Raw genomic sequence first — 144,179 nt, 5'->3', positions numbered from 1 at the left:
GATTCTGCTCTTTCACATGTCACTTTTCTCCCTTCATGAGAGATCAACTGTCCTATGTACAAGACAGCCTCTTGACAATATTGTAATTTCTCCTTTTCTACCTATATCCTTTCTCTGAGAGTATGGCCATAAGCTTAACTGAGTCTTCTCTGCATTTTTCCTCTGTCTAACTACACACCAAATTGAATACTGAATTATTGCACTTTCGAGTTGGACATTATCCAAGTCCATCTGTTGGACTCTGTTAAAGATGGAGGGGACTCACAGTAGTCCTGGGGCAAACAAGTATGTTTCAAGTACGTATTTCGATACGAAAAGGAAGTCAAATCTTGTGGGTTTTCATGAAGGGAATCAAAAAGAATGCATTTTGTAAATCGACAACTGCAAAATATTTGGCCGTGTACAGGATGTTTCACCGTATCGTCGCAAGATTTTGAACTAAAGGAAACTCAGCTTTGACTATATTGTTTAGAGGGTAAAGGTCCTGAATAAATCTCCACAACCCCCCCTTTGATTTCCTCACAGGGTACACGGCTGGGTTACATGCTGAGTCTGATGCCACCAATATGCCTTGCTTCTTTAAAGTAAAAATGCTTTTCAAATATACCTTAATTTGCCTCTCTCGGCATGGGGTATTGGTTTGCTCATGGTAAAAGAGCTCCTGGTTTTAATTTAATTTTAACTACTCCTATCCCTTTTAATAGTTCCACATCATATGGGCTTGTAGTCCATAAGGTTTCTGGCACATTCTCTAAATCTTCCTGAATGAATGGCGGTCTTCCTTTTACCAATGCCTTTCTCTGAGATATTTCTATATTCTTTACTTTAATCCAATAAGTGATACTTATAAAAAACACTAGAGTAGTCATCTCTAAACAGTTCTTTGTCTGTCAAATCTGTCAACCTGCATTCTTCACGGAGGGCTATCATTGTCCTCCATCCCCTTCGTCCATCATCTGACCCATGAAGCATCACCCTTTCTTCTCTGAACACTGCTGCTTCTATCTCTAAGGGAATAATCTGCCCTTTTTAATCATCCATGGGGATTTCCGACCTGAACAAGAATTCATCAGGTATTCTCAATGTTTTATCTACCAACCTGGGTAACCATGATAATAGGATAAAAATACTTCTGGACCTAAAGGCACTCCTCCTTATGCCTTCTGTCCTGTAAAGCAAATGTAAACTCTCCCACATTCATATAGTGTATCCCTGGAGTAGAGCACACTATTCTTTCATCAGTGAACGATATTGTCATGTTAAGCTTTGTCATTAAGTCACGTCCCAATGTATTAACTGGCGTCTGCCTAGAGCATAGTAATGGCATTGACATATCATTTTCTATAGAAATTGGGAACTCGTCAGTAAAATGAACTAAAGTCATCGCCCCAGTTAATCCTTGAGCATTCATGGCAGTACCTGACATTGGGTATTTTCCCTCACAGACACAAGAACAAGTAGCTCCAGTGTCTACTAGAAATTAAAATGTCCTGCCCCCTATCGTCACCTTGACCGTTGGTCTCTCTTGGGAGTCTGGTGTCACTGATAGTACTGAACACATCAAGTCACTCTGTGGGCTGTCCTATTGTGGATATACATTCATCCCTGCACCTGTGAAAGAATGTCCTCCTATCACAGTCATATCCCCCAGTTTGGGTGCGGGTGCTTGTTGGGCTCCTGGGGTTAGGTTCCATTTTGGTACCGTAGACTGCTTTATATGTGCTTGCTGCAGTTTTCCCTGTTGTGTTTGCATGGGGGCCTGCTGTGGTTGCACTCGCGGCAATTGCATTTGCAGCAGTGCTGGCTGCATTTGTTGGGATTGTGACGCATATGTCTGAGCATACGTGTGATCCTGGGCATAATATTCCTGCGGTTCTGCATTATATTGTGGAGCATAACCCATCCCCACCTCTTGGAGCTTGCCGATTCTGCTGCATGCCTCCTCTGCTTCTGCATGTCCTAGCTATGTGTCCCATTCTCCCACAATTCCAACATTGTTGTGGCTGTTCACCATTAAATCCACCTCGTCCTACTACTCAAGGCCCATTCCCTCTTCCTCTTGGCCAAATATTTTACCTACTCCAGTCAGTGAGATATCCTGTATTATTTTGCTGCCCTGACTGCACCTCTTGTGTCACCCCTCTTTCATTACTTGTCAGTACTGCACCCTGGATGTCTATTTTGGATAACCTCTTCTGAACTAACTTTGCTTCCTCCTGCTTTCTGTTCTCAACTTTCTTCTTATTTTTCTCCTGCATTAATCAGCAGTGATGCACAATTTTCAATTGTATCTCTGGCCATGGCTTTGCTTCCATTTCCACCGTTTTTTTTACTGCTGTTGCACTGGCTCAGTCAGTCCCTGACACCAAATGTGGTAAAATAATGCTACCGTTTTATCCAACAGCCTACAAGTCTCCTGCCACCATTTGTCTTGAATATCTTGAATATAAGCAACAGGATCTTCATCCTCTCCCATTGTTCTAGTCATAATCACACCCATATCTAGTGTATCGGGGTATTGCTCTCGGAGCGCTCGCCATATGTCTGCTCTTCAATTATTAAATGGCGCACCACCGTGTCTCGTGTTTTGCGCAGTCACACCTGCGTATCCTGCTCTTTTCCAAATGTCATCTCTCTCCCCTAGGAAAGCTGCTAGCAGCCCTTTTATGTCACCTATAGCTACAATCATTCCTGATGTAATCCTCTCTAACTCATAAATCCATTTTCCTGCACCAGAAGTTAAACTCTGCAATTTACACTTATAATCCGAATTGTGAAAATACTGATTCATAATCATATTTAACTACACTCGTTGTCTTCAAAGCAGAACTAGCCTCAGCCATTTGTTTCCTTCCTGGTATAGGTCTTAACCTGCTTACATATGGCCGGGATATATCCCCTGTACTACGCGATCGTGCTTGTAGTCGCTCAGCATATGGTGTTGGTTCTGGTGTCCTCTCTTTAGGGTCCTCTAAATCTGACAATTTTACCCCTTTTTCTGCACTCGATTCTTTTGAAAACCTGCATACGCCATCTCTTTGTGCCCTCTCATTCTCCTCCCTCTTCATCTGACATCATTATTCCCCAGCACGTGTGACTATTGTCTCCTTCTGCATCGTCAAGATTTATGTTTAAAGACAATGTCCCGTACTCGCCTGTTATGACATCGCCTGATCTACCTTTAATAGGGATCCTTCTATATTCTCTTGGGTTTGTACCTATCAATGTCCCTCATTTGCCCGTATAGCTTCCCAAGTCTCTGCTCTGTCTTCTGTATTCTGCCCACTTCTCTCTCCTCGCTTTCTCAAACCACATCAATGCCTTTATCGTCTAGTTTAAGCAATATGTGTCCTCCCATCCATTCATTCTGTACAACAATTGTTATTCCCTTAGCTTTATCCTTTTTCTTTGTTTCCCTGCTTCTTCCTCTATCTGCATTCGTCTATCTTGTCTGTCCTTTCTCTCCTCACGCTGTTTACTTTCATTGCATGCTGATATATTTTTACGTTCTCTGCTCTTGCTCTCTTCCGCATTATCCTCACTGCTATAAGCAGTGGCACATAAACATATCCCTCTGCTTTTAATTCCATTAAGGGGTAAGAGCTTGTCGTCAGGCCAGGAATCCTCGGTAATAGAAAAACAGTTTCACTTTTATTTATAAACAGTCTTTCTCCTATAAACCAATCACTGAGCTCTGGGTCATACTGCCCCCAGCCAATGACTGCTCTCTCCCTAATCCCCACCTCTGGCAGCCATCTTCAGATTTTTACTGCACGTTAAAGTGTTGGGAGTCCTCGTGTTTCGCTCTTTGAACTTTCTGTGTGTTTTGTGTTTTTTCTGTAGGAAAAAAGTTTTTTGTTCAATCGAGCCTGTGTGCTCCATCGTTTATCCATCCGATTAACGGGGACCTGTTTTAAATCGTCAAGTGTTTTCTTCTTAGAAGTTTCCAGAAGTCCATCAGGCCTACACCGCGCCAGATCATGTCGGAGGAGAAGACGGACAGAGCTTCCCTCTTCATGTTCTGCACCAACTGCAGCTTGCAGAATGTTTTCACGGATGACAAGAATTCCCAGTGCCTGTATTGTCTACACCCGATGCACAAGGAAGAAGATTGTGAGATCTGCGTACGATGAAGGACCGGCATGTCCGACTGGCTACGTGGCTCAAGGCCAAGGTCTCTACCTCGTGTGGTCCACAGGAGCATGCCTCATCCGGATCCAGCCAACCAGAGCGGGCTTCTAAGTCCTTTGAGTGCGGTCCAGCCGGGGTCCCTGCGCAAGCTGGTCCCGTGACGGTCAGGGCACGTTCATCATCTCCATCAGCCTTAATCTCCAGCCATCGCTCCAGCTCTTCACAGAAGAGAAATTCAGGTACCCCGGGGAAGCTGCAAGAGAAACTAGAGAAGGCCAAGCAGTACAAGGTGTCCGTCCTGCCAGCTAAGGCCCAAGTGATCCAGACTAAGACGTCCTCTTCTGTCGAGATGGTTGCTGCTGCCCTCTTGAAGGTGAAAGGGCTGACCAGGTTCAGGGTGCCCCGGTGGTGGCCAGGGTGGCGCTCCCTCCCAGGCGGGAGACTTCGGCTAGGTCAGTGGAGAAGACTCAAGAGAAGAGGATGCCTCAGGACCCGAAGAAAGGGCGGGAGTGGGCTTGGAAGAGCAACAGGGAACGGATATTTCTTCATCCGATGAGGAAGACGTTTCTGTCCACAACTTGCTGGAGGAGATTGGTGACGACTAGAAGAGCGTCGAGGAGTTGCCCACTAGAGGCGACGACGACGACAAGGTAGGGGGCAACGACACAGGAACCCCCCAGAGATCTGTCACACGATATTTTCTGTACCCTCCACGCACTGGTGTCAGATATTCAGAAGAGGATGCCGACGGCACCACCAGCGACCCCACTGGCGACGACTCCACCGGCGACGACACTGGGGCAACCACCGCTGAAGTAAAGGAGGAGGAACCCTACGCCTCGCTCCAACCGTCACTGCCCTCACTCCTAGGAACACGAGAACAGACACGGCTACAAGGGACACCGACGATGACGGTGGACTCTCTCTGCCACCAAGGGCTTCTCCACCGGACGAAGTGGGATCCTTCCACTCGCCTGTGCGTCAGAACTTTTTCAGCTCACTGTCACGACCCTCGCCCAAAACCCCCTCTGGCAAACCCATTGGCCAGGTGGAGTCAGTACTCGGGCCTCTAGAGCCTGGCATCCTCTTCAAAAGCCCTCATGGGGCCAGTCCTGGTGCCTATGGCGCCAGGCTCATACACTATGAAAAACAATGTGCTTGGGAACTACTTTATTGTATTGTCAGCCAACATGGAGGCATCCACATAGCTTGGTTCCTAAGAAGCAAGCTATGCAGTCTAGTGTTTTGGGTGTGGTAGCCTAGGGACTACTTTACCTGAACTATTTTGTTAGGGCTATTTAAACCACACCCGAGCAAGACGACACGCTTCGCGTTACTTTGCAACGTGACACTCACCATGTCCAGCTATTCCCTCGAACCTCGGAGAAGCAGAACCTGCAAGGAGAAAAAAGGAAAATCATTAGCAGCAGCATCTTACTTGCAGTCTTCATCTTTAAACACTCGCAGCTACTGAGAACAGCTTCCTCAAATCTGCACGCCTCCCGGACAGAACGACCTAAAAGAGAAAGATAGAGGCAACATTAAAGAAAGCAGTAGAGACATTTACAAATTACGAACTGCTCAAAAGGCTTACCTGGCTGGTCGCCTCTCGGCTGGCACCACTCCGTACATTCCACTCGCGCTGAAGAACACCGCGACCTACAAGGAAGGAAAACACAGGTTAGCAAAGGCAAGACTTTGCAGCGCTGCGCATAGCGCTTACTTACCGCATCATAGCGCTCTTAATGCGCCATCATTTACCAGCGGGGCTCAACCAAGCCAGTTCGCCGCGCTGAAGCTACGCATATATAAGGGAGAAAAAATAGACATTTTAAACAAAGAAAGGCATGCAGGATAGTAACAAAACCAAAGAACAGCAATAAGACCTACCTGAAGAATATCAAACGGGCCTGCGTCAGTGAAGTAACTGGACCGCACTCCCCCATGAAAGACAACGCGCCCCTTCAAAAAAGGCAGGACGGAGAGCACGCCTAATTCTACCATAAGGTGAGGAGAGGGCGCCAGAGGGACTGAAATCATACGGGGGTGGAGGGAGGATACTTATCCTAGTCAGTCAGTCTAGAACACAGTCCTCCCGCATTTTCAGGCAGAACCTTCCCTACAGACCATATCAAGGCAAAGCTGAGAAGCATACCAGCAAGTAACCCGGCTGGGTGGCGTCCCTGTGGATACCAGGTGAGCGTAACACTCACCCCGCAAGAGAAGAAAAAGGAAGGCTTCCTGTACCAACGCCGAGAGGCGAAGAGGAAGACTATTCTGTCAGTACCGCTACTGGATGACGTCTGGGATGAGGGGCTGGCACTTCTGAAGAACCCCTCCTTTGCCCTGGCGAAGAGGGACCGGCTAGAGAAGAAGTATCCAATGCCGGAGTCTGTGCCCAAATGTCTGCGGTCGTGTCATGCCTGCCAAAACCATGTGGCACCCTGCACACACAACCCAGAGATCTGCCAGACCTTTCTATAAACGGTGGCGACTCTGGGGAAAGCTTCCTGGCAAATGCTTTTTATAAACATTGTCTGACCTTTTTGTATTCTCGGTATTCTACCTCAGGTAACGAACATCATTCCTTTATTTTGCGTACTTCCGATACCATTTTACGAATATACGCACATGACACATGGCACATGACCTGACGTCATGGCGTTACCCACGCAATCTCATCAGCTGACCGGTATTTAATCAGAAGCCTTCCGTAGTACAGCGCTTCTGATCGTTTTTCCTGTGGTCTTCGTTCCGGAGCTCAGAATCCTTCCGTACCACTCTTTCCAGCTGTCTTTTCTAGCTGTTCCTTTCCATTGGCGGTCGCTGCTGGGACCGTGCCGCGTCTACGACAGAAACTCCAGCTACCCCAAGCCACAGATTTCCTGGCTTACTCAGCAGTTAAGGGCGGTTCATCCCGCTTTCCTCCAGTTGCCTTAGCTAACCCCATAGCTGCGTTTTTCCCGGCTTACTCTGCAATCCAAAGCGGATCTATCCGCTGTCCTCCAGTTGATTATCCAATATACCACGTTATGAATCGACAACCTTATTTTGCTACATGAGTGTTCCACCCTATTCAGTTATGCATTTTTCCCACCAGAGGGAACGTCACAGATGCGAGTGGTATTTTGGGGTGGTTCTCTGACTCCCTCTTGTCTGTTTATCCAGTCAACAACTCACACTAAAAGGGACTTGCCAGTCTTTGCCTAACCTGGACTCCTCTGATCTACGGAATACATTGCAACTGCAAAATCCTTACCTGGGTCTACTTCCTCTACTTCTTTGTTACAAGAACAGTGCACTGAACTTCATGGACGCTACCCAGTGTGCACCAACCCGAGTCTAGTGTGGCCCTCGTTCCATTCAGGTTAGTTTCCCTACTAACATTCCTTTTCCTATCGTTGTTTCTTTGGTTTTTCCTTTGGATTTCCTGGGTTACGGTCCTTCAGTCCATCAAAGCAGGTCAGTGTATCTCTAATTAGACCTATAACTAGTCTCCTAGTTAGGGGGCAGTTACTAAAACTCCTTTGTGTTTGTTCAACAGGCTGGTGTATCCCTACCATAACTCGCCCTTTCCACTGATTACTCTCTTTGACTGTGTATATTAATAGTCTAAGAGGGACATTAGTTGGAAGGTCTGTCATCAACTAAAGGCAATTTGCTCAGAGTCATCCGGACAACCCAACTTGTATCCTTTTGTATACCAGCGTATCCTTTTCTGGTGTTCCAATATATCAAAGTATATCGTATCCTTTTGGTGTTCCCATATACTTAATACTTAAATCCTAACAGGTCACAACCATCGCCGGACTTGGTGGTCTCGGCTGCAGCAAGGAAGAAGTCATCCAACCCGTCGTCATCAACCTCGGTTCCCCGGACTTAGTGATCCTGGCCAGTTACGACCGGGAGCTATGTTACACGATGGCTTCGATCCTGGATTTCCACCTCGAGGACAAGCAGGTATAGGCAGTGGAGATCCTTCAGGAAGGCGAGGTGGCGTCGGACCATGCCGTCACCGTGACCCTGGACATTGAAGACACGGGTTCCGCCAGATGGAATATGGGGATTTCCTCTGTCGTCGTGGCTGCCACCAACTTCAGACAAGAGGCCCAGACGAGGGTTCTGGACATGCCGTTCGACGGGGACAATCTTTTGGGCAAGGCAGGCGACAAATCTCTTCGGCCATCAAAGCAGACACAGAGACGGCACATGTCCTAGGCACGCTGCAGCAGCACCGTCCGTCCTTCTGTCCCTCAGGAAGGAAGTCGGGTAGGTCTTGAAAGAGTTTCGGTGGTGGATTGTCCTCTGACCTCCAACCCTCCCGTTCCAGGTCCCAGCAAGCCTAAAGGGGTTGTTCCAAGGCTTTCGGAGCTGGCTGCCATTGTCGTCAAGGCTCCTAGGGCGGCAAGCCGGCCTTCAAGCAGGACTGACCCCTCCAGGACGTCGAGCCCCCACCCCTGCACCCCGGTGGGAGGCCAGCTTGCGAACTTCGTCAGCGTCTGGGAAAACATCTTGATCAATCGATGGGTGCTGGACACACTCACCCATTCACACAATTTAGAGTTTCAATGAAAGTGTCCGCGAATACCACTGGTGACCCGGCAGCAACAACACATCCCTTAGCTGCTGCTGGAAGTTCGAGCCATGTTAAGAAAAGGGGCAATAGAGCTGGTTCCGAAGTGACTCTGGAGCACCAGAGTGTTCAAGATACTTTTGGAGGCCCATTCTCGACCTACGACAACTCAACAAGTTCATCAAGTCCAAAAGATTCAGGATGGTCAAGTTGCAGCGCGAGTTCGGCCAACTGGAGGAGGGAGATTTTCTCTTTTTGTTGGATCTGTAGGAGGCACACACACACGTCCCCATTCACTTAAAACATTGCAAGTTCCTGCGCTTTGTCGTACAAGGGAAGCACTACCACTTCAAGGCTCTCCCTTTCGGACTGAATTCGGCAGCCAGAGTCTTCACAAAGTACCTGGCTCTGGTGGCGGCCCATCTACGACTATAGGGAATTCATGTGTAACCTTACCTCGACCACTGGCTCATCCGAGCCAAATCGAAGGACAACGCTGTCGATCACACGTAGAGCACCGTCCGGCTGCTGACGAATCTGGGGTTCTCAGTGATCTATGCAAAATCCTGCTTGACTCCTTCACAGAATGCACTGTTCCTGGGGCCCAGGCTCAACACAGTGTCCTGTCTAGCAGCTCCGTCGGAGGAGAGAATTTTGGGCAAGGTGCAACAGCTGTTCGCACTAAAGATCGCCACGGTGTGAGGACCATCAATTCGCTGCTCGGCATGATTTCATGCATCTACCTGGGCTGCTGGGCTGGCTCTGCAGGTTGCGGATGCAACCGCTCCAGGAGTTCCTGGATGCCCGTTGGATCCAAGTGTCCGGAAGTTTCAAAGACAGGATTGTGCTTGATGAGGAGTTCCGTTGAGCGATAAGGTGGTGGGGCGTGCGCTGCAACATCGCCAGGGCACAGATTTCGAGAGCCCTCCATACCAGGAGACGGTCACACGGACGCTTCCCCGGAACGGTGGGGAGCACATACCGGAAGTCTCCAAGCCAGAGACCTGTGGCTACCGGAGGAGAAGATGCTACACATAAACATACTGGAACAACGGGCTGTTTATTGGGCCTTCAAGTCCTTTCTTCCGTCCCTCAAGGGTAAAGTGGTGAGGGTCTTCACAGACAATACCACCACAATGTTTTACATCCGGAAGCAGGGGGGGCACAAGATCCCCTGTGCTGTTCAGAGAGGTGCAGTGGTTGTGGCACTGGGCCGTCGCTCAGGGGATGTTCCTCATTCCTTTCCACCTGGTGGGAATAAAAAACACTGCCGCTGACTTCCTCAGCAGGGAGCTATGCTCTTGCCATGAGTGGGAGTTTTGGCAGGATCAAGTGGACAAACACTTCCTCGAGTGGGGCAATCCCCAGATTGATCTGTTTGCGACGGTGACGAAAACCAGCATGGGAGCATAGGGGACTTATTCTCCTTCCTTTGGGTAGGCCTGTTTCTGTACGCGTTCCAGACCCATGCTGGTGAACAACAGTTACAGGTAAGTAACTTGTTCCTTCTCCTCTATATCTGCACTCTTCTCTTGAGGAGGGGAAAGGGGATCCGAAGGCACTTTATCCTCCCCTTTATGTTGATTGAGCATACGCTTCCTATAGACTGGATCTTCTTTCTCACTCTGGTACATTTTCCAAAATGGCAATCCTTTTCTGTAACTTTGTTTCCCTTATATGTGGCATGCAAATATGTCATCATATGCCGCAATATGTCTCTTCAGAGCATGAGTGTCTTATTGGTCGTGCCTCAAACTCATTCTGAATATTTCCTTATCTTCGGGTGTATCTTGGTAATGTCCTAGATAAATGTAAGAGGTATATCCCTCATGATGACAGATCGATTTTGATCGTCAATACTTACTGTTGTTTTATTCGATTTTTTTTTAAATCAAATATACCAGTATATATTTTAACTACTCACTTTTTTATTTTAAAAGTCTGTGCAATGATATCCTGTTTCCTCCTTCCTTTACACTTTCTATCACTTTTTATTATTTCATTCTTTTCTTTTTAGTATTTTATCTATATATCACTTTCGTTTGATTTTTCCTTTCCTGATTGACGTCAATCTCTTCGTCCAAATTTTTCATCAATCTCTTTCATTTTTTACTATCATTTTATATTCATTAGTGTAAACACAACAACAGATTTATATTAACAGTTTTATAACCCCACACATGTGCACTTTTTAAATTTTACTCCGTCCACTTTCCTCTACTATCTTATTAAATGTATTCCTTCACTGTTTCACTCCATTTTGGAGTTTGAATCACACTCTTCTGCGTGCCTTGCCTCAGGAATCCTTAATACCCTTTACTTTTGGTGTATACCCTTCTGTGCCCTTGGAACCAGGAATCGAGGTATCTATTTTTCTTTATAATCTCCCAAAAACATCTTGTTACTTAGACCAAATAATCGCACAGACTCAAAGAATATGGCAAAGTACTACTTTATTATCAATTTGATAAATCAAGGCAAACTGGCAGACATTGGAATGATGCATGCACACTCACACAGAAGCTTGATAACATGAAGGTCTTACACCCCAATATGCATCATCTATGTTGTTATTCTACATGGCAAAATACAAAACCTATCAAGGGATCGGTTAAGGGAACATATCTACTTATGAAACATATAAGGATCAGTGTCTCATTATCTGTAGGGCACACCTTGTGCTTCTTCTAAATAGGTATAGTACTGATTATAGTGGACAAAACAATAGTGGATTGGTCTAGGCTACATTACACGTTAGGTTGTCCCTCAACCCCACTGATTGGTTGATATACTTTCCCAACCTTGGACCTTTGGCTCAGTAGCAGCACATACGTGAAACGAACCTTAGGTGTTTGAATCTCATCAGACTACTTAGTCCATCATTTCATCGGTAGGCCACAAGCCAAAGGCTTCCATTTGTAGTTGACCTTGTTGCCTGCTCGTTGTCCTGGAACATTGAAGGGAGTGTGAGCACACCACTATATTAGCTTAAAGCCCTAATGAATAGCCTTTTTTATCGACTTCTGAGTCACGTGTGGAAAAACCACAAATTTGTCAATTTCAGCCTTCTATTTACTGCTATTTGATTTAATTATGCAGGGTGCTGTTGCTCCTCTTGGACTCTAGAGACTTGCTCACTGTATCTCATATGAACTTTGTATAGTTTTAATTGATCAGCAGTTTGGCTCTCACAGATGTTTTCTTCTTCTTGCATCTATGATGAATGTCCCACATTCAGAGCTTATCCATGTACTCCCTTTGTGCTTTCTGCTTATCCTTTAAAATAGCATCCTTAACTCTGGGCCAACCTTGACTCATCGTCGGCACTTCACACAAAGCTGTTTTTCTGCATCTCCTGATTCTACAGCCTCAGCCTGTCTCTGTGGTAGCTTGGTTAAGTTCAACGTGAGCCAGTGTCCATTTTCCTACTATGGCGGTACTTGCCACATTATATATTCCTCTATGGCAAGTTTCTATATATTTTCTTTCCACCTTGCTTTACTGCGTATTTACAGTTATTGGTCAGTAAGTTACTTTATCTTCTTTAGATCCATAATTACTTTAGCTTTAGGTACATGTTACTCTTAGTGCTTTAGTTACATCATTACTTCTAAGTATTTTCATATTGTTTCAGCATAGGTTCATATATCTTCTTTATGACATCACTTTGTCATCCTGTCTCTGAGGTAGCTTGGTTAAGTTTGACGTGAGCCCGCATACATTTTACTACTATGGCCGTCCTTGCCATGTTATATATTCCTCTATAGCAATTTATTTTATTTTATTTATTGGTCACTTGTTAGGCGCTTATACAATTAGCAAAGCACCCACAGGGCCACAGGGTGGAGGACAGAGGAAGGTAGACAATGAACTACAACAAAGATAAATAATTGAATTAATAGTACAAACAAGTAATGAGAATAAAAAGGGAGGGGAGACAAACCTACTATGCCTTGTGTGTGTGTTCTGAACATGCAAGTGCAGTGGGGAGAGGGGTGAGGGATAGGTGCTGTGGTGCTCATGGGCAAGTTCTCAGGGTAAGTCCTAAGAGGAGAAGAACGTAAGTGCAACCACCCGTGGGTTGGGTGAGCCTAAGTGCGGTAGAAGACAGTGGCTGGGATGAGAGATGTGGGGGGTCAGAGCCACGAGGAAACATAAGGGCCCTGCACATCAGTCACACTGTATGAGTAGCAGTGAAGAGAGTAGGCGAAGGAAGAAGTAAAGAGAACATTCTGAGGCTTTTTCGGAACTTAAGGAGGTCATGCTCAAGACGCAGAGGGGGCAGGAGGCTATTCCACAGGAGGGAGCCAGTCGAGGAAAGTGATCAACCGCATCTCTCTGTTTAGCAAACCGCTTAACACTCAGGGAGTTGGTGCCACTGGAACAGAGGAGTCTAGAAGGGGAGTATTTGGTCAGGAAGCGGTGAATATAGTGGTCTCCGGCCCCAGATAGCCTTGTGGATGATACAGAGGGATTTGAATTTAATCCATGCTCAGACCGGGAGTCAGTGAAAGCTTTGTAGGGCAGTTGAGATGCGGTCCCTGGGCTTGAGTCCAAGGATAAGTCATGCTGCCCTATTCTGGGTTAGCTGGAGGGGTCGCAAGATGAACGAAGGAAGATTGGGGAGGCTATTGCAGTGGTCTAGCTTGGAGAGAACCAGAGCACAGTTAATATTGAGTCTCTGGAGGAAGGTGAGGAAGGGTTGAGTTCCTTTGAGAAGGAAGAGCTGAAAGTGGTACTTCGAAGGGATAGTGTCCTCCGACGTATTCCTTATCTTTGATAATTCGTCTCCAGCTTGCTGGCCTCAGGAATTTTTTTTCTGTAGAGGGCGCTGCGCGTCGACGTCTGCCGAGTCGATGTCCCTCGACAGCCACCGTATCGGCGCCGACGTCACTATGCCCATAAATAGCCACGCGCGGCATCCATTCGTCAGTTCTGTTTTTCCGCGCTTCGTGGGGCCTCTGAATATCGTTGCTCAGTTCACTCAGATAAAACCTCTTATATTTACTCGAAATACCAACTCGTTCTCGATGGCTTCTTCATCGGAACCGACGACTCTGCGGTCCGGCTTCAAAAAATGTCGAGACTGCGGAAAGAAAATGTCGATAAGGATCTACACAGGATCTTCTTGTGGTGCTTGGGAGTCGAGCACCATTGTTCGGAGTGTGAGGACTGCATGTCCATGACGGCGAAAGCCCTGAAGGAGCGCAAGGGGAAGCTCGAGAGAGGTAAGTCAGTCAAAACCTCCTCGAAAGTTTCTTCGGCCGAGTCGAGGCATTCGTCTCCTCGCCGTTGAAAGCATTCCCATTCTAGGTCTCGAAGTAGCTCCCACCATTCGTCGAGATCTAGACACTCAAAGAAGAGACGTCGAAGATCCCCTCCCTCGTCATCTTCTGTTTCCCCAGAAAGGGTCTCCTGCCCCACAAAACACACCTCTCAGGCTGAGTGGGAGGAATTCAGGAAGAAAATGCTAAGCGTCTTCGAGAAAGCAGCCTCGACCCCCTTGAAGACAGCTGAGGTTGATACCCCGATGTGAAAAACCCAAAAAATCGAAACGCCGCGAGTCGCTGCACCCGGCGAAAGAGTCCACCCGAGAGCGCCACGGGCCATCGGGTAAGAAGGCACCATCATCGACGCCGTCGTCGAAGATCCCTTTGACGCATGGATCGGCGCCATCGGCGCCGTTGTCGAAGGGTTCTTCGACGCATCGGTCGATGGAATCGACGCCATCGTCGACACCGGCATCAACGCCGATAAAAGAGAAAACCACGGCTACTTCACAGCCAACAGTGATACCAAGATCCTCCGGCATGACGTTGAGACCGTCGTCGACATCCTCGAGTAGGATCCCGATCCTCTCAAGTTCTTCGAGGCCTCTTCCAGTTTTCTCGACGCCTTTCTCGGCGCCTTCAAAGCCTGTCACATCGGCGTCGATGACATCGACGTTTTCTCGCCCAATAATGACGAGTTTGGCTCCTTCTGCCTTAGAAATGGGTTTTACACCATTTCCGAGGTCAGAGTACCCTCGATTATCTTCAATCTATGAAGAAGGGGAGGATTCTGACCAGGAAACCTTCGGGTTGCAGAGGACCACACTACCTGTTTCAGAGGATTTTAGCTCTGAGGAAAGAAGGTTGAAAGACCTACAGGAATCATCACATGAGGCAAGTGGGCCGGACACTTCCCCAGAAGTGGAATTTGTCAAACCAGACCCAGGGTAACATGCCGAAACACCCTATAGAACCCTGATGGCAAGGATTATTGAATTTATGGGTTGGTCTGCGCCGTCACCTGTTTTTCAACAGGATGACCTGACAGACATACTAGACAAAGGTCCACAGGAGGATCCTGTGGTCCCCTTCCATGCAGCCTTGCAAAGGAAGATTTCATCAAATTGGGAAACTCCTGAGGTTATCCCTGCAGTCAATAAAAGATTGTCAGCCAAGTATAGGGTAGCTGCGGCTGACCCTGAATACTTATCAAAACACCCGACTCCAGAGAGCCTGGTGGTTCAAGCGGCAACTTCATCAAGCAGCTGATCCGCTTACCCTACTGTCCCACAGGATAGAGATGACAAAAGGTACGATTCTATGGCAAAAAAAGTATTTTCTGCTTGCAGTATGGCGTTGAAGTCCATCAGCGCCACCTGTACGCTCGCCAGGTTCAGTCACACACTGTTGGAGTGTGCTTCATCAGCGGCTGACTGCATACCGGAAAGAGAGGAAAGGGAAGCCTTCCTTAACATCATTAAAGATGGCAAAGATGCCATGTGCGAGTCACTTCAAACTGGCATTGATTCCGCTGACATTATCAGCAGGGCCATGGCGGCAAGTACGACAATCAGCAGGCATGAGTGGTTGCAAAGTCTGGCTTTGCTCCAGATGTACAGGCCAGACTTTTGAATATGCCCTTTAACGGCTCTTCTTTATTCGGTAAAAAGGCTGATGACAGTCTGGAAAAGTTGCAAACATCTAAAGCAGCGGCAAAATCTTTAGGAGCTGCAATCCGTCAAACTCCTTTTCGCCCCTCAGTAACCTCTTGGAGAGGAAAGTCCTTTCGCTATTATTCCGCATTCGGGAAAGGCAGAGGACAGCCGGCTCAAAGAGCCCAAAGGAGATCCACCCGAGGTGGACGGGTCAAAAGTGCTAAAGCCGCAGCAGCAGCAGGTGCCTCTTTACCCTCAGCATCTGCATCAGCCGCCCCCAAACCACTCTGAGGTCTTTCCACACAAAACACCTGTAGGGGGCAGGTTAACTCACCATCTGACGGAATGGCAGGCTATTACGTCAGATGCTTGGCCATTGGAGACAGTTGCCCAGGGTTACTGCCTACCCTTTCTACATATCCCTCAGAGTCATCCACCAGGGCACAGCTCTCTAAAAGTTCCAGATCCGCTCCTCTTGCAGGAAATTATAGACCTGCTAGAGAAAGGTGCCATAGAACCTGTAACTGTAGCGGACAGGAACAAGGGCTGGTTCTCCCCCTACTTTCTCATACCAAAGAAGGACGGAGGACTGAGACCCAACCTGGACTTATGAGAATTGAACAAGTTCCTCAGGAAGGACAAGTTCAAGATGGTAACTCTCTCTCAGATCCTTCAGGCCCTCCAGCTCCAGGACTGGCTGATATCTCTGGACCTTCAGGATGCTTATTTCCATGTGCCAATCCATCTCAAACACAGGAAATACCTGAGGTTCGCAATTGGCGGCTCTCATTATCAATTTCGAGTTCTGCCATCTGACCTCCGCCCGAGGGTCTTCACCAAGCTAATGTCGGTAGAAGCTGCGAGTCTAAGGAGGGAAGGGATCCACGTCTACCTCTACCTGGACGATTGGCTGATCAGAGCTGTATCTTCGGAACAAGCTCAGATCCAGCTAGATTATGTCTGCCACTTCCTTCACAAACTGGGCTTCTCCCTCAATTTAAAGAAGTCACAGATGATACCATCACAGAGACTCCAGTTAATTGCAGCGGTACTGGACACTTCCCTGGGAAAAGCCTCACCACCAGAGGTGAGGGCTCAAGATATTCTGCAGATGGTCAACAAATTTCAAAATGCCCAACGTCTCCCAGCCTTCGACTTTTTGAGGTTGCTAGGCCTCATGGCATCCTGCATCTTCCTTGTGCCAGAGGCTCGCCTGAGAATGAGATCTCTTCAGCGGGCACTGAGAACTCAGTGGTCGCAATTCTCAGGGAGAATGACAGATCTCCTCCGGATTCCGGACAAGGTAGCCCACAACCTTCAATGGTGGGCCTATCCAAAGAACATCTTGAAAGGAGAACTGTTTTGGCAACCATGGCCGGAGATCACAGTAGTCACAGACGCTTCACTCACGGGGTGGGGAGCCCATGCCAATGACTTAACTATCAGCGGTCGTTGGTCTCCATCAGAGTCCAGACTACACATCAACCTATTAGAGCTGAGAGCGATCAGACTAGCGCTGAAAGCTTTCCTGCCATCAGTACAGGGGTGAAATGTCCTGATAATGACGGACAACACAGTGGCCATGCACTACCTCAACAAAATAGGAGGCGTAGAGTCACTGCCACTGTCGCTATTATTCCGCATTCGGGAAAGGCAGAGGACAGCCGGCTCAAAGAGCCCAAAGGAGATCCACCCGAGGTGGACGGGTCAAAAGTGCTAAAGCCGCAGCAGCAGCAGGTGCCTCTTTACCCTCCGCATCTGCATCAGCCGCCCCCAAACCACTCAGGTCTTTCCACACAAAACACCTGTAGGGGGCAGGTTAACTCACCATCTGACGGAATGGCAGGCTATTACGTCACATGCTTGGGCATTGGAGACAGTTGCCCAGGGTTACTGCCTACCCTTTCTACATATCCCTCAGAGTCATCCACCAGGGCACAGCTCTCTAAAAGTTCCAGATCCGCTCCTCTTGCAGGAAATTATAGACCTGCTAGAGAAAGGTGCCATAGAACCTGTACCTGTAGCGGACAGGAACAAGGGCTGGTACTCCCCCTACTTTCTCATACCAAAGAAGGACGGAGGACTGAGACCCATCCTGGACTTACGAGAATTGAACAAGTTCCTCAGGAAGGACATGTTTAAGATGGTAACTCTCTCTCAGATCCTTCAGGTTCTCCAGCTTCAGGACTGGCTGATATCTCTGGACCTTCAGGATGCTTATTTCCATGTGCCAATCCATCTCCAACACAGGAAATACCTGAGGTTCGCAATTGGCGGGTCTCATTATCAATTTCGAGTTCTGCCATCTGGGCTGACCTCCGCCCAGAGGGTCTTCACCAAGCTAATGTCGGTAGAAGCTGCAAGTCTAAGGAGGGAAGGGATCCATGTCTACCCCTACTAGGACGATTGGCTGTGGCCTTCTCCCTCAATTTAAAGAAGTCACAGATGATACCATCACAGAGACTCCAGTTAATTGCAGCGGTCCTGGACACTTCCCTGGGAAAAGCCTCACCACCACTCATGGCATCTTGCATCTTCCTTGTGCCAGAGGCTCGCCTGAGAATGAGATCTCTTCAGTGGGCACTGAGAACTCAGTGGTCGCAATTCTCTGGGAGAATGACAGATCTCCTCCGGATTCTGGACAAGTAGCCCACGACCTTCAATGGTGGGCCTATCCAAAGAACATCTTGAAAGGAGAACTGTTTTGGCAACCATGGCCGGAGATAACAGTAGTCACAGACGCCTCACTCACGGGGTGGGGAGCCCATGCCAACGACTTGACTATCAGCGGTCGTTGGTCTCCATCGGAGTCCAGACTACACATCAACCTATTAGAGCTGAGAGCGATCAGACTAGCGCTGAAAGCTTTCCTGCCATCAGTACAGGGGAGAAATGTCCTGATAGTGACGGACAACACGGTGGCCATGCACTACCTCAACAAAAGGGGAGGCATAGAGTCACTGCCACTGTGCAGAGAGGCAATGCAGCTCTGGTTTTGGGCAATTCAGGAAGGAATCTCTCTATCGGCAGTCGACCTAGCCGGAGAGAAGAACTTGACAGCGGACGCTCTGAGCAGGCAGAGCACAGTCTCCCACAAGTGGGAGCTAGCTCAGGAAGTCCTTCAAGAGATCTTCGCCCTTTGGGGAACCCCTCAGGTGGATCTGTTCGCCACCAGCACCAACAGGAAGTGCGATCTGTTCTGTTCAAGGGAATTTCCCCCGAGAGGAGCTCTAGGGGATGCGTTCGTAGTGGATTGGGAGTTCCCACTCCTTTACGCGTTTCCACCAGTCCCTGTTATTCCACAAATGATCAGGAGGTTGAGAAGATTCCGGAAAACCATGATCCTAATTGCCCCGGACTGGGCCAGGAGAACGTGGTACCCGGACCTTGTAGAAATGTCCATCTGTCCTCCAATCCGTCTTCCACTCAAAGAGAATCTTCTCTCACAGAAGGGAGGTCAGGTTCTCCATCCAGACTTCAGAACCCTCAACCTTCACGCTTGGCTTGTGAAAGGGTGAGGTACAAGGATTGGGACCTCCCTGATGACGTCATGGAGGTGTTGCTTTTGGCCAAAAGGCCAGCAACAAAGTCTTTATACTGCTGCCGTTGGAACAAATTTTGCAGCTGGTGTAGAGAAGAGAATATCGACCCTTTTTCATGTGGTACACCAACAGTGTTATCGTTTCTGCTCTACTTGGCAAACTCAGGCCTTCAAGTTGGCACTGTAAAAGGCTATCTCGCAGCGCTTTCAATCTTCAAGCGCACTGCGGAGGAACCATCTTATGTCAAACTACCTCCAGTAATACAATTTATCAAGGGATTAACTAATGTTTATCCTCCAAGACCATTCCAAGTTCCCTTATGGGACTTTAATTTAGTCTTAAATTTCCTAATGGGTACTCCATTCGAACCACTCCACTCTTTTGTTCGCTGAGATTTCTCACTCTTAAAACTGTCCTATTGGTAGCACTAGCATCTGCTAGGAGGTTGAGCGAATTACAAGCTCTTTCTTGTAAACCCCCCCATAAGAGACCAGATTTGGCAAAGCCGTATTACATTCGGTTCATTCCTAAAAGGGATACATGACATTATTACCCCCACCTCCAATTACATGCCACTGCTATGGGAGTCTATCAAAGATAAGGAATACGTCGGAGGACACTATCCCTTCAAAGAACAAGTTACTTCTTACCTTGTAACATTCTTTCGATGGGATGTTCCTCCGACGTATTCCTTATCGCCCCTCCCATCCATCCCCGCAGTAATACTTCCCTTGTGGTTGCAGCTTACGCTCATTCAAGGTCAATAACCGATTCATGCATGACTTACTTATGCTACAAAACGGAACTGAGCAACGGACGCCGCGCGTGGCTATTTATGGGCATGATGACGTCGGCGCCGATATGGTGGCATCGACACGGCGGACGTCGATGCGCAGCGCCCTCTAAAAACATTTTCGAGGCCAGCAAGCTGGAGACGAATTATCAAAGATAAGGAATACGTCGGAGGAACATCCCATCGAAAGAACGTTACAAGGTAAGAAGTAATTTGTTCTTCTTGACAATGTCCTGAATATGAGGGATGAAGGAAAGGGAGGAGTCGAAGATGATCAGAGATTCCTGGCTACAGAAGAGAGGGGTAAGGGGGGGCATGGAAGAAGGCCAGAGGCCGGGAAGAAGTAGGGTGCAGGGTACCCAATAGGGAGAATCTCTTGTTTTGCTGGCATTGAGGCAGAGGTTGTTAACGGTGCACCAGGCCTGGATGGTAGAGAGATAGTCGGGGATGAAGGAGGGTGCAAGGACGTCAGTGGGAAGTTTGAAGAAATGTTGTGCATCGTCAGCGTAGCACTGGAAGTTGGGGGAGAAGGAGGAAATGAGTCGTGCCAGCAGAGAAAGGTATATGTTAAAGAGCCACGGCAAAAGAATGGAGCCCTGGGGGACGCCATAGGTGGAGGAGGAAGTAGTGGAGAAGAAAGGGCACAGAATGGTTTGGGAGGAACTGTCAGTTAGGAAGAAGGTAAGCCAGTCCAGTGCCCGCTCCGAGATGCTAAGGTTGCATTGGAGACTTTTTATGAGGATGGAATAGTTCACTGTGTCAAATGCAGAGGAGAGATCTAGAAGGCTGAGGACAGCAGGGGAGTTGGAGTCAATAGATGCAAGCAGTTCTTCACAGGTGTTCAGAAGAGCAGTTTCCGTGCCTGAAGAAGCTTGGAATCCAGACTGCTGGTCATATAGGCCTCCAACAAGTTCAGTATGAGAGTTGAGTTGGGGGAGGGCCAGCTTCTCCAGCAGTTTTCCCAGGAAGAGTGTGATGGAAATGGGACAGTAGTTGGCTGGGCAGGAAGGTGTCCAGTCAATTGGTCGACAGCAAACTGGTCGACTGCAATTTGGTCGACACCATTTGGTCGAATGCCAAATGGTTGAATTTCTTTTTTTTTTTTATATATGTGTTTTGTGGGTTTTCGTGTGGGGGAAAAAAAAAAAGAAAAAAAAGTGGGTTGGGGGGGACCCCCCCAAAAAAAACCAAAAAAGGGGTAAAAAAATAAAAATTCGACCATTTGGCATTCGACCAAATGGTGTCGACCAGTTGTCCAGTCGACCAAATGTTTTCGACCAATTGACTGGTAACCGGGCAGGAAGGGTCTGCAGAAGGTTTTTTAAGGAGGGGTGCACAAGGGAGTGATTGAGGGAAGATGGAAAAGAACCAGTAGCAAAGGCAAGATTGCAGAGATCAGCAAGAGCAGGTGCTAGAGAGGCAATATTTTCCTTGATGGTTCTCGAGGAGCATGGGGTAACCTGTTTGGAAGAGACCTTCATGGAGTTGACAACTCTGGTGACTTCTTCAGATGAGACATGAGTGAAGGAGGGGAAGGAGGAAGGATCAGGGTGAGTCGTAGGGGGGGCAGATGAGAGAGGGTTGGGTTGGAAGAGTGCATGACAAGGCTGTTGATTATGTCCTTGGTTATAGAAGTGAAGTGAGAGGCGAGTGCTTTGCAGAGGGCCTGGGAAGGAGTAGGGGCAGAAGATGCTACTGATGGGTTGGCAAGTTCCCTGCAGATGTTGAAGAGTTCAGCCAGATTATTGGACGCATTTGACACTAGCGCCTGAATGTGGGCTTTTTTTGCGGCATGGATGGAGAGTCTGTAGTGTCTCTGGATCAGTGGCAGGACAATTTGTCAGAGGGTAAGCCTGAATTGTGTCACTTCCGGACAGCAGCCCTGAACTTACGTTTTTGGTCTACAAGATCAGAGTCATACCAAGTGTTACACTTGGAGGCAGGTTTCAGGTGGCCCCTCATGACTGGGTGTAGGTTATGGACAGCTAGAGGTTGCTGAGGGCAGAATCAGCGTTAGCGTCTGTGTTGGGCGGACAGGGGGGAATGAAGGCGGAAGGGAAGGCGGCAGCTGACACTCATTTCATCGGACGGATGTTCGTGAACGAGGTTGGCAGGGCTTTATGAGGAGTTGTCACAGGGCCGTAGGGACCCAAGTGGGAGATGAGGGGAGGGTGGTCAGACCAGGAGAGAGGGGTGACCAGGGGAGTAGAGTGGGTGAAGTTGGAGTGGATGATGGTATTTAGTGTGTGTCCAGCAGAATGGGTAGAGCCAGAAGGAAGAATGGAGATGGATAGGGAGGAGCAGAGGTCAGTGAAGAGGGTGGTTGCTGTGCAAGGGGAGTCTAGGTGGATGTTGAAGTCACCTAGTAGTATCAGGTTGGAGGTGGTAGAGAGTAGGGAGGAGCAGAAGTCTGCCCACTCAGAGAGGAACAGAGAAGAGGTGCCAGGGGGGCGGTAGATGGTAGCATTGGTCAGGGTGGAGGAATGAGAGATGACCAGTTTGCATGCTAGGCTCTCAAAGGACGAATAGTGCCGAGTGGGTAGGATGGTAGAAAGAGTCCACTCTGGAAAGATATAGCAAGCTTCTATACGTTGTCTTTCTTCCTTGCATTACTGCGCTTTTACAGTTATTGGTCAGTAAGTTACTTTGTCTTCTTAAGATCCAGGATTACTTTAGCTTTACTCTTAGTGCTTCAGTGCTTAGTGCTTCAGTTTCATTGTTACTTCTAAGTATTTTCATATCGTTTCAGCATAGGTTCATATATCTTCTTTATAACATCACTTTGTCTTCGTCAGATTATAATATTCATTGATGCATTCTGGTATCTTGGTAGACAACATCCTTCTATGTAGCATTCTTCCATACGACATCCTTCCACAATGTCAGTGCGAGGGTACAATCTGTATGGCTTTCTGAGTGCATTCCATCTCTCATACACTTGATGCGGTATTGGAACAATGCAGGAGGTCCCATTTATTGCTTTTCTTCGACTGTTCCAATATGACGGTGATGAGGAGGCAGGGACTGGCGAGATAGCAGCTACCTGCTCCTCTACAAACCATTAAAAACCTGGTATAAAATCATAGCTGTTACGGGAGTATACATACCATACCAGATGAGTTAAAGGTGAGGTGTAATCTAACATGGATGCACACAGTTCTCCAATTAATGGTTATTGGTCATTTGCAGCAGTATTAGCATAAGGAGGTACCCCTAAACCTCCCAAATATAAAGTTAAAGATAAATTGTATGCTGACAACCAAACAACTGATGAAACAAGTTCCCTTGACGACGACCATAGGTTGAAACATGTTCCGGCTGTGCAAGATTTAACTATTAAAAAAGAAACTTTTTGAGTGCACACTTGGAAATCTTATGAAGTTATTTCATTTAGAGAGACTGTTCAACTTTCTAATGCTAATGGTCAAAGCTCTGGTTGTCAGCATGCAATGCATCTTTAACTTTACATACGCACATACAAAAAGGAGATGGATATATTTCATTAAACACAAATAATTCTCTCAACAACACACTAGGGTAGTAGATTTTCCTAGCACTGTTTATCCTGAAAGAATGGACCCAGTACTCATCTTACATATTATACAAGTTGGTTCAATTTATTAACATCAGTAAAGTTCATAAAACAGACCCCTATACAGCACATGGTGGATATGTACCATACATATTAGTCATTTACAAATCACAAAAACAACATCTAACACATTTCAGACACAGATGACATATAAATACAACACTAAGCACTCTAAAACTTTACATAAGACATGCGATTGGCATGGATTTACTCTTCAGGGGGTTAGGTTATGATATGATATGATATGGCATTTGTAACGCACCTATACACAAGTGTTTCAAGGCGCAAAAATTGCTTCATTGAACAATCAGATTACGTTTTCAATTGCAACATTCATACATTGTGTTGATTGTTGGAGATATTGTTCCAGAGATTGGGGGCAGTTGTCACTAGAAAGCAGACTCCTGTACAATTTTGTTTGCTTGTATCTGGGATGAATGTGTTCCCTTCTGAGGGTCTTAGGTTTGTGTGTAAGAGGTATGCTCTCAGATATTGTGCTGAGTTCCTACTGTGAATTTGGTCCATTGGGAGGGGAGCCCATTATTTCCGGCTTTTGCTAGCATTGAGAGAGAGGTTACTATCATCCATTCCTTGATAGCGTGTATGGCATTGTCAGTTGCGCTTAAGATTGAAGGTGATCTCAGCATCATCCTGTATAGCTACAAGTTGGGCGAAATTGCTTAATAAGGGGGTAACGTTTTGATGGAGCCATAAAAGAGCCATGGTGAGAGATTGGATCCTTGTCAGCCTCAGCTATAGAGCTGGGAGGCAGAAGATTTAAAGTCCCCAAGTGTAATTTGGACAAAGTTTCCTTGAGGAAGGGAATTAGCCATTCATGGGATACTCCAGAGATCCCTATTGTGGATTGTAGAATTTTAACGAGCATGTAATGTCCAACTGTTTCATAAACTGAGGATATGTATCGCCAGATTAATGAGGCTGGGGCGCCACTGTCCAGTGTTCTTAAATGTGTTCTTCCATAAAGACTATTGCAGTTTATGAGGCCTGTAGTAATGTTTGTTTTTCCGCTGAGGTCGAAGATTTGGGTGGTTATAAAACTTTGCTTGATTTTGGCTAATTCAGGAATATCAGAAATTGGGCGATAGTTGCATGAGTTGCCCTACCTAGATTGGGCTTTTGACCAGTGCTATGATAATAGCTTTTTGAGTCATGCTGGTATCACTCCTCTGGAGGAAGTAGACGTTACATATGGAAGAGACTAGGGGTTCTAGAGTCGATGATTACTCTTTCAGGAGCAACGCAGGGCATGAGTTGCTTGGTTCTCCTGATGCTTGTTTGGTTTTAATAATGTTAGTGATGTCCCTGGGAGAGGGTTTGAGACACGGCGTAAGATGGGATGGGTTTGTGTGTTCCTCATGAGTGGCAGAAATGTTTTTTGTTTAATGTGATTCTATGTTTACATTGATGGACCTGACTTTTTCATGAAACAAGGTCTTTAATTGGTCTAGAAAGTGTATGGCTACGTTGGGGTTAGTACTAGTTTAGTTGAGAAAACTCGTACTAATTTAGTACTAATACATTCTAATTTGAAAATCCCTACAGATGTCTTTTGAGCAACCACACAACTGCTTTTAAAAGGAAAGATATTTTTTCTGCTCAGTAGCATAGTGGCCACATCTGGATATAATTTTAAAAGCAAGTTAGTCACTCAAAGGCTGGGATTTCTCATTAGCGTTTAATTGTGTTAATTGAGGTTGTTACCAATCCATTTCTTTGCTATTTTCAAGTCATGGCTTGACTTTGATGAGTGGCAGGGCTATGACCTGCAACCTCTTACTGAAGAGCCGCAGGTGAGGCCCAATAAAATATGAGTGCTGCTTCAGCTGCTTAGTGCAGCTGACGGAGCGCTCCTAAGCTGGACTGTGTTATCGTGAAATCTGGTGGTTTCTCCTTTACATACTGCACCCCAGCATATACAGTCCTAATGGTTCATGGGAGCCTGTCACATGTTGCTTGCCTAGCTGTGTGTGACATATTGGGCATGCCGGCTGGGATACTGCATGCTATTTCTTGTAAGGGGTTGTACCTGTGCATCCCTGCTCATTGGTACCTCCTGAGCACCGGGGTATGGACTGGAAACACGACACTTCCCCCTGCCTCCGGATACTGGCAGCAAGCTAGTGGCAGTTGCTTGTAGTTCTGAGGTGAGCCAGAAGAGAAGGTACGTTAAAAAACTGTGTTTCATATAAGTGTGTGCATATGCACGCATATGTGTGTTTGTGTGTGTGTATGTGTGTGTGTGTGTTTGTGCGTATATCAAATGGTTATGGGGGTTTGTGTGTTCATGTGAATGTGCGTGCAGGGTATTTCTGTTATGTTAGTGGCATGATGTGTTGCTCTACACGTAGAAGGTAGGTGTAATGTAGAAGGAGCTGTGGCATCATAGTGTGCAGGCGAATGGAATGCTACCAGAAGATGTGATGCAGATGGAGCTGTGGCATCACAGTGTGCAGGTGAATGGAATCCTACCAGGAGATGTGATGTAGAAGGGGCCGTGGCAGCATAATGTGTAGGTGAATGGAATGCCACCAGAAGATGTGATGTAGGAGCTGTGGCATCATAGTGTGCAGGTGAATGGAATGCTACAAGGAGATGAGATGTAGAAGGAACTGTGGCATCATAGTGTGCATGTGAATGGAATGCCAGCAGGAGATGTGATGTAGAAGGAGCTATGGCGTTATAGTATGCATGTGAATGGAATGGCCCCAGGAGGTGTGATGTAGAAGAATCTGTGACTTCAGTGTGCAGGTGGAATGAATATTACCAGGAGGTGTGATGTAAAAGGAGCTGTGGCATCATAGTGTGCAGGTGAACGGAATGCCACCAGGTGATGTGATGTAGAAGGAGCTGTGGCATCGTAGCGTGCAGGGGAATGGAATGTTACAGTAGATCGGATGTAGAAGGAGCTGTGCCATCCTAGTGTGCAGGTGAATGAACTGCCACCAGGAGGTGCGATGTAATGCTACCAGGGGATGTGATGTAGAAGAATCTTTGACTTCCAAGTGTGTAGGTGGAATGAATGCTACCAGGATGTGTGATATAGAAGGAGCTGTGGCATAATAGTGTGCAGGTGAATGGAATGCTACCAGGGGACGTGATATAGAAAGAGCTGTAGCATCATAGTGCGCAGGTCAATGGAATGCCACCAGGAGGTGTGATGTAGAAGTAGCTGTGGCATCACAGTGTGCAGGTGAATGTAATGCTACCTGGAGATGTGATGTAGAAGGAGCTGTGGCATCATAGTGTGCAATGGAATGCTACCAGGAGATGTGATGTAGAAGGAGCTGTGCCATCATAGTTTGTAGTTGAATGGAATGCTACCAGGAGGTGCTATGTAGAATGAGCTGTGGCATCATAGTGTGCAGGTGAAGGGATTGCCACCAGGAGTTGTGATGTAAAAGGAGCTGTGGCATGTTAGCATGCATATGACTGGAATGCCACCAGGAGGCGTGATGTAGAATGAGCTGTGGCATCATAGTGTGCAGGTGAATGGAATGCTACTAGGAGATGTGATGTAGAAGGAGCTGTGGCATCATAGTGTGCAGGTGAATGGAATGCTACCAGAAGATGTGATGTGGAAGGAGCTGTGGCATCATAGTGTGCAGGTGAATGGAATGCTACCAGGAGATGTGCTGTAGAAGGAGCTGTGGCATCATAGTGTGCAGGTGAATGGAATGCCACCAGAAGATGTGATGTGGAAGGAGCTGTGGCATCATAGTGTGCAGGTGAATGGAATGCCACCAGAAGATGTGATGTGGAAGGAGCTGTGGCATCATAGTGTGAAGGTGAATACAATGCCACCAGGAGGTGTGATGTAGAAGAATATGTGACTTCACTGTGTGTGTGGAATGAATGTTACCAGGAGGTGTGATGTAGAAGGAGCTGTGGCATGATAGTGTGTGGGTGAATGGAATGCTACCAGGGGATGTGATGTAGAAGGAACCTTGGCATCATAGTGCGCAGATGAATGGAATGCTACCAGGCGATGTGATGTAGAAGGAGCTGTGACATCCTAGTGTGCAGGTGAATGGACTGCCACCAGGAGGTGTGATGTAATGCTACCAGGCGATGTTGTCAGGATTAGGGGTTGGGGCAGCCTTGGATGATGCAACGTGGAAGATAATGGTGGGCAAAGGAAAGGCTGTATAGCTGAAGCAGCCTTGGGACTGCATTTCCCAGCCGCATTTGGACCTTTTTGTAGTTGTGCACGTTCACACAAATAGGCAGCAGACCTGATTGGCAATGGCTTATTAGCCGTCAACCGCCCTTACCAGGTGCAGATTATTCTGTGTGCTCGGGCGGTGATGTCGAGAATGTGGAGGATCTCTGGGAGCAGCACGCCGAAGGACTGAAAAAGCATGGGAGGACTCCAGGCCATGTAGTGGTAAAACTCCAGGGTGTCCGCTTCTAATGCTGAAGATCTTCTGGTCTGGGTAGTCCTGTGTGGGCTCCTGGACAAAAAGCTAAGTACTGTGTGCTTGTGTGATTTTGTGCTACCAGGAGGTGTGATGTAGAAGGAGCTGTGGCATCATAGTGTGTGGGTGAATGGCATGCTACTGTGGATGTGATGCAGGAGTAGCTGTGGCATCGTAGTGTTCAGGTCAATGGAATGCCACCAGTCGGTGTGATGTAGAAGTAGCTGTGGCATCATAGTGTGCACGTGAATGAAATGCTACCAGGAGATGTGATGTAGAAGAAGCTGTGGCATCATAGTGTGCATGTAAATTGAATGCCACCAGGAGATGTGATGCAGATGGAGCTGTGGCATCACAGTGTGCCGGTGAATGGAATGCTACCAGGAGATGTGATGTAGAAGGGGCTGTGGCATTATAATGTGCAGGCGAATGGAATGCTACAAGGAGATGAGATGTAAAAGGAGCTGTGGTATCATAGCGTGCAGGTGAATGGAATGCCAGCAGGAGGTGTGATGTAGTGGGAGCTGTGGCATCATATTGTGCATGTGAATGGAATGCCACCAGGAGATGTGATGTAGAAGTAGCTGTGGCATAATAGTGTGAAGGTCAATGGAAAGCCGATAGGAGGTGTGATGTGGAAGGAGCTGTGGCATCATAGTGTGCAGGTGAATAGAATGTGACCAGGAGATGTGATGTAGAAGGAGCTATTTCATTGTAGTGTGCAGGTGAATGGAATGCCACCAGGAGGTGTGATGTAGAAGAATCTGTGACTTCAGTTTGTAAGTGGAATGAATGTTACCAGGAGGTGTGATGTAAAAAGAGCTCTGGCATCATAGTGTGCAGGTGAACGGAATGCCAGCAGGAGGTGTGATGTAGAGGGAGCTCTGGCATTATAGTGTGCAGGTGAATGGAATGCCACCAGGAGATGTGATGTAGAAGGAGTTGTGGCATAATAGTGTGAAGGTCAATGGAAAGCCGATAGGAGGTGTGATGTAGAAGGAGCTGTGGCATCATAGTGTGCAGGTGAATAGAATGTCACCAGGAGATGTGATGTAGAAGGACCTGTGGCATCATATTGTGCAGGTGAATAGAATGTCACCAGGAGATGTGATGTAGAAGAATCTGTGACTTCAGTGTGTAGGTGGAATTAATGTTACCAGGAGGTGTGATGTAAAAGGAGCTGTGGCATCATAGTGTGCTGGTGAATGGAATGCTACGAGGGAATGTGATGTAGAAGGAGCTATGGCATCATAGTGTGCAGGTGAATGGAATGCTACCAGGTGATGTGATGTAGAAGGGGCTGTGGCATCATAGCGTGCAGGTGAATGGAATGCTACCAGGAGATCTGATGTAAAAGGCACTGTGCCATCCTAGTGTGCAGGTGAATGGACTGCCGCCAGGAGGTGTGATGTAATGCTACCAGGGGATGTGATGTAGAAGAATCTTTGACTTCCGCGTGTGTAGGTGGAATGAATGCTACCAGGGTGTGTGATGTAGAAGGAGCTGTGGCATCACAGTGTGCAGGTGAATGGAATGCTCCCAGGGGACTTGATATAGAAGGAGCTGTAGCATCATAGTGTGCAGGTCAATGGAATGCCACCAGGAGGTGTGATGTAGCAGTAGCTGTGGCATCATAGTGTGCAGGTGAATGGAATGCTACCTGGAGATGTGATGTAGAAGGAGTTGTGGCATCATAGTGTGCAGGTAAATGGAATGCTACCAGGAGATGTGATGTAGAAGGAGCTGTGGCATCGTAGTTTGTAGGTGAATGGAATACCACCAGGTGATGTGATGTAGAAGGAGCTGTGCCATCATAGTGTGCAGGTCAATGGAATAGCACCAGGTGATGTGATGTAGAAGGAGCTGTGGCATCATAGTGTGCTGGTGAATGGAATGCAACCAGGAGGTGCTATGTAGAATGAGCTGTGGCATCATAGTGTACAGGTGAAGGGAATGCCACCATGTAGAAGGAGCTGTGGCATAATAGTGTAAAGGTCAATGGAATGCCAATAGAAGGTGTGATGTGGAAGGAGCTGTGGCATCATAGTGTGCAGGTGAATAGAATGTCACCAGAAGATGTGATGTAAAAGGAGCTATGGCGTTATAGTGTGCAGGTGAATGGAATGCCACCAGGAGGTGTGATGTAGAAGAAACTGATTTCAGTGTGTAGGTGGAATGAATGTTTCCAGGAGGTGTGATGTAAAAGGAGCTGCGGCCTCATAGTGTGCTGGTGAATGGAATGCTATGAGGGAATGTGATGTAGAAGGAGCTGTGGCATCATAGTGGCATCATAGTGTGCAGGTAAGTGGAATACCACCAGGAGGTGTGATGTAGAAGGAGCTGTGGCATCATAGTGTGCAGGTGAATCGAATGCTACCAGGTGACGTGATGTAGAAGGACCTGTGGCATCATAGTGTGCAGGTAATTGGAATACCACCAGGTGATGTGATGTAGAAGGAGCTGTGGCGTCATAGCTTGAAGGTGAATGGAATGCTAACAGGAGATCTGATGTAGAAGGAGCTGTGGCATCATAGTGTGCAGGTGAATGTAATGCTTGCTGGAGATGTGATGTAGAAGGAGCTGTGGCATCATAGTGTGCAGGTAAATCGAATGCTACCAGGAGATGTGATGTAGAAGGAGCTATGACATCATAGTTTGTAGGTGAATGGAATGCTACCAGGAGGTGCTATGTAGAATGAGCTGTGGTATCATAGTGTGCAGGTGAAGGGAATGCCACCAGGAGTTGTGATGTAGAAGGAGCTGTGGCATCATAGTGTGCAGGTGAATGGAATGCCACCAGAAGATGTGATGTCGAAGGAGCTATTGCGTTATAGTGTGCCGGTGAATGGAATGCCACCAGGAGGTGTGATGTAGAAGAATCTGTGACTTCAGTGTGTAGGTGGAATGAATGTTACCAGGAGGTGTGATGTAAAAGGAGCTCTGGCATCATAGTGTGCAGGTGAACGAAATGCCAGCAGGAGGTGTGATGTAGAGGGAGCTGTGGCATCATAGTGTGCAGGTGAATGGAATGCCACCAGGAGATGTGATGTAGAAGGAGCTGTGGCATCATAGTGTGCAGGTGAATAGAATGTCACCAGGAGATGTGATGTAGAAGGAGCTATGGCGTTATAGTGTGCAGGTGAATGTATGCCAACAGGAGGTGTGATGTAGATGAAACTGTGACTTCAGTGTGTAGGTGGAATGAATGTTACCAGGAGGTGTGATGTAAAAGGAGCTGTGGCATCATAGTGTGCTGGTGAATGGAATGCTACGAGGGAATGTGATGTAGAAGGAGCTGTGGCATCATAGTGTGCAGGTGAATGGAATGCTACCAGGAGATGTGATGTAGAAGGAGCTGTGGCATCATAGTGTGCAGGTGAATAGAATGTGATCAGGAGATGTGATGTAGAAGGAGCTTTTGCTTTATAGTGTGCAGGTGAATGGAATGCCACCAGAAAGTGTGATGTAGATGAAACTGTGACTTCAGTGTGTAGGTGGAATGAATGTTACCAGGAGGTGTGATGTAAAAGGAGCTCTGGCATCATAGTGTGCAGGGGAACGGAATGCCAGCAGGAGGTGTGATGTAGAGGGAGCTATGACATCGTAATGTGCAGGTGAATGGAATGCCACCAGGAGATGTGATGTAGAAGCAGCTGTGGCATCATAGTGTGCATGTGAATGGAATGCTTCCAGGAGATGTGATGTAGATGGAGCTGTGGCATCATAGTGTGCAGGTGAATGGAAGGGGCTACCAGGAGATGTGATGCATAATGAGCTGTAGCATCCCAGTGTGCAGGTGAATGCAATGCCAGCTGGTGTTATAATGTAGAAGGAGCTGTGGCATCATAGTGTGCATGTTAATGGAATGCCACCAGGAAGTGTGATGTAGAAGAAGCTGTGGCATCACAGTGTGCAGGGATATGGAATGCTACCAGAAGATGTGATGTAGAAGGAGCTGTGGCATCATAGTGTGCCGGTGAATGGAATGCTACCAGGGGATGGGATGTAGAATGAGCTGTAGAATGATAGTGTGCAGGTGAATGGAATGCCACCAGAAGATGTGATCTAGAAGGAGCTGTGACATCATAGTGTGCAGGTGAATGGAATCGTACCAGGGGTTGTGTTGTAGAAGGAGCTGTGGCATCATAGTGTGCATGTGAATGGAGGGGGCTACCAGGAGATGTGATGCAGAAGGAGCTGTAGCATCCCAGTGTGCAGGTGAATGCAATGCCAGCTGGTGTTATAATGTAGAAGGAGCTGTGGCATCATAGTGTGCATGTCAATGGAATGCCGCCAGGAGGAGTAATGTAGAAGTAGCTGGGGCATCATAGTGTGCATGTGATTGGAATGCCAGCAGGTGATATCATGTAGAAGGAGCTGTGGCATCATATTGTGCGGGTGAATGGAATTCTACCAGGAGATGTGATGTAGAAGGAACTGTGGCATCATAGTGTGCAGGTGAATGGAATGCTAGCATTGCAGTGATAGAATGTGATTCAATGAAGTTGGGCAATTAGATATCAAGAACTGGAAAGAACAGAACATGCTTGGTGGTTATTTTACTACTGCCTTAATTCCCACTTATCTTTTGTAACCACGTGCCTGCTGGAAAATAATAAAGAGATGCTCATTTACCTGGATCTTGAGTCATCCATCATTCTTTGGTTGAAACATTATCCACCCAGTAGTTCCAGAGTAAAGGAGAAGGGAAGGGGTGATGTGATGAGGGCAGGTGGGTGCAGATAAAACATGCAGGGGTGCAGACAATGGTGGGTCAGGTTAAAGAAAGAAAGAAAGATAATATTTGTGATGGCTTGGCTGTATCCTGGTCCAGTGAGAGTATATCATTTGTACTACAGGAAACAGGAGAGTGCATTCTTAAGGCGAAGGAGCCATTTACATGAGGGCAGTTTCAGGGAGCAGACACTTGCATATGTAGGCTTTTTTTGTCTGTATGTACTTTTAATTTCTCCCACGTAACAAACTAATTCTGGTACTACCAAAGCAAGTGGCCAAGAGTGGCCATATTCAGAATATATTGTGTTAAAGGCAAATGTGGCCAGAGACAAACTGAGATGGATCAGGGGCCTATCCTTCTGGATACGATGAAAGTCTGACACTATTTTGTGTGAAATACTATTGTGATGTGAGTCTTTGGCTCAAGGGTGTCCTGAAACAATACACAAGTACAGGAGAGTAAATGCCCTTCTACCAAAGCATGGAGGAACTACAGGCACTATTAAATGAAGGTGGGCTCTGGGAGCAATACTCTGGACTGGGCTGTCTGGACATTCTTGAGGCCTGCTAGGAGCTTTTTGTGGTTGGTTATGTGGTGTTTTAGACTCCTAGCCTCCTGAAAAGACTTTCATTGGAACCTGTGACTCTAAGGACACTTTAGTCCTTTCTTTTCTAACTAGAGAAGGACTTCTTCCGGATAGTATCTTATTTATAAGGTTTTGTATGGTGTTTGCTAACTCTTTATTCTCAACATATTAGTTCTCAAAGTATTGATTACTTACCTGGTTCTATCTCTTTACTCATTCGCTTTACTAAACCTACTGTACCTTGAACGTGCTTATAACTGTAATTAAAAGTGTAGTGCTAGTGCTCTCAGCAGAGCACATCAAAAAGAATGTGTTGTGACCCTTTTGAAGCTAAGGAGATGTGCCCACTCTGCAAACCCCTCCTCAAGGCTTTGGGAAAGATGGACCTCACTGGGAATGACTCCCCCTCGGAGATAAGGAATTCAATTCTCATGGAGATCTCCCTATACCCAAGTGTGATCTTGCATACATGGGAGTAAAAGGGTCTTACATCACATCTACTCAAAATAACACTAACATTACCTCTATGTGGTTGGCTCAAGGTAATGCTGAACGCCACATAGACTTGACAGCTGATGGTGACCCATACACCCCTTTGAAGTCCCGGAGTGATAATAAATGGCCAACAACCTTTGAATGGTGAGAGAAAAAGCATACACAGAGGCGAGCCTCTGACTTGAGAATGACTGTGAGGGGTGCAGCCACCCTGTATAGCAGTGCAGGCTGTAGCGCAGGCGGAAGCAGACGTTTCAAGAGGACACCGCCTGACTGACAAAGTGAAGCGTGGGGCCAGGGAGGCAAAGGCTGCACAAAGCAAACCTTAGCTGGAGGCGGGACCACGCACAGGGCATATTGGCCCCAGAGCCTGCAAAAAGACTCTGAGACCAGGAACTGAGGGAGGAGTGTATCCTCCACTCTCAATCTGGGAGCCAACGAGCGAGCAAGGCAAAAAATAAGCTGTGCTGCATAGCAATTTGCTCTGCAATTCTGTAGGTTTTCTAATTTGAAACTTGTGTAGCAAAGCTAGCTATTTAAGTTACCCTGTGCCATGAAAGCACAACTCACCCTGCATTCTTCTCCTGCCCTCATGGCTCTCTCCACACTCTTTTCTCTGTTCACTGCAAGTTCAAAGAGGCTAATGTAGAGAGAGTGCAGCAGTAATCATCTCCTCCACTAAGTGGCAAACGCCTGCATGGGAGTACTAGGCAGGATTTTCTTTTCTTTTTTCAAATAATTGAAAAACAGAAGTAATCATGATGATACTTTCATTAAACTAACTATATCCTTTCTGGCAAAGTCCAGTATGTGTTTACCTTATTATTATTTTTTTTTAAGACAGTCATGCCATTACATTCCTAATTGTTACATAGTGCATAATTGCAGTATTGTGACTGCTAAACACTGCATTGTCTCACGGTTTTCAGTAAAGTTTAGGTTGGTGGTGTATCTAAATCTCAGTGTCAACTATATTTCATTTTGTAGGGCAAGATGCAACATATTGACAAGTGAACACTTTTTAAAATGTACATGATTGATCACACTGTCAAATGCTTTTGATGACAACCCGACTTCTGCAGCCTGCTAGTTGTATTCATCTGTGCTCAACCCATGAGCTGATCCAATACTTCTTGACATTATATTGTATCACCGTGTTGCATTTTACCAGCTAAGCTGAAGGTGAGGTGTCCGCAAACTACAATGTTGGACCTAGTTTGGCCAGTTCTCTGCCTACTACGCCAACCACTCTGCTTAGTCTCTTACTTTCTTTCCTCTTACATAATGGATACACAAAGCTAATTAGATGTTTACACAAAGTAGGGATAATGAGTTCCATCCAGTCTGTACATTTAGAGGTCTACTGCAATACCATACAGAACTTGCATTATTGTATGATTATGATTGCATTATATATTAGCTCCTGCGGGAGAGAGCGGGCCAAACTGTTTTCAGAACCTTTTTATCAAAGCTATATATTTGTGTCCAATCATGCAGCTATCCTTTTACATTTTACAGACACTCAGTCAAGGATTGCAAAGTCTGCTCACCCCCTTGCATAGTCAAGTAGATTTTATATAGGACGTAGAAACACTGGCAGAAACACTGGCCCTTGAAGCGTATCGGAAGCGGCTTCAGAGTTGTTGTGGTGCGTGTGATACCTGTGTTGTCCGATGTTGTTGGGTGCTTTCCTCTAGCTCACTCCTGCCAGTGCCAGAAGCTTTGGAAGTCCGAAGAGTCACTGTGAAGCAGTGTGGGAGCAGGAGCGCACTTGTAAGAAGATATCAAGTGAGGTGTGGGGGAACGCGGTAAAGCTGAGGGCTGGTCTCACTGTGCGGTGAGTGTTGAGTGTTGAAGACAGAACACTGAACGTTCTTTGAGCTGAGGAAGCGGCCATAGTTGCAGCTGTAGCTGACCTGGTCCCGACCGGAGCAGTGTCAACGATGAGGGTTGTGGCCTGGACAGCGGAAGTGAGAACTTAGCCCTCGGGGTTCGGGCTAGAACACAGCCCCCGGTCTGCACTGTAACCCTACTTTTGCCCTAGCTTTGTGTGGAGGTTTAGTTTGGTAAGTTTGGTGAGGTGGACGGGTTGAGTGGAAGTTTTTCTCACTTCTGCCCACGCCGCCACCCCACCCTCTTCCCTTTCTCTCTTTTCTTCTTTTTCAACCCCTCTGACACTTCTCTGGTTAAAAGATTGAGGGTGTGATTGGAGGGAAGGGGGGTTGGAGGGATGAGGCCTCTAAGTGTCAGGCGGCTGGCAAAGACATTCCGTTCTCTAAAAGGCGAAAAAATGAAGTGATGACTGGTACCATGAATCGAGCAATACAACCTAACATTACGGGGTTCCTTTTGCCCCTGGTCCTTCCAGCATGACTGATAGAAATGATCCTACAATATATAAAACAGTGGATATGCCTAGCATTACTGATCATAATGATACACATAATGCTTGTTCAATTGATAATGATGGCTCACCTCTAAACTTGGTAATGGATCGTAAGCGGAAGTCTTTGGGCCGTAGTTCGTTCCAGCTGGCTGAAATTCCAGGCCAAAATGAGGAGGATACTCTGGAGACTAATCTAGCTGTTACCCCGGATTTGGAAGCACTGCTGTCAACCTCTGTGATCTCGGATGAAGGTACGACCCTCACTGAAGAAAGAGGAGACTCAACAGCAGAGGGCCCGGAAATGGAAGCCGGTGGTACCTTGGATGAGCACATCATCGACATGATCCTGGCAAAAACTGAGGCACTTCTTAAATTATGTGTTATACTTGCAGCTGAACAACAAGAGATGAAGGCCGTGATGGCTAAGATTGTGGATGTAATAATAGACAATAGTGCACAATTTATGGTGAATCAGGAGAGTTCCTCTCCAGGAGTTGCTGTATCAGTGCTGCCCATGATAGGGATGAGGGAACAGAGACAGGGTCCAACTCCCTGCATAGTGCATAATTGCGCCTGGACGTGGAGGCAGCAGGGGTTTACCCGAGCGAAGTTGGGCCTAACCTCCGTCCGAAGGAACAATTCACTTACCATCACGGCAGCAACAGAGCAAGATGCTATAGATGTGTTATACAATGAGATATCCATGCTGATAGATCTAGAAGCCTCATAAAAACAAAGGAGTTGCCGCCAGCGAGGAAAACTGCTCATCAGTTGAAACGACTAGAATTTACCAATAGAAACATTGTAGATAGGGAGCCTGGTTATCCTGGGCCGCTGTTCGTGGCATCTAAAAGTAGAAGAGCTGTGGTTACCCAAGATATGGGTAATGGTACCTCTAGGTAAGCAGAACTAAGGGGTACCTTGGACAATTGGACCACCTCTGCTAGAGGACAAGAACAAGGAATGTGGATGTACCCAAAAGCCAAGAGGGACAAAAGGAGCCAATTTACATGGACCATAACCCAAACCGACATGCAGATACTAGCCTAAAAGCTAAAAGTGGTAGATCTTCGGTGAGCTATGAGGTGAATGACACCCCTATAGGCTCTGAAATGGATGAACTTTGGGAAGCCTAGTAAAAGTGAAAGCGACAGTCCCAAAGGTTGATAGTCCATTTTTGAATCACACCAACCTAATAACCTTCTTGAAGAAATGTCCTGGGTTGTCAGCGATTAGTAGCAGAGATTTGCTAAAGATAGAGCTTCCTAAGTGTTATAGTGCTTCGAATTGGGCACTTATTGAACTAAGCTCCCCAGCAATTGCTTCTCTTTTATGTACTTGGGCGGAGGTGTTAAAAAAATTAGGATTTAAGCTGTGTGCCACATTCCTACCCCAGACCTGTGTGGTGGTCAGTTAGACCCACAAGATAGGTCTCGGCTCTAGTCCTGTACATACAGACCCTCAAGGTTAGTTTGGTAAATTGGAACTCCCGTGGGTTTAATAGCTTTATGGGGAGCACAGAGAATCCTGGAAGATCAAATACATTTTCTACAAGAAACATGGCTTTGTGTACCAATGGTGGTGAATGGGTTTAGAGCTTTTCAACAAAGGGTGATAAAAGGATCTACAGGAAGACCGTCTGGAGGTCTAGCCATATTGATACAAAATTCCATGTTGATACTAGCAGAATGTCTTCATGCAGATACCTATGGCCTACTGGTAGTTGAAGTTAAACTGAAGGGGCTATGCCATTGTCAGCCAATATTGCTAGTTAATATATACAGTAATGCAGCTTGCATAGAAGTGGGTATCCTGGCTGAAAAATGTGGAGAAGTTTGTGAAACATTTTTGTGTGATTGAAAAGGTTCCAACATTATTATGGATGGTGATTTCAATATGGCTCTTCATGGGACGTAAAGCAATGAGGGAGATTGAGTACCCCAGAGAAATGAAGGAGGGATTGGGGAAAGATCCATTTGGTCAGTTTTTTCTAACCACATGGAATTTGAGAATTTTGAATGGTGCAATAGAGAGGGATATTCTCCCTGAGGTCAACTTGGCAGTTAGGGGAGAAGATAGCTTATTTATATTATGTGGCAGTAACATCAAATTTCTTTGAGAAATGTGAGGAACTGAGGGTAGTGGTCTCGAATTGGAGTGATCACGCACAGCTAAGGTTGAGTCTGAAGGTCCCCCTTGTGGGCGTATGACGAATGGGTTGACAGTTAATCAATCAGGAACTAGACTATCAAGATATGTGGGGAACCTGGTTGACTATAATAATCATCTCCAGAATTTATGGTAGGATCTTCTGAAGGGTAAAGGAATGTTTGGATTACACAAAACAGTTTCAAGGCTTTTTTGGAACGTTTTAAAAAGACCTCTCAGGGATACCCGATGCAAGGGAATAAGAGAATGATGCAGTGATCCTAGAAAAAAAGCGACTGCTTAGAAGAGAGATTCACTTGGTGAGAAATCCGCACAGCCTTAGAGCACAGGATTGGTGGCCATTAAAAGTATGAAACAAAAGTTTAAAATCTGGATAAAGAGCTATATATTCATACTGATAAAGAATGACTGAATTAAAATGCTGGAGACCCTAGTAAAAAAAGATACAAGGAACTTTTTGGCAAATAATTAATTCTATGCAAAATACCCAGACACCTGCACATCAAACTTGAGGGCAGCTAGAACAAATGGCCTTTCGAATGCTCTATTAAAGTCGGATCTGGTGCTATGGTCAAGGGTACTATTTATATTGTTTGGATCCATTCTGCAGCAGCGGCAGGTGCCGACTTCTTCTTCGCGCACAGCCATAATAGTGCCCATGTATAAGAAAGGAGACAGGGCGAATCAGTGAAGCTATTGTCCAATTTCCCTTCTTGATGCAGAGAGCAAGATTTTCTCGAAATTAGCCCTGAAGGACCTTGACTGCTGGATAAATAAAAGGGGCATTTTAGGAAAGTACCTGACTGGGTTTTGCCAGGGGATGGGAACCGACCTGAACTGTTTGGTTGTTGGCTGGTTGAGAGAGACAATTTACTTTTATTCTTGGCAGCTGTTGACTTCTCATAGGCTTTTGACTGTGTAAACCATAAACTGCTCTGGCTCAAATTGAGAGATTGGCAGATTCCGATGCCCCTGCATGATCAGAATCAGTTGTGCGTGAGACAATGGACAGGGAGAATTGTCGGAGGCCGTCCCTGCTCAGAGGGGGCTTCAGCAGGGATGCAGTCTATCTCACTGCCTATTCAACCTCTACATAACCAACATGATAAATACATTGATGAAGTCCTCCTTTGCATCTTCAAGGCTGCTGTCATTGAGCATACCTCTTCTAGTGCATGCGGATGACGTAATATTGATGGATATGATATGATATGAAATGATAGTTTATTTATATAGCGCCTATACACAATGTGTTTCAAAGCGCTTCAAGGCAAGGGAGGGAACAAGGGAAAATACAATGACATCCTTACAGGCCATGAACAGTAAGGATGTGAAATTAACTATCGTTCTCGGCCTGGCGACATTTCAGATAGTGCAAGAGCTAAGACACAGATAAGGAAGGGAGGGGGAGAGTGGGAAGGAAATGGAAACATACATGCGACTACCGTACTAGGCCTGACTACACTTCTGTTAGAGCTGGAGAAAAACAAAAGGTGTGGGAGAGGGGTGCAGAAATGGAGGGGAGGAACAAAACATGTGACTATCATACTAGGCCTGACGACATTTCAGATAGTGCTGGGGGGGTGGGGAGGAAAACAAACAGTAATGAGAGGGTGGAGGAAAGAGATGAGGTTGCTATCATATTGGGTCCAGGGACAATTCTGATAGAGCAAGTGCATACAAGAAAGTAAGGGGAGGAGATATGAAAAGGGAGAAGGGAAAGGGGGAGAGAACAGAGAGTGAGCAGTCAAAAAGAGTGGAGAGCGAATACAATTGCAGAAGTCAGTAGTAACACATAATGTTGAAAGCCAGGATACAAGATGAAGATGGGAACAGAATGTTTCGGGGCCACCAAGAGTACAAGATGCAAAGGAAGTCCAGCATGAGAGTTGAGAGTGACGCACCGTCCGTGAATGAATGAAGTCCATAAAAGTCGAATCCAGCATTGGCTGCAAGACAGTGATGATGAAACCAGAATGTATCAGGACAGACTCCTGTGTGCGAGAAGGGGGGGTTACAAGGGAACATCATAGGGGGACCATAGTGGGTGGGGATTGCCTGTGGGGACAGAGGGGGGTAACATATGTTGGTGCATGCTTACCTGCTGTCTGAGCAGGGGGGTCGGGCCATGGGTCCTCCTGGTCCGAACAGGTCCAAACAGGAATTGCTCTTTTCTTCGTCTGCCCTTCACTGCAGACGCCTGGGCGAGAGACGCCCTTGATCTAATAGTTAAGAGCAGGAAGGAAGAGGCAGGGATAGGACATAGCCTGGGCTCAAAAGACTATTGGATGCTATTAAAGTATATGCTTCGAGAAATTAGTTGATTAATGAGAAGAAAACAACTATAATTAGATTCACAACAAACAAAAAAGATAAAAAGGCACTTAGCTGGCATATGGACACCCAGTTAATAAAAGCATCACCTTCCATTACTTATTTGGGGTTTGAGCTGTATGTAACAGACAATAAAGATGTGGCCATCTCATGTATGCTTGCTAAGGCCACTCAGGCCGAAGCACAGATGAGGAAAATTTGATCTAGGCAGAGGCGTTGCTATGGGGGGGGGCTAAAGGGGCTATAGCCGCTGGTCTTTTGGTTGTAGCCCCGGACAGAATCTCAGGAGCTACAACCAAAAGGCTAGCTAGCCCCCAATCCCGACAGTTCAGACATCAGCGTAGCCCCGGGTCTTTTTCAGAGCTAGCAACACCCCTGGATTTAGGTACTGCAGATTCTCTGTCCTTTGTTGGTATACTTTAGGATGAAGGTGGTGCCGGCTATAGTGTATGGAACAGAGATTAGTAACACATTACGCTCCCTACAGTATGAGAGGGTTGAGGCCAGAATCTGGAAGAGGGCGTTGGAGCTACCAGACTGTATACTCATGTCCTCCTTTACGACTCTTGTTGGGTCTCACAGCACAGAGCGCAATGTTGGACTGGAGTAGTCTGGCATTATATAGAAAAATCTTGCTTCCTCTGAATGATTCCCTTTATGAGGATTTGACAGATATCCTGGGCATCGGGCGGCAAGTAACTTCAAGGAGAGAGCTAATGGAATTCTAACAAGGTTAGAAGTATCAGTGGAAGATCTGAAGTTTTATCCTAATGTGGTTAAAAGGGTCTTACTAAGGGGAGACTGGATAGCTACAATTGCAAGGTGAGCAGTTATAATTTTGAATGCATAATTTCGAAGGCATTAATGTTGAAATTCAAAATGTAGAATTTTTTTCTTCGAATTTATGTTTTTTATTTTATAGTTTTTGTTGGGGTCTAATTAGTTTAAAAAAAGGGTTAATAAACAAAAAACGGGGTGCTGGGGGATCCCCCCCTTTAAAAAAAAAGAAAAAAATTTGACTTTTTTTTTGACATTTTGCATCCGACATTAAGGCATTCGAAATGATTGCATTCGACTTATTGACTATAAACCCAATTGCAAGTACAAGGCAATCTAAATTGTACTATACCTTATCATTCTTGGTCAAACCACTGGGGAGTATCCCAAAACACCTCAACCGATTTCCAAACGCATATTGGGCTCTACAATTCTTAAGATACAGGTTGAACCTGCTCCCTACAGGAGAAATTATACAAATAATATCTTGAAATAGAGAAGTGGGGGTTGGTTGCGCAGTGTGTGGCTATATGAGTGTGCTCCAGAATAGAGAGCACGTGGTACTGCACTGCCAGGCACTTTCAACCTTCAGATAATTTGTCTTGAAAAATTGGTTTATAAATATGAAGTGCTAGATGCTAAAGCTTTTTTAGCCCGTTTATCTAGTGGCCAAGACACAAAAGCTACAACAGCAGTCATAAAAATCCTGAATAGAGCTGAATTGTAAACTTATTGTCATAATTGGTATCTAGTTACCCCCGTCGTTTAATAATTAAAGACAATGGGGTGAATTTAAAGGCCTAGAGATTCGTCGCCATTATACAACTTACGTATGTTTCTCAACAATAGGAATCTCGTAAGCCTATGTGTTATAATTCCCTTGAGTCAACAAAACCTTGTGTCACAATCTCTCAACAAATTAACAATTGAAAATATAACCAATAATAATATGTTAAAATATCCCAATTTTATTAGGTCATTAAGACAATATTTTTGTTAAAAAACAGACATCAGTTACTTAAAACGATTTTAAGAGAAGTAGAAAAGCAACAATTATAACATCATTAGTGCAAAACATTTGCATAAAGTGCAATTACAACTTCAGTGCAATTTAATTATTAAAAAATTCTTACACCTATGAATTAAAGTTTCTAAAAAAAACTCTTAACTACTGCTGTCAGGTATACAAAAACGAATCCCTTCTTTCAAGGGTTACTCGTTGGCAACATTAATTGCTCTCATTTAATGAATCCTACTGGTTTACCCAGTTAGGTTCTAAAGTTGCTAAATTGCAATAGTTCAAAACACTGTTAACTTTACAGAGACATCAAGCCCAACATGTTTCGTTCTATCTTAATCATTTCAATTTTGACTTCTTCAGGGGAAACTTGACCAAGCAGAAGAAAAATAATCAAACGCATTCTTTTTTGTCTTGAAAGATTTCAAGGTACTTAGATCTTCTCGACCCGTTTGGATGCTGTTGATTCAACCATTCGGCGGTTAGATAGATGTGTCTCCTCTGTAGACATCCATTCATTTTTCATCGGGAGAGCCGTGTCCTTAAGGTGTGATTCGGTAGACTGTCTTTCTGCGTGACTTTCATTCACAATCTACTGCACGTTATGTATACTTTCTGTCATGTTGGCCCTTCTTAAATATTCGGCGCATCATAGTACGTTACTGGCACACTAGTGTTTGTTTTTCTCTCCCGTGGACAGACGTCGGCCATGCTAGTCGACGTGAAGCATTTGACAAGTTATCCCCTTCTTTGAGTTTATGTGGATTATTTCCTCCTTTTAATTCTGTTTTATTACTAATTTATGATAAATCGATTTAATGTATTCTTTTATGGATTGTTCTGATGAACTATTTTAATATATATGACATTTGTTGGTTGTATGTACTAATATATTTATATGCTTTTTCTATTTTTCTTAGGTTTTGTGCAAGGTTGACTTAGAGCAACCATGAACACAAAATAAAAAAAATAAAATCAAAATATAGGACGAGTACTATTTGCAGGGGATGTTTGAAACTTTTATTTAACATTTACTTTGCAGTAAATGTCAAATATAATTTTAACTTTGCATGGCGGGCCTCAGGGTAGCATCAGTGTGCCAAAATAAAGTGAGTTTGTGGTGGCATGCACCATTTTACAGAAAGCTCATTTAAAGTTTTTGTCTTCCATTGCCATGTGTCGAGTGCATTTCTCTTTGGGCGAGTAGTAAACAAAGTTAATTGACCTGCAGTTGTAGCAGAATTTTAAAGAATTTGCAAGGCCCAACTCATCTAAATGATGTCTTACTTCAGCAGTACACAAACATGCATTGATGCTCTTTTTATGTCTTGGGTACAAATAACTTCTGGAGACATTATGACTATTAGTACAGCATTGCTACTTAAATGGTTTTGCTTTGCTTATCAAGAGCATTTTAATTATCAAACTCTGCTGATTAATTGCTGAAAACAAATGTATGCCGTGAGCTAGTGAATGCCGAGATGAGCGGAACGCAACCACCACTCATGTCCAGAACAGAAAAGAAAAAAGCCATGGAGAATGCCACCGCAGCTGAGAGAGACAGGCCCTCGGTGGGGCAAACCCTGCAAAGCAGAAGGTGCACAGTTTGGCCAGGTCAGAGGGAAGCAAAGAGAGGAAGGAACAAGTGGGGAAGGAACAAGTGGGGAAGAAGGAAGTACTATCCTACCACCAGACAAGGCCCAGAGAGAGGGAGAAGGCGATATGAAGAAAGGTTATGTGAGCCTGAGAAACCTGAATAGTGCAAATCCTCCAGAAGGGTCACAGGGACACACAGGCGCTAAGAATGCCACCTTAAAAGAGGGCTTACTCATACTCCAGGAAAATAAGTGAGACATTGGGACAGAGGAACTCAGTGCGGCCAGTGGGGCCCAGTAAACCAAGTAAACAGCAGATACAAGGGGAGCACAGATGCCCCCAAAATGTGGTGGAGAGGGATCAGGGAAATATCCCTCAACCTAAAGAGATTTGCACATTTTGTTTTTACAGGAACTTGAGACTTTCTTTGTTGAACTTGGGGAAACCTTTGATGAACTTGTATAGACTGCCAAGAGCTGTCAATTGTGGAAAACTATTAATAAAGGATAACTATTAGATCCAGAACAATGAGGGATTCCTGGGATGCCCAAGAGAGCTCGTAGTGACTGCAGGACACCACCTATTTTTCCTATGTTTTTCTGAGTGGTAGGGCCAGTTTAGTGGATAGGTTTGAACAGATGACTATTTTTACTTTTGATTATTAAGAAGCAACTTGGTTTAGTTGTGTTAGGAAGGGACCTCCCCTTTAGAAGTAGGGTTAGAGAGGCGTTTTGTTTAAGCTAAATAAATCTGTATGTGTGAATCATGTGCTATGGTCCGAGTCCTTCATCTGGCTTGCCACGGTGTATATAAATTGTGATGAATCGTAGGTGTTCGTCACTTCTCCCCAAGGAGGAGCCTCCATCTGAGGCAAGGGAGGGGAGTCTGCTCCACAAGACCCTCCCTAGGAGTTGAGGCAATGGGACCTCACTGCGAGAGACTTGCCCTTTAGAGACAAGTACTCCCATTCCTGTGAGGAATCTCTAGGCCATCTACCATAACCACATACATGGGTTGGCTGAAGGCAATACAAAAAGAAATCCATTTGGGAAAGAAAAGAAAGATGTCTCTTTAACAAGAGATGTATATTTAACTGGGATGAGTAGGAGAGAAGAGAGAGAACCTGGTGCGCAGGGGAAGTCCCCTGACATCATTGCGCCTTGTGGAGGTGGAGCGAAGGCAAGTCACAGAACCTGTGACTTTCAACAAGGCATAGAACGCCAGGATGAGATGCCAGAAGCCCAGCATGTGTCGATGAGAGAAAGGCATCATGCGGAAAGAGGAACAAGCTTTCCGGTGGTGCCCTGACCACAGGTGCGTGCAGCATTGTGGGAAGGTCACCCCAAGAACAACACAGAGACCGCCAGTACGGGAAGCATGTAAAGCTTACAACCACCAGCACGAGTGCATAGCAGCAACCCGACGAGGAACCTTGTAGGGAATCCGATGAGAGAAAAGAACGAGAAATCACACCTGAGCGAGACCCGAGCCCCGCCACAATCCCTGGCAAAGAGAGAGGTACCGGAGGAACCGGGAGAAGTGGGAGGCTGCCAGGGCATTGTTAGGAACCCGACGAAACTCACCCCAGTCTAAAGGAGGAGGAAATAAGAGTAAGGTTGCATAATTGGAGTTGGGAAGAAGTAATGAATAACCCGGTCAGGTAAGAGGTTTATTATACAAGGAGATAAACTTGCCCCAGTTACAAGGATGAGAAACTAACATTAAGTATTTGTAATTGGAATTATAAACAAGTAGCGATTACCCTAAATAAGGAAGAGGGTTATTATAAACAGAGAGAGACTCGCCCAGTCCTGAGGGCAAGATACCAAAAGAGAAATCATTTAGGAAAAGAAGGGAGAAGCCTGTAACCGAGGGGTTGCAGCAACCCAGATGGGGAACAAGCCGAGACTGGAAACAAGTTCCCTGGGAGGAAGGAAAGAAACTCTATGTCCACAGAAGTGAAGACTGGAGGATGTCTAACCTAATAATATGTAATGAGAAACAGGATATAAAAACCTTGAATGACCTTCTTAAAATACGAGACATTGTAAGACAGAGAACATATTATGAAGAAAGCCTAGCAAGGGGTCAAGATAAACCCAGTTTAGGAAAGCCTGCATGTAAAGAGTGGAAGGAGTCTACAAGTGATGACAAGAGTGTGAGGAAGTACCTGCACAGGAGATATTGTAGACATTGAACCACAGAAAATACAAAACTCTAGACTATACCTGAAGAACTACACAACCGGATCTTAAAAGACTATTGAAGGAGATTATGCCGAGAAATATCTCTACCATGAAGACTGTAAATACAAGCTTGTTGGAAGACAAAGGAAAAGACCAGGCAAAGATAAGAAATGTTCTTGGTTGTTTTAAGTTATTTAAATAAAGTGGTAGGGTCAGATAGAGTTAGTTTGGACGTAGGACATTTTTACTTCGTACTTCCTGACAACTGATGAGCACCTTTTAGTTTCCTTAGATAGGTAGGGTTTTCCCTTTAGTAATGGGGAAACTTTAGCCTTTTTCTTATAAGTTTAATAAAGGTACTGAACTATGTCCTCAGCGTGTCCAACCCCATTCTTCCGACCCGCCACAATTAGTAGTGAATGTTTTAGTGTGTTACTCACCTGTAGTTTGTCATTGATAAGAGTTTATCTGAAGCATAAATAAATAACTGTATTTGTATGCGTTCTGCTGAACTTGTATTATTAAAAGTGCTCTGTGTGTGCTTAACTGAACTCTTTACCACTCTCACACCCTCCCAAGTCTCAGCCTTGCTGTTCAGTCACTCTTTGCAGATGGAGTTTGGCGAGACATTAGAGTAGTCTCTGTTCTCAGAATCTGTCCAAATGGAAGGCAATGAAGAAAGGATAGACTCAGCTCCTAGACTGATCCCTTTTCCAAGTTAAGTGTTCAAATCACGACACGGATAATGGCACAACCATAAAGCCTCCATGAGCTTGAGTACACCACAGTAGGTCACCATGTCCGGCCATGGCACTTAGTCCCTACTGTGCATAACAGTAGATAATGCGACATGCTGGTAATGGTTAAAATCATATACATGGGCAGCAAAGTTTTTATCTAGTACTGCAAAGTGGAAAGAGTGGCAAGATGCAGTTAGTCTTAGTTCCAACCTTTAAACATACTTCTTGGAGGTCTTGGCATTTTGAGTTGTTGATCAGGAGGGATCCATTACTCTGGTGCTTTGTGTTACGCTGTGAAGAACACGTCTGTGACTGCCGAGCATCATTGGTGATGTAATACCTTTAACTGTGTCAACACAAGGAATATATTGAGGTTACAGATACATTTATAAGCTTCCAGGAACCAGCGCACCGTTCTACATATACAAATGACAAGCACATTTGAGAGGTGTCTGCTTTGGAATGCCATCAGCTTTGGCTTATGCCACTATTTTGAGTCTTTGGGGGGAATCCTTTATGCAAATGTTGGAAATCCCCCTAGATGCTCACACCAGACAAAAATACAACCCACAAGGGAGTAAGGCCCAACACACCTCTTGCAAGGATAACCAGTTTATTTCCAAACAAAAGGAAAAATGTGCCAACAAAGAACTCAGCTGCTGTGGAACGTTCTGCCAAAATCTGCATGAGCAACACATTATAAAGATACACAGCGTCATCAGTGACATCATTACATACAGTAGAAACCTGGTACGAACAGACAGGGGCCCAGGGAGAAAATCGAGGTCACACTAAGTCACACACTTCACTCGCTCCCAGGGAGTCCCGCACCTCTCCAAGGTCTCCCGCCATCATTTTCGGCTATAATTGAATCCCTCCCTGCACCCTGCAGCACAAATCAAGAGACCTAGAAGTGAAGGCTTTAAGGCACTGTTTTCTGATCATTTTGATCGATCAGGGGTCCAACAGGATTTATGGTCAGTGGTCTGGGGTTATCTGGTATATTGGAATTCGGGGTTCCAAAAGCCAGGGCATGTGGGTGCTACAATTTAGGAGTAGGACTGGTGGGGTATCCAGGTTTGTGCCCTCCTTATTGTTTGATCGTAAAGTACAAAGACGCTCGAACCTCCTCGCACGGCCTTGCAGGGCACATTCTTCCTAGGGCACGCAGGTTAGCAACAATTTAGGACAATTAAGGGTTTATGGGTCTGTGTGGCTCGTGTCTTTCTCATCAGTGCCTGGGATACAACCTACTCCTTTGCTCATGTACTGAGATGCTGACTGGCGTGATACATTTAAACTTTGTTTTCTAGTATGTCTGCTGATACCCAAGATGGCTGCTACTACTGTATTTGTACTACACCTATAAAGCGTGCCATAACCTTAGTGTAAAACGCGTTTGCAGGGCCCTGGTGCCCTCTGGTGTCCTATATTACCTGTGGTGGCCTTTGCCTTATTCTAAAGCGCTTGGGGTGCAGGAAGATCATGTCCCCTTCCCAACATTCCCCTTCGTGAATTCTACATTAACAAACTCCCCCAAAAGCATCTTTTGATTTGTGCCTCACCAGCATTCCTCCTCCAACCTTTCAGCCTCCAAGTAAGGTGGTGACCCTTCCTTAGGGACCCATGCTCTACATACATGACGCAAACTTTCGCCAGACTGGTCATAATCCTCAGGGGCGCATGTCATGTATATTCAATCCACATCCCCTGCCATATCCACCCAATGTTCTGTGTAATGCTTGGGATCAGGTGGTGGTGTAGTGATAGTGCCGGGAGGGTGTAAATGCTGTTCTAACACCACCATGCGTGATTTTTTTGGGTCATCAGTTTGGACAGCACTGTCTTTTGTACCCCGAGGTGCATCTGATACCCCAATTGAAACCAAGATCATGGCACTGTTAGGAATAGCTTTGGCACAACATCGAAGTTCCAGCTACCAACAGTTTTACAGGTACCAACAGCTTGACGATCCCCCCCCCATCCAAGACGGTGCCCACGAGAAAAGGTTGTCGAACCAATTCCCTGTCTGTATGCATGCTTCGGTCTGCATGTGCGGTTCAAGGATATGCAGTGCTCCTATTATTTGTGTCAGTGAGCCGTTCTCTTCATCGTTTGGAGACATGAACGTGCAGTAAGAATCACCAATTCTTTGGCAAACTCCTTGCATCGCTGTGAGCAGGTCAAGCACCTGCTGGTTCTGAAAGGTCATCTACCATATGGCACGCATCTCATCTTTGATTGCATTGAGGCCTTGTTCTGTGTCATTCGCAATCTGTAGCCACTTGGCATTGGCAGCTCTCTGGACCCCAGGTAGGAGAAGATATGCGAAAAAACGTATCTTCTTTACTAAACAGTCTATATTCATTAGGTATTTGTTTGAGCAATTCAGAGGAGTCTTGAGACAGATAATTTGATCTTCTTTCTCTGCACAACTTGCTGTTCTTTTCTTTCTCAGGCAAGACACAGAAGATGGGGCATTGTAACAGGTTTCTGGTGGGCCTCATTGTGGCTGTGGATGGGTGCAGGCAAGGTTCTCGATCCCACTTCAAGGTGTTCTTTAGGGAACACAAGATTTGCTGAGTGCAACGTGGGCCGTGAGCAGCAGTCCCTCCATGATGGTGGGAGGTGCACGATTGCCTGCTGTCCACACACCGAGTAGTAGTCAATTGCTGCCTGCAGCTGTGCCTTTTTTGAGGTCTGGAATGAACAGTGTCTTATTGCATCGCAGATTGGCCCCCACAAAACAGTTCCTTTATTGTAAAAACACAGTTCATACTTTTTTTTGCTTTTGAATTATTACAGACTTTTCCACAGCTTTTCTATTGCTTCAACCCACGTTAGTTTTGCAACCTGTTCGTTGCAGAATTGTCACATGCTTTGTTCACTTGAGCAAGTACTTTCTCTCAGAATCCCAGTAAGCCTCTTGCAGCACAACTCATTGATGTTTCTTGCTACCTGCTGTCAACGTATTTAACTTCTCCTAAGTTCAATTATGGTCTCTGCCAACAGTGGATGCTTTTGGGATTTTGAGTGTATTGCAGCTGGTCGGGATCCATAGTTTCTAGCTGCACACTTTGCACCTGGAATGTGCCTCGCAACCTACACAGTGCCATATGAACTAGGCACTGCGTCACTAAAATTGGTAGTTCTTGTGATATCAATAACTTGGGTGCCCCCGACGCATGTGGTATTAACAACCAGACATAACAACTTCCATTCATCCTCCTCTTTCCCACCGAACTCTTCACTACATACTAACTATTTGAGAGTTCTGAGTGATGCACATCATCTATAGTATCTAGACCAAGTCTATTGTACTTAACATATCTATATTTTCTGAGTTGCCTTTTCCTATGTGCTAACACTAGGTTATATACATTATCAAGAGACCTGGTGAGATTAGAAGATAGTGCGGGTGAAATGCTAGAATCATTGGTGCTATGAACAATACTATTGCTTTTCATTTGAGCATCAACATGGGTATCTGTGGCCACAGTGTTTGTGTGTAAGAGAATGGGAGCATGTGCATGTTTGCAATTTTGGTGAAATTTACATCTTGAATAGATCCATTAATGATAGTGCTGGTTTGGATATACCCAGCCCCACATTTATATGCACTCCCCATATAACGGGACAACCTAAATATATGCATATCCCAAAAATAAATATGGCAAACAATCCAGCACTGTAATGCAGTCCACATATATATGATTCGTAAAACCTTGACATATTACTATACACATTACTTTTCCTAAAATAAATGGAACTGTTAGAGTTGGCTGCATCTATTTTGACGATTACCTGAAAGGGAATTGTATTAAAGAGACACGTGGGAAGGAGAGAGCGAGAGAGAGAGATAGATGGATAGGAAAGAGTTTGCAGGACTGCGAGAGTGCACTCCCTGTTCAAATTGTATGCTTACCAACATTTGTGGAGGTTTTTGTGATATTTCTCTTATTTATTTTAAAAGGGGTGGTCATGCTGTAATTGAGGATGGGACTTTGATGTTGGGGGCATGGGGCAGGTTTATCCTCTGGTGCAGGGTGAGGCAAGGGTGCTTTGTGGACATCCGAGAGGTGCACCCAGTAACGTAGGTTTTTCACCTTAACGGCGAAGGGTGTGGCATAAACAACCTGGTTTGGACTTTTGTATCTGGGTTGGTTCCACCAGTGAATTGACTTTCTAACATAGATCCACTCCCCAGGGAACAACTGCAGAGGGGGTGACGATGCAGGTGTATCAGTTGTAGCACTGGTTGCTTCGTGAATCCGGGGAGGCGCAATATGTTGGGAGACACATTTATTGCCTTTGTTAGGGAGGACAAGTAGCTACTAAATGTCTCCCCTAATTCCTCCTCACCCAGATTTCCTTTTCTGCTTGTGGTGCTTGTCCCTGTAACTCAATCAGCTGCGCAAGTGGTAGGGCATTGTATGGTGTTAGCAACTGTTTAGTGTTGGGCGTTAACACAGGATATTTCCTATGTGAAATTTGTGGCACTGGAAGGTATGCTGCCGTTTTCGCTGCTGCATCTGCAGCAGCGTTCCAGAGTGAGACCTCGTCTGTGTTATTAGTGTGGGCAGTGCATTTCACGACTGCCACTACAGATGGCTGGGACAGTGCATTGATAAGCTTGTCCAATAGTGCTGCACCGGAGATCTGTCCACCCTCCTTAATCCCTTTCTTTTCCACCATGCAAGGGTCACATGCAACATGGTGGTGACATATGCTGAATAGAATAAATGGTCACATGGCACCCTTGGGATGCTTGAAGCGCTTCAATAGGCTCTGAGCTCAACAGCTTGGGTTAAAAAAATGCATCAGCAACCTCTTCTGCACTTGTGTTTCATATTTCTCGTCCACAAGATAGACCACCGCCTGCACCAGTGTGTTGCAAGCCCGATCCTGGTCAATTGTGGCTGTCCCCTCAATGAAGAGAACCTCCCCGCCCTCAAGTGGTCTGTCATGTGCTTTTGGCATGTCGTTGTCCTCCCCTTCAAAAGTTATACAGTCATGGCTGGCTAGTCTTCATCAGAAGACATTTTGGTCAGAAAAGTGGTAGGGTTAACAGTTTTACATCTTACAATGTGAATGTTTGATCTGGATAAAATAATGTCGTATGCTGACGCTCGTTGTGTGGTCAGCGTAGATTTGGAGCGTTCTAGGATGGCAAAAACTGTGTGCTTGACGTACAATGTCATAGTGCATCCCATTACAATAGTTGAACTCTTTTCAGTAGCAAATGTTGCTGCAGCAAGTGCTTGCTCACAGGCAAATTGGCCTTGCTTAACTGAATCTAGGATCCCACTGTAGTAGGCCAATGGCTTGTGGCCCATGGTGCTCTTTTGTGTTAACACCACAGTCACCAGTTGCCTGTTGGAGTGGGAGAATAGGTAGAACCCTTGCGTGTAGTCTGGAGTTGCAAATGAAGGCACAGTGGAGATTACCTCTTTAAAGTAATTGAAATTTGTGCACATGTCCTCTGTCCATACTATCTTTTTTGTCACCCTTCTGAGCTTCCTTGAGGCCTTGCGACAGTGGTATCGTGTATGACGCATAATCAAGAATCCATGCCCTACAATAGTTACATAGCCCCAAACATTTGCATCTCCTTCACTGTTTGAGGCTGTCGGGTGGGGCGCACGGAGGCGGCACAATCAGGAATTATTCTTTTGCCATTCACAGAAATTACTTGCCCCAAGCAGTGAACCTCCTGAAGGCAGTACTGCAATTTCACCCCGTTAACCTTCTATCCATTGCATGCTAGGAGTTGTAAGAGTGTTATGGAGTTCTGCCTCCATTGGTGCTCACTGACACTGCACACAATGGGGCCGATTCATGGAGAAAATGTGCACCGAAAATCTTGGCGCAAGCCTGAAAAAGCAAGCGCACGTGTGCGATTCATGGAAGGGCCTGCGCGTGTTCACTCCAGGATGTGTGCCAAATCCGAGTGTGGCGCGCACGGGCGCACACGTCACAGCAACATCCAGAACGCTGTGCGCGAAAAGCGCACAACATCGGCACACACACCAAAAAGGGGGCAGAACACGGGCGGAACACGCGGAATGGGGAACAACGCATGAAAAAGAAGGCGTATGTCATGATGCCTACCCCCGGGCATCAGGACCAAGGCCCTCAGCTCTGGGAGCAGGCATTCAGACATTTGTTTAAACCTCAGCAGCCCCGGCTAGGGGCTGTCTGGGTTCAGTCCTGGCGCCTTAGGCGCCAGGCTCATCATAGAAATCAGTCCTGGCGCCATAGGCGCCAGGCTCATAGACTTTACTTACCTGATGCAGACCATGCTGATAGAGTCCAAGCCTACATGAGGCCTGGATGGGACTATCTTGTTACAGGGACTATTTTTTACTCGGGCGTGGCTCTAGGGAACTTCTTACCTGGAACTACTTTGGAGGCTATTTAAACCACACCCGAACAGCAGCACATGCTTCGCGTTATTCTGCATCCAGCAGCATGACGCTCACCGTGCCTGCAGCCAGCATCCAGTCTTCTTCCACACCCGCCTCGAATCCAGAGCTCCTAGAATAAAGAAGAGGAAAAAGACAAGGTTAGAAAACAAACTTATTTCAAATTCCTCACCTAATTCCGGAACCATTTCATCTCCGGACCTGGAAAGTACATCAGTCCTACACACGTCGCTTCACCAGCTCCAGCATGGCGCCATACTCACCAGTTCTCACAGCATCTTTCGATCCAGCACTGTCTCCATCATTTCTTCGCCGTAATCCGGCACCTAGGGGACACAAGAAAAAACAAGGTGAGCCAAGGGAATCAACAAATACAAGCTCTTACCACCATAGACTTACCTGATTTACCACCGGCAGTATTATTCCATAACTCTCCACATTTTCATATGCCGCATCTGTAAAGAGGGAGAAAAACAACACGTTAACGCATGCAATAGTTACCGGACAGCGTTGGGTAACACAGACTCTTACCTGAACACCAGCAGCAGCTACGAGACCTTCTTCTCACAAACTCAGTTGCAACTTAAGGAAGGACGGGGACAAGGGTGAACATCGGGCACATTGAACTCTTTGAACTAGATACTTACCAATCCCGCCAGGGACTTCAGAGTCAATACTTACCGGAACTCTCCCAACACCTTCAAACCAGTGAAGTAACTGGTATCTACGCGCCTCTGCAAGACACGCAGGACGGAGAGCTCATTTTTTACAAACATAAGGAAAATACTTCTTCGGGTCCAGCAGACAAGACTAGGCGGGCCAGTCCAGACAGTCATCTCTGCACTACGCATCACATTGAAGGAGACCACAGCTGTCCGGGTCCGATCGACACCCCTGTGGGGTCCAGGTGAGCGTAACAGCATAACTGGGGAAGTACTGCAGGGAAATACACAGAACGCCCACACGCACGCGAACAACATATATTCATGGAATTGAATACGGGAAACCCGCGCACGCTAAAAGATACACACAGGTGTCAACACGTCTGCCACACGAAGGCAGGCGGAAGCATCCCCGCGCGCAGTATAAAACTGTGCGCAAACAACAAACATTTATATACAGCTAGGATGAATGCCCCATTTGTCGCAGCACAGATCGTGGGACACCGCAGGAGGAGGAGAATAGCCAGGCCCTGCATTTTTTTTTCCACGGACCAGCCTTTTTGGGATGCCTGAAAACCAGGTCTATGGCAGGTATAGGTTTCCACCTCATATCATCCTAGACCTGGTCAGGGAGTGGAAAGATGACCTTACATCACCCACCCTGTGCTCCCAAGCATTGAGCCCCTTGGAGAATGTGCTCAATGTCCTGCATTTTCTGGCCACTGGGTCATTTCAGCGGACAACTGCCATAGTGGGGGGGTCTCACAGGCCACGCAGTCACGCTGCCTACACCAGGTGTTGGCAATCATGACTGTGCGCCCCTCATTCCACAAGCACATATATATGCCCAGAACACCCGCAGAAAGGCAGGCCATGGTCCAGGACATTTACAGGGTGGCACACTTCCCCATAGTGCTCGGTGCCATAGATTGCACCCATGTGGTCCTACATCCACAAAGGGCCACTGAGCACATCTATCGAAACCGCAAGCACTGGCATTCCATCAACGTGCAGGTTGTATGTGATGCCAAGTGAATCATCACCTCTGTCTATGCAAACTACCCTGGGTCCATCCATGACAGTTTCATATACAGAATGTCCACTCTGAGCCGGGCCCTGGAAGCTGGGAAGCATGGCGACACATGGCTCCTAGGTGAGTACAAATGCCTGTGCACATGCATGCATGTCACACACAGACAAATACACAAACCCAACTAATCACAACCATTATCACCTCCCCAGGGGAAAGTGCCTACCCTCTGAGCAACCACATAATGACGCCAATCCGGAACCCCACCACACAACCCCAGGTATGATACAACGCTGCCCATATTGCAACCAGGGGCATAGTGGAGCGCACATTCGGAGTGCTCAAGTCACGCTTCCGCTCCCTTGACCGCTCTGGCGTGCAGCTACTATATGCCCCCCCCAGTAGTGTGCAGGATCATTGTGGCAGCATGTGTCCTGCACAATGTTGCAACATGGCAGGGTGTAGCGGTAGACATGGTGGGGCCCCCACATCCCCAACCACAGGAACAGGCACTGCCCATGGGAGGGGATAGGGCACGTGGCGAGGCAGCCCGGACCCAGCTTGTGGCCACATTTTTCACCTAAACTCCCACCCCTGCGGAGTGCACACAGGCCTGGCACATACCAGGTGACAATCGATGATGACAAAGAGACAGTCAACTGTCACAACCTTACCACCCTGAGAATGTTGCCACGGAAGTGCTACATTGTGGGCATCCGTAGCTACTTAAACATAACCCATCCTGTGTGACCAAAAGGAACACATGCAAGGTGTGTATCACACCACCCCCTGCAAAACAAGCCATGACAATCACTGGTATGTCACAAAAACCCTCGCAACCCACATCACCCTTGTCGGCCACACCATGACATGGCATGCAACAGCAAAAGCTCAACACATGACCAATTACATAAGAGGTGACATGTGATAAATGGAAAATGGCCCGAGACAATCACGCCTGACATGGAATCAGATGAAATGACTGACCAACAACCTCCCACACATATCAAGTCATACACAAATGCTTGCCACCAGTGGTAGTATCAATAAAAGACTGAATACCTGTTCACTTGCACATTGTCCAAGCCAAATTCGCTACTCCCTAACCCGTGTGTAGTGTATGTCTCCTGCAACACACTGCTCAGCACACACCACAGTGAGTAGTCATTGTGTTGGGGATACATCTTGAGCATTACATAAAAAGGACACACACAAAAATAACCTATTGATGCATGTACACGATCCCCAAACGGCAATTGATTGTGTGCTGCAGGGACACAGCGTGCCAGAGAAGGCAATCTGTGTGCACCTGTGGGCATGGAAGGGTGGTTGTATGTGTGGTGGAGCATTGTGTAACTGTGTGTGTCAGTAGGGACATGCACTCAATATATGCATGTGAAATCAAGTGACCCTCAGTGACCTGTACACATCACATGCGAACATTGCCCATGTGTACATGCCAGCATGTCAAACCACAACAAACCCCTGACACCTGAAAAGTAAACACAACACAGGAACAGCCTTTAACCAGCAGAACACATCATGTACATAGTACCCCACAATGACAATGTCAGAGAGTGCCCAAACACTGTAGCCCAAGCTTACTGTCCGACAACAAAAGGCTCTCCCTCATTTACACATCACCATGACCTTCTGAACAACAGTGTCTGGGGTATGTAGCCTTCTTCCTTATAGTCTACCTGGCTACAGGATCCCCCTACCCCTTGGTCTCCATGTTCCACCTTGCGTGTAAATAGGGTCCAGCCCCCTCAGAGGCCACCTTGACTGGTAAAAATACCAAATCCAAGGAGCCAAACCCCCAAACCAGGGAAAAAGCCTGTAGCCACCAAAAAACCCTGGAAGAGTCTCCAGTAGATGACTTGAAGTTGCCAAAAATGTCCAAGCACATGTCCAAGCAGAATGATAGAACAACCAAGGTAGCACAGTTCAACAATGGTTCACCAGGATGGGTACCATTTTCAGTACACAATATACAATGAGGATGCAACAACTGATGGGTAGTGTCACAGCTCCGGTCTCCAGGCGCAGGATTGGCACGAACCAACCACCCCCTCTGTGGTCTGGGCGCCTGCAAGGTAAAACTTACACAGGCCTCCGAGACCCCGCCGGGGAAAGAGGGTCAGGGATCCGTTGCTTGGATAGGCATTGGTATTCAGGATAACCTAAAAGAGGGGCAGGAGAGGGGAGTTGGATTGGCAAGGGAAAATAGGCAAAATACATAATACAACTATTGACAATAACACATACTCAATTAGAGAAACCATGTTCTTCATGCACATTGTACAAAATGAGTCAAATGCAAGCCAAAGAGAGACTTATCTCTGGGGTGAGTGCTGGCCTCCTACCTGCGCACTCTCAGGTCTGGTAACAGGAGCAGTTCAATGCTGCAAAGAGAGCGTGAGTTGCTAATCTGTGTGTGTTTTCAACACACACACAACACTATTCATGCCTCAAACTAACTGACTTCTCCACAAACAAACACTCTTGTCGGCTGCTTTGTTCATATATGTTAGCTTGCCCCCGTGATGGTTCATACACTGTCAATGCAGTAAGGCAGGCGCACGTGGCCGCGCGGTAAATGGAAGACCAATGTGTCAAGAATCACACATGATAGAATGGTCCCTGGGTGATCTGCAAGAAGCCTTTGGTGAGGTGCGACTTCAGTCGTGTTCTGCCAGCCGCGAATTTCAATAGGTAGTGCACGTGGCAATTTGCATATGTAAATGATATGCACAGCACTCGAGTCTGTGCGTTGCTGGGTGCCCCCGTGCGCTGTATATGTTTTTGGCTAGTAAAGCTACTGCACTAACAACTCAGCTCATATGGAGCAGGGGGGACTCGAGGATATGGGTGACGCCCCCTGCGTGTGCCCCTGACAACTTGTAAAGCTACTTGGCATTTGTACCTCAACGCGTTTTAGCTGTACTGTGCGCTTCATCCCAAATGCCTGGCCAAGCTCCGCAGCACTGGCGCTACTTAGCATGCATGTGCAAGGGTCCTGGAGGAAGTTCGGCTGGAGTGCGGCCCCTCGTGCTGCTCACCTTGCTGGAGCTCCTGGAAACATGTCTGCTTCTGTTGGACGTCTGAGCACAAGCCAGGTGCTTCCGATTGTGCACGCATGGGCATGTGTGCACCACCCAACGTGGTCAGGTTTCTGTAGTTCTTGGCCCCGTGTCTGCTGGGAAAGGTAGTCTGGAGGTTAATTTTCTTGCAGAAAGGACATAAAAGCAATTAACAAGGCTGGGAAGCTCCCTGTGTGTGTGTCTTCATGCTGGTTGTCACTGGGCCATGTTTGAGACATACATCCAACCTCCTCCCACCATCAGTGTGACTTTGATAGCCAAAGGGTGCAGGCTACTGTCTACAGCATGAAGTACATCAAGCACATATACAGGCAAGAAAAGAATGCACAACACAATCAACATCAATAAATGGACATATAAAATATGTACTCACCAAAATTGATTGCAGACATGCCGTTAAGAAAAACTACATTATCCCCACTAGGTGTGTCAACACAAGTAGTACAGCAGCAGACAGGCCACAGATATGATAACAGTCCAATGCCCTTGTGTAAATGTTTGTAACACCGAACCATCCTTGCATGGATAGGGGAAGCAGGAGTGGCATATGTGAGTCAGGACCCCAAGCTGCAAACACATACATGAGACAAGCTTGAAGGGCCCAGCTGGAACAGACAGTGGATGCTTTAAAAAGCCACAAAGTACCACACTGTCACATGAATGCACAATAGACAAGCAATTTTAAACTATATTAACTAATTAAACTAACTATAGAACACCATTTTATCTAATTAAACTAACTATAAAAAATCATATTAACTAATTAAACTAACTATAAAAATCAAAAATGGCCACATATGACCCTGGGGATGGAATGCAGGAGGGGGGAGGTACAGGGTGCACCTCAACACCCACATGCAATGATGATGAAATCAAAAAAAAACTCCATGGGCTCAAAGCCTGCACAGCCTGACCTGTGTGGGAGATAAGTCGTTGTCCTCCTCACCCTCTGGCTGAAATGGTAGATGTGGCACAGTACCCTGACCACGGCTATGTGCAGCTTGCACCTCATCAGCAACAAGTCTGCAGGACAGGTGAGCCTGGTTCTGTGCGGCAATGACACGTAGGTCAGCATGCAGAACCTCGCGTGATACACATGCTTCCTCTTGCAAGGTAACATGTGTAACACTGAGTTCTTCCTGCATGGGCTGGCTGGACAACTGGTACACCTGCCGGCAAGCACGTAGCTCAGCCGAGATGGTATTCTCAAGCTGCTTCAACCTCTCCTCTGACCGCTGCATCTGGGACATCAAGAGCACACCCAGAGTAGATCTGAGGGATTCATAGCCAACCCTCATGGCCTCCATGTGTGCCTCTGCGTGAGCAGCAATTGCTTGATGCAAAGACACCATTTCAGCCCGGCGTGCCCTTTCTGAGGCTGCCATGTCCAGCCTGAGCGAGCGGGCCGTGGACTGTGCCGCCCGCTGCTGGAGATCCACCTGCCTAGCAGGAAGGAGCATGGATTGGGCCACACGTTCCATGCTCTCAGCGATGTTATCAATTGCTGCCCCCCTGGTGTCCGGAATTGGCAACCATGGCTTGCTCCCACTCAGTTTACCCCAGTGGCGCGCGGCCACCGCGTTGCTGGGTTTCACTCCTGCGGGGCCCAAGGAGCCGCCGTCCTTGTTGGGTTGGCACCGCCCGTGGCTGCAGGACTACATTCCTCCGTTGACGTGATGCCCCAGGCACATCAGCAACTGGTGTGGAGTGTGACCCTGCATCCCGATCCACCACAGGCGGAGGTCCCACCACCCTCTGGCCCCACAGTGCAGGTGTCACGGACAGAGGAGCGTCCACATCAGAATCACTCACTGATGACGAATGGACCCGACGCACATCCAACTCGACATTGTCATCAGAGTGATCATCCGGGCTAGACTCATTGCCAGCCCTAGACACGATGGTCTGGAACACAAGTGGGTTCTCATGGTCTACCACCCCACGACCCCCACTTGTGCTGGGTTGCTGGTGGTATAGCAACCCTGTGCCTGGCATGACAACACCATCCTCTGGCTCCATTGGGTCATCATCTGAAAAATGGAGAAAAAACCCAAACATGAGTACACATGTCAGAAGCCCATAACCCACACACACATATACATCACATTGCCAGCCAACACATGAAGCAGACATGTCACACACAAATGAGAACCTGGAATGCATCCAGTGGCCTTGATATGCAAACACATCCCAAAAGCAGAAATGGATGTGTCTATATAGCAAAGCCTAAACAAGTACAAAATGTAGTATATGAACTCCATCAGACACCACCTCTGTCAGGCACATGTCACAGGCAGAAAAGACAGATGGCAACAAAGAGATGGAACATACCATAAGCATGTCTGAGCTGCAAATTGATCACTGCTGCAAGTGAATCCAAACACAATGACACACGTAATATGCATGTAGACATGCATCACTAAATTATCATCAGCAATATAGCTCCATCCATCTGCAGCTCGGCCCGTACTGGGTGGCTTGGGCCATGTAGATATAGTGAATGTCCCAGGCAAAGCAAGGCCCTGCAACCAGGCATGAGGGACCATAACGCCCAGTACGGTCCGAGCTGCGGGACATGAGGCCTCCACAACACCCCTCAGGGCCTGATTGAGCACATTGGGCTATGAATGTGCCCTATTCCATCAATCCTTGTGTAAAATCCCCACGGCCAGGCCCCACCATATTAGCTAAGTGGGCCTGGGCATACACATACTGCAAAACAGTGCACCTTCAGGATCATGCCAGTTCAACATAACGTGCACAATGAAGAAATCTCACCAGCATGAACGTCAATTAACTACATATTAGTCAGTCAACAGAAAAAGCTGCGGAAGACACATGTGTTAATGAACACTTTCACAAACACATAAGTGAGTAGTCTCAATGTGTTAGGGAGAATTCTCATTCTACGGCTAATTTCCCTTACCTATAGAGTCCCCCAGCAGCTTTTCTGGATTTGAAGGGTTTGTTTCTTTTTCCTGCTAAGAGTGAGACTCTTTTTCCCACTCTTAAACATTTTTGCTATGTGTGTTCTAGTTCCTGAGGAGTTCCTGTTCTAGTGTGTTCCTGAGGAGATGATAGAAAAAGAAATCACTCCCACCCCCACTGGAGTTACTAACTGCTATTTCAAAGCAACCAGAAGGAAAGGGGAAACCCAAGACTTCAAAGAAGAAACCAACAGAAGTCACTCCGGTGCTGCCAACCAGGAAATCTCCTAGGTTGTCAAAAATCACACCTGTGATTCCTCTTCCAGCTGAGGCTGAGAGTTAGGTGCAACCCTGTGTGGTTGAACTAGAGCCTGAGGACTCAGATCTAGTAGGAGGCCAGAAACTCATTGGAAATCTTGATCCTGTGGACCATGCTGAGCTGCAGTATTTACTGGCAGAAGGTGGCCCCAACAGGGCAGACTTCAGTAAGGGACAAAGAGAATATCCAACTCTGGAAGGTCTTCGTCAACAGGCAGCTTCTCAGCCTGAAGGGCAAGAGGCTGGGAAGTATAGGTTACACTGGGAAGATGGCCTCTTCTATAGTGAAACAACAGAGTCAGCCCCTGGGGACTACAAAAGACTTGTAGTGCCTCAGGCAAACCAATTCCAATTCTTGCAACTAGCCCATGAGATACCTTTGGCTGGTCACTCGAGTTTTAAGAAGACCAAGGAAAGGCTCTCTCTCTACTTTTATTGGCCTTAAATGGGGGCTGAGGTAGATAAGTATTGCATGAGTTGCCACACTTGCCAAACCTCTGGGAAAAGTGACTCCAAGAACATGGCACCCTTAGTGCCTCTCCCTGTGGTGGGAGTACCATTTGAGAGGGTAGGAATCGACATTGTTGGTCCCCTTGATCCTCCAACTTCTTCAGGCAACAGGTTTATACTTGTTGTAGTAGACCATGCTACTAGGTTCCCTGAACCAATTCCTATGAGGACTGTTACAGCTCTGGCTGTGGCTAAGGCCCTCCTCAGTATTTTTACCAGGGTTGGGTTTCCTAAGGAGGTAATATCCGACAGGGTATTAAATTTGATGTCCCACTACATGAAGGCCATGTGGAAAAACTGTGGAGTTACCTACAAGTTCTCAACAGCATTCCACCCTCAGACAAATGGGTTGGTAGAAAGGTTTAATAGAACCATGAAGAGCATGATAGGAGCGTTAGAAGACCCCCTTAAGAAAAAGTGGGATCTTCTACTGCCATGCCGTCTCTTTGCATATAGAGAAGTCCCTCAGGAGGGAGTGGGTTACAGTCCCTTTGAACTTCTCTACGGCCATCCGGTCAGATGTCCATTGGCCCTGATCAAGGAGGGGTTGGAGATTGCTCCTTCCCCCCACGCCAGTCAGAGTTACTGATTATGTGATAGGACTCCGGTGGAGAATGTCACACATGATGGCTGAGGCAAGTGATAACTTGAAAGCAGGTCAGGCTTTGGTCAAGCATTGGCATGACCAGAAGGCCAACATGGTTGAGTTCGCTCAAGACCAGCTAGTTCTTATTATGGTCCCAACAAGGCAGAGGGCCTTGCAGGACAAATGGATGGGACCCTTCAAGGTTGTGGGAAAACTTGGAGAGGTGAACTATCTGGTGGACTTAGGCAATCCTAAGGAGGCTCCTAGAGTCTTTCACATCAACCGTCTAAAAGCTTATGTCTCGAGACCAGAACTCGGAGCTCTGCTTCTAGCTTCAGATCATGAGGAGGAAGAGAGTGAACTTCTACCTGACCTCCTCAGAGGCATACCTTTAGATGAGAAAATAGAAGGAGTTAATCTCTCTACTAATCTGACACCTGAGCAACAGAGGAGTGCAAGGTTTTGTTAGATCAATTTGCCTCCCTGTTCTCTCTAGCACCAGGCTTGATCCCTTGGGGCCAGCATGATATCCAAACTGGTGACTGTTTACCTGTCAAAGGCACGGGCTTCAGGATGTCAGAAAATGTCAGAACCCACATCAAAGGAGAAGTCAACAAGATGCTTGATCTCGGGGTAATAGAGCCCTCTACTAGTCCATGGTCTAGCCCAGTTGTATTAGTACCAAAGGCAGGATCCAAGGAGTTGAGATTCTGTGTGGACTATAAAGCTCTAAATGCAGTCACTAAGACTGATGCCCATCCTTTGCCAAGTCAGATGAGCTGGTGGATAGACTTGGTTCAGCCAAGTTCCTCAGCACATTCGATCTCACGTCAGGCTATGGCAAATAGCCCTGACTGACTATGCCAAGGAGAAAACTGTATTCTCACCCCAGTTGGCTTATACCAGTTTAAGGTTATGCCTTTTGGATTAAAGAATGCACCTGCTACCTTCCAAAGGACGGTTAATCAAGTTCTGAATGGAATGGAGGACATCTGCATGGCTTACTTGGATGACATTGCAGTGTTCAGCCCTACTTGGAAAGAACATGTTGACCACCTAGGATATGTTTTGCAGGCTCTTGAACAGGCCCATCTGGCCATAAAGGCAAGTAAATGCCAAATTGGTCAGAGTAAAGTGGTCTACCTTGGGCATGAGGTAGGAGGTGGTGAAATAAGGCCTTTGCTCAGCAAGATTGAAGCTGTGCAAAATTGGACAACCCCTTCAACTCAAACCCAGGTGAGAGCCCTCCTAGGCCTCACTGGGTATTGCAGGAATTTCATTGAGAACTATGGATCCATAGCCTTTGAAAGCCTGAAGAAAGCCCTTTGTCAAGCTCCAGTTCTCAGAGCTCCTGACTACCACCAACCCTTCATTGTACAAACAGATGCTTCCAATATGGGTATAGGTGCAGTACTCAGTCAACTGGATGAGAAAGGTAGGGAACACCCCATTTGCTTCATCAGTAGGAAACTGAGGGAACCTGAAACAAGGTGGGCAACTATTGAGAGAGAATGTTTTGCCATTGTGTGGGCTTTGAAGAAGTTTAGACCATACCTGTATGGATCTACTTTCATCATTCAAACAGACCACCAACCCTTGAGATGGTTGATGCAAATGAAAGGGGAAACCCCAAAACTGCTAAGATGGTCAATCTGCCTCCCAGGGTATGAGTTTACCATTGAGCACAGGTCAGGATGTCACCACCAAAATGATGATGGTCTTTCTAGGATGTTTATAACCGACTAGAGGTAAGAGACCCATCCAGGAGTGGATTAGATCCTTCTGTCCCTTAGTCTGGGGGGGAGGGGCGAGTGTTAGGGAGAATTCTCATTCTATGGCTGGCTTCCCTTACCTATAGAGTCCCCCAGCCGCTTTGCTGGATTTGAAGGGTTTGTTTCTTTTTCCTGCTAAGAGTGAGACTCCTTTTCCCACTCTTAGGCATTTTTGCTATGTGTGTTCTAGGCTATTTTTGTGTTTAATGTCTATGGGATTTTCTCACCCCCATAGAAACCATCTTTACTCACATGTGTTACACAGCACCCTCAGTGCAGTGACACAGGGGTGTCGTAGCGATCCCAAACATAGACTCCATACCCTGGGACTGACTACTGTCTCCCAGGGCATGTAAAGTCCCAATTGACTTTACTAGTCAATTTTTATGAACTAAACCAGTACAAACCATCTTACTATGGAGGTACTGGAAAGGGTTAATAGTTTTTCCCTTATGTTCATTTTCGAGAGGGTACCGTACAGTCCCTCTCTCAAAAGTTTCTGGCTGGTGGCAGTGGTTACTACCGTAAATATTCGACCGCAAATATTTTCCTATGGGATTTTCCCCATTGTTCAAGGCTACCACTTTTTCTGATAGCCTCTAACATACCGCCGGTGTATTTTAATATTAACTTTACTCCGGTAGGTTTTTATTGCCATAACTTTAATATAACTTCTTTCTCGTGTCTATCTCTAAACTCCTAACCCAGGTCTGGGAGCCTTTGTTCGTCCTTTTGGCGGGCTTCTACTGAGAAAGCCTCCTTTCAGCGCCACTGAGTCTGGGATGGGTCCATTGTGTGACGGGGGAGTGTGCAAAATGGCATTACATTTTAAGTGTCAGCTCGCATTGTCAACCAGACCAGGGAATCAAGTCCTTATGTGCCAGTTCACACGGTGAAATACTACCGCTGTCTTTCTATTTTGACACCACTGGGCTCTGATAGAAGTGTGCAGACAGTCCCTCCTTGAGGTACAAGTTATTGAAGCTGTGCCCTGCAGCGGTAGTATTTCACCGCGTGAACTGACACATAAGGACTTGATTCCCTGGTCTTCTTGACAATGCGAGCTGACACTTAAAAATATCTAAAATAGGAGAAAAAAAGCAAGATAGCATTTGGGACATTCTTTGTCAAATTCCATGATGCATTATGGGACATGTAGTCCCCAAATGATTACATAACCTATGCTCACGATCAACACGCCGTGCGGGAACTTATAATTGAATTGAGGTCCACGCCAAACGCTGTTACTATTTGGACGGACTTGTCGGCTGCCTTTATAAGATTGACGAGTGCAATCGCCTCACTCATCATGCCAAAAGAAATCACCATAAGGTGACTACACTGCTACATATGCGTCATGGTGACAGTGTAACCGCCCTCTTAACTCACTGCGTCCTGAAGACGGGTCCTGGGACACTACTGACGAGCCTTTGACTGCAACAGTGCTGCCCTTTGCCCCAGAAACACATCAGATTGTAGACGCCATTATACCATATTTGTGTATAATAGTTATGTGATTCAGTCACACTATTACTAACATCACGCTAAATAACCAATGTTGATAGATTGTAAACATTGTGATGTAAACTACAGACATAAGTGTGAAGTTTGTTTTCTCTCCATCTTGTCCATTACGGCTTTCATAAAGGATGACCACTGTATATGGCTTTTTATGTTGTTTTTACTGTTATGTTTGGAGTAAATATTGATTAAAATATGTTTAAGATAACTTTGTGACCGTGGTGGTAGACAGAATTGTATGAAAATTCCACTGTGAGGATAATTTCTGATAAGTAGTCTTCCCCTTGGGTGTGTTAGAGGTGGGTAGCTAGTGGTTAATGTACTCACTTGTTTGATGTATCCTTCCTCATATACCACAGCCTCCTTTACAAAAAATTGAGGAATCTTGTGGGCTCACAACATTTGTTTAACCGTTACCCACTATCTACATGAATTAGTACATTATGATGTCTATCAATAAAAATGAAGGCAGTCTAAGGGCAAGTTCAGGCATCACATGCAATCTGCATGCAATGGGCTGCATGCCTACAAGCAAACCCGCCCCCCAAGTGAAAACGCAGGGAGCCATTGTATGGCAGCGAAAGGGTGACCAGCGACCTGTGTATTGGCAGACAGTGTTGAATAGCGTCAATTGCATCATCTGAGTCAACTGACAACACAGCAGATGATAATGGGACAGTAAGCAGGACACATGATGAACCCTCAGTTGTACACCCATGTGTGCTGAAGCCACTACACCAGTTGAACAGAGTCAGGGGGCCTGAAACAGGGGGAGGCCTGTGCCCCACACAGACTGTGAGACCCTAAACATGTGCGTGATGCAGGACTGAGCCAGAGTGGGCATGGAATGGATGATCAAATGCCATGAAATGTAGGTCATCCTGGACACGTAGTACAATGATCATCCAGTCAAGGACACATAGGGGCATGCATGGAATGCACATGGGGCATGAATGGGCACTCATGTCCCTGTGGAGCATCTGCCATCTGCACAGTCCAAGTGAGACACCCTGAATCAAGGACAAAGGATGTTTCTCACTGTATGTGTCTGTCAGGTTGGCTGGGGGAAGTGTGCATGTACAAAGGTGCCTTGAACAGGCCATTGCAGTAGTCCAACATGCTACACACCAGTGCCATGGTGAAATTGGGTTGCAGTGGGGTGGATGGGCAAGGGAGCATGCCTACGAGGAGTAGCCGCATGCAGGCAGAACACACATGCACCTCAGTCATGCAATGACATAGTCCCATTGCTGAGAGGAAAGACACCCCAGGCTACATGCAGAAGGGCCAGTGAGCTGGAACATGGACCGGAGGGGCAGCCGGGTGACTAGCATGTGAGTAGGGTTAAAGTGTGGTGATGAGGACAGTCCCCGTCTGCTCTACATGTCCAGCATGCTGCACAGCAGCCACGCATCAGTGAAGCATTGCATGACTCGCACATGAGAAGCATTTACACATGGGATGTAGTGGCAGTTAAGCACAACACATCACACAAGCAAAACACACATGGTCTGCAAAAACACGCAGCACCACTCACTGGATGGGGCATCTAAGTCCTGCATCTCTCTCACTCCTTCGACCAATCCTGCCGGTATGAACTCCGCAATGACTCACTCGTGCGAAGTGAGGTCTTCCTCCTGAGCTGGTGACCCACTGCCAGTCAACCCAGTCACGGCATAATTGGAGGCACGCTTCGCTTTAGTACTGCGTCGGAGTTCATCCCTACGCTTTCTGCTCTCTTGAGCTGTGCGCACCTCATGTCCGAATGCACTAACACAATCCGCAACTTGCTTCCAGTGGGACATACGATGGGCAGCCGTAGTGTGACAATTCGGCCCCACTAGCATATCACGGTTGTGGTCCCGCACGTAGTCCACAAGGAAGTCCAGTTCCTGCACGCAGAAAGGCTTCTTCCTCGATGTGCCGGAGGCCGGAGCTGTGTCTGGGGTCCCAGCCTCTACTGCAGGTGCAACCTTCCTCCTCTTGGACATTGGTCCGGACCCTGACTGGCAAATGCCGCCTTGATCAGTATGGGCAGTGGCACTGGTGGATTGAACCAAGGGAGTTGCAGGTGGAACAAGGACGGAAGCCCTGACTTGCGTCGGTGGCTGCTGGGTGCCCCTGACTTGACCCTGCACTGCAACATCTGTTGGGCTAAGGTCACTGACCAGGACTGTCCTGGATGGTAGACTCACAGCCGGGGTGCTGTCGGCTGCATCTGCCCATGCACTTGCCAATACCCCGATGCTTGGGGCAGCAGATGACAATACTGCCCCAGGGACATGTGCCTCAGTCAGGGCAGCCATGCGTGCACTTACACTGTACCTCCTGAACTCCTGGAAATCATCCAGAGTCTCTTCCGGTGCCAACGCAGCATGCGCTGGCCCACCCTGAACCTGGGTGGTGGTGTCCACAGCTGCACCTGCAGCTACCACTACCCTTGGTCCCGTGGCAATGATGAAACTGACTACCGGCTCATATGGGCACCAGTGCCAGATGCAAGAGCTGCATCTCCCATAACCACAGGGGGTGGTGGCATGACTGCACCAACATGTGGCACAACATCGTGCCAAACTGGTGCACCTCTGCCTCTTCCCCCTCTGCGGCCACCCTGGACACCCTGGAGTCCCCCTACTCCCTGGTCATCCCAGCCACGTCCCTGATCACACCCGCCACATGGAGGACGCCCAGCTGAGGCGCCCCTCAACTTTTGTGGCCTCCCAGCCATGGCACAGATGGAGTAGTGCCGGCACAGATTGAGTAGTGCCAATGGGAGTTGTCATGGGCAATTGGGGTTAAGGGGGCTGGGATACAAGATGTTAACAGCACCCCTGTGCACCTGCAAGGCTGTATATAACCTTGGTGATAAAGTGACGGGTCACGCAATGCTCAGGCATCCCAAAACTGCAGTAAAACCGTGCATGCAACCCCTGGTAGTCCACGTGTGTGGAATTGACCTCCTACAGTACGCAGTGGCTCCCAGGGACACGAAAAACACGTATGTATGGGACACGCAGGCTACTATAACCTCAAAAACGGGTATGCGATACACAGGGACACCCACAGTGGGAAAAATAGCGTGCGCGTAGCCAATACCCCCGCCAAAAGAAGCGATACGTCCTTGATCTGCTGTGAAGTAGTGATGGCGCGCGAAATAACACGAAGTAGCAACACTCACATCGGTCTCCATGAAAGGCACGTACAGCGAACTGCTGGCCCCGCTCACCTTTTACCCGTGCTGAGGGATACGCTTGTGCGTGTCACTTCACTTACGCACTTAGGCCCTTTCCTCGAATTACACGCATTACCACGCGGATGTGTTGTTTTTTCACGTGCTGATTCACTATGCACCCGTCATGAGGGAAGCGCCCGTGTGCGTTACGTCACAGACGCGCTTACGTGCTAAGGGCCTTTCCCCGAATTACACGCTGACGTGCTATTTTTTCATGTGCCAATTCACTCCGTATCAAGCTGGCCACGCGACAACAAACGGAAGACCACGTTCCTGCCCAGAAGGCCATTTTCCTGCCCCCCCAAGAACCCCAAGAACGCTCCCACCTTCCCTCTGCTGCTCCCTGCATGCCTGCTGGCCACGTGCCCTGCTATTTGGTGCCTGCACGTCAGCCATCTGCAGGGGTCCAGTTGCTGTGACCACCCCTGCTGGAACAGAAGACTCCCGACTGGAGTTCCATCGTTCTGCAGCCCAGCACCAGGACCCAGTTGCCTACCCACACCTGCCTCGGGGGTTGCCATGTCGGGGCAAACACCATCGAAGACCACTGGCAACCCCCAGCCAGAGAGGCAGAGGTCTACCAGCTTCAGTGCCGCAGAAGTTGGTATCTGGGTGGAGCAAGTCCTGGTGCATTTGATGCCCTCTTTGGAAGTTCACGCGCCGACAATGAAGGACGGAAGATGATCTGGAAGGACATCGTGGCTGCCATCAACGTGGAGGGGGTGGCAGCCTGCGACATGCAACACGTCCGGAAGCGCTGGGAGGACTTCAATACAAGTTCACCTGTGGTACAAGCCTGTACTACTATGTTAAAGTGGTAGAAGTAGTGGAGCAGCAAGGATTATCTCAAGAGTATATGAGCCGTAGCAGAGATTACACAAAGGGACCACAATTACTGTGACTCAAACAAACACTGACTCAAGGTTTCAGGTAAAAAAATATAAGTACATTTATTTTTAAACCATTTGTTATAAATACGCGTATCTGCGACAAGAAATGTTACCGGGGCAAAAACACACTTAGCACCTGAGTGAACCAGAGAGAGTTGGGCGCAAAAATCATAGGCAATACTTTTGTCAAGGCAGACAGAATCAGCGAACACTCATTTCCAGAAATTCAAGAGTCAATAGGCTGGAGCCAGTGTCAACTGGAACCGGGTTCCTGTTGTCGAGGATCACACAGTCGGACAGTTCAAGATTCAACATTGCCAGGAGTACTTAGATATTGTCAACAGAGGAAGCAAAAGTTATAAGAAGGATGGAATACAAGGGCAAGCCTTGGAGGCGAAGAAAAGGGATTCACCCTAATTCCTCAATCAGAACACAGTACCTTAATTCAATGAAGAAGCAGGTGCCACGGCAGTTGTTCCTGGTAGTTTCCTGCAGACCAACGGTTCCTGGAGCTTCAATGCGAAGGAGGACGTCTGGAGGGGTCTGCACCACACAGGGATGAAGCCGGCAGCAGCGACGGTGAATAAAAGGTGCGCTCCTTAAAAACAGGAGAGGCTCTTCAGATGGCTATCCGGACCACTACAGCAGTGTGCAGTGATTTCGACCAAGAAGAAGATCCTCTGGCTGTGGAAGATGAGCTGGTTATCCCCACCAGACTCAAGGGAAGAAGACTCTGGACTGGATCTTCTCTGGTCGTCGAAGGGTAGATAGCTCATGACTGCAGCAGGGCTTCACCGGGATGGGGTAGTTGCAGCAGCCGTCTTCTTCTCCGCTTCTCTTCGGTTCCTTGTAGTTCCAGTGGCGACTCTGACTTCTAGCCCAAGAGACCTGCCTTTTATGCGAAAATCCCCCATTCACACAGCCTGGCTGTCAATCACATAGCAGGCGGATTGTCCAGCCCGGACAACCACCTCAGCCAATCATGGCAAAGTGTGACTTGGTTTTCCTAGGATACCCTGTGCAGGGGTTGACTACACCTCTCCCTCACATTCAGCCCACCTAGACACCCAGGCGCCTGGAGGAGGGCTTCTTGGCAGAAGCCCGCCAAAAGACAGTGAACAAAGAAGGCAAATCTGGTTTGCCACGCACAGTAAAACACAAGAAGGACTTTAACAAAAAGAAATGGCGAATAAACCCGACCGGAGCCAAAAGAAAGAGTATTTGGTCAAGCGGGTTTATGTTCGAGGCTAATATAATAGCCTAAAACAATACCACGTTTATATAGTATAATCACAGTAGAAAAGTTAGGGTAGATACCACTGCCACCAGCCAATGTTAAAAGAGCGAAACAATGCTCTAGGAGGTACAGATAAAAAGGGCTAAGGATTAACCCTTTCCAGACCTCCATGTAAGATGGGGTGTACTGGATATGTGGTTAAATGACAAGGTAAAGTTAATGGCAACTTTACCTTCTTCTGGGGGACAGTAGTCAGCCTCAGAAATCGAGTCGGTGGGAAGTCTAAAAGACAACCCTGTGTCACTGCCCTGAAGGTGCTGTGTAACACACAAAAGAAGGGATCTACTGAAGTGGTGTACTCCAGAGACCACAATCACAAAAGCAGATGAAATACACGTGGGAAAAAGAGGCACACTCTTACCAAGTGAAAAAAATAACTCCAAAAATCCAGCAAAACTTCTGGGTGACTCACTAGGTGAGGGAAATTAGCCATAAAATGATAATTCTCCCTAACAGTTTTCGATAGCGCAAGCAGGGTACGTGTATTCCGAGGCGTGCGCGGGGAGTTTTCCATGCGTATTCGATAGCGCAAGAGCGGTACGTATATTCCGAGGGGTGCGTGTAGACTTTTAAATGCTTTTTCATGCTTGTGGGGGCTGTATTCTGGTCCCCTGGCCTTTGCGCCATGAAGGAGATTTGTGCAATGTTTTTTGCGCACGGGGCGGGATTTAGGGCGTTACTGGCGCTGCTGCAGGGTCGCTGCACCATTCGGCGCCACAGCTGTTTATGGATGTTAAAATCCATGAATACGCTGTGCGCCGAAATGGGTTTTGGCACACGCAGCTGGTGCAGAATGCCGCACGCGCACACTGTGCACCAGCTGCGTCTGCCACTTTTGCGCCGAATTCTATGAATTACCCCATAAGTCTTCAACGTATTGAATGATGGTACTGGGCAAGTGAATATTGCCGAAGTCAGCGTGTAATATCCTTTTGAAAATAGTGGGGGACTCGCAGCACCATTGAGGCAACCTTGTGTGTTCGAAGTGCATCCCCCCATGTGTAAATGGGATGAGGTTGTCATGATGCCTACCCCCGGGCATCCGGATCAAGCCCATCAGCCCCGGGAGCAGGCATCCAGATATTTAATAAAACCCCAGCAGCCCCAGCTGGGGGCTGTCTGGGTTCAGTCCTGGCGCCTTAGGCGCCAGGCTCATAATAGAAATCAGTCCTGGCGCCATGGGCGCCAGGCTCATAGACTTTACTTATCTCATGCAGACCATGCTGCAAATGAATCCAAGCCAACGTGAGGCCTGGATGGGACTATTTTACTACAGGGACTTACTCGGGTGTGGTTCTAGGGACTTCTTACCTGGAACTAGTTTGGAGGCTATTTAAACCACGCCCGAACAGCAGCACATGCTTCGCGTTATTCTGCGTGCCTGCAGTCAGTATCCAGTCTTCAGCCACGCCCGTCTCGAATCCAGAGCTGCTCGCAATAGAAGAAAGAAGAAGGAAAGGTTAGAAAACAGATATTATTCCAATCCTTACCGGAATTCCGGATCCACTGCATCTTCAAACTTGAAAAGGACATTATTCTACACGCGTCGCATCGCCAGCTGCAGAACAGCGCCATACTCACCAGTCCTCACAGCATTTTTCGATCCGGCGCAGCCTCCATCATTTTCTCTGCCGAATTCCACCATCTAGGAGACAAAAGAAACATAAGGTGAGCCGAGAGAGCCAACAAATACAACCTTTCCACCATAGACTTACCTGATTAACAACCGGAGGCATTATTCTGTAACAAACCGCAACTTCTTACGCCGCACCTGTAAGGAGAGAGAAACCAGCAATTTAAACACAGGCATCTTTTGATGGACAGTGTTGGGTGATGCAGACTTTTACCTGAACACCATCAGCTGCCACAAGACAATCTTCCCTTGGGCCCAGCTGCAACACAAGAAAGGAATGTACAAGAGTGAACATCAGACATATTGAACTCTTTTGAACTTTATACTTACTGGTTCTCACCTGGAACCTCGGAGTCAATATTCATCCGGAACTCTTCCAACGCTTTCAAACCAGTGAAGTAACTGGTATCTACGCGCCCCTGCCTTTCACGCAGGATGGAGAGCTCATCATTTACAAACATAAGGTGAGTTGACTGAAAGTGAATATCGGTGGTGATTAGGGGGGAGAACAGTGGGGTGCCATTACTAAAATCCACGGGTGGCTAAATCCCTTTCCCCACTTGCAGGAGAATACTTCTACGGTTCAAGCAGACGAGATTAGGCGGTCCAGTCCAGTCTGTCATCTCTGCACTACGCTTCACGTTGGAGGAGGTCGCAGCTGTCTGGGTCCGATCGACGCCCCTGTGGGAGCCAGGTGAGTGTAACAGAGGTTCTGCAAATCGGGGTGAAAAGGAACAGAGAAGAAGACATTTTTAAGATCTACGACAGTAAAGTGGGTTGTCTCTTTGGGGATGTTACAAAGTATTGTCGCAGGGTTCGGGGCCACTGGATATTCTGCCTGCACAATGTCATTAAGAGGGCGCAATTCCTGAATCGTCTTCTTCGGACTCCTCTCTTTCGCCTTTTCTATCGAGTATATCACCGTGTTACGGGGGAAGTAGATGCTACAATTATCCCCTGATTCATTAGGGCCACAATGGTGTCTCGTATACCCTCCTCCACCTCCCTTGATAAAGGATACTGCCTTACCCGAGCCAGCTTGAGTGTTATCCGGACTGGTGTCCCCCCTTGAAAGAGTCCAACATTGTGAGCATTTGTTGTCCATAGCCTCTGAGGGACCTGTTCTAAGACTGCTTCAGTAAAGGGTGGGGCGGGGCTACAAGAGCCATTATAGGACATTGCACTTTTTAGTACCGTACAATGATATCGCAAGGTATAGAAATCGAGAACACAATCTGGCCATCATCTTGTTGGTCTTGAAACAAGTCTACATCCTTGAGAGGCACTGTGGGGTCAATACACAACACTGTGTGCCACTCACACACCTCAGAGTCAGTTTCAATTACAGCAATCCATTTAGCAGACACCCCTAGACTCTACAAATCTAGGGACAATATTGTTCCTGCCACCATCTCAGGAGACACCACTGGTCGGAAAATGAAATTGGATGGCACTCGCCAACAAACCTTGGCAATTTGGGGCACTGCCTCGAGAAGCACTGTTATGCCATATACAAACAGATCAGGCTCCACGGAAATACCATAAACCACTGCCTTCCCTCTTCTCACATGTATTATGACCATCGCTCTAATGGCACACATACCTGGAGTGGCGCACAGTATCCCCTGGTCTGTGAAGGAGATGATAATATTCAATTTACTTAATAGGTCACTTCCCAAAAAGGTTATCAGTGAACTCTCTGAATGCAACAGAGGAACATGCCTCCTCTTTCCTCCTGTTTTGATGTCAAGTTCTTTAGTATAGGGAACCATGGCTATAGCCCCAGAGAAGCTCTGCATGTCCAGAGTTTCACCTGATAGCGGGAGGTTTCCTCACTGATGCACGAGTTAGTGGGATGGGTGTGAACCATGAAGATGAATTGCTTGTTACCTATCTCAGTGCACACCATGGGTTCCTTGTCACGGTGGACTGTCATGGACAGGACTAGGCACGCAAGAGTTCTCTGTAGGCTGTCCTAGTCGGAATATGTGTTGGTGCCAGGAAATGTGAAGCTGTCATGTTTCCTGCCCCTCATGTCCCCAGCCCTCCAAGATGTCAGGCTGGAGCCAGGCCACAATCACTACATGGCCCTCAAGGGCCTCTCCATCCCTCCAAAGACCCACTTCAGACTTGGTGCTTGTGGCACCAGACTCACTCACTCCCATAGGATAACATTGGGGATTGGACTTGTAGTTCATTGATGGTGACAAGATGGATGCCCACACATATTTCGGTTCCCAGAACTGCATGTGCGGTCTAGTCTTTTGGGTGTGGTTCAGCCCAGAGGCACCTGGGATACCCAGAGAATATTTAAGCCACACCCAGGCTGAGAAACATGCTTTGCGTTTTCTGCACATGCAGCGTGCCACTCACCGTGTTCGGATCGGTCCAGTAGGCCTGCATCTTTCTTCTGCGCTCATCTCCTGCAAGAACAAGAACAACGCTAGGAACAGCCTTACCTTGCGGCGCTTCTGCCCATCAGTCATCGCTCCTTCTGTTCTGCGGGCATCTTCGGCGGTGTCATTCCCATCCCGGCACGCCGCTTCCTAAGGAAAAGGGAAAAGAACAGAAAAAAGGCATTAGAAAGCATTCTACAAATCTTCGCTTATTTTTAAATACTGTATGAGCTTCAAACGCTTACCTGAATCCCAGCCGCTCTGGGGGAACTCTGTCTCTGGAACTTCTCATCCAGCTGCAAGAGGGAAAAGACACTCCAGGTTAGCATGGAAACATCTAGAGGCGCCGCATACCGCGCTTACCCACTGCATTTGTTCTTCATTTCATGACCGGCATCCACGCTGAAAATGTTGCGCCACCTAAAAGACACAGAAAAAGAACTCAGTTCAATGCAAATACGAAAGGGGTGCATCACGCATCACGCTCTCACCCACCTTCAGCACTATTCATCTCAGCAGCACACCGCCATCCCCGAACGCCAGCCATCATCTAAGGAAGGAAAGGAACGAAGTTAGAGAACTGTTCAAAAGACTCATTATACTTACCTGACGGACTCTTGCCAGTGAAGTAACTAGGTAGCAACGAGCCCGCATCAATCAACGCGCCCCTGGGCTGAAGGCAGGACGGAGAGCACACTATCCAAGAAAACAAGGCCCAGTCTCCAGTCGAATAGCCTCCAGGGAAGGGTTTGAGGTCGTAAGAGGTCAGAACAGGCTGAGTGACGTCCCCGTGGATACCAGGTGAGCGTTACAGAAGGGTTTTGTTCCCAACCACGCTCACTCTGCGATAAGATATGATAGTGCCACTCAGTACTGCGTTGTTTGTCTGCATGTTATACCCATGCATAGTGTTCTGTTGGGGCACCAATGGTTGTGTCACATGAGGCTGTTGCATTTGCACAGGGCCAGGGTGGTAGTTGAGTGTAGGCTTGCTTTATCTTGTAGTGTATGGACGTTGGCCTTGGGGGTTGTATCTGCTTTTGGCACTGGGGTAGTAGATAATAGTTATAGGGATTATATCCCAACCCCTGCCTGTTCCTACACTCCCTTGCGAAATGTCCCCACTTTCCACATATCCAACGCCTCCCCACTGTCCTTGTCCTCCTCCTGGACAAAATGATGCTATTCTGATGTCTGGAGGGGGGGATTTTGATCCGCCATCTCCATTCGTGCAGTCAATGGTACTACCCCCTCGATGCAGCCGATGGTACTACCCCACTCTTCCTTAATATCTTCCTTCTTGAGCTCTTCGCTCATCCGCCTCCAACTCCCTCAGGGTCAGTCGCTTCTCCAAGCAACAAGTTGGTGGTAGATCTCTCTCTTCGGCAGGGGCCTCCCTCTGGAACAGCCTTCCTGTCTCCATGAAACTTGAGGAGAACCATCTCTAGTTCTGGAAGCACCTCAAACCTTCCTCTTTGCTTCTGCTTTCCCTCCCCATCTCCGCTGCTGAATTCCTGGCCGAAACTGCACTGGTTACCTGGCCACCCTTTCTGATCTCGGCCCAGGCCCCGCCAGTTGCCCACCTGCACTGCCTCCCTGGCAACCCCTGCACCTGGGGACTGTTTTCTATATCTCTACAGTCCCCCTACCAGCACTTATATCTGCGCTTACCTTGCACTTGCCAGCAGCTGGCCTTTAATCTATTCTACTATCCCATTGTTAGGGAGAATTCTCATCTATGGCTAATTTCCCTCACCTAGTGAGTCCCCCAGCAGCTTTGCTGGACTTCTGAAGTTTATTTTTTTCCACTTGGTAAGAGTGAGAGCTTTTTCCCCCACTCTTACCTGTGTTTTGCTATGTGTTTTGTGTTTCTATCTGTTTTTGTGATTGTGGACTCTGAAGGACACCACTTCAGTAGCCCCCTTCTTTTTGTGTGTCACACAGCACCTTCCGTGCCGTGGCACAGGGATGTCTTTGAGACTTCCCTCAACTCCATTTCTGAGGTGACTACCGTCCCCCAGAAAAGGCTAAAGTTACCATTAACTTTAGTCAATCTACCACACATCCAGTACACCCCATCTTCCATGGAGTACTGGAAAGGGTTCATTCATATCCCTTTTTATCTGTACCTCCTAGAGCATTGTTTCACTCTTTTAACATTTAGACTTGGCTGGTGGCAGTGGTATCTACCCTAACTTTCCTACTGCGATTATATTAGATAAACGTGGTACTGTTCTTGGCTATTATATTAGCCTCGAACATAAACTCACTTGACCAAATCGTCTTTCTTTTGGCTCTGGTTGGGTTTATTCGCCATTTCTTTTTGTTAAAGTTCTTCTTGTGTTTTACTTTGCGCGGCAAACTAGGTTCGCCTTCTTTGTTCACTGTCTTTTGGCAGGCTTCGGCTCAGAAGCGCTCCTCAAGGCGCCTGGGTGTCTAGGTGGGCTGAATGTGAGGGAGGGGTGTAGTCACCCCCTGCACAGGGTATCCTAGGAAACCCAAGTCGCACTTTGTCATGATTGGCCAAGGTAGTTGTCCGGGCTGGACAACTCTCCTGCTGGGTGATTGACAGCCAGGATGTGTGAATGGGGGTTTTACGCATAAAAGGAAGGTCTCTTCGGCTAGAAGTCAGAGAGTCGCCACTGGAACTACAAGGAACCGAAGAGAAGCGGAGAGAACGACGGCTGCTACAACTACCCTGTCCCGGTGAAGCCCTGCTGCAGTCCTGAGCTATATGCCCTTCAACAACTTAGAGAGGATCCAGTCCGGAGTCTTCTTCCCTTGAGCTTGGTGGGGATAACCAGCTCATCTTCTACAGCCAGAGAATCCTCTTCCTTGGTCGAAATCGCTGCACGCTGCTGTAGTGGTCCAGATAGCCACCTGAAGAGCCTCTCCTGTTTTTCAGGAGCGCACCTTTTATTCCTTGTCGCTGCTGCCTGCTTCATCCCTGTGTGGTGCAGACCCCCTTCAGACGTCCTCCTTCACAACGAAGCTCCAGGAATCGTGGGTCTGCGGGAAACCAACAGGAACAACTGCCAGGGCACCAGCTGCACCATTGGAACAAGGTACTGTGTTCTGCTGAGGAAACTGGGTGAACCCCGTTTCTTCATTTCCAAGGCTTGCCCTTGTCTTCCCTCCTTCTTATAACTTTTGCTTCCGAACATTGACAATATCGAAGTACTTTTGGCTACGTTGAATCGTGAACTGTGTGATCTTCGGCAACAGGTCCCGGTGTCTTTCAACCCTGGCTCTGGCCCTTTGACTTTTGAACTCCTGTCTCTGAGTGTTTCTTGATTCTGCCTGCCTAACCAAAATATTGCCTGTGATTTTTACCTCCAACTCCCTCTGGGTATCTCAAGTGCTAAGTATGTTTTGGCCCCGGTAGCATTTCATGTCACGGATACACGTTTATTTAGTAGACCGAACTGTCAAAAAGTGATCGCAATCGTATTTGCGGTAACGCGTTTTGTTCATAACACCGGTTCATTCAAACACAGGGTACTTACCTTGAGACTTACTGTACAAAGTGAATCGGTTAGTTGTAGTATATTTAACGTGTGGTTTTTATTGACGTTTCATAGAAGTGTTGTGTTTATAACGAATGGTTTACAAATAAATGTACTTATATTTTTCTACCTGAAACCATGAGTCAGTGTTTGCTTGAGTCACAGTAATTGTGGTCCCTTTGTGTAATCTCTGCTACTGCTCATATACTCTTGAGATAAGCCTGGCTGCTCCACCACTGCTACCACTCTGACATAGTAGTACAGGCTTGTACCAAAGGTAAAACTTGTATTGCCACCTGTAGTCTTAATTGTGTGTAGTGGTCCCTAAGGGCACTGCACATGATTCTGCCTAACACCTATGTACGGCACTTTCCCCTCTCCCTTCCCCCATGCACTTTTCCCTTTCCCCTTCCCATGCATTTGCACGATCTGAATGACACCTGGCCTAGTAGGATCGTTGTCTGTCTTCCCTTTGTTCCCCCTCCCTTGCCTCGTTGCGCCTTGAAACACTTGTGTATAGGCACATTATAAAGGCCATATCATATCATAACTGCTATCTTTGCTAATTTCTTCTGCACTAGTTGAGCTTCCTCAGCCTGCAGCCATTGAGCAGTTTTCTTTTCTCGTTTTTTTATTCTTTTACAGTGATTTATGGTAATAGTTTGTATCTTGGCCCACCCCTTCGCTTCAATGCCCACAATTTTGTCGAGCACGTTCTGCTCTTCCTTTGGCAAACCCCTTTTAATAACTAAGTAGAAAAGAGGAACTGACCGTTCCACTAGTCCCCCGTCTCCACCTGCCACATCTCCTGAACTTTTATAATATACTGCCTGGGGTCCTCGTCACCCCCCATGGTGTACTGCGTAATATACTGCAGGTCTGGCGTGTCGGGGTACTGTGAGAAACCAGAAGATGTCTCACCCACTAGTCCTCAGGGATCTGTCATCAAGGTGTCCAGGACACGGCCACCGCTTTTGGATCCCGTTCCTGGGTGGTGGACCAGTGCGGGAGGATCACCTGGGTGAGGGGTCTTCGGGGAGTTGGAGTGGGACACCGGATGGAGAGACGCAGTATCCCATTCCCTGTAAAACCTTTGCCCTATCCTACCTAGTAGGATATTTAGGAACCCTCCATGCCCCCATTTTACAACATGACCACTTTCACATGGACAGTCCGAAATGAGGGAAAACAGACTAATACCTGAGCCATATACCTGACATGTCCCAATACAATGGTCAGGCGAGGTCAGGCAATTACTGACCATCATACACACCTCACTTCCAGTAAAGTTCCCCACACAGATAAAAGGCAGAGCACGAGAGCACACTTTGAGCGAGGCAAGGCACTGTAACGCTCACCTGATATCCCCGGGGGCGTCTGGAAGGCTCTGAGATCTGGAACCCTGAATGCGTAGTTGCCCAGTGCTGAATACTTAATCTGCAATTACAGAAGGGAGGATTTGTGATAACTGTCTCTAATGGTTGAATCTGCCACCTCCCTCTGACCGATTCCCTTCCCACTGGGTTCTTTTCTCACCTTAGTTATTTGTAGTATGAGCTATCCGTCCTGGGGTATTTTGTGCAGGGGCGCTTGACGTTTGTTGGCAAGCTGCCCGAGTTGCTTCACTGTTGCAGTACGCCTTCCTTGGGCCCAGGCCTGCTGTGACCCCGAATCTGCTGGTAGGCAGGTAGGTTTGTTAATTGTAAGTCTTTGTTCTGTTTATGGTGGGAATGTCTTTATCTCCTTCTTTTCAGGTGCGAAGGTCTTGATGCTGGCATGCCGGATGGAGAGGCACGTTTCTAAGTAAGAGAAAGCGCGAAGCACCGCGCCTTTATTGTCTTTTAAAGCTAACCTGTGTTTTCTTCTAATTCTCCTCACAGGCCGCTGTGGTGCTCTGAGTGGATGAGAGCGTGATGAAAAACACGCCCCTGGAATCTGTTAAGGTAAGTACAGCGCTGTGTGGTTGTTTACTATTGAAAGCGGGAGGCCACCAGGGGGCGCAGGCATGATAGCTGCCTACAACCAGCCCCGGGAAAACAGCGGAGAAACTACGGAGTACGGGCCCCATCCCGCTAATGAGTGCAGGATACAGCTCGGTGAACCCAACGCACCGAACAAAACAATCCCCAGGCTTGGAGGTGCCCCCAAAGCAGAGAAACACTGACAGAGCTTTGGAGCTCCCCCCTCCCCACCAGCGCGCCTCAGGCAGCTCACAGCAACGCCGGCACCAGCAGCAGACCGGTGAAGCCTAGCGTGGCGAAGCAGACTGCCCGCCAGTGCACCCGGGCCATCACTCTGCAGAGCGCGAAGGAGCTCTGGAGCGGGACGTTGGGGGAACAACCTGCGGCTTGTGAGCCCGCTTCGGTCAGTGAGGGCCTCCCCTCCAGACCGCACACACCGAAACCTGCAACTGCAGCCCCACAGAGACGGTGGAGAGGACCTGCGAGCCGCGGGGGGCCACAGCGCCGCCACCCTACACCATTGAAGCGGGCCCACAGGCCCACGATCACCCCCCACTTGCCGTGTGGCCTGCTCCGCTCATAAGGAGGCTTATCACCGCCTGGGCCGACGCAGGAGCGCGCCTATATACCCCCCACACACAGTACCATCAGGAGTGAGGTGAGGAGAGGGGCGGACGCTGTCCCAGTAGAATTCTGGACTTTTGGGACCCCTAATGTGGCCGGGGCCCACCCAGACCATAAAGGCACTGCCCTGACACGGACATACTGCCCACATGAGGACCCCTTAGCACACAGCTTGGGACTTGGGCCTCTGCCCTTGGGGATTGCTGCCACATACCCCCCACTGGCTGCGGGGCAACTTCAGGAATTCTGTGACATTGCCAGCAGGCCTCATACCCCCGGTGGGGTCCCCCCCAACCTGGGTCGTCGCGGGAACGCGCCCCTTTCACCTCCGCAGGGGGGGACATATCCAGAGCCTCATCTGGGAGCGGTCACTCAGCGAACCCTCAGACCCGGATCCGGGGGGGTGGGTCCACCTGATTGAGACCAGTGTTGCCCCTGGGGGTGCGGTGGGTGGTACCCCCGCCCGCGTGGGTCGGCGCCCCCCACATCTACATCGCGGACACCGCCTGCACAGGAACACGCTGTGACCCTGCCAGCTGCTCTAACAAAAGACTGCAGCCCCCCCCCGAAGGCCCAATCGCGAACACCTCAAGAACACATAGCCACCCGCTCAGAGGGTCACTCCATCCCTGAGGCTACCCCAGTGGGTGCGGTGCCCCAACTCCCTACACCACGGAAAAGTCCTTGAGGAGACTCCTGTGGAGCTGCGACTCGCACACTGGTCATTGCAAGCGGGACAGTGGATTGCGGCCCCACTTGAGTGGATTGCGGCCCCACTTGAGTCAGACACGACTCCCATGAACTGAAAGGAAGCCCTCTCCAAGTACCAATTCCAGTCAACTGAGGGCAGGATGACCTCCGGGGGCCCGTCCGCTCCGGCCCCGGATCTCGGGGCCATCCAGAACAATATCCAGATGATCCTGGAAGAAATCAGGGATACGAGAACTGACATGGGAGTTAAGCTGGCAGACCTCACAACAAAAGTCACCACCCTGAAGGACCGTATAGAGGGAGTCGAAAATAACCAGCTCTCCACGGCGCTCCTGGAAACTCAAATGGAAGCTAGGTTCCAAGAGGTGCAACGTCACGAGGAGGAACTACGGTTCAATGTGGATGACATGGAAAACAGGGAGAGGTGAAATAATCTGCGCATTTTTGGCCTGGTGGAATCTGAGGGCGAAAGCCCTCAAGGCCTAGAGGGCAAGGTACATGACATCATACGGATTGCCCTGGGGCGGACGCTGATGGAGAGATCAAACTCGACAGAGTCCACTGCGCTGGAGGGGGGGCAAGGGCCCTCGCTCGCTGTTAGCTCAGCTGCACTACTACAAGGACAAAGCCAAGATCTTGGAGAAAGCTAGGAATCTCGGAAACATACAATATGGTGACTCTAAGGTGGCTATTTATCAGGACCTTTTGACCCTCACCTTGCTAATGAGGAAAAAGTGCGGTAATCTCACCAGATGGCTCCAGGGAAAGGGGGTCAGATACCTCTGGAGCCACCCCTTTTACTTGCCATTTGAATGGATGGGGGAGAGACACCACCTGGTTTCCGAGGAGGACATTCAATGGGTCACGGAGGACCTGGTGAGTGACCGGGCCGGCCACTCAGACAGCCGAGAAGGAGAAGCTCGAGACCCACCACGGGGTCCTGGCAGACCGGATTACCCCAGTGGTAAAGCAAAGGTGAAGGGAGCCCGCAAGTTTAAAAAAACCAGACACTCGTCAACGGCCTCTGAGGGACACCTGAAATGACCGTGATACCACTTCTCAAGAAATGGGCGAGGTCCTATTTTTTTGGATGACGGTGCTAAGTGGAGGCACCTACGGTGTTGAGGGCCGAGGCCGTGAGGCACTATAGCTACACGCAACGTTGGCATCGTGTTCAGCTCTCAAGTTTATGGGGCCAGTTGTGGTTTCCTGATTGGTAACCAAATTGATTACGGACCCACACATAGGGTCCAAGTTCAATAATATGGGCAGAGGGAGGGGATCACAGACAAAAGTTCCCGCTTTAGACACCCACGCCGAGGATAGCACGGGATCACCCCACACATGATGACTGGGACGGGAACCCTGAGCACTTAATCTACCTGGGGCTGGGATAGAGACCTTGGTGGTCCGTTGACCAACCCCGACAAGCGTTGGGGGACATAGACAAACGCCTTGCAATGGGGGGAGAAACGGGGGAGGGAACGAGGGTTCGGGAGGGGGTGGGACAGGGTGGGAGGGTGGGGGAGACCAACGAAAGGGGTAGGGGGAGACCCTTAGGGGGTCAGGGGAATGGGGTTCAGCCGGATCGAGCCAGGGTTCCAGGCTTCACAACGGGTCCCACACCGAAACCAAATGAAGGAGCAGAAAAAGAATGATACCAGGGGCGACAATGGTTGAAGGCAGGATAGGCACACTCAATGTCAAGGGCTTAAACTCCCAAAACAAAAGATCGCTGACCAGTAATATGTTCCGCAAACAACAGCTAATGGTACTCTTCCTACAGGAAACCCACTATAAATAGGGGAGAGAGTCGCCCATTAAAGGAAAGGAATTTCTGGGCATTCCATAGAAGCTCAAAGAAGAAAGTGGTGGGGATCCTTCTGAACAAGACATTCCACCTCACAAACATAGAAACCAAGAGGGGCTTTGGGGGGCGATTCCTGGGGATCAAGGGCACCTGCGAGGGCGAGCGCATCACTCTGGCCACCCTTTATGCGCCCAACTCGGGCCAAATACGGTTTCTGTCCCAGATCTTTGGGGTAATGGATGCATGGGCAGGGGGGCAATGATATTGGGGGGTGATTTTTTATTTAAATCAAATTTTATTAATATTTTGCGTTATAATTCATAGCATATTTAAACATGAGTCTCCATAACCCAAGCATAACACGTCCCCCCTATCCCTCCCCCCACCCTCGCCCAGTTCGAGCACTCGTACATAGTCCACCTAGCGAGTTCATGGAGAGCATACCAGTGTTTATTCATTTATCTCTTTGCACGCTGGAGTTTTGGGCCAAACATTTAGGCAACTTTCAATTGGTCCGGTCAGCAGCGGCCTTTCCCGTCCGGTGGGAAGCCTCCAGTGTGATTCTGCCCCATTAGGCCACGCGACCATATTTTTCAAAGAAGGGGAGCCATAGTTCTTCAATGTTTGATTTGGACTCATCGATCAAATGTGTGAGAAACTCCATGTCATAAATGACCCTTACCTTCATGACCCATACCTTTTCTCCCTGCATAGCGGGGCTTTTCCATTTCTGTGCCAAACAGCACCTCGCTGCCACCAACATAACCTGTAGCATGTGCCCCTGAGTTCCCTCATGATCATCTCCTACATCAATTCGAAAGAGGGGGAGCCAGGGGCACAGAGACCTCTCGACTCCATCCACCCCTTTGATCCAGGATAGTACCTCTCCCCAATATGTCTGGACCACCGGGCACCTCCACCACATATGAATGTAGTCACCCTTTACCTTCTTACATTTCCAGCAATGTGGGTCATACCCTGCCCTCATCCTAGCAATCCTCTCCGGGGGGTAATGCCACCTGTGTATGACCTTGAGGGCCTGGTGCCAAAATTGCAGCAAGGCTGTGGAGCGGATGGCACTCCTGCACATTTTGGACCACCTTTCATCATCTATCTCCACACCTATGTGCCTTCCCCATTGCAAGCGTGCCGGTGGCGGGTCCCTCGGGACAGAAAGTAGAAAGAGTTTATGGAGGCGCAATATCACCCCCCCTGGAGCCCTGGGTGGTAATGAGAAGTCTTTCAAAGTCGGTTAGATCCCTCCTGAGGGTATCCCCCCACAATGGTTCGGTAAGGACCCCCTTAAACTGGAGGTATCGGAATGGTGACAGGGTGCCTATTGCCAATCTCTCAAGGGTAGGCATGATCCCCCCACCCAAAGGTGGCCAGTCCTGCTTAGACTGGCTTCGAACCATTTTTGAAACGCAGCTGGCTCTGCTATTTTGTCTATAAAGTAGGGGGCCCAGATGCATCTCAGTGGGGAGGGCCAAGTTGTGAGCCAACAATAGTAACCTCCCTCCTTCCACAGGGACCATAACACTTTCAAGACTGGGTGGTTCAGGACTCTCCTGGGAATGTTTTTTCTTGGGACCCAGAGCCTTTCCTCTACTGTGACAGGTGCAAGGACCTTATTGTCCATGGCCACCCATTGCTTTTCAGTTCCTGGGGTGAAATGGTCGACCAGCACCCTCAACTGAGCGGCCCTGTGATATGTCTCCAAGTCCGGGTATCCCACCCCGCCATCTTCCTTTGGCCTGGTTAGTACCTTATAGAAGATCCTGTGTTTGTTGCCAGACCAGAGAAATTTCAGGAGGACTCGTTTTATTTCTGTGAAGAATGGCTTGAGGACCTGTACGGGAAGCATTTGGAAGAGGAACAGAAACTTGAGGAGAATCACCATTTTTATCAGATTAAGGCACGCTATCCAGGAGAGGCCCGATCTTGCCCATCTCTCTAAGTCCTTTTTAATTGCTGCCCAGAGGGGGGGAAGTTACGTGGGAATAGTTCATCAAGGTCGCGTGTCACTTGGACCCCTAAGTATCTGAACCCATCTTCCTGTAGTCTAAAGGGGAGCCCTCTCACATAGTTTATCTCTAGGTCTGGCAGACATCCCCCCATGAATTCTACTGATTTCCCGATGTTGACTTTGTATCCTGATAAGTCCCCATAGCACTTCAAGCCCTGGAGGATCATGGGGAGTGTCTGGGTTGGCCTTGTGATATAGAGAAACACATCATCAGCGAATAGGCAGATCTTACAAGTTGTGTCCCCTATCTGTACCCCTCTGATGGCCTCGTCGCTGCGGACGGAGATTGCCCAAGGTTCCATCACCAATGCGTAGATATCCCTGCCTCGTACCTCGCTCCAGAGGGAACTTCCTCGATTCTGTCCCATTTGCAACCACCCTGGCCGAGGGAGAGGAATATAGTGCCGACATCCAACGCAACCACCTCGGCCCCATCCCCAGAGCTGAGAAAACCTCCCCCATAAAGGCCCAGCTTACCCTGTCGAAGGCCTTCTCCGCGTCGAGGGCCAGCAAGAGTGCACCCTCTTCCCGAACTGCCCTCGAGCTGACCACGTGAAGGGTTTTCCGCATATTGTTGGAGCCCTGTCTATTTAGGATGAATCCCGCCTGGTCGGGATGTATTAAGCGGGGTAGGCAACCCTCTAATCTGGTCGCCAGGATTCTGGTAAAGATCTTCGAATCTAGATTCAAGAGCGAGATAGGTCTGTACGACCCACACTCTGCCCGGTCCTTGCCCGGCTTGGGTATTACAGTAATTAGGGCCTGTAAGAACGTCAGTGGAATCGAGTCCTGATTTTTTATCCGGTTGAATAATTTGGCCAGGGGCTTCAACAATATTGGTTGGCATTGTTTATAGAAGTCTGCCGTGTAGCCGTCTTCCCCCGGGGTCTTCCCCGCCTTCAGTCTTTTAGTGGCTCCCTCCACCTCTTCCTCAGATATTTCCCCCTCCAGGGCCTCGCGTTCGAGATCAGTCAGTCGGGGCAGGAGGTGTTCGGCCCGCTAGGTCCGAATATCCTCCAGCAACTCCCCCTCCTGTCTGGAATAGAGTTTGCTATAAAAATCAGCGAACCCCTCTGATATTTCCTCCTGTGTTTTGCAGACCTTACCCGCTTTGTCCCTGAGAAGGCCCACACCTCTCTCCACTCTGCACCCACGAGCCCTATGCACCAGGAGGGTCCCGACCCTGTCACCCCGTTCATAATATCTTTGTTTGGTATATCTCACTTTCTTGATGACTTCCCCTATAAGGACTGTGTGCAGCGCCTGTCTTTTGCCTTGCATTTCCACTAGAAGAGCCTCTCAATCCTCCCCCGGTTGGCCTAGCTTCACTCTCAAGTCACCCAATTCTGTTCTGATCTTATTTTCAATTAGGCCCCTTTTGCACTTACGCCTTGAGCCCTCAGCTATCATGAGGCCCCTGAAGGTGGCCTTCGCCGCCTCCCACACCACGGCCATGTTGGTCTCCCCGTTATCGTTTATCTCCAAATAGGCTGACATTTCCTTTCTCATGAATTCCCGAAATATCGGGTATCTAAGGAGCGTGTCGTTGCATCGCCATTGCGATGATCTCGGGGAGATGGGCAGAGACCAGTTCGCTATCACTAGTTCATGGTCTGACCCTGTTATTGCCTCTACCCTCGGTTGCTCGACCTCCCCTCTCCCTTGTTCAGAGATTAGCAAGAGATCAATTCTTGTGTAGGTGTAGTGTGGGGGTGAAAAGAAGATGTATCCAACCTGGGTCGGGTGTGCTCTGTGCCATACATCCAGTAGTGTTCCCTCAGGAGGGTCTGCAGGGATAAGTTATCTTTGGAAGCTCCCTTCGGCGCTCCTCCGTTCGCCGACCACCAGTCTAGTCGGGGGTCCATTATGAGATTAAAATCCCCCCCAAGTATCGTGGCCCCCTCTGCCCATTCGTCCATTACCCTGAAGATTTGGGTGAGTAATCGTATCTGGTCCGAATTGGGTGCATAGAGGGTGGCCAGGGTGATACGTTCCCCCTCGTAGGTACCCTTGATGCCTAAGACCGTCCCCCGAAACCCCTCTTGGTTTCTATTTCTGTAAGGCGGAGCGTTTTACCCAGAAGAATGCCCACCCCATCCTTCTTGCTACTTCTATGGGAGGCCCAATAATTATTCCCAATTTCTTTCCCTTTATCATCGATTCCTTCCCTTGTTTGTAATGTGTTTCCTGTAGGAAGAGGACTGTTAATCTTTGTTTACGAAACATGTTGCTCGTAAGGGATCTCTTATTCTGGTAGTTTAAGCTCTTAACATTCAGCATGCCTATTTTCCCCTCAATCATTGTTGTTCTTCATCTTGCGCTCTTTAAACCCCTTCATATAGATCCTATATAGAACCCGTTGTGGAACAAAAAGCCATGGTTCGAACTGTTTCTCCCCTTTTCCCCTAATCCTCTCAAAGAACTTACCCCTCCTTCCCTCTCCCCCCTCCCTTCCCTCCCTTACCCATGTTTGTAAGGCGTTCGTTGTCGCCACCCCAGCCTGGGTTGGAACCGGCAACAAACCACCAGGGCGGCTACCCCGGCTCGGGGAAAAGCTTTCGCATAGGACGTTCCTTTCACGCCCTAAAGTCAGGTGTGTTACCCTCTCTCTGCTAGCGTCGGGGTTCCAGTAAAGGCCCCGCCACCCCCCCGTGCTCCTCTCATTGTCCACCTCGTGTGAACCTCCCCACCCAGCCGTGAGACCATATTTCGGTTATCTCTCAGCGTGGGCCCACTGGCCCCTATCCCCACACAAGGGCGAAGCACTGAAAACCATTCAACGTAACACTTTGCCGGCTTCTCTTCAAATAACTTTGCAACTTTAACTCTTGTCCTTTGAACTAAAGGACAAACCCCCAAACCATGGTGAAAACAAAAGATAACCAACACTTTCCCCTGGTCGTTGAGACCCCCTGGAAGTTGTCTGCTGAACTTCAATATGAAAATTAAACCTTTTTGACACTTCCCATGCGTTCATGTGGGGCCCCCGCGGTCCGCTGGGGGATATCTGTTTTTTTGGAACTTCCGAGAGCCCTTAACTTTAAGCTTCCCTTGAGTGAGATACGGGCCCTGGGAGGCACGTCCAGGATCTCTGTCCCCTGAATTTTGGCCTCTGGATGTTCCCGCCATGTCCCCTGTAAGGTCGTCTGTGGCTCTCTGAATGTCCTCGGTTACTAACTGGTACCTCTGGCCCTGCCATTCAAATGCTAGGTAGAATGGATGTTCCCAGCGGTACCGGACCCCTTTCTCCTGTAGCCATCTGGTGATAGATCGGCATTTCTTTCTCATCTGTAGCGTGAGGGCCGAGAGATCCTGATAGATTGTCACCCTGGAGTTCCCGTACTGAACATCTCTCAGGGTCTTTGCCCTTTCCAAGAGCCTGGCTTTGTCTCAGTAATAGTGAAATCTTGCCAGCTCTGAGCACGGGCCCCTTCCGCCGCTGCACGCTCAGTGGACCCTGTGAAGCAGGAGTGTCTCCCCCAGAACAATCTTGATAATGTCCTGGACTTTCCCCTCCAGGCCCACTTGGGTTTCCCCCTCTTTTCTGCCAGGCCCAACATCCTCCTTTCGCGATTTTCCATATCGTCAACCTTGAGACGGAGATCCTCCTCGCGGCGCTGCAGCTCCTTAAACCTTATGTCCATCTGTGTTTCAATGTGGTCCATTGATGCCTGGTTATTCTCTACCCCCTCCATCCGGTCTTCCAGTGTGGAGACCTTAGCCGTGAGGTAGGCCAGCTTGGCGTCCATATCCGTCCTCATACCTCTGATTTCTTTGAGGATCATCTGAATGTTACTTTGGATAGTGTTCATATCTGGAGCTGGCGTGGAGGGGGGTCTGGTTTCCTTCTCCAATTGTCCTGGCGTAAACTGATATTTCGCAAGGGTCTCTTTCCAGCTCATGAGACTCCACCAGCCCTGGGTTGCTGTGACATTGTCGTGTTTTTGCTGGGGTCCTCCTGGCACCCTGGCTCATCAACGCTGTTGTGTAGGGTGGGTCTTTGGGCCCCCCCGTGTTCAGGGTATGTGTAACCCCTCGTGCAGGTCACTACTCTGGTCTCCCCAAGTCGGCCTCCACTGGTGTCTCACTTCCAGATCTCCATTGTGGGGAGGATTCCAGCGCCCTCTTCAGTACACCATTAGGGGACCAGGCGGTTCCTTACTGGAGTCGGAGAGGCCGACAGTTAGGACTCTCCTCTTCGGTGCAGCCCGCTCTGTGTTTCCTCCCTGTGCCCCCTCTCCGTACTCCCTCAGTGTGATGGGGAGGGGCAGTGTTATCAAATGACCTCCTGTGATGTCCTCAGGGCTGAATACCTCTTGCAGTGGTGTATTAATGTGTATCCCAAGTTTAGATATGTGACAAGGTGGTGGTGGTACAGCTCCTTGTTTTGGAGAGCCTGGTGCAGCCTCTTAGTGTGGGGTGGTGGATTTGGTCTCACCTTGTCAGTGAGGCGCATTCACCTGCATGATCAGCACCAGGGTATTCAGATGAGTGGAGAGGGGGGGCCTGGATGCGCTCCCGCGTCGGCCCGGGTCTGTTGAAGAGGCCGTTGTGGGGGATGGGGGACTCTCCAGGGACTGCAATGACATCACGGCCCCACAGCCTCTGCTGGTGCCCCTCTCCGGGGTACTCTGGATGACCCCCCATCGTTGGTGTGCTGTGCCGGTGTTTGCTTGCGTGGGGTTGAGACATTGCCTGCAGGAAAAGGGGCCCGGGCGTGCTCCTGCGTCAGCCCGGGACAGCTTATATCTCAGCTAGCAAGGATGGGGGGGAGCGAGAACGACACGGCCCCTGGCGCTCCTCAGACGCAGGGTCGGAGGTGCGTTGCAGCCCCCGCCAAGTCCTCCTCCAGCCGTCTCCCTCTGGCGAGCCCCGCAGAAGCGCCGCACTTCGGAGGTTGGCGAGGGGCGGGGAGACGACCCTCCTGCCTAGATCCAAGGTCAGCGGTCCCCGGGGGGCCGGGACCACTGCAGCACTTCGGGGGCCCCCTCGAGTGTTCGCCGGTGTCACTTGATGGAGCCGCACCGACTCCTCCCCCCACGGTGCAGCGGCCTGCGCAGCGGTCTCCGCTTGATGTCTTCCTCCGTGCAGCTCCGGAGACGGGGGGCCGGGACACACACAGACCTTTCTCCGCAGCAGGGCACCCACAGAGGCCGCTCCAACGCCTCCAAACTCTCTGGTGTCTGCTCTTTCAGTCCCTTATTAGTAGGCGGGCGTCACTGTCCAACGGGGCGCTTATGTCTGCATGTTTCCCGGGGCCAAGTGGGGAGCATATAGTTTAGGCAGTCATCTTGCCCGCGCCCCCTGGTGGCCTCCTTGGGGGGTGATTTTAACCTCATTATGGACCCCAAATGGGACTGGTGGACGGCGAATGGAGTGGGGTCAAAAGGGGCCACCAAAGACAACCTAGCACTACAGACCCTTCTAAAAGAACACTACTGGGTAGACGTATGGCGCACGGCTTGGCTGGGCCCGGGGGGATACACTTTCTTCTCTCCCCCACACCATACTTATACAAGAATCGACCTGCTCTTAACCTCAGGTGGCTACGCTCCCTAAGGTGGAAGCAATAAATTGGTCTGACCACGAGCTGCTGGTGGCAAGTTGGTCACTGCCCCTATCCCCGAGATCCTCACGCTGGCGCTGTAATGACACACTCTTGAGAGACCCAGTATTCAGCGACTTCTTAAGGAACTAAATGGTAGCCTACTTCGAGACAAACAACAGTGGGAAAACCGACATGGTGACGGTGTGGGAGGCGGCAAAGGCCACCTTTCGGGGTCTCCTTATAGCTGAGGGCTCCAGGCGCAAGCGGGAGAGAGGGCTCATTGAAAACAAGATACGAGTAGAGTTAAAGGCTCTGCGTGCAAGGCTCAACCTCATCGGGGAAAACAGAGAAACCCTCCTGGCAAAAATGCAAGAGAAGAGACAAGCATTGCACACAGTCCTCATTGTTAGGCAGAAACCCGTGCAGTTCCCTTGGGGACCACTGCAAAAGATTTAGGACTACAGGTGTTGGCAGTAAACCCACTTGGTAGCAGTCTGTACCACCCAGATTTACCTGGTAGCTGTGGTTGAGCAGTCAGACTTCCCTCAAGAAGAGTTAGGCAGTATGCAAAGTATACACAATAGGCACTCAGATACAATAGCACAAGCAAACACTGACCAGAGCTTTGGTATCAAAGTATATAATTATTTATTTTTTAAAAACACACTTATTGAAACACTCCAGCACTATTATTGTAAATCACTCTAAACACAATTACTATTATTATTATATACACTCCTTATTCCTTATCAGACAAGTCTTAGTTAACACCACTTATTTCCAGACAGAGGTGAGCGCTTAACTATAGATGGCACTCCAATAAGTTAACGAAAAGGGAGGGAAAAAAAGGCAGAATGTAGGAAAATACACCACACTAATACTTAGAACTCTTAAGCAAGGCAGGAAAGTCAAAAGTTACTTGTGAGCCAAAGTCCATAGGCCGGGCCCACTCTTGGAGAGAGCAGGGCACAAATGCACCCAAGATCACACAATGACAATAGGCTTAAAAAGTCTTGCAGGGAGTTCAGAACGGTTTTAGTTAGGCTCAGAAAAGTTTAGCAGGCTAACCCAGGGTCGAAAGCCAGGGACTAAATCTACCCCGTACAGTTGGTTGCAAGGGAAGCCAGGCGGAACACAGTACCTTATGTGGAAAGGATCCTCCAGCGGGGGCAGTTGTTCCTGGCAGCGGGTGCAAGTCGCGGCGTCGTCCAGAGGAAGAGAAGATCTCATCGTGGAGGAAAGATGAAGGTCGTTGCACTGCCAGGGAAGAGACCAGCCGCAGAGTTTTCCGGTTAAAGGTACTACCCTTTGATTCGTGGTAGTGGTAAAACGTGGTATCCCGGTTGCCGGGGTGCTAGGCACAGGCAAGGCGGCCACGAGATGTCCCAGGAGGCGAAAAAGGAAGCAGACTGGTTATCCCCACCAGTCGAAGGAAGGAGACTTTCCGGGCTGGAGATCTCCTCTGTCATTGGGAAAAGTGGTGGGACGGTTCAGCAGGGCTCCACCGGTGGTGTCGTCGTAGCAGGTCGGCTCAGCTTCTCCCTCGTCAGATTCTTAGGTCCTGTGGCGACTTCTGAAGTTCCAGTCCCCAAAGCCCTGCTTTTATGCAGAAAACCCCCATTCACTCAGCCTAGCTGTCACTCAAACATGCTAAGTGGTGATCCAGCCGGCTCACCACTTGGGCCAATCAGGACAGAGTGCGACTTGAGTTGCCCAGGCAACTCAGTCCAGGGTGCCTAAATCCCCCTCCACCCCTCCTAAGTACCCCGGACAGAGTGGCACCACTTTGGAGGGCTTCTGTGGATAAGCCCACCAAAAAGTGGAACAAAGGGCTCAACTTGGGTTGGAGTCACAGAAGCGAACACAAACGCCATTTTAGAACCGAGTTCTGGCAAAAAAAACCAACTGGAGAATTAATATCAAATAAATAAACCGGCGGTATGTTCGAGGCTATAGGAATTAAATAATTAAAGTTGGTAGCCTCGAACAATGGGAAATCCCATAGGGATATATTCACGGCCGAATATAAAAAGTAGTATCCACTGCCACCAGCCAAAACTCGATCAGGGGGGACGGAGACGTGCCCCCTCGACTAACAGACCCTGGGGCAATCGAATTGCCCCGGCCAGTATGTCCACAATATGATGGTCTGTACTGGTTCTGTTCAGAATTTGAGACTAAAGTCAATGGTGACTTTACATGCCCTGGGAGACAGTAGTCAGTCCCAGGGTATGGGGTCTATACTGGCGGGTCACTATGACACCCCTGTGTTACTGCACTGAGGGTGCTGTGTAACACACATCACAAAAACACATGAAGCCCTATGGAGTAAAAGACCCCATAGCCCATTAAACACATCTAGAATCAAAGAGACACACTCAAATCATGTCCAAGAGTGAGGGTAAAAGAGTCTCACTCTTGGCAGTAGAAAAAAAATTAAACCCCAAAAATCCAGCAAAGCTGCTGGGGGACTCACTAGGTTAGGAAATTCAGCCTAAACAGAGAATTCTCCCTAACACTCATAGGGGAGGTGGTTAAGAAATTGAGATACATGTGGCAAAGATACTATGAAAGGGGGGACAGAGTGGGGACTCTATTTGCGTGTAGGGCCAGAGGATGTAGAATGGAGAGGAGGCTGGGACCCACCAGCAATAGGGGGGGGGCAACGTACGCAACAAGAAGTAAGAAATAGTAGAGAGCTTTGTGGCCTTTTTACAGGGAACTCTATACAAAGCAGGGGGGGGGGGAATCAGTGGAAGAGATCCGGGCATACTTAGCGGAACACCAACTACCCCGACTGACCAAGCTGGAACTACAAGAGTTGGAGGGGGATATAACGGGGGAAGAGGTTGAGGTCGCCATTAAGAGATTAAAAGTGGGGAAAGCACCGGGGGGGAGATGGGTATACGGCAGATTTCTATAAACAATATCAACCCACCCTAACGGAGCCCCTAGCCAAGCTGTTCAACCAAATTAGAATCCCGCCCACCTTTCTGCAAACTCCCATCAATGTAATACCTAAACCGGGTAGGGACCTGGCAGACTGCAGATCATACAGGCCCATTTCCCTCCTGAACCTTAATGCCAAGATTTTTGCCAGGATTCCGGCCACCCGATTAGAGAAATGCCTATCCCGCCTGGTCCATCCAGACCAGGCTGGATTCATTCTCAATAGGCAAGGCTCCGACAGCAGGCGCAAAACCCTCCATGTACTAAACTCAAAGATGGTCCGAGATGAAGGGGCTCTGCTGCTGGCACTTGACGCAGAGAAGGCCTTCGATAGGGTTATTTGGTGATTCATGGGGGAGGTTTTCTCTGTGGTAGGGATGGGACAGAGATGGTTGGGATGGATGTCAGCATTATACTCCGCCCCTTCGGTCAAGGTGGTCGTGAATGGGACAGAATCAGAAGTTTTTCCACTAGAGAGAGGAACGAGACAAGGCTGCCCACTATCCCCCCCTAATATATGCCCTGGTCATGGAGCCCTGGGTGATCTCTGTTCGGAATGATGAAGCAATCAACGGAGTACAGATAGGTGATTCCCACTGTAAAATTAGCTTATTTGCCGATGACGCGCTCCTCTATATCACCAAGCCCTCACAAACGGTCCCCCATGTCCTGCAGGGTTTGGCGCGCTACGGGGATCTCTCAGGATTCAAGGTTAATCTGGGTAAATCCGTGGCATTCATAGGGGGACATTTGTCGGAAACTGAGACAGAATCTGTGGAAGAGCTCCCCTTCTGACTTCAGAGGGACAGGTTCTGATACCTGGGAGTCCAAGTCACAGCCGACCCCGCAGACGTCTTCCCCAACAACTTCACCCCACTCTGGGCAGGAGTCAAGAGGGACATAGAGAGCTGGGAGGGCCCAGGGTTCTCATGGATGGCATTTCTCAACCTGATTAAAATGGTAGTCCTCCCTAAATTCCCATTCCTGTTTCAGATGCTCCCCGTCCAGGTGCCCAAGACCTTTCTAACGGCAATAAAACGTACCCTGCTTAGATTCCTCTGGGCGGGCAAGAAACACAGGTTCTCATATGAGGTTCTAACAAGGCCCAATGAAGGCGGAGGGGTGGGGTTCCCAGACCTTGAAACATACTATAAGGCAGCCCAGCTGAGAATTCTCACGGACCACTTCAATCCATGGACAGAGAAGCAGTGGGTGGCAATGGACAACAGGGTACTCGCCCCAGTCACACTGGATGAATGGTTGTGGGTCCCAAGATCACGTTTCCCAAGACGGGTATTGCACCACCCAGTGCTGGGGGTCTGTGGTCGATCTGGAAGGAAGGAGGCTACTACAAATGGCTCACCACCTGGCCCTCCCCGTTGAGCTGTATTTGGGCCCCCGTTTATAGACAAAGTTGCCGAACCAGTCGCCTTCCAACAATGGTACGAGGCAGGTCTCACCAGGGTGGGTCACTTGTGGGTGGGGGGATCCTTCATGCCCCTACTGGACCTGGAGGAGGCCCTGGGGCTGGGCAAACTATCACTGTTCCGCTACCTCCAGCTTAAGGGAGTCCTCACTGAGCCGTAATGGGGAGACACCCTCAGGAGAGACCTAACAGATTTCGAGAAAATGCTCATCTCCACCCGAAGCTCCAAGGGGGTCATATCTGGCCTTTACAAACTCCTCCTGTTCTCGGCCCCTGGGGAACCTCCACCAGCCCAGACACAATGGGAGAGGGACTTGGGTGGGGCAATAGATGACAAGAGGTGTTCTGAGATGTGCATCCGAGCCCACCGCTCAACGACCTCGCTTGAATACCGACACCAAGCCCTAAAGGTATTACATAGGTGGCACTACCCCCCCACCCAAAGAGGATCGCCAGAATGAGACCTGGATATGACCCACACTGTTGGAAATGCCGTAAAATGAAAGGTGATTACATACACATGTGGTGGACATGCCCTAGGGTACAGACATATTGGGGAGAGGTCCTATCCTGGATCAAAGGGGTTGACGGAGTGTGCAGGCCCCTCTGCCCTTGGTTGCTCCTCTTTGGGATTGATGTGGGTGACAACCACGAGGAAACTCAGGGCCACATGCTACATGTCATGCTGGTGGCAGCTAGGTGTTGTCTAGCCCAAAAGTGGAAGAACCCACACATGCCGGGGGAGAAGGCTGGGTCACTAAGGTCCGGGCCATCTACGACATGGAATTTTTGACACACGTCCTTGATGAATCTAGGTCAAACATTGAAGAACTATGGCTCCCCTTTTTTCAGAGGTATGAGCGCCCGGCTTGAAGCGATAAAAGCACACCTAGGGACCTACCCAGGCACCAATGAACACCGGGGTCGACGCCCCAAAGACATGAGACACTGGGCAGATAACCTCAACACGCCAAGCCCAAGACATTTGTGCATGAGAATTTTTTGTCAGACTATGCCTAGGAACGTTCTCTGTGAACCTGCTGGACAAACCAGATACCAATGCTCGATTAATGGCTGAGGGTGAGGGCGGGGGGTGGGGGATCGGAGATAAGGGTTATAGTTGAAATGTTTTTGGTGTGAATATTGACCAATAACCAAAAAATGCCAATAAAATTTGATTTAAAAAAAATATTGAAAGCGAACCTGAATATGTTTCTTTTCCTTTGCAGATGTTGCTGTGGTGCTCTGGATGGAAGCGCGCGTTCTAATATTCTTTTTTCCCTTTCTCGTTATTGCAGGTTGCAATGCGATTTTCGAGCAGCAGCTGTGGTAGCGGTTCGCCAGAAGTCCTTAAGCTAGTACTCACAGGTGAGTGATGTTTCTTCTTCTCTCGGTTTCCACAGATTGCAGCCCGGTTGAGATGCTGAGTACTGGATGGTGTTTTCTCAGGTAAAACAGAATAATCTTGTTCTTGCAGGATTACAGGAAGATGCTGAAGACCAGGAGCTGGACATGGTGAGCGTCACGCTGCTGGATGCAGAATAACACGAAGCGTGTTCTGCAGTCAGGGTGTGGTTTATATAGTCCAGGTAAAGTAATACCAGGGAAAGTAGTTCAAGGCCTGCCACACCCAAAACACTAGACCGCATGGCTTGTTTCTTAGAACTAGGCTGTGTGGGTGCTTCCATGTTAGATTTAAAGACCCATTTACATTAATGGGACCTAGTTTGAACAGCCCTTCCTTCCTACATATGAGCCTGATGCCAAAGGTGCCACAACTGGCTCCAGGAGCCCTTTTGCAGTGGTTTTAAGGCCCTCAGGGTTCTGGTGGGAGCCTGCTTGTGGCACAACTTGTGCCCCCTCACAGTGGTCATGACAGGCACATGAGGAAACAGCAGTTCCGAGATGGCAGTTTTACGAGAGACGAAAGACGGTAAAACAGAAGGGGATCGCAAGGAGGGAATTTCCCTTGACCTTTTCGACAAGGAACTGTTACTTTCATGAAACCTTGAGAATAGAAAACGTAAGACCAATTCAACAGGCAGAAGAATCCTGCATTTTGTGTCGGAGGTACCCGGGGCCCTCCCGCGTCAATAATCAAGGCAGGGAGAATCGCCAGCCGCAGTGGTACTGTCCTTGGCTCCAACAACAAAGCAGCCGCAGTGAAATCAACATAGCCTGTGATTTGGGGAGACCGATACAAGATCAGCCTGTGCTGAAGCCAAGGTTGCAAGCAGCATCACTGTGTGGGGAGCGCTGGAGTGACCATTGTTAAAACGTATGTGGGAAAAGAACACAAGTAAAGTTGAACTGCTGATGAGTGATTGCATTTTTAAAGTAAGATAAGATACCCTTGATAGAGTAGTTCGGCACCACGTGGGTGCTCAGTGGAAAGTCTCTGTAAGGTATCCAGCTCAGAAATGGTAAAGTGAAAGTGAAAAAGAGTGCATATCAAGAAGAAAGTGAGTAATTTTGAATCAAAGTGGTCCTGCGACGGGTTAACCAAAATCCTGCATATAATCGAAAGTCTTTGAATTCCGAAGTAAAAGCAGAGAAAGTGGGTCTGAGCCCAGCAGAAGGAGACCCGTCATCCGAGAAGGATTTGTGTTAAAGTGAGTCTGAGCCTGGTAGAGGGGGACCCTGGGTGAACGGTAAAGCACCCAAGAAGTTGTACATGAGAACGCTGAGGAGAAAGGAACTTTTGAATTTTTTTTGTCACATCAGGCCCTCTGAAGTAAGAGACTTTGAATGATAAAGAGACTTTGGCCCAGAAGGCCTTGATACTGAAATTTAAACTGCATCCTCGTGCTAGAGAAGCCAGAGACTGTGCTAAACTCGAGTGTGCTGCCTTGTACCGTGCTGAAAATGTGCACAAGGGAAGCCAACAGCTTGAATATCCTGACATATCATTTTTTGAACACTTTTCATTTGCATAACATTGTTTCCCACACTATTTGTATTTAGAAGTGAGGATTGGCAATAGGTTTATTAGTATAGGCCTTTTTTTATTTTGACAAATTTGACTAGAACTGCGTCATTATTATTATTTGATGGTCGTAGCTTGCTCCCATCTTTAGATTTAGGATTAGATAGGTGTTTTTCAAACCCAATTGAAGTTCAATAAACACTCTTGAACTGTGATCACTTGTTTCTGTCTTACTGTTTGATGCCATGCCTTCCTTACAGTATGTTTGCTGCAGCGCGTCCCACGCTTGCGCTCTGATATTGTTAAAGGGCGCACCATCATGTGCGTCATCGTCTAATATTTCTCTGGGGTATCCTGCTTTAGCCCACATGTTTCCAACTTCGTTCCCCACAATGGCGTCAAGCAAACATTTCATATCCCTCACAACTAAAGGAATTCCTGCAGTCTGTTTTTCGAAGGCATAGATAAATTTTCCGGCCCAGGATGTAAGGGGCGGGAGCAACTTAATCAGATTATTTTTATCCATTTGCGCCCAGGGCACATGGTGCCTCCACCTAAGCCTTTGTGCAACAACGGTATCTGAGTACCTGTGTTCCTTCCTTCTTTATGTCCAACACTTACCTTTTTTCTTGCTATTGACAAACGACCAAACCTATTCTTCATTCTCCTTGGTCCCCATAAACTTTCCGCCCATGGCGTGATCTCTGGAGTCTGCTTGTTCCCTTCATTATTGGTCTATAGTATACCACTCCTCTTCCTTTAACTCTCGATCTGTGTCCCTGCCTGACCTTAGAGTCCCATACCCGTGCTGCTTTCCCACCCCCTTCCTACTCAATGTGCACATCCTTGATCGCCGAACTGTCTAGTCTGAACAAAATATCTCCTGCCCTCCATTCATATAACCCATTCCCCTACTTCCTGCCTCCTTTCCGTGCCGCCCTCAATCGAGCCAATTCTACCTGCGAAGACTCCAATGCCTCCTCTAGCTCCTTATGTACCTTACTGCCCTGTGGCAGGATAGTACTCTGTGTTGGTTTGGAGGGAGATGGGGCAGTGGCCGTGGTGTAAGACCATATATGGAATAAAGGCACAATAATCACTAATGACACGCCAGTCGTGAGGTTCATTTCCCAAACAAGTCTGGTTTATTTTCAGAGCATCACAGTTGGCCGACCGGGTCTCAACGTCTCACGACGTGTGTTCACAGACACCGTGAGAGGAGAGAGAGCGTGCAGCGGTAAAGCAATAATATATATACATAATACATCATTATTCTACAGCATTATTCGGTCCACCCCTATACGTGACGTACAAGATAGGGTTCGTTAATTGACAGTTATGCACGTAACTTCATTCAGTCTAAACATTTAGTATTTCTAGCCATGGCTGCAGAGACAGCTTTCTGTTTGGGGGAATACGGGGCATGGGCACAGGGAAGGATATCATGTTCTAGCAGGGAGACATTCCAACTAACGTTATCTATTCGCTGTGCTCATGGGCTAAGGGTCAGACAGTTCTGAAGCAGAGAAAATACCATCTTTCGTGAAGGAGCACCGTTAGTTGCATATAATTCTTATTAACTGCCTTCTATAATAGCGCCTACAAGACAGGCTGGCACCTGGCCTGCTTATTAGTCGCAGTTTATGTTAAGCTGAAGGCTTTATAAAATGAGGAAAACAATTTATTTCTGCAGGGTTTCACATTCCTGTCTACGTTAGCATTCAAAGTTCAAGCTGTAGCCTCGCACCGTGTGTGGATCTGAAGCACAGAATATATTTGCAGAAAAGAAAATGTCAAGCAATTACAAAATGGACTCCCAATGGTCACAATCACGTTTCATGGTTTGCAATGTTTATCACACGATGCAATTTGCTTCCGGCCAACATCCTATTCATACTATTCGGGCTATGCGATGGCATTTATGGTTTCACAAACCCTCCTTTTGGCCTTAAGCCAATAGCATCGTCATCCAAACATTGCATCATCATCAGACCAGGCGTCACTTTCCGAACTACCCAAGTCCCTATCATAATCATTATCAGAAATATTGATTATCATAAACTCATATGGGGTGTGGGCTTCACAATCTTTGTACTAATTATCCGTACACATTCATTTGAAATTATAGAGCAAATGGCTGGCAAACATTGTATGCAACAACAGCAGAACATGAGGATACCAACTATCATGACCAAAATTGCAATTAGTTTCCATCCCCAGGATCGTAACAGTTACCAGAACCATGTACTCAAATTCAGATTCCAGCCACCTGTGGGAACATTTCAGAACTTAGAACGTGTCATTTATTAATTGCTTCAAATATTATAGGGGAGGAGTCACTTACAGAGACACAGCACGCTGATCCCACTAATTTGCATACACCTCCACGGTCAGCCAGAATGATGTCAAGAACATTCTATTCTGAAGTGAAACTAACCTGATTGCTTTTTGTTCTAGTGTCATGTTGTATAGTATGTCAGTGGTTCCATTAATTGTTTTTTCTAACACCCTGGACAGTCTTCTAATATTCCATGAATGTATTGCCTGTCCCCAAAAAGGTCTAAAGGATTTAGCTATGTCTCCAAAAATGTGCACAGCAGTATCATCTCGTCGTGGCCGGGATCTGAATACTTTTGCTATTTCAGAGGTTTTAGCGAGAAATACACCATGTGAAAGTATCCCTAAATAACAGGTCCCTTCCCAGTTTCTAGGTAACCATGTGTTAGGGAGAATTCTCATTCTATGGCTAATTTCCCTTACCTATAGAGTCCCCCAGCAGCTTTGCTGGATTTGAAGGGTTTGTTTCTTTTTACCTGCTAAGAGTGAGACTCTTTTTCCCACTGTTAGGCATTTTTGCTATGTGTGTTCTAAGCTATTTTTGTGTTTAATGCCTATGGGATCTTTCTCAACCGGATTGGAACCATCTTTATTCACAGGTGTTACACAGCACCCTCAGTGCAGTGACACAGGGGTGTCGTAGCAACCCCCAACATAGACTCCATACCCTGGGACTGACTACCGTCTCCCAGGGCATGTAAAGTCCCCATTGACTTACTAGTCAAATCATATGGACTAAACCAGTACAACCCATCTTACTATGGAGGTACTGGTACTGGAAGGGGTTAATAGTTTTTCCCTTATATTCACTTTCGAGAGGGTACCGTACAGTCCCGCTCTCAAAAGTTTCTGGCTGGTGGCAGTGGTTAATACCATAAATATTCGACCACAAATATTTTCCTATGGGATTTTCCCATTGTTCGAGGCTACCACTTTTTCTGACAGCCTCTAAAGTACCGCCGGTGTATTTTAATATTAACTTTACTCCGGTAGGTTTTTATTGCCAGGACTTTAATATAACTTCTTTCTCGTGTCTTTCTCTAAACTCCTAACCCAGGTCGGGGGATCCTTTGTTTGTTTTTTTGACGAGCTTCTGCCAAGAAGCCCTCCTTTCAGCACCACTGAGTCTCGGGTGGGTCCATTGTGTGGGAGGGGGAGTAGGACCTCTGGACAGGGTTGCCTCAGCAACCCATGTCGCACTCTATCCTGATAGGCTGGAGGGTCTCCTGCCAAGATGACCACTCCACTGTGTGAGTGACAGCTAGGCTGTATGAATGGGGATCTTTTTGCATAAAATTAGGGTTCTGAGGACTTGAAGGGCAAGACGTCGCCACTGAACTAAGAAGCCGAAGAGGAGAGAAGCCAAAGACATCTACAACGACTGAACCACAGGTGAAGCCCTGCTGCAGCGTCTCACCACTTTTCACCACACAACGAGAGAAGATCTTCACCTGCAAGAGCCTTCTACCCTTGAGCCGCTGGGGCCAACCAGTTTGCCAATCGCCTTCTCGGACCTGCCTTGGTCGAATCTCCCATACCCAGTACTCGGAGGCCGGATATCCAGGCACCAGTCCACCCGGGCCACGATTTAAAGGAGCGTACCTCTTATTCGTCGGGCAGCACCGCGGCTCGTTTCATCCCTGGGTAGTGCAGTAACTCGAACCTTCCTCCATGACGAGAGCCTCTTTTCCTCTGCTGGATCACCCGAACTGCAGGAACTACCAGGAACAACCGCCACCGCAGGAGCCACTTCTTCATTTAAAGGTACATTGTTCCGCCAGGCTGCCCTTTCTTCGCGGTAGCACTAAAGGTGTTTTAAATCCTTTACCTACCTGTTGGGTTGGCCGCCCCTCTCTCTTAACATTGTCTTTTCAACTTCTGCATCCACCTTTTCCACTTCGTTAACCAAAGACTTGACTGCAGCTACAAGAACATTTTGCTCCTGGGCCCTTGTCCTGTACCAACTGACTGTGGCACAGGTCTACTGACTCTGGTCACATTTGTTAGACCTGCCTTCTTTAGATTGATTCTCAGCTAGAACCGTGTGGTGCATCTATTTCTTTTAACTATCCTTTCCTTCCCATTTTTAAACCTTGTGAAATGCCAATTTGCTTTGTTTTCATTTAAGTATTGCTATACTGATACACTGTCTTGCTGAAACTGGTCCACAAACTTATGGGAAGTGTTGTTAGGGTGTGTAAGAACCTATTTCTATATAACTTGTGCTTTCCCTCCCTTGTGAGCAATTGTTAGAGGATCCCTTGTGTGTAGTTGTCACTGTGCCGTTTTGCTCAGTTTTCACTCTTGTTCACTTGGTCTGCAATTTAACTTGGGAGTGTGTATATTTTTCCTTTGACTTAATTTAACTTGCTTGATGACTGTGATACATGTGTTTTATTAGGAGTGTATAAAATAAATATACATCTACTTTTTCGATACAAAGCTTTGGTCAGTGTTTCCTTGTTCCTTAGTCTAGTGGGCTATTGTGTAAACCCTGAATACTGCTCATGCTACAGATAAGTCTGACTGCTCAGCCACAGCTACCAGCTCAATCTTTGTGGTACGGACTGATACCAAATGGGATTTATTTCTCTCACCTGTAGTCCTAATCTTGTGTAGTGCTCCCTAAGGGAACTGCACAGGATTCTGCCTAACACCATGGATAAGCTTGATCCCCGCACACAAAATAGACAGGTCCTCCTATATATGATGGTTTCTCTTCGTTCAAGTACAGCAGCATTCATACATCTGGTAAATGTTACCATCGAGTGGGAACCCTTTTTCCGCAAGCAAAATGGAACAGAATGTGGACTATGGTTAATAATGTAGGAAGGAGACATAGCATCTTTGTTTCCTACAGGAGCCATTTTGAAAGTAATTAGGGACTGACAAGGCCTAGAGGGTCTATCAATGGGACTGGTTGATACAGTGTTCATTTTGCTTCTGTGTTTAAACACGAAACAGCCCAAAGGTGTTAATACCAATCTTTCAAATTCATTTATGTTCGTTCCATCAAAGTTTCCAGTGACACTATCATTCCATTTCCCAAAAAATAGAGCTCGTAGTGATGCATAACAGGCAGTAGACAGGGGTAAAGGATGTATATACCAACCCATTCCGCTTTCTCCTTGCTGAGGTGAATGTGCGCACACCCAGCAATTGGATCGATTCAAGATTGCATGTGTCATATTCATAATCAATAATAGAGTATTGTAATCATAACCTTTTCTATGTTTTGCATCTCGTGGAGGAAGAGTGTAAGAAAGCACATGAGCTGGGGCCATAGTGGGGGCATTGACAGTGGGCAATAGAGTGTTCATGGGATGTATAGTTTCTAAATACCAGAACATTGTAATTAGTGTAGATACGATACAAATAGATATGATGACCAGGAGCAGATTAGTCTTCGTAGACCAAGTCTTTCTCGGAGCAGATTCAATATTAGTGTCTATCGTTCTATTAAGGTCTTCATCAGCGCAAGCAGCAGCAGGAGCAAATACAGGCATGATCTATAAAAGGTTTATTTCAAATGTTTCTCAGTGTTCGTCAGAAAAGTGTCACACAACAGCACGCATTTAATCAGCAGAGTTCAAACAAGTTCAGTTTGGCCGGCTTAAAATGGCATCAAGCTGGTGTTTTACCTCAAAGGCTCCGAAAGGCAGGAGCAAGTATCAATATCAATTTTTCATAGTGTCGGTACCTTTGCCCCCGCTTGTCCACACTAGGTTGCAAAGATCTTCACTTTGAATGATAGCACCGGGAATTCGCTTGTCAGAGCTCTCATCCGATACAGCTCATACGCTCCCTTTCCCTAGGCCTCTGTTTCCGGCTCCATCCATGGCCAGAAACAAAGGCTGTTACTATTACTTCGGAATTCGTGGACACAGATTGTCCCTTAAAGCTCCAGGTACAGTGTGATCGATGAACAATGCACTGTTGTTTGTAGTAGATGCTGAAACAGTGCCAATCGATGATGCAATTGGTGATGATGAGGCAGCAGACAAACAAAGTTGAGGTAACACTGATGTTTTGGATTACGTTGCAATCTCCCCAGGCCCCTTCTTGGGCTCAGGAAGTAGTTCCGGATGAATTTCTGCAATGTCTTTGTAATCAATTAAGGCTGGTTCACTCTGGAAATCAGGATCATTGGTCTTTTTCTCATGCAGCAAAGGAAATGGGATTCTTTTCGTGTGCGTTGCGTGGATCCAGTGCTTACCAATGTTTACTCGAACCGCAATCTGCGTGGCCAGAAGTACCTGGTACGGTCCCTTCCATCGCGGTGCGAGCAAAGATTTTCTCTAAGGTTTTTTACTAGGTCCAGTCTCCTGGTTGCAGACAATGGCCTGGGCCAGTGTATCTGACAGGAAGAGCCTCCTGCACCTACTGATGAATCAAACACAAGTTTTGAGTCAACTGTTTACAATATTCAGTAATTAACGGATACTCTATATCTTTCAACTTTTTCGACGTGGTTCATTCCATCCATTGGCTGGTTTCCCCATCCCGATTTCGTACGGGGAGAGACCAGTCTTTGCTTGCACAGACGTGTGCATGGACAACAAGGCTAGCGGCAATGCATCTGGTCACTTCAAATTACTCTTGGCTGTTTGGGAGAATTCTCATAACAGTGGTCAATTTCCCTTACCTACTGAGTCCCTCAGCAGCTTTGCTGGATTTCTAGGGTTTATTTTTTTCACCTGGTAAGAGTGTGAGCCTTTTTTCCACTCTTACATGTGTTTTGCTGTGTGTGTTTTCACTTTTTGTGTGATCTTGGGCACTAGAGCCTCACCTACTCCATGAGCACCACTTTTTGTGTGCGTTACACAGCACCTTCAGTGCAGTGACACAGGGTTGTCTTTGAGACTTCCCACTGACTCCATTTTTTTGGGGCTGACTACTGTCCCCCAGAAACAGGTCAAGTTGCCATTAACTTTATATGGTCACTTTAAACCACAGACCCAGTACACCCCATCTTACATGGAGTATTGGAAAGGGTTAACTCTTATCCCTTTTTGTCTGTGCTTCCTGGAGCCTTGTTTCACTCCCTTAACAGTAAGACTTTGCCGGTGGCAGTGGTAACTACCCTAACTTTTCTACTGCGATTATATTATATAAACGTGGTATTGTTTTAGGCTATTAAATTAGCCTCGAACATTAAACCTGCTTGACCAAATACATTTTATTTTGGTTCCAGCTGGGTTTATTCGCCATTTCTTTTTGTTAAAGTCTTTCTCATGTTTTTCTCTGTGCACCAAACCGGGGATGACTCGTTTGTTCGATGTCTTTTCGCTGGCTTATGCACAGAAGCCCTCTTTAAGGCGCCTGATAGTCTAGGTATGCAGGGTGTGAGGGAGGGATCTTTGGACCCCTGCCATGGGTTCCCTTGGTAACCCAAGTCGCACTCTTGTCTGATTGGCTAAGGGGACTGGCCTTGCCAGGCCAGCCCCCCTGCTGTGTGATTGACAGCCAAGCTGTATGAATGGGGGAAAACCTGCATAAAAAGCAGGTCTCTGGGATTGGAAAGGCAGAGTCGCCACTGGAACGAAAGAACCAACGAGGAACTGGAAGAAGAGGACCCCTACCACGAGTGAACCGCCCAGTGAAGCCCTGCTGCAGGTCCGAATTGACAATCCGACAACAGAGAAGATCCTCCAGGAAACGTCTTCCCTTGAGCTGGTGGGACCAACCAGTTCGCCCAACTAGAAGCCAGGACCCCTCCTCTGGTCGCATTTGCTGTACAGAGCTACAGTGGGCCGGATAGCCAGGAAGGTCGGACCCTGCTTGGGTTTTAAGGAGCGCACCTTTTATTCGTTGTTGTGCTCTGCTGCTGGTTTCTTCCCTAGCTGGCACAGGACCCTCCAGTCTTCCTACTTTGGTGTCAGTCCCACAGTCGCTTCAGGAACTGTCAGCCTGCAGGAACCACCAGGAACGTCCGCCTCAGCTACAGCTCCCTCTCTGTTGTAAGGTACTATGCAAATACGGTTGTTCGTTTCGTTCAGCCGCGGTGAATGTGTTTGAAATCTTGTCCTTCTCTTCTCTTTGAATTAACTTTTCTACCAACCAACCTCGTCCGGAATCTGTGCCACGAACTTTACTGCGAACTACCCTGAACTGTGTGATCTTGAGCAAAAGTCTTTTGACCCATTGGGGGTCATTACGAGGTAGGAGGTAGCCATGGCGCTACCAGCGCCATGGCTACCCCCTTACCTCATTCCGGGTCCGTGTTCCCGGAATATAGGGACTTACCGGGTCATTCCGGCCTTGGAGGACCCGGTAAATCCCCATTCCGAGAACCATTCCCCATTCCCATTTGAGCCCCCATAGGGCTCAATGGGAATGGGGATGGAGCTAATAACGGTACCGCAATTTGCGGTACGGTTATTAGTTCTGAGATCCCTTGACGGGCCCCTTCCGTAAAGCCTGGTAAAACCAGTCGTTAAGGAAGGGACCCGCTAAGGGACCTCGGAATAGGGTGGTAAGGGATTACCGGCACTGGTGTCCTTACTGGTGCCGGTAATCCCTTACCACCTACCTCGTAATGACCCCCATTGACTTTGGCCCTAAGCCTTTTCTAACTGATCTCCTCACTGTAGTCTCTCTTGTTCAATTGCCCTGAGTACTTACCTGTTTTTGCCAAATTTCTAACAACTTTGTCTTTCCCTCCCTTTTAAATTGCTGGAGTGCCCTTTTGCTCCCACTTCATTTTGTGAGCTTAACTTGTCTGGAATTTAAGGGAAGTGGTGTGGTGTATTTATAATTGTGATTTTTAACTTGCTTGGAATAGTGACATGTTATACAACGGTTGAGTAAATACATATATATTCCTTTACTTAGAAACATTGAGTCAGTGAGCCTCATTACACGGATGGCGGTAGGGATTTACCGGTACCGGTAACATACCGGTACCGGTAAATCCCTACCGCCTTACTACAAGGTCCCTTTGCGGGTTGGGGGATTTAACGCCTGCTTTTTGCAGGCGTTAAAATCCAACCCGCTAAGGGACCTCGGAGCTAATTACGGCACCGCAAAATTGCAGTGCCGTAATTAGCGCCTTCCCCATTCCCATAGAGCCCTATGGGGCAGAAATGGGAATGGGGAAGGGCAATGGCGGAAGGGGGATTTACCGCCCCTCCAACCTTGGAATGGGGCGGTAAATCCCCTTTCCGCCAAGGCGGTGCCGGTATTTTACCGGCATGCGCCATGGCGCTAATAGCGCCATGGCTCACCGCCTACCGTGTAATGAGGCCCAGTGTTTGCCTGAATCATAGTAATTGCTGTCCTTTGTGTAACTATGTGTACTGCTCACTGACTCTTGAGATAAGTCTGGCAGTTCACCTAATTCTACCACTATAACTGTGTAGTACCGGCTTGTACCAAAGGTGAAATTGTACTGTTACTTGTAGTCTTGTGTGTAATGTTCCCAAAGGGTACTGCATATAATTCTGCCTAACATCGGCACATATTTTTGCCAGCTTATTTTTCAAAATAATGTTTTGCCGTTCCACAAGACCGGCACTCATCGATGTCTGGCTGAATGGAATAGTTTATCAATTTGGAGGCCTGCACAGATCTGTAGTATCACGGCCGCTATAAAATTGTCTGACCATATGACACGTGGTAGCCCAAATCTCGGAAAATATTCCTTTAACATGGACTTCTCTGTTGACATAGCTGAACAAACTTTCGGGGGATAGGCCTCCACCAATGCACAGTCCACTACAAGGACATATTTAAAGTTGTGGCATCTCTCCATTTCTATGAAGTCAAAATGGATGACCTCAAAAAGCTTACTACTGGTGTCACTGTTCCCTTCCCAATGTTGTGTTGTAAACAAGTCATGCAATTTTGAACCAATCTCTCAGCATTTTTCATAATGTTTTCATTGTGCCAAACAGAGTCAAGGTGCTTATGAATTTTTCTTGCCCATATATGTGTTGGACCATGGGACATAGTAATCATTGCCATAACATATGTATTCGGCAACATCCATCTACTGTATACCATTGTTTTATTTCCTCAGGAGTGGCTTCTGCTTGTATTTCTTTAACAGTCCCAATTCCATTCTCTATCATGCAGGATGCCCTCTCTGTTGTTTCGACATACATTTTTGTGTGCAAATCAGTGGCAGTTTGTTTTGTGATTCTGTCCGCAAATGCGTTTGCTTTTCCTACATTACATGTTACCTTTTTATGGGCGTTACATTTCATTATTGCTAATCGCTTATGAAGCGCAGGTGCTGACAACAGTCTCACTATTAAAGTGCCATGTTGAATCTTAGGTCCATGGGATGTCAGAAAACCCCTTTCAGCCCATAATCGGCCAAAGTTGTGGACCACCCCGAAGGTGCATTGACTGTCAGTGTATATGTCCACACCAGTGGAGTAAGTTTGCTGAAAATGTTGGGGGGGATATGACAACTGAAGGAAAGGGGTGGGTGAAGGAAGGGCAGATGGTGGCTCTGAGGGATCGTTTCAGCCAAATTATTTAAAAAAATGTGGTCGAATAGTAGATTTGACCGAATTCGGTCACCACCATTAGTTCGAAGCTGAAGATACTGAACATGAAGAGCAGTGGTTGCAGGGGTGGCCACCTCAGCCCACGTTCGGTATTTTTGGCTTTGGCGGTTGCGGGCGTGTCCCCCGCTATCCCAGCTTTTGTGGCAGTGGCCCCAACAGAAAAAAAAGAAGATAAGGGATGCTGCAGCATCAGATACGACCCGTGTTAAATTAATGGTTCTGACGCTGCACATTACAGGAGAGGCAGCGGATGGAGAAAAGGTAAGTGGGGGTTTCTGGGTGTACTGGCGGTTTGATGGGATAGGGGTTTGTACAGAGGTAAAAACATATTTGCAACGAAAATTACTACGGTTAATTCCACCGTGATTTTGTATGTCAGTCAAACAACCTAAATCCCAGAGGGATAACACTAAACTACTACACCACAAGAGTCCATTGCTGATGCTCTGTTATAACTTTTATAAGACTGATGGCGTATCTTTAAAATTCAATTGGGCCCCACACATCTTCAGCCGGCCTGCCATGCACCCAGTGACACAACATAACATTCACAAACTTAATTCCACTAGAACATACAAACTATGCATGATTTATCATTCATTAAGACACAAAAGTCAACGCACATATGCTTGCTCACACTCTCACTCACACACAAATGCACCCAGCACCTCCACTGACATACACTGTGTGCACACAACATTTAGATGTATATTTACAATAACACATGGAAACATTGGTGCAACGCCCATTGAGCAGACCAGACTTTATCACCCCCTGATACCTGACATTTTGGGCTTTGTTGACTTGAACTAGCTGAACTATAAAGCCATGGCCGAAAGGACCAGACTCATTGGAATTTCAGCAATTTGCCTGATTTTTTCTTTCATTCAAAGGCAAAAACCATTGGTTAATGCAGTGCAGTGGGTGACCAAGTATAATTGGTATGGATTTTTAAATGCCATATATCTTCGAACTTGGGTTCTGCACAGCACTGTATATGTCTACGTGCTGATATATTTTTTCTTCAAGATTCGGACTGATTAAAATTAAGGTATATTTTCATGTGTACAAATGGCTCCAAGCAGTGGAGTAACGAGCGGGAGAGTCGCGAGGGGGTGGTCAAGATGCTCCCCCCGTAGCTCTTTTTAAGAGCCAGACCGGGACATTTGTCATTGGCACATCAAAGAGGGTGCCCAACGGCAACAGTGTCCCGCTGGCATGACAATGTGTGCTGAGCAATTCCTGCTCAGCATGCTCATTGTCCTGGCAGCAGGACACCGTACTCGTTCCGAATGGTAGAGGTGTCCTGCTGCCAGGACAATGTCCCAAGGAGTATTACAATGTGAGCCATTAGGCACTGACAGGAGGGAGGTGGTTACTACTAGCAGGGACTTTTGTCCCTTTAGAAATGCGAATGGGAGGGAGTGATTAGAAGTGAGAAGGGTGCATAATGGTGCATGCTTTATGAAATAATGAATGTGGCTTTAAAACCCAATAAGGATTTGTTAGGCTCCCATTAATCTGCATGATGCTATTGTTACTGTGCATGCAGAATGGGGAGAATGAAAGTAAAGCCATACTCTCATTTCTCAACATATTTCTATGACAATGTATACAGTGTATGGTTAGTTTACTATGAAAGGCTAGTTTATTATATGTGGTTTGTTTCCAATCCATTGCTGTAAATAATAATATGTTATATGTATTATATAAATAATAAGCACATGAAATGTAAAGCAAAACCTTAATACATATCTATATCAACTAAGCCTGGAAAGATGTGCACGGTAGCTTAAATTGTCCGCATCCCAGTTTCACCATTTAACCAAGTGTGTGATCCTGAGCAAATAATTTAATCACATGCCTTATCTGTAGCTCTGTAAAGTGATTCTGATTCATTTCAAAGCTTAGGTTAATGTATTATGCTATTAAAATGGAAAAGTCTTATGACTATAGAGTTGCTCCACATATAACAATAGTGCAATTTAGGTATTTTGCACCACAAAGTTATTTGTCACTTGGCTTATTTATGGCAACATATTCTAAAGTCACTTCCATGGTGCCTCCATGTATCAAAGACTGATGTTGTGCCATGCAATGTCCTTTTCTGTGAAGTCACTTCTGTTGGTGCAATCCATATGCTAATTAGGAAGTTTGCATGTATTTTGCCTCAGAGGGCTTGGACAGAGCTCCCCGACAAACATGCACACACACAAACATTTTTTTTTTCTTAAAAGGTACATCTGCTCTGCTTTCAAATGCCGCCCGGGCCACATCTCATGTCACACCAACCTAACCTCTTTGCACTCACGCGCCAGACAGAAACCAGGAAGCTGAATGAGCTTCCTAGTTCCTGTCTGTGTGTTGCACGAACATGCAGCTGGAAAGCAATGCTCTGTGCCGCTGGCCCCCAGAAGTGCTGCTGCTAGCGTGACAGCACAAGCGCCATGCCCTGCAGGACTCAGTTCAGCACCCTGGCTGCTGACTTTGAGTCAGGCCAGCCAGGGTGAGGTCGAGCCATGCAGGGCATCCCAGCCCATAAATGTGTTGCCAGGCATCTCTGTATTATGTAATGAGACAGCGCAAGCCTTGCTGAGCACCCCAGCCGGGCTTGCGCTGTCCAATTACATAATTGATGATTGCGCCCCCCCTGCCTTCCCTCCAAAAGATGGGGGGGACAAAAAGGCATGCCACAGAAGTTGGGGGGGACAAAACCCCCTGTCCCCCCTATAATTACGCCCATGGTCCACAGCAAGGATTTTAGAAATGTCACATGCCCTGGCTAAAGCTATTATTTCTGCAGCTTGTGCTGTGTTATGTGGGATTCGTTTGCTCTCTACAATAGTTTTCAGTGTAGTAATGGCATAAGCAGCAGTTGATGTGCCATTCGGTAATTTAAAACAAGAGCCATCACAAAACAGTTCTCCATCTTGCTCTTTCAGAGGTATGTCAGTTAGATCAATTCTTCCTTTTGTCTCTTGCTCAGTTATAATTAAGCAATCATGTAATAATCTCTCCTCTCTCCCTTTTTCATTTGGAGGAGGCAATAACTCGGCTGGATTCAAAGAGCAACATCTCTTAATTTGAATATGCAGTGCAAATAGGATCTATTCATACCTTGTTAGTCAGGCGGATTTGAAATGTTGCGTCTGCGGTCTGTTTAGAAGAATGTCTACTGAATGGGGTACCAACACGGTTAAAGAGTGACCTAAAACCATCCCCTCGGTTTGTTTCACTGACGCCGCAGCAACAGATCGCAAGCAACGTGGCAAAGCACATGCAACAGGATCCAACGTGGAAGAAAAATAACTGTATGGTCTATTTCGGCCCCTGTGTTCTGCGTCAAAACAGCCAAAGCACATCCATCGCTTTCATGTACAAACAACATAAAACACTTCTCATAATTTGGCATGCCCAAAACTGGAGCTGAACATAACGCAGCTATGAACAGGTCAAAAGCTTTCTGGCACTCCATGTTCCATGGCAGAGGCAAGGCAACATCTTTCCTTGTCAGTGCCACTATGGCTTTCACAATCATGGAGAAATTTGGAATCCACTGCCTACAATATGAAGCCATGCCAATTAAAGCCCTGGCTTCCTTCTGCTTCTTTGGAATAGGCATATCAGAGATGTTTTCTATACGTTCTGGTGTCAGTCTTCTTCCCTCCTTCGATAGGAGGTAGCCAAATAGGCCACTTCCTTTCGGCAATACTGGAATTTATTTAATGATGCCATGTGACCACGTGCCGCTAAATATCTCAATAAGACATTTTACAAATGTTTTATGAATCTGCTCCTGTTAGCAGGTCATCAATGTATCGCAATAATACACAACCTGTCGGTAGCTCAAGCATATCTAGCTGTTCCTTTAATGCTCCTTTAATGTAGGTACCTGGACTTTCAGTGTAACCTTGCGGAATACGTGTGAATGTGAATGAGCGCCCTCCTAGTGTGAATGCAAACAAATATCTACTGTCTGGATGAACAGGAATACTAAAAAATGAGTTTTTCAAATCAATGACACTAAAGTGTGATGCAGAAGCTGGAATCATAGTCAAAATAGTGGTGACATCGGGGACTAGCGGGAATTGTGAAGCAACAATTTTGTTCACTGCGCGTAAATCAATTATAAAACAGTAAGGTATTTCATTACCTCCTTTCTTGTAAACTGGAAGAATCGGACTATTACAAATACTGCCAGAAATCTCTTCAATTACATTTCTGCAAATGAAATTGGACACAATGGGCCTCATTACACGGTAAGCGGTAAGAGATTACCAGGCGTTATGGAAGGGACCCGTTAAGGGACTTCAGAGCTAATAACGGGCCTGCTAATAGCGGGCCTGTTATTAGCTCCATCCCCCTTCCCATTGAGCCCTGTGGGGGCTCAAATAGGAATGGGGAATGGTTCCCGGAATGGGGACTTACCGGGTCCTCCAATGTCGGAATGACCTGGTAAGTCCCTATTCCGGGAACACAGACCCGGAATGCGGTAAGGCATACCGCCTACCGTGTAATGAGGCCCAATTTGTTTCAAAGCTTTCTCACCTTAAATCGAGATTTTGTATCGCGGAATACGCAGTAGCGTATTTCCTACTTTCAAAACAATTTTTACTGGTTCCACTTTTAAACATCCTACATCGTTATCATTTACTGCCCATATACAAGTCGGTATTTCACTTAATTCAGTCGGTAATGGCAATGATACTAACTGCGATACGGGAGTATTTTGTGGCGAAATCATCAGATACACTCGATCAGGAGAAACATAAATTACTGCATTCAATTTCTTCAATAGATTTAATCCCAACAAATTCTCGCCACAGTTCGTCGTCAAAAGAAATGGACAAGATTAAGTGAATGGACCTAATGTGATTGGCACTGACTGTGAAACTGGACTAATTACTGGCGTACCTGAGAACCCTACTGAAACATTTCTATGCTTTGACAGTGGTATATTTGGAATCCGCTGATAATCGATCGAACATTTCTGTGCACCAGTGTCCACTAGAAAAATATGCTCCCTATTCCCAACCTTCATTCCTACGTAGGGCCCATTCTGATCAACGGGCATGGGCCCTGGTTCCAAACCCTGCTTCGGGCTGTCCTAGTGGAACAGTACATCATCAGATGTAAAGTCTCCGGAGTAATATACATTGGAGGGATTATCAAAAGCATTTGCACCATACATGGTGTTCTGTTGCTGATTAACTTGATTATCCTGAAATTGTGGCTGCATCTGACTTCTGTTCTGGCCCACTATTCCTGGAAGACCTCTAAACGGTCTTCTCGAAATAGTCCCATTTAACCTCTGTAATTGCGGGCACTGTGCTTGCCAATGGCCTTCTTGTCTACAATAGGCACATTGATTTATACCTATCGGACCCCCATGTATGTTAGACGATATTGGACTGTAGATGGTGCGTTTCTACCACCACTATTACCTTTTGCTACCTGCTGCAGTAGGACTCTTGTTTTCAAATCTCCTTTCTTACTTATTTCCTTATCCTTTTCTGAATTTACTCGGTTCTCATAATATTGGGCCATATGTAATAATTCACTTTGTGATTTTGCTTGCCATGCACTTTCAGATGTCACTATCAATGTCTGAATTTCCGGTAACGATCCTCGCACAAATTTACCACTAAATCTGCAAATACATCCTCCTTCCGATTTGCCTTTTAAACAAACAGTCAATTTATCCCAAACGATTCTCTTCTCAGGCACCAAAGTTTTCAATTTCGCTACTATACGTGAGGGTAAAGTTAAAATTACTTGTGGAGGTTTCTCCTTGGCTTTTCTCTCACTATCGACTCTAATCAAAGTTTCCCATGTATCGCCTAGCATTGGTGCATCATTTGTACTTCTAATTTGTTTCCAAAAGTCAGCAGGAAGACTCACAGGGAACAATAAATCAATGTCACTCAGTGTAAAGACAGATGAATTCAAAATGGATTTAATTTCCTTATAAAAGCCAGCAGGACTTTTCCTAATATCAGGGACCGTAGGCCTCATTACGACCCAGGCGGAATGGGTTTAACGGCGCCGGTAGAGCTGCCGGTACCGTTAAACCCATTCCGCCCTATTACGAGGTTCCCTCGCGGGACCCGCTCTGGACCTCTGGTCAGAACAGACGTCCTTTGCGGGTCCCACAAGGGGACCAGCATGCTAACAATGGGCCTGTCATTAACGGGCCCGTTGTTAGCAGGCTCCCCATTCCCATTGAGCCCTTTAGGGGCTCAAATGGGAATGGGGATGGTCCAGGTCCAGGTTCCCGAATGGGGAAATACCGGGCCCTCCAAAGTCAGAATGGGCCAGTAATTCCCCATTCAGGGACCACAGACCCGGACCCGAGTTTGGAGGCAGCCTTGCCCTTAATAAAAGCTTATGTTAATGTATTATGCTATTAAAATGGAAAAGTCTAATGACTATAGAGTTGCTCCATATATAACAATAGTGCAATTTAGGTATTTTGCACCACAAATTTATTTGTCACTTGGCTTATTTATGGCAACTTATTCTAAATTCCATGGTGCCTCCAAGTATCAAAGACTGATGTTGCGCCACGCAATGTCCTTTTCTGTGAAGTCACTTCTGTTGGAACATGGCTGCCACCAAACTCGTAATGAGGACCCGTCTGTTTTATAGTGTTCACTTCTTGCCTGGAAAAGGGGACATGTACAAACTGTGCGATATAATGGGCTTCTATTGTCCGCGCTGGAATTTGTCCTACGGCAGCAGTTTCTACTTTCAGGACAAAAACGTGGGAGGCACCTCCATCATAGGTAGTTGCAAAGTAGGGGATTCTGGATCTGACTGTCTATTAAGCAACAAAGCCAAATCAAGGGGAAAAGCAGTAGTTCCGGTGTCACACGAAAATGCTCTTTTATAAATCGTCATCAAATCAGCAGGACAACAAACCTTTTTCATGCATTCATCCTGTAAATATTGCACCATAACCTGTAACACCTTTCTCTGCATTTCTGGTGTGTATTGACTAAACGTATTATACACTTCATTCGGGAAAATAGCAGCATCCATAATCCATCTAAACGCGTCTCGCGTACAAATTCACATCTCTTCACTGACAGGTTTCAATGGCGGAAGAAATTGTTTCTGGACATATGACATATGCGGTTCACGCTTACTCATTATGTCTTTATTCAATCGACCAAGTTCTCGCTTAAACACAAATAATCGCCCTACATGTTCTCGTATCTTTGGCGCATTATCTCGCGAATTGGAAAGGACAATCAAATCACGCAACTCTTGCGGTATCACTGTATCACTAAGTCACTCCATACCTTACCAAGATAATCTCCCATATATTCTAACAATACCTGATGTTCACCAAGGTACTCTATGATTAGATATGGAACTTTGCACAGCCACTTCATTGCCATCATCAATAGACGTCTCAACCCACTGTTTCAGAACTTTTCATTCCTTACTAATAGTACTACGAGTCAGTCTAATACTTCCTCTTTCAGGCCCTTCTAATGCAGAACTACCAGCTAAAGCGTATAACTCATGCTCTGAAGTAGGTGGAGGAAATTATTTCATTGGCGCAGATGGGACGGTTACTGCAGGTGCAGATGCAAGCGTGGAAATAGCAACAGGAGGAGATAAATAGGGAGGCAGTGCAACTGGGTCAGTACTTGGATGATCATTCCTTCGCTCATTCAATTTCTTATTTATCTTTTCTAATTTTTTAAAAAATGTTCTTATTTTATGTATGCAAATCTTGTGAAGGATATATTTTCTGTATGTCTAATTGGAAGGCCTTATCTATGTTCCTAATAGCTTCTGTCTGCTTCTGTTGATCATGCTCTAGCGCTTGCTCTATGTTTGACAGATGTCTACGTGCATGTTTCTTTCTACTTTTCAAGCGTTAATTTGCTTCCTTCCTCCAGTCCCTTACAACGTCGAATGCTGCAGGTCTGGCCTTTTTCCATAACAAAACTGATTCCAAATGTTCTATACGTGCTAGTTCGAAGCTCCCATTATTGGGCCACTGAAGGTCTGATACACGTCTGGTCTGCCCATGCCAAATCGCATTAAACACTATTGCCCCTATACCATACTTAATGTACATATCGTATGCCGGCGACCCCTTGGGTGGTGCGGCCTGGCCCGTTTCCAAAGACTGTCTACCGCAGTGAAAAAATCTCACTAAACAAAAAGACAAGTTCCCAGGCATGGTTAATTCTTACCTCTTTCACCTGGGGGTTTGTACTTGTAAGTGCAACACTCAACCATTATCAGGACATTTAAGAATCGGGGTACAACTCACCTGATCAATTAGTTTGTCACTCAGGACGCAATCCGCCCGTATACAGGCGCAACCAAGAATCGTCACAACCACGTGTCTGGTACAATTTGCCTCACTTCCAGGACCCTCACCTTGATGCTCTCTGGGCGCTGCTCATCGATCAGAGATCGGCTGTGTACAAAATCTGCGGGGGAGTCTCTAATCACTTCTGCAGTGGCGCCCCGAACACCTTCTGATCCTGGTCCGACTCCTTCATCCTCGACTCATCCTTGACTTCAATGTACGCGATGGAGCGTCACATGGAGGGTCCCTATTCGGGTTCCATTTTTGTAAGACCAAATATGGAATAAAGGCGCAATAACAATATACTAATGACACGCCAGTCGTGAGGTTTATTTCCCAAACAAGTCTGGTTTATTCACAGTTGGCCGACTGGGTCTCAACGCCACACAATGTTTGTTCACAGTCACTGTGAGAGGAGAGAGAGCGAGCAGTGGTAAAGCAATAATATATATGCATAATACATCATCATTCTACAGCATTATTCCGTCCGCCCCTATACGTGACATACAAGCTAGTTTGGTAATTGACAGTTATGCACGTAACTTCATTCAGTCTAAACATTTAGTATTTCTAGCCAGGGCTGCAGAGACAGCTTTCTGTTTGGGGGAACACGGGGCATGGGCACAAGGAAGGATATCATGTTCTAGCAGGGAGACATTCCAACTAACGTTATCTATTCGCTGCGCTCATGGGCTAAGGGTCAGACAGTTCTGAAGCAGAGAAAATACCATCTTTCGTGAAGGAGCACTGTTAGTTGCATATAATTCTTATTAACTGCCTTCTATAACAGCGCCTGCAAGACAGGCTGCCACCTGGCCTGCTGATTAGTCACAGCTTATGTACAGCTCACGGCTTTATAAAATATGGAAAATAATGTATTTCTGCAGGGTTTCACATTCCTGTCTACATTAGCATTCAAAGTTCAAGCTGTGGCCTCGCACCGTGTGTGGATCTGAAGCACAGAATATATTTGCAGAAGCGTTACAGAAAAGAAAATGGCGAGCAATTACAAAATGGACTCCCAATGGTCACATTCCGGTTTCATGATTTTCAATGTTTATCACACGATGCAATTTGCTTCCGGCCAACATACTATTCATAATATTCGGGCTATGCGATTGCATTTACGGCTTCACAGGGGTAAGGACATAAATTGTGGTTGGGGTATCCTGTGGCTGGACGAGTGGTGAGAGGATAAAGCCCTGTATGTCGGAGTGCAGCTTTGCTTTCCTGTGTTGTTTCAGATGTTAGATTTACAGCTGTGCCGTCCGCGGTTGGTGCCCCCTCCTGATCTTCAAAAGATTCAGTATTTCTTTTCTCTTTTGAAGTTGTTTACCCTTATCTTTAGCTGCTAAGAATGTGTCAATGTGATCTAGTATCCCTCTATTGTGGGTGCCCTGCTCTGGCCATGAGCGGGGCATCCCCCCTTGTGTCTCTACCACCCACTCCTTGTGATACTTCTCAATTTTGTCTCGATACAATGGTAAAGCCTTATACATGTACTCCAATTGTGTCCCCCTCCCATTTTTGCTGTTTTACTATGAAATCCCCATTCTTTAATCTTATGCGCTGTGCACACTTTTATCGCAGATGTCACTACCAGTCCACTGTCTCCGCTTCTCCGTCGCCCACTCTGAGCACTTCCACATCACACACACACACTCACACACACACTACTACATTGCACACTCTCAAAACCATCTATGAACACTGGCCCATCTCTGGCCGCCACCTTTTGCACAGAAATCATGATACACTAAAACAACAAGCTAAAATAACAAGCTAAAACAACAATCACTACTTCCACTGAGCCCTCTAACTAAACGGAGCTCCTACTTTTTTGCCTCCTTATCATAAAACAAATGGTGCCATCATATTCCCTCAATCAAAAATGCTTCCTAAAGTCTTGTTTTTCCTCCGTAAAAATCATCTTAATTTCGCCCAAAAATAATAAGAACAATAAACGCTAAGAGGCTAATTCATAGAATCCAGCGCACAAGTAGCGCACGCGGCTGGCGCACAGCGTGCGCCTGCGATAGTCTGCGCCAGGCACGTGCGCTAAAACAGATTTCCGCGCACAGCGTATTCATGGATTTCAAGCTCCCAAACCAGCCGTGGCGCAGAGAATCGCAGCGAGCCTGCAGCAGCGCCAGTAACGCCCCCAAGAACGCCCTCGCGCAAGGAAAAGCCATCAAAATCGCTAAATCATCGCTAAGGGCTGCGCTAACCCTGGACCACTTCACAGGGCAGGCAAACAAGGAAAGAAAAGCGGGCAATCTTCAAATCAGGAGTACGCGGGAAGTACTACACGCGACTAGGCAGGGAACGTGAATTACAGGGGTACGCGGTAATCATCACACGCGAACAGCCAGGGTGCGTGTATTACAGGGGTAGCGGGAAGTTCAACACGCGATTGGCCAGGGTACGTGTATTACAGGGGTACGCGTGAAGTAGAACACGCGATAGGCCAGGGAACGTGTATTACAGGGGTACGCGGGAATTATCACACGCGAACAGCCAGGGTGCGTGTATTACAGGGGTAGCGGGAAGTTCAACACGCGATTGGCCAGGGAACGTGTATTACAGGGGGACGCGTGAAGTAGAACACGCGATAGGCCAGGGAACGTGTATCACAGGGGTACGCGGGAATTATCACACGCGAACAGCCAGGGTGCGTGTATTACAGGGGTAGCGGGAAGTTCAACACGCGATTGGCCAGGGAACGTGTATTACAGGGGGACGCGTGAAGTAGAACACGCGATAGGCCAGGGAACGTGTATCACAGGGGTACGCGGGAATTATCACACGCGAACAGCCAGGGTGCGTGTATTACAGGGGTAGCGGGAAGTTCAACACGCGATTGGCCAGGGTACGTGTATCACAGGGGTGCGTGGGAATTATCACATGCGAATAGGCTGGGTGGGCCCTCACAGGTGTACCCTGTACACCCTCCACGGCCCCTGCAGGCAGCCCACAAAACAGTGGACTACCCTGCACACCTGCTCATGTCCCCCTGCACCCCCATCCACCAGGGGCACCCTCCACCAGGCCCCCACCCATGTCTCCCACCACCCCCACCCCCCAGCAGTGCAGGGGCACCTGCCATCAGGCCCCCATCCATGTCTCCCACCACCCCCACCCCCCATCCACCAGGGGCACCCTCCACCAGGCCCCCACCCATGTCTCCCACCACCCCCACCCACCAGCACTGTGGGGCACGTGGCCAGCAGGCAGTCAGGCAGCAGCCGATGGCAGGTGGGAGCGTGCTCAGGGCTCTGGGGGACTTAAATTTGGCCTCCTGGCCAGGAGCCTGGTCTTTCGTGTTTGAACGCGTGGACAGCCTGATAGGGAGTGATTTTGCACGTGAAAACCCCACACTCAGCGAATCGCGCGAAAACCCGTCACCAGCATATGTGCGTCAATAGTTACCTGCACGTGCAGTGTCAAAGCGTGTGATTGGTGAAAATGGATCTACACGCAGGAGTGACAAAGCGTGTGATTGGTGAAAAGTGAGCTACACGCAGGAGTGTCAAAGCGTGTGATTGGTGAAAAAGGATCCACACGCAGGAGTGACAAAGCGTGTGATTGGTGAAAAGTGAGCTACACGCAGGAGTGTCAAAGCGTGTGATTGGTGAAAAAGGATCCACACGCAGGAGTGACAAAGCGTGTGATTGGTGAACATGGGCCAAGCACGTACACGCCGTAAGTGACGCTGTACGTGTGGGCCTGTATAAAAGGTAGTGTTGAACACCATTTCCTTGTACGTGCTTTTCGTGGAGAGCGAGTGGGTGAATTCTGTACTTCTTGTCGTTTCACACGCGATTTACTTCACGGCGTTTCCAGTTCGTACTCCCTGTTACCTCTGACAGCTTTTTCTCTTTTTCCTCTTGTACTGGTTTACCTGGGCCTGTTCCCTCAAACAGTGTCCCCTTCTACTGTTGTCCTGTCTCCTCAGACAGCGTACACATCTTCTTTTGGCGGGGGTGTTGCCAACCAAAAGCGCTCATTTTTCACGCTCTTTTACCTGGCAGACGGTGAGTCACGCACGTATCTAACATCTGTGCTTGCCCCGTGTGTAGCCTACCCCTTCAGAGGTCAATCTAGGCTGCGTGTGACACGCATACGTTCATTGTGTTACTGGATGCCACAGCGTAGTGCAGGGTTTTCCATCAGCACACGTGGTCTAGGAGGGGTATTGTGCACGTTCCTTAACTTTTTTGGGGTGCCTGTGCGTTGCGTGACCCGTCATCTTTCCCCAGGGGTGTCATATAGCCTTGCCACTGCACTAGGGTACGAATACCATCTGGTACCCAACCCCTTTGACACCCAATTGCCCAGGACAATTGTGCACACCGACTCCCATACGCACAATACCATCAGTGCCATGGTTGGGAGGCGTGCAAGCCGTAAGGGTGGCAAAGGTGGCCGAGCCACACGTGGTGGCCGTGGAGGATCCACTAGGGGACGTGGTTGTGACTTGCAGGGTGCCCCTGTCCCCCCCAGTCTGGAGGACCAGTCAGGGACACCCATGCCCCCCCCCCCCCCCAGTTGAGAGTCATGTGGCTGATGCCAACCCTGATCAGCCCTTGTCGGACCAGGCCATTGTGGCACCAGACCTGTCCGAGGGTGATCCCATCGCTGACATCCAGGTCAGCAGGTCCACTGCACGTGCACCGGTGCACATTGGTGTCATCAGGGCACGCGCATCTATGCCAGATAGGTCATCTGCTGGCCCCCGTAGCCAGGGTGTGGCTCCATCCACCCCACCTCTCATACACCCTGCCAAGACTGTGTCGGTCCTAGTTCATGCACCTCAGATCAGGCCTGACCCCATCCCACTACCCCCAATGCCTGCACCTACTCCCATGCTGAGTGGGCAATCCCACACACCCAGTACTGAGTCCACCACGACTCCTGCCCCTAGTGTCCACAGCGGCGTAGGACACTCTGGATCCCCACCCCCTTCCAAGCGCAAGAGGAAGAGTGCACGTCCGGCACAGGCTGATGCCCCAGGCACGGCTGCACAGTCCGGCCCATCAAGGAAGCCAAGCTTCACAGACGCCGAACTGAATGCACTTGTTCAGTATGTGTCAGATCATGATAGGGAAATGGTCATCGTTGCAGGGTCCAAGACCACACATGCCAGACGCCAGGCACACTGGCAGACCATTGCTGACAGAATAAGTGCCCTTGGAGTAGTGAGGCGAACAGCTAGTGATTGCCAGAAGCGCTGGAATGACCTTAAGCGCAGGGCAAAGGATAAGCTGGCCTCAAGTCATGCCGCAACCTTGGTGACTGGAGGTGGGTCCCCAGCACAGGATATAGAACTCACACCACACGAGTCTGTAGCTGGATCCTACGTCACCGAGGGACAACTCCAAGGTGTGGGAGACCTCCCTGATTACGAGGCATCATCCGGTGAGTGCACATGCATGTGTGTGTGTGTGAAGCATTCATGTTGGGTGCCTGTCAAGGGGGTGTGTGGCAGAGTTGATAGTGGCACCCATGTGCCTCATCCAGTATGTTCAGTGCAACACCATCTGGCCACAGCACTATCCCTACTGGCAACAGTGCACATATGGGCCGACACCATGGAAGTTGCCCTTGAATTGTCATTTTGTCACTACATTGTTGCTCATACTCCCCTGTCTATTCATCTGATGTCTTACATACCATTCCTATCCTTTCCCCCAGCCATTAAAGTTTCATCTTCACATGCCTGACATGCAATGATACCACATGCTAATGCGTCCTCTGTATATAAATGCCAACCAACATGCTGTCATACTGTGGATGTTGCCTTGACATCCACCTCCCACCTGTGGGCTTTGGTACCGTCTGGTTTCGAGCCCCATTCCCTCACACTCCATGCTGCTCTTCATGGTCTATCTTCCATGACTCCTACAGTTCAGACCATCGTGCCCTACTCACGACACCTGCTTGCCAAAAGTCAAATGAGGGCACCCTGCCCTCCAATGCGACCCACCCTATTGCTGACCAGTGCATCTGAGCCTACTCAAAGCTAACTCTCACTGACATCTGCTCATACATGCCTTTGCCTGTCCCATAGACCCTTCACATGGTCCCTGTCCTCTCTCCTTGCTCCTCTTCCACCATCATTGGTGGGACCCGTTGGGGTGTACTCCTGGCCTCCTTCCAATCCTCAGAGGCCACTATTGATGTGCATGGTAATGGGAGCGTCTCAGTCCAAGTCCCTTAGGCCAACCTCAATCTCCTTGAGAAATGCTACCCACATCTCATCAACTTCCTTACCTCTCCTGCTGTCCCCCCTCCTCTCTCCTCATCAATCCTGCACTGCCTCCCTGCACCCTCCCATGAACCTTCTCCGCCTCCCACTCCAACTCCTACACATGCTGCACCTCTGATCTCTAGCACTCCCCGTAAGTCCTCCAAGGCTGTCAACCTCCTCCACAATTACACTCCTTTCACTGCGGCTGCATCAGGCATTCCTCCGATATCTGTCACTTACATGAGGTTATGCACCTTGACATCCTTGGTCTCATGGAAACATGTCTGACGGCCAGCTCTGTCTGCATCCTTGACCCTCTCCTTGGCCCGCCACTACTGTGCAGGGGGGGTGTGCCCTTGGCTTCCCTGAGGGTATTCCTGCCACTGTCACTCCTACTTAGACCTACTCCACTCTGGAATGGCTTGTGTGAGGTCTCTCTCCACCACACCTTGACATTCTCAAACAGTGCGTACTGTGTCTGGGAAAACTGGTCAAATGTACTACTTCCTTTCTGAGTGTCCTCACCTCTCCTCCTCACTCATGTCCCCAGACACAGAAATCCTCATCCTTGGTGCTGTACGCATCCACCTGCATGCTTGTTGACGCCCCCACGTGACCTTTCTGTGACCTCAGCAACTCCCTCTCACCCTCTAGACTCCCGTCTGTCCCTACTCATTCTGCAGGGCACACTCTTGATGCTCTGATCTCATCTGACTTTCCCCTCTCCGTCCATCTCTGCACTCCTCTCTCCTGGAGTGATCACATTCTCCTCTCCTCCCAGCTCACCCTCACCACCCCACAGGCAAAGCCACCCTCACCACCGTCACACACCTTCTTGGTATTCCGACCCATGAAGTGTGTGTCAGTCGAGGCTCATGCAGCCAAAATCTCCCCCCCATCCAGCTCCCCCTTAGGCTCACTCCCATCCTGACAGGGCCCACTCCATGCTCCACTCCATGTCAGGTACACTGGATGTCTTTGCCACGGTCATGACCACCTGTCTGAAGCCCCATGCCAATGCAGAGTCCTGGCATGACTCGGATCTTGTGAACCCAAACCACAGGTGCCGGGTGGCAGAGAGGGAATGTCCTGCATCATGGCCATCCTCTGGCAAACTGGCCTGCCACATGCTCCAAAGGCAATAGCGCCTCACCCTTTTCACCAAGATGAGATCCCCAATCCAAGGGCACATATCTGCGGCATGTGACAACTCTGCAGGACACATAGAAATCTGAAAGGACCTTGCCGAGCCAGAAGCAGTGTGTACCTCCCCTGTCTCCTCCGAGCCCACAGCACTGCATGATTGTCTCTGTACCCCTATAGGCCACCCCCCCAGCACTTGTCTGCGCCTAACACCATCTGCCCTTGACGTCAAGTCCTACTTACCTTGTACAGCACTTCCAGCCGCCACTTCCCCTTGCACTTCATTGTGCCACCCACCCCTGCACTTGCGTGACATGAATGACACCAGCACCAGTAGGAGTGTTGACTGGCATCCCCTTCTGCCCCACCACCCCTCAGTGCTCCGCTGTACCTTCATACATTACTTGACCGGTGCTTCACGAATGCATTATGAATCCTTTACAGGTGATGGGGAGGTGGAATCACATTGTTTACTGCATTTTGTTGATGTAGACAAGGCACTGTGCATCGTTGCCAATTTGGACTAGCAGATCCATGTACAACATGTATACTTATGGATGTGACGATGCAATGTCAGGACCAGAGTGGTTGAAATCCAAAAAAGTAGCCCTCCTCTCCCTCTTCACTTGGTGGCTATGTCACATGCCATGTGTGTGATGGCATGTGCCTTTGACATGCCAATCACCGGCCAATGTGTGATGGCAGTGCTAGGCAGCAAGGTGAGCAGGCGTTGCTCTCCAATCTGTACATTGTATGCCCTGAGCCTCCCCTACAGACCCAGTGATGGTGAATGCATAGGAGGTCTCCCAGTCATGTTGGACATGTGTCGTAGAACTACTGCCTCTGTTGTTCATCAGCCCTTGGTGCATGCCATGGTGCTAATGCCTGTTTCCATTTTTCTCTTTCATGTCTTTGCAGGGGACGAAGCACTTGTTGATGCTGGGGATGTGGTGGTGGAGCCGTCCCAGGAGGGCAACCCGGGCCGACCTACCACAAGTGAGGGACGTGGTGTGTTTGTGGGTGAAAACCCACAAGTGCTGCAGGCCGTGCTGTCGAGGGGTGTCTCTGGGGGTTCCTCCCCCGAGCAGTATTCAGGTGTAGACTCGGAGGATGACACCTATGTGCAGTCGCAGGTGAGTGTTCTTGGGAGAGAATCTCCTCTGTCCGACCCACCTGCAGCCGGGCCATTGCCCTCAATGGGGATGTCAGTGTCGGCAGATCAGCCTCCGGTGGTTACGGATGCAGGGCCACACCACCCAATCTCTGATCCTGTTCCTGGGGCTGCAGATCAGAGAGGGAATGCAGTCCTGCAGCCTGAGGCCTTGCCGGCACAGCAAGGCGCAGTCCGCCTTGCCCCAGGCAGGTGTGGTGCCCGTCAACGTGGTGGCCGTATGCCACCTGGCAATACCGTTTGGGAGCAATCCATCTACGGTATGGCCACCCAACAGGCAGCATCATCCGAGATGATTGCACAGGCCATGGATAGGGTGGCCACTTCCATTGTCCCCCCAGAAAGGCTGATGGAGCGACTGGAGCAGGCTACAGAGTCCATCTGCCAGGCACACAGGGAGGATATGTTGGCGTCCAACATGGACAGGCGGGCGGCACTGGCGACTCTGCGGGAATCACTTTCCATGGAGTCCCAGCGCCACAGGGAAGGCCTGAGGGAAGAACTCCGTCACCTCAGGTCGACCCTGTTAGAGCTTGAGGCTTCATCCCATAGAAGGACAGAGGAGCAGCTGGAGCGTCTGACACGGACGCTCTCGGCCGAGATGCAGGCAACTCGTGCGGAGGTCAGGTCATCCCGGGAGTTACTGCATGGGGACCTCCGCATGATTATAACCCAGAACCAGAACTACCAGACCCGCTGCTTGCAGCCATGGAGGAGCAAACTCGTGCTTTGCGTGGGCTGCCTCCCATTGTCACACCATCTTCTGAGGCAGCTCCCCCACCTCCAGAGTCAGCTGCAGGGTCTGGCCAGAGCCATAGCGACTCATCTCCCACAACAGAGTAGCCGTGTGGGCCACGAGCCTATGCGGTGTTTTCCTTTCCCATGATCCACACAGGTGGATTGTGGCGTGCATCCTGTCCTCGGACCTCATAGGTGCCCCCCCCCCCCCGCCGGCCCTTTCATGGCCATTTTTTCTCGTTTTTATTTTTATTTTGCAAGAGTGTTGCCTTGTGTGGGTACCTGGGCATACACTGTATTGTGGCTGGGCACATGCAGGCTTGTCCTGAGTTTGGTTTCGATGCTTGGGTAGCAGACATCCACACCCCTCCTGCTTCCGTTTCCATGGGCTTGCAAAGGGTGTGCCCAAGTGACAGCAAATTACACGGTGACATTGGACTCCCATGAGCTGTTGGCCAGTCCATAGTCAATACTGTGTAGACATTCATAGTGTTCATTGTTGTTGCACCTAACTATGCATGATGGTTTGATATGTGCCTCTACTTACATATGTTGCTCATGTTTTGCAGGTATTTCACACTGATCTTCACAAGGGCATACTCTCTGGAGTCAGACTACATGTCGGTAGATGTGCACTGACACTTTTGCATGGCGCCATCACTGTACATCTGGACGGTGAGGACATACCAGCAGAATCAGGTAATGAGACTACCATTGATTACATGCAATGTGTCTTGTTTGGGTGGGCTTCAGGGTGGGTTGGTGTGTAATTTGATTGAAAATACTCTTACACAGGTGTGTAGTAGTGGCTCCAGGGCGGTTAGCTGCTCAAGTGCGGCTATGTTCCATTTGGGGCACTGCTATTTGTGACACTGGTGTCATGTTGTGATGGCCAGTTTGTTTGCTGTCACATACCATGACATGGTGTCCTCAGTGGCGGGACTGTGAAGGGAATGGTTGACATGGCAATGTTGTCATGTAGTGAATCGCCTGTGGCAATGCATATTAGATTGATGGAGTTGTGTCTTTGCGTTGTGATGCATTGCTGGTGTATGTGTAGCTAGGGGTGCACACATATTGACACTTCCATGTTAACAATCTCAGGCTGATGTGTATCTGACTGTTTATTGTCAAGTAATTTTCAGACATTGTCAGGTAGTGTCATCATTGATTGTCAGATGGTATGTGCCAGAGCAGTGTGCAGTAGCCAGCACTGTGATTCCTAGGTGAAGAAGTTGGCCACCAGTTGCGTACGGGCTGCCTCCCCCCGTGCCCTTTCCCCTCCCATGCGCAGCGGGCGTGCATGTGGTTGTGGATGTGGGGGCACCACCATGTCCACGGGCAGGCCCCGGCGTGTTGCAACGTTGTGCAGGACACATGCTGCCACTATGATCCTGCACACTATTCGGGGAGCATATAACAGCTGCCCGCCAGAACGGTCAAGGGAGCGAAAGCGTGACTTCAGCACTCCGAATGTGCGCTCCACTATGCCCCGTGTTGCAATGTGGGCTGTGTTGTACCTTACCTGGGGTGGCGTGGTGGGGTTCCGGATTGGGGTCATCATGTGGGGGCTGATAGGGTAGGCACTGTCCCCTGCGGAGGTGGTGATGGGTATCATTAGTGGTGTTGTGTCATGACCCAGTATCTGACATGCATGCATTTGCAGTGGCATTCATGCTCACCAAGCAGCCATGTATCTCCATGCTGGCCAGCCTCTAGGTCCCGGCATAGGGTAGACATTCTGTAGATGAAGCTGTCGTGGGTGCACCCTGGATAGTTGGCATATACTGATGTGATGATTCCCTTGGCATTGCATACAACTTGCACGTTGATGGAATGCCAGTGCTTGCGGTTTCTATAGATGTGCTCTGTTGCCCTGGGTGGACGTAGAGCCACATGTGTGCAGTCAATTGCACCAAGCACTTTGGGGAATTGAGCCACACCATAGAATTCCTGGATGCACGTCCGCCTTTCTGCATGAGTCCTGGGGAGATATATGTGCCTGCGGACTGATGGCCGTGCAGTGATGATGTTCAAGACCTGGTGTAGGCAGCGTGACTGCGTGGCCTGTGACACACCACCCACTATGGCACTTGTCCGCTGAAAGGATCCAGTGGCCAAGAAGTGCAGTACATTCAGGACCTTCTGCAGGGGGCTGAGTGCTTGGGAGCACAGGGTGGGTGATGTGAGGTCATCCTCCCACTCACTGACCAGGTCCAGTATGATGTGTGCTGGAAACCTGTACCTCCCATACACCTGGTCATCAGGCATCCCGAATAGGCTGGTTCTGGGTGTGAATATTCTGGCCCTGACTCTCCTCCTCCTCCTCCTTTGGTAGCCCACTGCCACTGCTGCTAGGAACGGTATGTTCATCCTGGCATCTGGCTTGTTTATTGAAAAGTGCGCAGAATAATGCCTTGCGCGTGTTGTAGGCGAGCGTGTGAGCCTCGCACCCCTGGAATCGAGTTCCCACTCCAATCGCGTGTGGAAATTCCCACGCAGCAGGCATACAGGTGCGCTGACGTACTTGCTTGTGTAAGTGGCCGCGCGCCCCTGAAATACACGTACTTAGGCCAATGGCGCGTACGCGCACTTTTGGCCAATTACACGCGATGAAATACACGTACATAGGCCAATGGCGTGTACGCGCACTTTTGGCCAATAACACGCGATGAAATACACGTACATAGGCCAATGGCGTGTACGCGCTCTTTTGGCCAATTACACGCGATGACACTCTGACGTGCAGTATTTCCACGTGTGCTCCGTCTTCACGTGCTGAGTGGGGAACGCCCGTGCGGATCACGTCAGACGCGCTTACGCGATGAGGGACTCTGGTCCAATAGAATCGCGTATGCGTGCTGACGCACTTACGCGCTAAGGGCCTTTCCTCGGATTTCACGCTGACGTGCAGGAATTTCACGTGCCAAATCACTCCGTATCAAGCTGGCCACCCGAAAACACACGGAACACCACGCTCCTGCCCCGAAGGCCGAGTTACTGCCCCCCCAGTGCCCTGAGCAGCCTCCCACGTGCTATCTGCTGCTGACTGCCTGCCTGCCTGCCTGCTGCCACCGTGCCCTGCCATTTGGTGCCTGCACATCAGCCATCTGCAGGGGTCCACTTGCTGTGTCCACCCCTGCTGGAACTGAAGACTCCCAACTGGGATTACATCGCTCCACAGCCCAGCCCCAGGACCCAGTTGCCCACCCACACCTGCCTCTGGGGTTGCCATGTCGGGCACTTCTACATCTGGCACCAGTGGCAACCCCAGGCCAGAGGGGCAGAGAGGCACCAGCTTCACTGCCACCGAAGTTGGTGTCCTGGTGGAGCATGTCCTGGGGCAGTATGATGCCCTCTTTGGATCGTCCCGCGCCAGCAAGGAAGGACGGGAGAGGATCTGGGCCGACTGTGTGGTTGCCATCAACGCGGAGGGGGTGGCAACCCGCAACGTCTTGAAGATCAAGAAGCGCTGGGAGGACTTGAGGTCCAGGACCCTTGTGAAGGCCCGGCGCCTCGTGGAGGGGGGCCGGGGCCACATGAGTTCCATCCAGAAGAGGGTCCTGGAACGCGTACGCCCAGCGCTCCACGCCCAGATCCTTGAGAGGGAGACCCGTCTGGAGTTGAGCGGTAAGTGTCCAAGCATCACTGTGTGAGACAGGGCATGTTGCGGTGTGCTGGTTCTATGATACTTGCCTGTATGTGTGCCATGGGCCATGTATGCATGTATGTGTGCTGGGACATCATGGTAATGCATGTGCGACCAGTGATGTGTGACCCACATGGTTGTTGCATGTGTTGAAATGCGGCATGGGGAGCACTATGCAGATTTGGGACATGAGAGCATGCCAGTCTCTGTACCTGGACATGGATGGGGGTGAAGGATGGGTGCTGATGCCAGGTACATATATGGTAGCCATGTCTGTGTGCCTGACCTGCATGTCTGTGACTTGTGCATGCCATGGATGCATGACTCATGTGTGTGACAATGCACAGATTCAGTGACGCACCCAACTTACCCTTGTTTTGCCTGTGTTCGGTGTGATTGGGGCCAGATGGATGTGACTGAGGTGAAGTGTGTGCATGTGATATGCATGAGCCATGATGCATGTGAGTTACATATCATTGAATGTTTCAAGAGTCAATTGGACATGCATGGAAATGTGCATGGCATGCACCATGCCTGTTACTGTGTGTGTTTTGCCTGGACTGACCCATGTGTTGTGGAGGGACATGATGGAAGTGTACTTTGACAGGGGTGCTCATCTGCTATTGCTTCCTGTCTAGGGGACCATTGTACAGTAGCCTGATGCTTGTGTCCTTTGTCTCCCTCTACGCAGCGGCTAGTGAAGAAGAGGGCGGAGACGGCGCTGTGGAGCAAGGCGGCGGGGATGCCCCCACGGCTGCAGCGGAAGGGGTGGGTGAGCCCCCACAGGGGCCTGCTACGGCGGGAGACGGTGAGGAGCCATCCATGTTGGTGGTTTGCACAGAGGAGGAGGAGGCCGACACTGGTGCACACATGGGGCCTGGTGGGAGCATCCCTGCTGGTGCAAGTGGTGCAGTCCAGGGCCAGGGCCAGGGGCAGGAGGCAGCACAGGTCACCGTGGAGGTGCCTGTGCATGTCGCTGTCCCTGACCCTGTGAGTGCACCACCATGCACCAGCAGGGATGCCCCGTCCCAGGCCCGTCCGCAGGTAGAGGGGATGTCCATGTCAACTGACTCCCCTCCACCTGCGGCCGTGGGAACCCCTGGCCGCGTGGAGCAGGTCCTGATTGGGGTCGCGATGCGCACGGCTGTGATTCGTGATGCCGTGCGTGCTTCCCGGGAGGAGCACGCACGTCATCACGAAGTGCACCGTGCCGACGTGGCCCAATTGGGATCGGCCATGTTCGGGGGGTTCCTGCATGTGTTGGCCAATCTGACGGCCCTCTCCTCCTCTGTGCAGGCTATCCACCGGTCGTTCTCCTTGCCGTCTTCCGGCCCAGATGCCACCATGGCCCCCTGTGGACCTGCCCCGACCAATGCAGCGAGCTCGGTGGGGATCCCATCCCTGCCGCAGTTGGGAGTCGGAGGTCCAGCAGGGGTGGACGACACAGCAAGTGGACCCCAGCAGATGGAAGATGTGCCGGCATCATCGGGCAGGGCACGTGCACGACGGCGTCGGTGGTTACCATCAGCCTGGATGCCGTCGTGCTGGCAGAGGCAGTGGCGTCGGAGGCAGCAGCGGGCTCGACGTGGGAGGCATCATGGCTCAGGGCCATCAAGATCGGAGGGGCAGGCATCGGCCGGAGGGCAGGGCAACCCTGGCATGGCAGTGTGTTCCGTGTGGGAGGAGTTTGGCCAGCGGATAGGTGCGGAGCGGCAGCGGGCGGAAGAGGAGCGGCTCGCCATGGCCAGGGCGGAGATCTCCATGCATCAGGCATTGAGGCGGGCTGAGTGCCTCGAGGAGGCTCGCAGGGAATTTGGTGAGCACATGGGGTTGTCCCTGCGAGACCTCGGGGCCAGGACTGAGTCCCGCCTCCAGGACATTGACATGGAGTTCGAGGATGCCCTGGCCAGCATCACCAAGTGAGCCGCAGGACTAGCCCGCTGCCTTTGTATATAGTTTTTTAGTTAGTTAGTGCTAGGTTTCCTTTATTTCTTTTTATTATTTTGGACCGCTTGGACAATGGCCACTTCTTTGTACATATTTTTTTAATTAGTTAGTATTAGGTTTCATTAGTGGTGTTGGGCTCATGGACCCTTGAACAATCCTGTATATATTGTTATTTTTTGGGAGGTACATTTTTTTACTTTCATATTGTTTACACCATGTCGTAATGGTTTTTCTTTCATTTCATACTACATGTGTTTACTTTGGACAAAATCTATTGATTTTTCTATCCTTTGTTTTTTGGTTTCTCATTTTTGTTCCCGGACATGGACCTTTTATTTGCTTTGCCAGATAGTTGTAATAGTTTACTTGATATTTTTTGTAATACATTTTTATATTATCTTACACTTGTGTCATTTTTTCTTTGGTTTCTTACATGTCATGATATGGGTTTTGACATTCACTTGCACCCGTTGTGTATGTGTGTGTGGCGGACATGTGTTCTTTTGCATACTTGCCTTTGGGGTTGTGTCATGTGATTGCATTCACTATGTGGGTGCATGCAATCCTTGCCTGGGTGTTTGTGCTGGGTATGCTGGCCATTACTGCCATTATTGTGTATCGTCAGGACCAGGGGCCAGGGGGACATGGGTGGGGGCCTGGTGGAGGGTGTCCCTGGTGGATGGGGGGTTGGGGGTGGTGGGAGACATGGGTTGGACATGGGTGGGGGCCTGCTGGCAGGTTCCCTACAGTGCTGGGGGTGGGGGTGGTGGGAGACATGGGTGGGGGCCTGGTGGAGGGTGTCCCTGGTGGATGGGGGGTGGGGGGTGGTGGGAGACATGGGTGGGGGCCTGGTGGAGGGTGTCCCTGGTGGATGGGGGTTGGGGGTGGTGGGAGACATGGGTTGGACATGGGTGGGGGCCTGCTGGCAGGTTCCCCACAGTGCTGGGGGTGGGGGTGGTGGGAGACATGGGTGGGGGCCTGGTGGAGGGTGTCCCTGGTGGATGGGGGTTGGGGGTGGTGGGAGACATGGGTTGGACATGGGTGGGGGCCTGCTGGCAGGTTCCCCACAGTGCTGGGGGTGGGGGTGGTGGGAGACATGAGCAGGTGTGCAGGGTAGTTCCCTGTGGTGTGTGCTGCCTGCAGGGGCCGTGGAGGGTGTACAGGTAATGCCTGGGAGCACACAGCCATTTCGCGTGTGCAACTTCACGCGCACCCCTGCAATCCACGTACCCGGCCATATCGCGTGTGGAACTTCACGCGCACCCCTGGAATCCACGTAGCCGGCCATATCGCGTGTGGAACTTCCCGCGCACCCCTGGAATCCACGTAGCCGGCCATATCGCGTGTGGAACTTCCCGCGCACCCCTGCAATCCACGTACCCTGCCATATCGCGTGTGGAACTTCACGCGCACCCCTGGAATCCACGTAGCCGGCCATATCGCGTGTGCAACTTCCCGCGCACCCCTGAAATCCACGTAGCCGGCCATTTCGCGTGTGGAACTTCCCGCGCACCCCTGTAATCCACGTAGCCGGCCTTTTCGCGTGTGGAACTTCCCGCGCACCCCTGCAATCCACGTACCCTGCCATATCGCGTGTGGAACTTCACGCGCACCCCTGGAATCCACGTAGCCGGACATATCGCGTGTGCAACTTCCCGCGCACCCCTGAAATCCACGTAGCCGGCCATTTCGCGTGTGCAACTTCCCGCGCACCCCTGAAATCCACGTAGCCGGCCTTTTCGCGTGTGCTACTTCCCTCGCACCCCTGTAATCCACGTACCCTGCCATATCGCGTGTGGAACTTCCCGCGCACCCCTGTAATCCACGTAGCCGGCCATATCGCGTGTGCAACTTCCCGCGCACCCCTGAAATCCACGTAGCCGGCCTTTTCGCGTGTGCTACTTCCCTCGCACCCCTGTAATCCACGTACCCTGCCATATCGCGTGTGGAACTTCCCGCGCAGCCCTGTAATCCACGTAGCCGGCCATATCGCGTGTGGAACTTCCCGCGCACCCCTGAAATCCACGTACCCTGCCATATCGCGTGTGGAACTTCACGCGCACCCCTGGAATCCACGTAGCCGGACATATCGCGTGTGCAACTTCCCGCGCACCCCTGAAATCCACGTAGCCGGCCTTTTCGCGTGTGCTACTTCCCTCGCACCCCTGTAATCCACGTACCCTGCCATATCGCGTGTGGGACTTCCCGCGCACCCCTGTAATCCACGTAGCCGGCCATATCGCGTGTGCAACTTCCCGCGCACCCCTGAAATCCACGTAGCCGGCCTTTTCGCGTGTGCTACTTCCCTCGCACCCCTGTAATCCACGTACCCTGCCATATCGCGTGTGGAACTTCCCGCGCAGCCCTGTAATCCACGTAGCCGGCCATATCGCGTGTGGAACTTCCCGCGCACCCCTGTAATCCACGTAGCCGGCCATATCGCGTGTTCAACTTCCCGCGCACCCCTGAAATCCACGTAGCCGGCCTTTTCGCGTGTGCTACTTCCCTCGCACCCCTGTAATCCACGTACCCTGCCATTTCGCGTGTGGAACTTCCCGCGCACCCCTGTAATCCACGTAGCCGGCCATATCGCGTGTGGAACTTCCCGCGCACCCCTGAAATCCACGTACCCGGCCATGTCGCGTGTGCAACTTACCGCGCACCCCGGTATGCACGCACACGTTTATTTTTTCTCTCTGCGCGTGTGTGTGTTTGTGGGTACCCCTTTGTACGTCTTTTGTCCTGGAGGGCCACAGTATTGGACATTGATCATGTCTGTATATAGGTGCTATTTGTTGGCGCACCTTTTAGCGCACATTTCTTGCAGGCGCAGAGACGCTACCGCCTGCTTTCTTGTGGCGGTCGTGTTTGTGCCTGTTTGTGCCTGTGCGCTGCTTTGAGCGTGCGCTTTTTTGCCCTATTCTATTCCATGAATACGTGTTGTATGCGAGCGTGTGGGCGTTCCGCGCACTTGCCTCCTAAACTTTCCCCGTGCCGCCCACATTCTTCCCCATTCCGAGTGTTGTGCCCCATTTTATTCCCCATTCCGAGTGTCCCGCCCTGTGTCCCGCCTACTTTAGAGCTGTGCGCTGCGCTCGGAGTGATGGCGCAGGGGCCGTGGCGCACAACGTTGGTTGACCTGTGCGCCGGCCTGCGCCGCGCGTTTTTTCCGCGCACGTCCTCTGCTTTTCTTGCGCAGGGACTTCCATGAATCGACGTGCGCTGGTTTCCCTGCGCTTTGCGCTGATTTTCGGCGCAGCGCACGTATTGGCCCCTCTGCGCCGGGATTTTCGGCGCACATTTATTCCATGAATCGGCCTGTCAATCTCTCCACGTGGCTTCAACACCACTTGTCTTCACTTACACATACACCACTCCCCCACGCACACTACCCCTCACTGTTATCCCTCGCAAGGGGTGTACTCACGTCTGCATGTTCATCCGAGCTCCTCCGTCAAGAAGTCCCAATAATGGCATGCACTCTCCCAGGAGCCATGCCATGCTCCAAAGAGCTGACAGGAATTCTGTAAAAAGGCTCCTGCACACCTCTGCGGGTTGCAAGCTTGGGACTGTTCAGAGAAGTGACCTGGAAGCCTCTGTCGTCAAGGGGGCTGCTGGGATCACGTCAGGGTCACAAATGTAGGGAAATCCCCTTAGACGCTCACATAAAAAAAAAAACAACGCACTAGGGAAAAAGGGCCAATGCATCTCTTACAAGGATAACAAGTTCATTTCTAAACAAAAGGAAAAATGTGCCAAAAAAGAACTCTGCTGCTGCTGAATGTTCTGCCAATATCTGCATGAGCAACACATTATGAAGTTACACAGCGTCATCAGTGACATCATTACATACTCCCACGTGGGCGATGTTGCCATCGTCATTGGTCAGCAGGCGGCCAAATAGCAATTATATTACAAACTAAAGGACACATCTATATCTATGAAACAGTGCAACTGGTATGAACAGACAGGGGCCCAGGCGGAAAGTCGAAGTTACACATCACGTGCTTTAAGGTAGGCAGGCACTTCTCGAAGGTCTCCTGCCCTTGTTTTGGGCTATGATTGTATCCTTCTTTTCACCTCGCAGCACAAATCATGTGACGTAGAAGTGACGGCTGGAAGGCCCTGCTTTCTGATCATTTTGATCGATCAGGGGCCCAACAGGTTTTACGGTCAGTGGTCTGGGGTTGTCTGGTACATTGGTATTCAGGGGTTCTAAAGCCAGGGCATGTGGGTGCTATAACTTAGGAGTAGGCCTGGTAGGGGTTGGAGGCCAATGCCTTCCTTCTCGTGGGATTGTATTATACAAAGACGCTCAGCCCTCCTGCCATGGCCTTGCAGAGCACATTCTACCCAGGGTGCGAAGTTTGGCAACATTTAGGACTATGAAGGGTATATGGGTCTGGGTGGCTCTGGTCTTTCTCATCAGTGCCCGGGATACAACCTACTCCTTTGCTCATACCGTGCTACATTTAAACTTTGTGTTCTAATATGGCTGCTGATGCCCAAGATGGCTGCTAATTCCGCATGTGTACTAAGAAATAATGGAAGATGCGCTCTCAGCAGGTAAGTTACATCATAGCTGTATTGTCTTTCAGAATGCTACAACTGCAGGGTCCACACAATGGTAGGAAGGTAGGTATACAAAGACAACATGTAGATAAGTACGAACACTGGATTCCCACACCCATCCAGCCAGATTCTCTCTCTCAATTGCCACAACGGTACTCTTAGAACTTAGAGACATACACGTTCCACAAAGCCCAATCCCTATGATATCACACTATCTGGACACACTCACACACCGATGACTACATACTACACCTATAAAGCAAGTACTAATGTGTTACTGTAAAAAGCTTTTGCAGGACACCCCCACCTCCCTGGTGTCTTATACTACCTCTGGTGGCCTTTGCCTTATTCTAAATTGCTCGGGTTGCAGGAAGGGATCTACGTGATTACTGCGGATCAGGAAATTGCAAATCCGAAAAGATCAAATTGCAAAATCCCAGTGATCACGAAGATCACTAGCCACCATCCCCATACCCCCCCACTTACCTTTTTTGGTGGCATACACAGAAGTGTACCGCGACTCTCCTGTACTCCTGAAACACTTGTGTATAGGCGCGTTATAAATGCCATATCATATTATATCATACCCTGTGTCGCCCGTTCCTTCCCACTATCGTGGATGTAAGCTGGCGCCGCAGGGTGCGTTTTTTGTCCAATGTCATGGAAGGTGGGGACAGCCCCGCAACCCCCGAAGCCTATAATGCCAAACAAAGGGAGCAGGGGACCCCCACTCACCTGTTCACCATTATGGGCATCATTTTTTTTGTCAATGCTGAATGCGCTACAAACGCACATTCATTTTCTTTTACAACCTTTTGGGGTAAACATGATGGGGTATACACGTGGGAAGATCGTGTCCCCCTTCCCAACATTATCAAGTGGGTGTAGAGGGGCGTGGCCAGCGCGCATGTAGTGAAGCCGGCTGTCCAAGGAGCTCCTGCCCACGATCCTGAAACATAAGTAATTGCGGCAAAATATTAAGGCTCTGGAGCTGAAATTCGACTGAGCCACAGAAGAACCTTTTCGACACACTCGACCAAATCGGTGAAGAAAATCGTCGCTGGCAACACCAAAAACGAAGCGTTTTAAAAACCCCCCCTGCGGCATCCAACATGGCGGCCACACCAAGCGGCCTGTAGAGGACTGACCCACTAGGCGTTGCGGGACTGAAGCGAGGACTACAGACCTCCGCGGACTGTCACAGCAACTTGCCTCCGCCGCAAACGAGTAAGGCACCCCCATCGGGCTTCCACTGATCCGTCCCGTGGCGAGAGAAAGGGAGGACTCACGCAGCGATCTGGAGCAGCAGAAGGCGGTAGGACCCGGGGGCGCTGGACGAAGCAGCCGCGCAACGCACATCGAGCCACTGACCGCCGTCCCTGCCAGCCCTTCCAGAGGGGGCATCAGCTCCCTAAAGCAACTCACCTGGGTACGACTGAGGGACCACGCTTGAGACCCGCTGAGATCCGCTCGCGGAAGGTGTCCCCCAGCATATGATACTCACGGGATCAGCCTGGGGACTGCAGTGGCAGATCCACACACGTGGGCTGCTCTGAGCGGCCAAGAATACACGCAGAGGTCGGGACGGCGACCACGGAGCACACGCACCTAAGAACACGAACCAGACAACACCAGCGGGACCACCCGACCCAAAATGAAATAAGTGGCTACCCCTCACATAAGAGCTCACTGTCCCACTTCAACATTCATTGGACAGGGGCAGCTACCCACCTCGCATAGCCCATGGGCAGGGAACTGGGCATTGCGCAATGGTCGGTGCCATGAATAAGCTTGGGTGCAGCTAAAGATTACAACACAGCTCCGCCTAACCACCACATACGGTCAGTTGAGGACAAGACGGATCAGAGTGTGATCCAATCTCATAGTCGCAGTGACCCACAGTAGCAGGCTCCCCACAACAAACTAAGGCCGTTGACCGCAAATAGTTGAAGCCAGCATCACGCTACACGAAAACTGGAACCCTCGTGTGGTACAATGTCTCCTCCCAAAAACAGGTCGCGAAATGTAACAAAGATTTCGTTCACTACAGCCCGGCCAAAGCAACAGACACCACAGGATGAGAACAACAAGGCTGAGTCACCAACCCCGGCGGTGGACCCTCGGGACTCTCAGATCCTTCAGGCGATAGCAGCACTGAGAACATCTGTTGAAGATATGAGAGGGGAAATAAAATCAGACATGCAACTAATAAGGCAAGATGCCGGGAACCTTGCCGAAAGAGTCACTAATACGGAAGCCACCCTACAGGAAACTACAGAGACCATGCAGGAGCTAAAGGCGAAAGTCAAAGAGCTAGAAACAACAGTTGCCCGATTAGAAGCACGCTCCGAAGATGCGGAAGGCCGGGCCCGACGAAATAACGTCCGAATTCTGTGAATTCCAGAAGGCATGGAGGGCTTGGACCCCACTGAGTTCATAGAAACACTGCTGTTACAGGAAATTGGTGCAGGCAATCTCACCCAAGGGTTCTCCGTGGAGCGAGCCCATAGATCCCTCCAAAAGCGACCACCCCCCGGATCTTACCCAAGTCCAATGATTGCGAAAATACTAAACTTCAGGGACCGAGAGACAATACTGAGGTTCTCGAGAGAGGGGGGTGAGATCAAAAGAAACGATGCGTCAATAGTCATGTACCCCGACTATACTCCCGTGGTGCAGCGAGCCAGAAACTCTTTCATACCTGTAAAAGCCAGACTGCGGAAACTTAATCTTAAATATATGCTGCTGTACCCAGCGAGACTCAAAATACTCTACAAGGGAAAGGCCATTTTCCTAGAGACCCCGGTTGCAGCAAACCTATGGCTTGAACACAATAACCTCGCGGAAGACACTGAGGAATTGGCGAAAAGCAGCAAAAGATGATTCTATGAGAAGAAACCACAAGAGCAGCTAAATATTGCTAACACATTCAATGCCGCATCAAGGAAATGTCACAATTGGGCAGGAAACCGGAAGCCCAATCACAGGACTGCTGATGACCCCCCCAACCGAAAATGGTGTAGGCAAAACACCTACACACCGCCCGAACCGAAAGACCCGGAGAGGACTGGAAGGCTCAGGAGCCCCCGAGCGTTGTGAGTTTGAAACGACTGCTGGGGGCAGTTTCTTGTTGTTGTTTTTTCTGGTTAATCCATTCCACGAAATGGTAGTTAAAAAAGTTAGTAAGTCTCCATACTGCAAAATGCAACCGGAGAGCGGGTGGGCTGGAGCGGTAGTTGGGATGGGTTGGAATCCACGAGCTAGGGATAACCTTGGGACCCTAGTCGCGACCACAAACACTTCTGGGAGAAGCAAGTGCCTCCTAAATCTCTCCAGTAACCAGGATGGCCATGCACATTAAGGTATTAACTTGGAATGTGAGGGGCCTGGGCACTTACCTCCGCAGGAATAGGATTAAATCCTACTTACGCAGGAAAAAAGTGGACATTGCCCTATTGCAGGAGACACACTGCACCATAGAGGCAAACGCAAAACTGAAAGAACACTGGGGGGGACAGGGCTTCGGAGCACCCTACTCTAAATATGCCAGAGGGGTTTACACCTGGATCAACCCCCAAGTACCATTCCACCTAAATAAAATGGAAAAGGACCCAGAGGGCAGATACCTAATAATATGGGGAACTTTCGAACAAAGAGAGATTTGCATAGTGAATTCATATTTCCCCAACAACAATATCCCTGCCCATCTGAAAGCACTGGGTGCCAAGATGGTGCAGTTCAGGGATGGCTTTTTTCTGTGGGGTGGCGATTTCAACTGCGTCCACGACTCAGAGTTGGACAGATCCCGGCTGGCCCCTCCACTGCCACCACGTCTCTAGCCACCCTGATCAAGGAACTAGACCTGACAGATGTATGGCGGGAACTACACCCAGACGAGAGAGCCTACTCGTCCCCCCATAAACTCCATACGAGGCTAGATCATTTCTTCATAAGTAAGGAACATTTGCCTCAAATAGGGGACACGCAATATTTAGGGAGGACTATCTCCGACCATTCCCCACTTCTGTTAGACTGGCATCATAACAGTCCCAGACCACCCATTCCCATGTGGAGGATGCCTGCTGAGGCCCTGAAAGACCCGGCCTTCAGGGAGGAATTGCTAGAATCCATAGAGAATTATATAACAGAAAATTCTGGTAGCGTCGAACACATTAGCACAATATGGGATGCCTTGAAAGTAGTTACGCGAGGCGAAGTTATTGCGAAAGCAGGGGGTATCAGGAAAATGCTAAGAGCTGAACTTGACCAGAAAGAACGTGCGATCCAAAAGCTAGAAGCCACCTCAGTAGACGCCCCAAAGAGGGAGGACGACCTTAGAACTCTCAGAGAGGACTGCTCTGGTGCGTGGAATAGACTAGCCAAATTTGATTTTAGCACCAGAACAGACAGAACACACGCAGAAGCCGATAAACCTGGCCGGTTACTGGCCTGGCTTTGTAAACAAGAGCACCCCAAACACATAACCACAATATTACGGGATGAACACGGCACAGAGCACAGAACCCAGCAGAGCATCAACAACACCTTTAAACACTACTATGCACAACTATACTCCCATACAGACAAAATCCCCCAGGGACAAATCACAGACACACTAGAAGAAATAGGTCTACCCAAACTATCGCAAGCACAATCTGACACTTTGGACTCTGACATCACACCGGAAGACATAACAGAAGCTATTCGATCCCTGGCCACGTGTAAGACCCCGGGTAGTGACGGGCACCCCCCGAGTTCTACAAATCATTTGAACCCTCCCTGACACCCCTACTACACCAAGTTTTCTCAGAAACATATGAAAGAGGTATCCTACCAGATAGCATGAAAGAAACCCTAGTGATACCGATGCTCAAGCCCGATAAGCCTCCTGACAAATGCGACTCCTGTCGCCTGCTTGCCATACTTAACTATGACATTAAAATACTGACGACAATCCTAGCTAAGCGACTATCCAAAGTGATAGGAGATATAATACATACAGACCAGAATGGCTTTATACCCGGCCGGAAAACGTCCCTAAATTTGCGCAGGCTTCAACATATCATAGCCCAAACCAGCACATGTGACGAACAGCTTGCACTACTGTCCTTAGACGCCATTAAGGCTTTCGACTCTATATACTGGGAATGGCTGATAGCGGTTTTGGAGGGATTTGGAATCGCCCAGGGATTCATCAGATGGGTCAGGATTCTTTACAATAAACCAAGGTCTAGGCTGAAATCTGGGAAGTATGTGTCAGAGGCATGGGACATTCAGAGGAGTACTAGGCAGGGCTGCCCACTTTCTCCTATGCTCTACGTTCTAGGGCTGGAACCCATAGCAATCTATTTTAGGCAGCAATATTTTGATGCAAGGATCAGATTAGCAGGAAGTGATCATATCTCAGACACCAACCTACACAACATCAGGCTATGGGAAAAGAAAGGTATATACACTTGGGGTGACCTATACACTGATGGTATATTCAGAGAATTCGCTGTGTTACAGGCGGTGGAGGACATCCACGCCGGTCAATTCCTGTGGTACCAAATGATCCGCAGCATAGCCCGCACGAGATGGTCTACCTGGCCAGAAGAACCTGAGACTGACCCCTTCCTGACACTGATGTATGGCCTGAACGAAGGGGGGAAGGTGGTATCTCAAATATATAGCCTCCTAAGGGACATCCCTAATCCTCCTAGTGCCGTATTAAAGACCCGCTGGGAAACGGACATTGGACAAGAAATGTCTGAAAACGAATGGCTCAGAGCACTGTCGTTCCCAAAAGAGGTCTCTAGGAACCAGAGATTCCGATTAATACAGATTAATATACTATACCGCACCTACTTAACCCCAAGTAAAATAGCACTGTTCAACAGAACCGCTCAGGCACAATGCACTAGGTGTGGGGCAGATGGGGCCGACTTGATCCACATGCTATGGAACTGCACTAAGGCTCAGAACCTCTGGTCGAAAGCAAAACAAACCTGCGAAAAAGCTGAGGTTACCAGGTACAAATGGACTCCAGCTGAATGCCTCCTAGGCAGTTACCCCAGGCAGGCCAAACACAAATATGCTGTAAAACTAATGGACTTGCTGTGCATAACGGCCAAGAGGACTATCGCTATGGCCTGGAAAAAGCCTGCCGGACCGAATCATAAAGTATGGCGTAAAGAACTGGAAAGATGGGCAAACGCCGAAACCAGAGCCTGGGAGGACAGCGTCACTAGATCCACTGAAGACTCAAGCTTGGCACTAGAGGCATGGAAAGGCATGGAAAGACACCATGTCTAAACTGTTTCGATCCTCCGATGATAAACCCCATTGAACAACACACCCGACTGACCTATCGATCCACACAAATGGACATGAATACTGGGCACTAGACCCCCACAAACCCGAACTAAACCAGAAATGGCTCCCCCCACTACCCTGAAGACAGAACACCCGCCCTTCCCGGAAACCCGTCAACCACCACCTGCCACTCACAAGGAGACAGTTAATGTTAATTTGTTATATGAGTGTTGTTATTTTATTTGAAAACAAGGCATAATTGCAGTGACGCAGTCAGATATCTTGAGAAAGGGACCTGACCAGTAATAATGTAAAATGTTTATAACCACAAATGCCAATAAAAACATTTTGAAATAAATCAAGTGTGTGTATACCAGAAACAGTCCCCACATTTATACTCATATCATACATCAGGAGTGA

Source organism: Ambystoma mexicanum, chromosome 6p (assembly GCF_040938575.1).
Source record: "Ambystoma mexicanum isolate Mex_15411 chromosome 6p, UKY_AmexF1_1, whole genome shotgun sequence".
Taxonomy (NCBI): domain Eukaryota; kingdom Metazoa; phylum Chordata; class Amphibia; order Caudata; family Ambystomatidae; genus Ambystoma; species Ambystoma mexicanum.
The sequence above is the reverse complement of the archived record's forward strand: the minus strand, read 5'-3'. Positions refer to the sequence as shown.